The following is a 144,179-nucleotide window of genomic DNA, read 5'->3' on the forward strand; positions in this document are numbered from 1 at the left end:
AATTGATAACAATATTAATGCGTTTTCGAACATTCGTATATGTCTTCGTGGCGGACATAATCAAAATGTATCGTCAGATACTGCTGCACGAATCGCAGACGCATCTGCACAGGATAGTGTGGCGAGAGGACTCGGAAGCGCCGATCGGCGAATACGAATTGCTGACGGTCACGTACGGTACGAGTTCGGCGTCGTTCCTGGCCACCAGGTGCCTTCAGCACCTGGCACAAAAACATGCGGACGAATTCGCGATCGGGTCGAGATGCGTGCTCCGGGATTTTTACGTCGACGACCTGCTCACCGGCGCTAACACCCTGCCGGAGGTGAGGCGCGTACGCGAGGAAACGGTTGCGCTACTGAAGCGCGGAAAGTTCGAGCTCGGCAGGTGGGCATCAAACTGCCGAGAATTATTGAAGGACGTGGAGGGCGCGACGGATGCGAGCGTGTCTCTGGGCGGGGACTCGAGCTCTAAGATCCTAGGAATTGCGTGGGATCCCGTTAACGATAGTTTTAAATTCGATTATGAGAGCGGATCGCCTGCCAATTGCATAACCAATCGAACGATTTTATCAGAGATCGCGAGCCTTTTCGATCCGTTGGGGCTACTGGGGCCATTGACGGTAGTAGCAAAATTAATTCTGCAAGACACATGGCAGACGCAGGTCGGATGGGATGAGTCGCTGCCGCAGGACATACATACGCATTGGCTGGGAATAAAACAGCAATTGACGAGTCTCGGTGAGTTACGCGTGCCGCGTTTCGTGGGCCGCGTGATCGATGCCGGGGGTGTGCAGCTGCACGGCTTTTGCGACGCGAGCGAGCGTGCCTATGGTGTGTGCGTGTACGTGAGAGCGTACAATTCCGGAGAATGCCAAGTGCGGTTGTTGGTCTCAAAATTGCGAGTCGCGCCTATGAGGGCAATATCATTACCGCGCTTAGAGCTGAGCGCGGCGCTACTGTTAGCAAAATTGATAGAAAAGGTTCGAGAATCGGTCGGACTTCTCGCCGCGGGGGTGGTTCTGTGGTCGGACTCCACCATTACATTGCAATGGATTCAGTCTTCGTCGCGAAAATGGAGCGCGTTTGTCGCGAATCGAGTCGGGGAGATACAGCGCTTGACCGAGGGCGCGGATTGGCGACACGTGCCGTCCGCGGACAACCCGGCCGATATATTATCGCGTGGCGCGGACTTGGCGGCTCTGGCTGTGTCTGGTCTATGGTGGGAAGGACCGGCGTACCTTCGACTTAACGAGGGACATTGGCCGATTAGAAACATCGAGATATCGGGAGAACTGCCCGAGCAGAAAAGAGTGATCGCTGCCGTGGCGGTCGGAGATCGACCGATAGTCTCGGGTTTATTGGAGAGATTTTCGAGCCTGGAGAAAATACTGCGAATAATATCATATTGTTTGAGATTCAGTCGTGCGCGACGGGCTGAGGAGATCGGGTCATCGATATCTCATCGGGAGATGACCGCGGCCATGCAAGTCGTGGTGCGTTGTGTGCAGCGCGGGTCGTTCCCGGGGGAATATCGCAGTTTGGGCGAGGGCCGGAGCATCGACGGCGGGAGTCGCATATTATCATTGTCACCGTTTATGGACGAGTGTGGCGTCATTCGCGTTGGAGGTAGAATAAGCAGGGCGGCGTTGCCGCCGGATGCGGTGCACCCCATGCTGCTGCCGAAAAGCCACGCTCTTACAACGCTAATTATTCGAGGAGAGCACGTTAGGAGCTTGCACGCGGGACTGCAGGCCACGATATGCGCAGTGCGTCAGCGCTATTGGCCCTTGGCGGCGCGTTCAGCGGTTCGCAAAGTGGTACGCGAATGCGTAGCGTGCTTCAGGTGTGGGCCGGCAGCATCTCAGGCGGTGATGGCGGATTTGCCTGGGCCACGGGTAAACGTATCAAGGCCATTCACGCATACGGGCGTGGACTATGCCGGCCCGATATTTATAAAAGAATCCAAGCGACGCAACGCCAGGATGCTAAAGGCTTACATCGCCGTTCTCGTGTGCTTCGCGACCAAGGCTGTACATTTGGAGGTCGTAAGCGATCTCACGGCGGACGCCTTCTTGGGGGCGTTTAAAAGATTTATGTCGCGAAGAGGCAGGCCGGCGTGCGTGTACTCCGACAATGGCACGACATTTGTCGGAGCCAATAGGCAAATTAGAGAAATATACGAGGTAATCAGTAGCTCTGAAGGGCAGGAAAACGTGCGTCAGTCCGCGCGGCGGAACGAGTTCGTTTGGAAGTTTATACCGCCCCATGCCCCACATTTCGGGGGACTATGGGAAGCAGCGGTGAAATCCGCGAAAATACATCTAAATCGCGTGGTCGGAAACGCGAACCTCACTTTTGAGGAAATGCAGACGGTCCTGTGCGAGATAGAGGCCGTACTAAATTCGCGACCATTAACAGCGCTAAGCGAGGATCCAAACGATCTCAACTGTATAACTCCGGGTCACTTTTTAATTGGTGCAGCGCTTAATAGCTTCCCAGTTACAGATTTAGCAGAGGAGAATCCGGGACGACTGTTGCGCTGGCAGCGCGTGGAGCAAATGCGCCAGCATTTTTGGAAACGCTGGAGTACCGAATATCTGCACACTCTCATCGAGCGGAGGAAGTGGAAGGCCAGCCAAGGACAGCAACTAAAAATTGGTCAGCTGGTATTAATTCAGCAGCCAGGACTAGGGCCATTGCAGTGGTTATTAGGCCGAGTTGAACGAGTACATCCGGGCGCTGATGGGGTTGTCCGAACGGCCACGCTAAAGACGGCACGAGGACAGGTCACAAGGCCCCTGACAAAACTGGCGATATTGCCAATAAATGACACGGACAAGCCTACGATCAATTAAATTATTTTATACGCGCGTTCTTCTATAATATATTGTGTTTGTCATGCATGTGACACGATGCGCGCCCTTTTATTTATTTTTTTTATATATTTATATGTCGTTTAACGTTGCGTTCCGTTTCTTTCTTTTACTTTTATTTTTTATTATTATTGTAAAATGCGCGCTATATTTATTTTATTATTATTTTATATCGTTTAGCGTTGCGTTTTTTGTCATTGTAAAGCCGTTTCGTTTTCTTTTAATCAAGCACTTCTTTCATTGCATGTGCTTGTTGAGTATCTGAATTTATATCACGCCGCTTGACACGTTCCCATTGTTAATTGTTGAACGAGGCTCTATAACGAAAATCTTCATTACGACATGAATTTCATAAATCGACTAGTTACGGCGCTTAATTTGAAGACAGGACCTTCAAGGGGGGCGGGATGTTTCGTACTTACAACGACGATCATAAGATAGCCAATCGTAAAATATAAGTATTAGTCGAAAATATGGTCTTACGCGATTCGCGGATAAAAATACGTGGGGATAGCCCCAAAATATAAATAGAGAAGCAAACGCTTCTCCGACTCACTTCTCAACATCTCTCTGTAATTACTTCTCGGCGAAAATATACATAAACCTGCGCGTGTATCGACAACAACCTTTTGTACTCAGACGAGCGGTATACTTGGACGCCGCTATAATAAATCCTTTACTGCAAGGAGCGGAACATAATAATTATTCCGTGTGGATATTCCACACGGGTTTATATATCCTTCGTTACATCCTGCAATCAGAGGAGCGGCCTCACGGCTGGGACATCATCTCGCAATATAAAAAACGTTGGGTAGAGAACGCGCCGGCTTACAACGGCGCATCAGTTCTCAAATTATTGGTAAACACAAACTCCTCTTTATCTTGGGGAACAGAAAGAAGTCCGGTGGTGCCAAGTCCGGGCTGTAGAGCGGGTGCGGCAGCGTTGCCACGCCGTGCTTGGTCAAGAACTCCGACACGACAAGCGCGGTGTGAGACGGCGCATTGTCGTGCTGCAGCCGCCAGATGTTTTTGATCTCTGGCCGGACGCGGGCGACTCGTTTTCGAAGCCTGTCGAGCACTTGGACGTAAAAGGCAGCATTCACAGTTTGTCCTTCAGGTACAAATTCGTGGTGGACGACTCCCCTTTTGTCAAAAAAGACAATGAGCATCGCCTTGATCCGAGATTTGCTCATGCGAGCTTTCTTTTGACGGGGTGATGCTGGGGTGTGCCACTCCGCACTTTGTCTCTTCGACTCCGGGTCGTACTCAAACACCCACGTCTCGTCACCCGAAACAACGTTCTCTAAAAAATTTGGATCATTTTTGCATCGATCCGCAAGTTGTGTCGCGATTTCCAAACGATTGAGTCTTTGATCATCACTGAGCACTTTTGGCACCAACTTTGCACAGATTTTTCGCATGCCTAATTGGTCCCTAATAATCTCGTGCACTATTGTTTTTGGCATATTACACTCCTCTGCTATCATCCGAACACTAAGACGACGATCAGAGTTCAGTTTATGGCGAATTTTTTGCACATTTTCGTCGGTGAGTGTCGTTGATGGGCGTCCAGGCCGTGGTTCGTCGTCTACCTCTTCTCTGCTCTCCACGAACATCTTGTGCCACCGAAAGATCATGTTTCTGGACATGGCTGACTCCCCGTAAGCCTGGTTAATCATACCGACAGTTTCGGTAGGCGATTTCCCAAGCTTTACCGCAAATTTGATGGAATAACGCTGCTCCAAAAACTTCGGCATCGCGTTCCGTGACGTGGGTCGAGCGTAGAGGTTCGCGTTAACGGAGCTCCTCACTACACCACAGCTCAGAGCCGGCTGCCGTTTTCAGCGTCGCTTGCCAACATACCCCCCTCCACTCCCAACCCGTCAGAGCGGTGCTGGGCGCGCCTGGAGCGGCGGGAAAAAATCAGTACACTTATTTTCCGGACAAACGTACAAGGTGTCCGGTAACTAACGGACCAACGATTACAAATGGATTCTTTGGTCAATTTGGAAACGATTTTTCCTCAGCGAAAATGTCGAAAAAGGTCATCATTTTTTCAACTTTCTAATATTTGTCATTATATATCTTTATAACTAAGCCTCAAATAAAAATTATATTATAATAAACTCTACTTAAATTTAACTGAAGAATGTAATTATGTTAGACTTTTAACTCCAAAACGTTTAGTTTTCAAAAAATTTATTTTTTTCAATCGCTTATAACTCGAAAATTATTGACTTCTCAACATTATTTGCTAAGGAAAAATCGTCTCTAAATTGGCCAGAAATTCGCCCTTAATCATTGGTCCGTTAGTTACCGGACACCCTGTATATATCACCATATCATAAAAATGATATAAAATCGTATTAATTATAAGCACTAAATTATTATTTATATTTTTATTATAAAATTAATGCATGATCAGAAGAGGGAGTTTTCTGTTTTCCTGCATCGCCACTTTCAAAATTTTAACATATTTCTAATTTATTTTATATTTAAAATAAATAATTATATTTGAATTGAGTTAAATTTTTTTTAGATTGAGAAAGCAGAAAGAGATTCTCCCCTGCACACCTCTATTAATTTAGATATGCAAACGTGCAATTAATATAAAATTTATGTTCGATGAGACAATATTATTACTATTAACACTTGTTATATCGATTTTATTCATTAATAAATAAATTTTTGTTAATTAATAATTTTTGTAATAAATAATAGACAAGAATTGAAATTTTTTAAAAATTATATTCAGATTTTGTATATATCATAAAATTATCTTACTCAAAAATAAACTCTCTATGTCAACATGCTGTTTTTTTTTTAAAGTTTATCATTTAAAAATTACAAATTTAAAAAAAAATTACAAAAAGTTTGTTAAATAATGTCTTCTTTGAAATAATTTTCTTGGAAACAATTGACGGCAAATACGTAGTTTATAAGACAGATAAAAACACATTTAATTCTATCGTTTTAATTCAATATTAAATAAAGAATCTTGTATAAATATTTATTTATCTATTTCATGTATAAATTATTAAGCTACAATTATTCAATATTACAACGCGGTCTTCTTCAGTATAATTATTAAAATACAAAATCATAAAAAAAATTTACATAATATCGAATTTAATTTTAGTTATTCATAGTCGAAAGTTTATGAGCAGTTAACGCGTGTTTTAATTCGTCATGTCCAACAATGTTCGCCTTGATATGATCTTTGATTTTAGTCAAAATTACTGAGATTTAAATCACTCTTTATTATGAGATGTAATCGTCATATTGGATCCGTTATTTCGGATTTTGTAATTTTGACATCAGATTCGGAATCAACTGTACTAAAACCCCCCTGGAAGTAATTATTCTTCTAAATTAAATGATTGCTTTCTGTCTATGCTTGGCCGCTAACGTCAGAGGGTGGTTTTTACCCTTAAACCCGCACCATTGCCGAAATAAAAAAATACGTTTCGATTAATTTTCAAATGTATATCAAGATACATTTTAAATGTATCTTACCCAGCATTGGAAGTTGAAAGCCAATCAGTGATTAAATCAGAGAAACTCCTATTATATATCTCGGCAGTTATAACAAATTTGTGAGGATAAATTGTTGCCATCCTTTTAATTGGCACGTAATGTGTACCTTTAAATTCAAGAAACTTAACGACCCATTTTGCTATTCTCGAGATATACATTTTAAATATATTTTACTCAGCACTGGAAGTTGAAGGGCAACCGATGCTTGAACGAGAAAAATTCCTGTTCCATACGTTGGCAGTTATAGCAGAATCTTGAGGATAAATTCTTGCCAACCTTTGATTTGGTAGGTAATGTGTACCGTTAAATGCACAAAAATAACGACCTATTTCGTTATTCTCGATCCATTGCGGCGTTGTTAATTCCAAAAATTCTAAAATACAAAGTGCAGCTTAAGATTATAATGTAAATTAGAATCTATTTTTTTTAATTGATTAGAAGCCGCACATATAAATGATATTTAAGTCTCGAATTGAGGTTTAATTCCAAATAACTCTTAGCATCGTATCAAACAAAATTCATGTGCACAACACAATTATTCAGTTACAGCAAAAAATTTATTTTGTTATTACTGACACACTATTATCTGCTTACACTCTTTTAATCAGTTAAATTCAAATTTCTATTCAATATATATATATATATATATATAGATTTCAATTAATTAATGAAAGGCTCGTATAAATTAAACAAAATTAAACAATCATATATAGTAGGCCAACTAAACGAGCAAATAAATAAGATGTAAAAAATTTTTTTATTAATAGTTAAATCATTAAATTAACATTCCGTTACAGAATCGATATAAATTGTAAACGTTTCGACTGCACTACAGTCTTTATCAATACATAAAAATTAAATATTAAAATATAAAGTTAGATGTTAAAAATACAAAGTTAGTTAAATATTAAAATATAAAATTGAAACGATTCTTCGCTGTTGACCAATAGATATGCAAGGCGATTGGTCTGAGATGCCAAGTTATACGACATTTGAGCATGCTACGGATATAATACGCGAATTAAATCAATGTCAGAAAAAATTAAAAAATCTTTCAACTTACATTATCGTTTTAACAAGTCCTTTTCCCCGATATTTCAAGTGTGTGTTGCGAAGTCTGAATACCAAATGTCAAAATAGAGAGCGTGATGTATTTATTTATTACCAATGTTTTTTCTAAATTATGATTCAGCAAATTTTTTGAAGTATGTCAAAATAACTACTGTCTAACAATTCGGTGTCTGTATTTAAATTAATTCCATTTTTCTGTTCTTTAATGTGGATCATTTCAGATATTAGTCTTTTTTGGTAATTCTTTTCATGATCCATAATTTTAATATTGTCCCAGTCAAATGTATGTTGTTCGTTTAGAATGTGTTCCGTGATAACCGAATGTCTAGCAGAGTCTAATTTAATATTATTTTTATGTTCTTTAAGTCTCGTTCCTAACTGTCTTTTTGTCTGTCCGACATATGTGGCGTCACAATCGTTGCAATTCAATTTGTAAATAACGTTAGAATTCGTGGGGCAATTATTTTTGTCCTTTTGAACTCTTATGAAGTCATTTAATTTTTTAATGCAACGATATCCTACCACTACGTCAGGTCTTCTTATTGCTGAAGCAACTTTCTCAGATATTGATTCTATATATGGTATGACAAAATATTTAATGTTAGTATTAGTATTATTAGTATCTGTTATATTGTTATTATTAGGCTTGTTAAATTTCTTAGTTGAGAGATTTTTTAATCTGCGTTTTATTTCTGTGAAAATTAGATCAAGAGGATAACCGTTGGATAGCAAAATGTTAATAGCTTTCTCTATATTTTTTTTGTGAAATTGCGGATGTGATAGTAATAAAGCTCTATCTACCAAGTTATAAATTGTTCCTATTTTATGACAAGTCGGATGATTTGAAAAAAATGAAAGTAATCTACCTGAGAATGTCTTTTTGTGATACCAATCTAAATAAATTTTGTTATCTATTACTTTGATCATTATGTCTAAAAAGCTTATACAACGATTATCCTCCTTTTCCAATGTAAATTGTAGTCTATCGTTATAATTGTTGAATTCGTTCAAAACATATGTAATATTATCAGCGGAAGTGCATAAAATAATGTCGTCTACATAACGGAAATAGAAAGTCATTTCGCAATTTAAATTACTAATTACTGATGTTTCCAAGTCCTGCATGACTATATCGGCAATGATCGGAGAAAGTGGGGAACCCATAGGAGTCCCATAAATTTGTTTGTAAGTTATGTTATTAAAAGTGAAAAATGTAGAAGTTAATATAAATTTTATCATACCTATGAATTCATTTTTGGGAATCTTTGTGTGTGACTCTATAAAATGCCATCTATTATTGATACCGTTTAATGCAAGATCTACGGAAACATTAGTAAATAATGAAACAACGTCCAATGAAGCTATTATGTCGGTATCTTGTATTGTTTTCCCTGATAGAATGTTGCATATATCAAAACTGTTATTTACAAAACTGTCCGCTCTAGGAAGGCTATCTTTTAAAATTTTATGAAAGAAAGAAGCAATATTATATAGAGAAGTATTTATTGAGGAAACTATTAATCTAAAAGGAATATTTTCCTTGTGGATCTTGGGGAGCCCATAAGCTTTAGGAAGAAGAGAGTCGCTTGAAAATAAATAATAATATTCTTTTTTGTTGATGAAGTCTTTTTTCAACCATTTTTTTAAACAAATATTGAGGTCTTTTTCTATTTTTGTTGATGGATTGTTTTTAACTATGGTATACGTAGAATCGTCTTCTAGGAGACTCTCAACTTTTTTTATATAAAATTCTTTTTCTAGTGCGACTGTAATGCTGCCTTTATCTGCTCTGGTAAATAAAATATTAGGATTTTGATTGCAGAATTTAATTGTGTCTTTATGCATGTGAAATAATTTTTCTTGTATGTCCGTTTTTTTGTCGTTATTGTTTAAAAATAATGAAAATTGTGGAATGGCAGCATTACGAATCGAAGTAAGATTTCTGATCCCGTTAGAATTGCTTTCTATATCTTTGATGAATTCGTGTATAGCTACTTTTTTATTTAATTTAACTGGGAGACTAAATTCACCTCCCAATTGTAATAGATTGGTTACATTGGGGGGAATCTTTTTATCAGTTAAATTAATAAACCATTTCTGGTTAGTTTGTTGTAAAGGGTTATGTGTAGCATAACGAAAACTGTTGGCAGAAACAGTGTTATCAACGACAACAAACTTCGACAAATATTGTTGATAACACTGTTTCTGCCAACAGTTTTCGTTATGCTACACATAACCCTTTACAACAAACTAACCAGAAATGGTTTATTAATTTAACTGATAAAAAGATTCCCCCCAATGTAACCAATCTATTACAATTGGGAGGTGAATTTAGTCTCCCAGTTAAATTAAATAAAAAAGTAGCTATACACGAATTCATCAAAGATATAGAAAGCAATTCTAACGGGATCAGAAATCTTACTTCGATTCGTAATGCTGCCATTCCACAATTTTCATTATTTTTAAACAATAACGACAAAAAAACGGACATACAAGAAAAATTATTTCACATGCATAAAGACACAATTAAATTCTGCAATCAAAATCCTAATATTTTATTTACCAGAGCAGATAAAGGCAGCATTACAGTCGCACTAGAAAAAGAATTTTATATAAAAAAAGTTGAGAGTCTCCTAGAAGACGATTCTACGTATACCATAGTTAAAAACAATCCATCAACAAAAATAGAAAAAGACCTCAATATTTGTTTAAAAAAATGGTTGAAAAAAGACTTCATCAACAAAAAAGAATATTATTATTTATTTTCAAGCGACTCTCTTCTTCCTAAAGCTTATGGGCTCCCCAAGATCCACAAGGAAAATATTCCTTTTAGATTAATAGTTTCCTCAATAAATACTTCTCTATATAATATTGCTTCTTTCTTTCATAAAATTTTAAAAGATAGCCTTCCTAGAGCGGACAGTTTTGTAAATAACAGTTTTGATATATGCAACATTCTATCAGGGAAAACAATACAAGATACCGACATAATAGCTTCATTGGACGTTGTTTCATTATTTACTAATGTTTCCGTAGATCTTGCATTAAACGGTATCAATAATAGATGGCATTTTATAGAGTCACACACAAAGATTCCCAAAAATGAATTCATAGGTATGATAAAATTTATATTAACTTCTACATTTTTCACTTTTAATAACATAACTTACAAACAAATTTATGGGACTCCTATGGGTTCCCCACTTTCTCCGATCATTGCCGATATAGTCATGCAGGACTTGGAAACATCAGTAATTAGTAATTTAAATTGCGAAATGACTTTCTATTTCCGTTATGTAGACGACATTATTTTATGCACTTCCGCTGATAATATTACATATGTTTTGAACGAATTCAACAATTATAACGATAGACTACAATTTACATTGGAAAAGGAGGATAATCGTTGTATAAGCTTTTTAGACATAATGATCAAAGTAATAGATAACAAAATTTATTTAGATTGGTATCACAAAAAGACATTCTCAGGTAGATTACTTTCATTTTTTTCAAATCATCCGACTTGTCATAAAATAGGAACAATTTATAACTTGGTAGATAGAGCTTTATTACTATCACATCCGCAATTTCACAAAAAAAATATAGAGAAAGCTATTAACATTTTGCTATCCAACGGTTATCCTCTTGATCTAATTTTCACAGAAATAAAACGCAGATTAAAAAATCTCTCAACTAAGAAATTTAACAAGCCTAATAATAACAATATAACAGATACTAATAATACTAATACTAACATTAAATATTTTGTCATACCATATATAGAATCAATATCTGAGAAAGTTGCTTCAGCAATAAGAAGACCTGACGTAGTGGTAGGATATCGTTGCATTAAAAAATTAAATGACTTCATAAGAGTTCAAAAGGACAAAAATAATTGCCCCACGAATTCTAACGTTATTTACAAATTGAATTGCAACGATTGTGACGCCACATATGTCGGACAGACAAAAAGACAGTTAGGAACGAGACTTAAAGAACATAAAAATAATATTAAATTAGACTCTGCTAGACATTCGGTTATCACGGAACACATTCTAAACGAACAACATACATTTGACTGGGACAATATTAAAATTATGGATCATGAAAAGAATTACCAAAAAAGACTAATATCTGAAATGATCCACATTAAAGAACAGAAAAATGGAATTAATTTAAATACAGACACCGAATTGTTAGACAGTAGTTATTTTGACATACTTCAAAAAATTTGCTGAATCATAATTTAGAAAAAAACATTGGTAATAAATAAATACATCACGCTCTCTATTTTGACATTTGGTATTCAGACTTCGCAACACACACTTGAAATATCGGGGAAAAGGACTTGTTAAAACGATAATGTAAGTTGAAAGATTTTTTAATTTTTTCTGACATTGATTTAATTCGCGTATTATATCCGTAGCATGCTCAAATGTCGCATAACTTGGCATCTCAGACCAATCGCCTTGCATATCTATTGGTCAACAGCGAAGAATCGTTTCAATTTTATATTTTAATATTTAACTAACTTTGTATTTTTAACATCTAACTTTATATTTTAATATTTAATTTTTATGTATTGATAAAGACTGTAGTGCAGTCGAAACGTTTACAATTTATATCGATTCTGTAACGGAATGTTAATTTAATGATTTAACTATTAATAAAAAAATTTTTTACATCTTATTTATTTGCTCGTTTAGTTGGCCTACTATATATGATTGTTTAATTTTGTTATAGATTTCAAAATTTTTAATAAAAGTTTAATAACTACGATATAAACAACATAATCAGTAAAATATAGATAATAAAATAAAAAATAGAAATAATTAAGAAATAAATAAGTTAAAAGCTACCAGGGGATGCATGAGTTCGTAGAATAACCAAATATAATTTTAAATAAAGACATATTCTAATAATTTTCATACCTTCTCCCACATAACAAAGTTCTTTATAGTTGTTAAGAATTATGTAATATGTGTTGTGCTTTTGATAATTATGACAGTAATTTATCGGCATTAACCATTTGTGCTCACGTGTCAAGCAGAAATTAGTCCAACAATTAAGTCTTTTCGTTTTTTTTCTGATGAACTTAATATGTTCATCTTTGTGTCGATGCCATCCGATTATTACACCTGTACAACTATTAACACCATCTGTATGTTTTACTATCATTCCAATCGCAAATTTTACGTTTTCCCGACTTATATTCATTTGTACGTTGAAATGAATTCGGACCTGGAAAATATAATATTAGATTTTAAATGATTTTTCTTGTCAATTAATTCCTAAACAGATTTTTATAGCACGTTAAATTACAGTACATACCACTTAAATTATAGATATTTTTAACTTGTATGTAAATGTATATAATTATCAGAGAGAGTTCTCAAAGAAATTATATATATATATATATATATATATATATATATATATATATATATATACATTGTATGTATGTATACATGTATTATATAGTGCTTAACATACCGTAATTTCTTCGAAAGATTTCCATTTATGCGGATTAGAAAAAAGATGTATGCAATAATAGAAATTTTTTGTTATATTCATATATATTTCCATCAACTTTACCATTATCTGTAAATAATTAAAAAGAAATGAAAATTAAAGAAGACAGCTTTAATTACAAACAAAAAATGTAAGATTGTATAACTGTTTCAGCCTACGTATAAAGCGTGTCTCATTGATTCACATTTTCACGAACATATTAATTAAATAAGTGTTAAAATTAGTAGATATTATATATGTATGATATAGTAGTTTTTACCTCGTTAGATGTTACAATTAAGTTATAATTTTCAGAATTGTCATTTGTTAAAGGCTGACTGTAAAAAGAATTTTGGATATTCTTAGAAAATTTGTTAAAGCACCTTATTTGGTCCGGGTTTCTGGTTTTACGAACAATAAAAAATTATGTATATATGCATGTGTGTATATAATAAGAGTAATACTGGAAGATATAGATAATTTCAAATCTAATATTACACTTACAATTTCCAAACTAAAAGAAACTTGCAATTTTTGTCGTCTCTCAGTACCGTACAATCTATACCAAGTCTTCTGGCCACACTTTTACATATTATTAATACAATTATTTCTTCGCCATATTTTGCTTCTAAGACCTGCGTCAAAAATCACAAAATACAGAAATTAATTAGAGTGCAGATATTTTAGATCCTTTAATTTAAATATTTATTATAAAAATTATATATATAAAACTAACATTATCTATACATAAATATTTTATGTTAGAGTATTTGCCGCATAATTGAAAGTTTAATTTGGTAAATATATATTCATGAATTGTATTCATAATCTCCATTGATTCTATTTCGTTCCAATGATTTTCAAAGACCATAAGATTTTTATTTTTCCAACGGAAAAATGTTTCATTGGCTGTCGAGTGTATCGAATGTACGGGATATTCTCTTTTCAGAGAATTCAGCACATTCGTAACCATATTATCAATTGATGTTTCTATGGACTCATAAAGTACATCCTCTTCGGGTTTAATCCATTGTGCCATAGCAGTAGCAATCTTTTCAAAAATACCATCTTTAAGAAACTTTTTTTCCGCGGAAATTTGCTTTAAATGGCGAAATAATTTTAAAATGCAATATCTTTTGGTTAAATCGCAATCAGTTCTGAAAAAATTAATACTGTGCAATAAGTACATTAATTTATAAAATTAATAAGACTATATATAATGGTATTAAAAAACGGTATCCTACCGTGAAGTATATGCAAGCATGTACTTAAGCTCATCAATGATATAAGTGTATTTTTCAAGCGCAGTAGTTATTTCAGACAAATAATTGTTTAAACTATCATTTACATCAAAAATGTCTGTAAAATTTATAAAATTATCCATTAGCCAAATATATTGATTATGATCTAAAATACTTGATTCTTGAAACATTTTCCTTATATTATCCACAATTTTCCGTAATTCTATCAAATAATTTATGCCTTTGATCACAAAGTTAGTAATAGACTGTTTGTGACATAGTTTTCTTGCAGACGGCCATCTAAAATTGAATCAAAACATTTTGTAATAAAATATTATTGCAACAGTAATGAATTTTCAATAAATTTTTCCATAAATTTTTTGAAATTTTATGTAAATATGAGATAAACAACTATAAAGTAAATAAATTAAAAAAACAAAAAACGATATTTTATTAAAATAAATAGAAAAATAAAAGCCTAAATGTAAAAAAAGGAATATGCGAGAAGTTATTTATAAAAATTTTAATTATTATAGAAAATAAGTTTAACTAAATTTAATAACATTTAAGTAAAGTAAATTTTAAATTGAACAATTGAAAAAAATTTTATAAGATCTGGACTGCTCGAATATATTATTTTCTCTTACCTCTTATTAGTCGTATTTCTATTTTCCTACTCGTTTTTTATATTGATTTTATTTGAATTTTAAATCTGTTTAATATTATATAATATTTTTAATATTTTATAATTATTTTATTTTTCTAGAATTCTTATAAAATTTTTCTGTAGAAGTAATATATTAGAAGTGATAGATTAATGAAAAAAGTTACAAAATATTTATAAACAGAAAAAGAGTTACCTCTTAGAAAACATTTTTTCTATATTTTCGTCATATCCAACGAATCGGGTATTCTTGTATTGGGAAATGATATTCTCCATAAATTTGCAACTTGAAATGTCCGTCATCTCGAGAGGTAAGCTCGTATCTACTATAAATGCAAAATAAATAAAAACGAATAAAATAAAGTCGATGATTACACTATTCGCGTATAAGTTATTTGACAAATTTCTTGCTTTTTTTAAAAACACCGTTGTCATAGTATTCTTTTGTTCTTTTTTTGCTTAACTTTGTTACAGAGCACTGTAGCTTTACACGTTCTTCACAATTTGCTATTTTCACTAAATTCTGAAGAACTACTGAGACACTGACCCTGAGACCATGCCACTGAAACCATAAACTTTTCTACAACCTGCAGTTGCCTTCGCTCCACCCTACTCCCATTGGTAAGGGTACAAAATCAAATCGTTAGTTCCAAAAATAGGAAGGGTCCATGGGCGTACACATAAGGGAGCAAAAAGGACTTTTGCCTTGGAATTAAACATTTAAAAAAATTAAGCATTTGTTCTTCTTTTGACATCACTAATTAATACTAAAATTTATTTGCATATTTAATATAAAAGAATGAAAATAAAAAATATAATTTAAAAGAATTAAGGACAAAATTTTTTTAAATTTAATATGCTTTCTCCTAAAAAGAATCTTGCGGGCCCCCTTGGAAGGGTCGTTTTTATCTGGGTCTATTTTGAGCCCTCGTTTGTTCTGCATTTTCCCGATAATAAGAAAAGTGCATTTTGCATAAAATCTTCATTTGTCCCTCTCCATTGGAATTAGTAAAAAAATTAAACATTTGCTCTCCTTTTGACAGCATTAATTAATACTAAAATTTATTTGCATAATATAAAAGAATAAAAATAATAAAGAAATAAAATTTAAAAGAATTAAGAACAAGAAATTTTAAAAATCTCATATGTTATCTTTTAGAAAAAATTTTGCGGACGCCCATGGAAGAGTCGTTTTTACCTGGGTTTATTTTGAAGATTTCTACTGCATTTTCTCGAGAATATAGAATGGAAAAATGCATTTTGCATAAAATGTAGGAAAAAAATGCAGATTGCATTTCTCCATTCTATGCGTCTTTGGAGTTTAAAATTTAAACTGTATTTTTAAAATTTGAGACATATTTTTTTAAATATCCCTTTGTATCACTCTATAGATTTTAATAATTTGTAATAATTATTTTTATATTAAATAAAGTTCTTGAAAATAGCGCGATAACAATTTTTTTTATTTTTAGTTCGAGAAATCTGGAGGCTCGTCCGGGATCAACAAGAGGAAACGAGCAGCAGGATGTCGACGGTACATTCACCAAGAAAAACACAAACTCCGGCGGCGAACTTGACAGAAATGAATCCGTTGCGGACAATTCTTCAGGATAGGACAGATGAGAGAGAAGCAAAAGATGGAGTGAGAACTGATGCAACAGAAGCTTCGTCAGAGAAATGAAACGTTACACCGATTAGAGCAGGAAATCGCCCAGATAAGTCGCTCTAATAATATTGCGAATACCGAAAACGAGCGTATTGTGAATGTCGAGAATGAGCGTATGAATTCAGCAAACACAGTATATAAATGTTATATACTCAAGCATGTTACATGTAACGTATATGTTAGTTGTAATTTCTCACTCATAGATGTAACATTTTTAATATTACATATATTACATTGTAGTTATATTGTCATTATATCCCAAGATAGCACTTATCAATACATCAATGTGCTATTTGGTATATAATTACAATATAACTACAATGTAATATATGGTATATTAAAATGTTACATCTATGAGTGGGAAATTACAACTAACATGGATGTTACATGTAACGTACACGTTATATTACCTGTTATATTCCGTTTCATTATAGCAATGTAACAATTGTATATCGGTGTTTGCTGGGTGTGTGAATATTATTATTAATAAGGTAGTAAATAATTTAAGAATTATTCTGGCGAAGATACTTTTAATTTATAGGTTTTCTACTTTTAATTTATAAACTGGACAAATGTCGAGGTGGAGATTTAGGGATCCTTCGGGATGAGGGACCACGGAACAATTCCTTTTCCCCCTTTGTCTAAAGAATTTAAGAATGCACGAAAAAAAAACGTTTTTCAGGTAAACGTTCCCAGTAAACACAATATATAAATGTTATATACTTAAGCATGTTACATGTAACGTATATGTTAGTTGTAATTTCCCACTCCTAGATGTAACATTTTTAATATTACATATATTACATTGTAGTTATATTGTCATTAAATTCCAAGATAGCACTGACTTATCAATTCATCAATGTGCTATTTGGTATATAATTACAATATAACTACAATGTAATATATGTTATATTAAAATGCTACATCTATGAGTATGAAATTACAACTAACATGGATGTTACATGAAACGTACACGTTATATTACCTGTTATAATCCGTTTTATTATAGCAATGTACCAATTATATATCGGTGTTTGCTGGGTTCATTACGGACTACAGCGACCCTGGTTTCTACAAAAGTGTTAAGACTTCCTAGATTTAGCATCTTGGAAACTGGCCATTTTCTGGATGGTGTAAATTGGAAAAACACTCGGAAAGAACACACCAAAAATATACAAATAGATTTTGTTATTTGAAGATTTTTCCTCAGCAAAAATATTAAAGCATCAATAATTTTCGAGTTATAAGCGTTTCAAAATTAAGAATTCGCTGTAAACTAAGCCTTGTGGAAATAAAATATTTAAAAATCCACATTCTCCAATAATTTTCAAATAGAGTTTTTTTTAATAAAATTTTAATTTAAGGTTTTCTTATAAAAATATATGATAGCAAAAATTGGAAACATGCAAAAAATGATGGCGTCCCTCGAGATTTTTGTTGAAGAAAAATCGTTTTCAAATAACAAGATCTACTACACTTGTATAATTTCGATGTAACATCTTATGTATAACACCCTGTATATATTTATTAAGCTTGTTTTCTTATCCTTTTTTCATTGATCTTATCTCTTATTCTATATCTTTGGTGTATTTACGACGCATCAAAAAAAATCGTATACCCTTATTATAAACTATTACAATAATTCGAAGATATTCTCTTCTCATTATTATTTTTATATGTAATTAAATATTTTTTTAATGTGCAATTTCGATGTTTTATGTAACTTTAGCAAAAAGAAACTCATAAGACGAGAATATTTTCATCCAGTTGTATTGTTATACGTTCAGATCTGTGGAAGGCTAGAGGGTAAAATGCATTGTATAGGAATAAGAAATATTCAACCGTTTCCAGACTTTTGGGACACTCTGTATATGTATATGCATACAGGGTTTTCTAAACATATTTCAACTGTATATTTGTCATTTTGAACGAAACCCTAAGACTTAAAAGGTCTACAAAAGAAAGGAAACTCCTCAGGTAGTACAGTAATTCGTTAAGTTTTAGAAACGTTTCATAACTAGCTCTCAGAAACGTTTATTAATTGGATAAAATTTCCACTCAAAAACGTTTAAGAAACCGTTTATTTTAGAGTTCGTTTTAAATCGCATATTGAGCAATAATTTTTGCAATGCTGTAAAATATTTTTGCAACGTTAATATAACATTTATGAAATATTGCACAATATTTCTTATTTATCATTTTCTTCATTTATTTGTCCAGTTTTTAAATAATCAATTTAATCTGTTGGGATTGTATCAAAATAATTAAACTGATAAAAATGATTGATTGTAATAGTTACTTTTTGCATGCTTTATATTTTTATATAATTCTCTGACTAAAACTTAATAGCGAGATAGATAGCTCAGTTCGCGGCGCATAGCGGTAAATAAAGGAACTATGTGATTGCATTATAATATAGCAATAAAATTTTGCAATGTCTTCTATAAAATATTAATTTATAATATTTGCATAATATTGTTGCAATATTTCTAATGTAGCTCAATGTTGAAATATTTATTTTATTGCAATATTTTAGCAATATTTCGTGCCGTGGAGATATAATTTAAACGTGAAAGAAATGTTTCTTAAATTAAACGGTTAAAAAATTTAGGAAACATTTCTGAAACGTACACGTGCTACCTGGGTCGGAAAATGACAATCTGTCGAGTCTATTGCACTCATTCAGGTATGTGTATAAAAATAGATCGTTAGAATAAGACTCTAAAGGTTCTTTGCTCAACAAGGCAACAGAGGCAATAATAGGAACAGGGAATAAAAAGATTCCAACAATTGAAAAAGAGAATAGATATTAATATAAATTTAACATATATAAGATAGGCAATAAGAGCCAAATCGCGGATGACAGTGCGTTATTCTAAACGAAACTAAATTTTTTCGTTAGAATTAAATACCTGTGCACAAGGCACCAAATTTTTACTTGGACACGGCCAAGATATAAAATTGGAATAATCTCTACAAGAGATTTTTAATTCCATGTATCCCCTATTCCCCCTAAAGAAAATAAAGTGCGAGAGAAAAATATAGATCCGAAAGTCGCAGAATCGGGAATCGAACCCGAGACCTTTCGCTTGCCGGGCGACTGCTCTTCCAACTGAGCTATTCAGATCCTTTCGATTCTATACTTTTCTCTGTTATATATATTAATGTTGGTAAATAAACGCCTTTAAGCCAGCGTGTATAAATTAAGAGTTTAACTAGGCTCTGTAATATATAAATATAAATTTAACATATATAAGATAGGCAATAAGAGCCAAATCGCGGATGACAGTGCGTATTCTAAACGAAACTAAATTTTTTCGTTAGAATTAAATACCTGTGCACAAGGCACCAAATTTTTACTTGGACACGGCCAAGATATAAAATTGGAATAATCTCTACAAGAGATTTTTAATTCCATGTATCCCCTATTCCCCCTAAAGAAAATAAAGTGCGAGAGAAAAATATAGATCCGAAAGTCGCAGAATCGGGAATCGAACCCGAGACCTTTCGCTTGCCGGGCGACTGCTCTTCCAACTGAGCTATTCAGATCCTTTCGATTCTATACTTTTCTCTGTTATATATATTAATGTTGGTAAATAAACGCCTTTAAGCCAGCCAGAATAGATATTATTTTCTGATTTATTTGATGTATTTATTATATTTTATGTCTTAGTTTGTTTTATTTATTTTTTTCCATATTTCTATTGCTTATTGCTTGGCATTGTGTAAGGGCTTTTAACAAAAAATCGAAGAGTTTGATTTGGTCTGACAATTTGGCCCCAAAACAGAACAGCAGTCAAAAGATCGCAACAGAGACAATAATAGGAACAGAGAATAAAAAGTGTCCAACAATTAGAGAAGAGAATAGATATTATTTTCTGATTTATTTGATGTATTTATTATATATTTTATGTCCTAGTTTGTTTTATATACAGGGTTTGTCCGGAAAGTAATGCGTCGCATTTTTTTAAAAAAGAATTTATTGATCGCATAGGTAAAACAACTTAAAATTGTTCGAAGTATGACCCTTCTGCGTCAATACATTTTTGCCAACGCGATTTCCATGCGTCATAAGATTTCTGGAACTCCTTGACTGGGATGCTGTTCAGGGAGGCCGTCGAAGTAGCTTGTACGTTGTCAACCGACTCGAGCTGTTGTCCTTTGAGCTCCCTTTTCAGCCGAGGAAATAAAAAAAAGTCCGCCGGGGCCAAGTCGGGACTGTAGGGCGGCTGCGGCACCGTTGCCACACCGATCCGGGTCAGGTAGGCCGTAATAACAAAGGCGGTGTGAGCCGGCGCGTTGTCGTGATGGAGTTTCCATGAAGCGCGGATCTCCTTTCGGACGCGGGCGATCCTGTGATTCAGTCTCTGAAGCACTTCCTTGTAAAATTGAGCGTTGACAGTCTGGCCGGGGGGTACGAATTCATGGTGCACTATCCCCTTTGCATCAAAAAAAACAATGAGCATTGACTTCACCCGGGACTTGCTCATGCGAGCCTTCTTCTGGCGCGGCGACGACGTCGTGTGCCATTCCGCACTCTGCCTCTTTGACTCCGGATCGTACTGAAAGACCCATGACTCATCCCCAGTGATAACGTTGTTCAGGAAATTGGGATTATCTGCACAGAGTTGCTTGAGTTCTTCACAAACTTCCACTCGGTGTTGCTTTCTCCATCACAAGTTCGACGCGACCACTAAGCAGAGGTTCACAGAATAAGCCGTCCTAACCCTCCAAGCGCATGGAAACAATTGAGCGACCTACCGTTGGAAAGCTAAGGGTACCCCCCTTCCTCCCCAACCGGTCCCATCGCTCTGCGATGTATAGTCGCGTCACAAAAAAATGCGACGCATTACTTTCCGGACAAACCCTGTATTTTTAATTTTTTTTCTATATTTTTATTGCTTATTGCTTGGCATTGTGTAAGGGCTTTTAACAGAGAATCGAAGAGTTTGATTTGGTCTGACAATTTGGCCCTAAAACAGGGTAGCAGTCAAAAGATCGCTTTTATATACAGGGTGTCCGAAAAATCGCCTACTCCGGAAATGAGTTAAAAAAATTTTAAAAAATTATAATTTAAAAAGATTAAAAATAAAAATTAAAAATTAAAAATTAAATAAAAATAACATAATAATTAAAAAATAAAAATTTTTATTTTTAGAAATAATTAAGAAAGAGAGATGCCAAGCCGATTCTAAATTACAATTTTTGAACATAAAAGTAGCTATAACTCGGAAACGGCTCATTTCCGGACCTACGTTTGTCTGAACTTTTTTACTTGTTATTGGGTCCCGAATCACTTCCCGAAGCGGAGTAGGTTTCGGACACCCTGTATAAAATCATGTTATAATTATTATTATGTTTAATTATAAAAAAAATTGAATATTTAATGTGTATTTAAAAACTTTAGATTATACACACATAAATAATATATTTTATTTTAATTTTTTACTGCACCTTTATCACGTTAATATAACAATGTTTACTGAAATCCAATCTAATGTTAAGAATTTTCTAATTAAAAAAAAATCTTAATTACTATTCAAATAGTCCTGTATCCGTTTTGTATATTTGCAATAATTAATTAAAAAAGATGAGCCAATCTGATAATTATTATATCGGACACCCTGTATCAAGATTAAGATCATTAAAGGTCGGCAAATTAACATTTTACCCTTCTGATATTCTGAATAAATTATATAAGTTGAACTTAAAAAAATAGATTTATTAATAATAATAATAATAATAATAATAATAATAAAGAATAAAGATAGCCAAGAGTCGCGAATAGCATCGATTTTATTCCAAAGCAAATGCTATAAATTGTACTAACTAGTTCTTTTACACATGTATAGATACTGAATACAATACTCGTCTCTTTTGTATTGCACGTGAAATTTAAACGAAATCGCAGAAGAGTTTTTGACACTTTGTCTCTTTCTCCGTCCCTCTCTCTATATCTTAACTCGAATGTATTTACAAAGAAAAGAGGAATTGCCGTGCGATTTTTTACGAAAAGGTCTTTGGTTGAATATTCAATTCATGTTATCGGTTGTCAGCGCAAGAGTTGTAAGCACCGATCGCCGATTTGGATTCACTCCTAGATTCTCCCAATTTATCCAAGACAAGCGTGCTGTCAGATCTGGAACAATTATCGCAATATTTAATACCTTGAGAAATTGTAATACATATTACGCAATTTTTATAAGCTGACATGTTGCGAGATTCATGAGATTAATTTATTTTATTTTATTTTATTAATTTAATTTTATATGTAAATATTTAATTTTCTAAATAAATGCACGTTGTAACTCGTTTTTGATAAATCTGTACAAAAACTTACATATAGAGGATTCAATCCTGAGTAACAAACGCTCGAAATTAGGCTGCGCTCTCTTATAATTCTTGAGATATTTTAAATTATAGATGTATAGCTAAAACTAATATCGAGAATTGTTGATAGTGTCTTAGAATGTTACACAAATTTCAGAAATGAGTAGAACATATATTTAAATTGTCGTAAAAAATCATATATATTACCATATCATAAAAATGATATAAAATCGTATTAATTATAAGCACTATATTATTATTTATATTTTTATTATAAAATTAATGCATGATCGGAAGAGGGAGTTTTCTCTTTTCCTGTATCGCCACTTTTAAAATTTTAACATATCTTCAATTTATTTTTTATTTAAAATTAAAATTAAAATTATATTTGAATTGAGTTAAATTTTTTTCAGGTCGAGAAAGCAGAAAGAGATTCTCCTCTGCACACCTCTATTAATTTAGATATGCAAACGTGCGACTAACATAAAATTTATGTTCGAGTCAATATTATTACTATTAACACTTGTTATATCAACTTTATTCATTAATAAATAAATTTTTGTTAATAAATAATTTTTGTAATAAATAATAGACAAGGAATAAAATTTTTTTAAAATTATTTCCAGATTTTTTATATATCATAAAATTATTTTACTCAGGAATAAACCCTCTATGTCAAGATGCTGTTTTTTTGTAAAATTTACCCTTTAAAAATTACAAATTTAAAAAAAAATTACAAAAAGTTTGTTAAATAATGTCTTCTTTGAAATAATTTTCTTGGAAACAATTGGCGGCAAATACGTAGTTTATAAGACAGATAAAAACACATTTAATTCTCTTGTTTTAATTCAATATTAAATAAAGAATCTTGTATAAATATTTATTTATTGTGACAATGATGAATTTGCAACAAGAATATTTTATATTAATATAAGAAATATAATGCATTCATATATTGTTAATTTAACATTAAAAACTTAAATAAATACAAAACAATGGTGAAATACATTTTTTTTAATATGTATGCAATGTGTATGTATAAATAAAAAATTGTTAGTTTTTTTTTGCAATTAAAATTGAGCATATACCGCTTGTGTTCCATTCGGCGCGTTCGCCGTTCATCTCACCCCTAAGGCACCTCTCGACATACGTCAAAGGATCGAGTCTGGCCGCTAAGACCTCGCGCAGAAGTGCGATGTATGCAATAGCCAAGCGTAAGGTATCGATTTTCGACAATCTCTTTTCGTAAGGAAACGTCGGCACATGGACCCGGAGCTCGTCGAAAGCCGAGTTGATGCTGCTAAAAATTGCAATCACACTGACAATCCGTTTGTACGTACAGAAACATAAATGAGAAAAATAATGCAAAATGTTAATGTTATAGCAGGTAATACAAATTATATAAAACATTATATAAAATATTATAAAATAATATAAAATAAAATACTAAAATTATATAAAATATGTCAATTGTATGCATAATTAAAAAATATTATAACACATATCTAAAAATTTCTTGGAACTATAATAAGGTAAAAGTAATAAAGCTACATTTACAAATCATTATTTTAAAAAAATCACGTTTTCATATTTATATAAATATTTATATATGTATAATGTATATGTAATTATTTATATATTATATTTTCTTTGTATGTACACTCCTCAAAATAATTAAGGGATAAGAAATTGTCCAAAAAATATGCAAACATTAAATAGTTGTAACTTTGCTTTAAAAAATGATAATTTAAATTTTAAAAAAGATTTTTAAAGCTTGAAATTTCTACTTTTGAAAGATCATAGCTTTTTTCATTTTCTTCAATTCTGATAATTTTTACATACATAAAACGACGACATAACAAAATGGAAAATTTTCTTTTCACTTTGTAGACATGTCGCATACACAAGAAGGTTTAAAACAATTTTTTAACATTTTCACGTTAAAGTCTGAAGTTTTCCCTGTAAAATCGTTTTTTTTAATTTAAATTTTGATCTTTCCTTATTAAGTTATCGCAAATTGAAGAGAAAATGTCATTTTCACTTTAATCGTTTATAACTCCGTTAAAAATCATCGTACAGCAATTTTAAGAATAGATTCTTAAAGCTAAATCTTTGCTCTATAGTATGTAATAAAAACTGAATTTTTTTAACTCGTAAACTTTTTACAAATAGTGATAATAACATTTACAAATAATGATAATAACGAAGAAATTTGCGAGTTTTCTCGACTGAACTTTATATGCCTCCTAGTATCTCAAACTTAGCAAAAAATCACAAACTTGCTACGATTTTTGCCAAGTTTGAAGTATTAGAAGGCACAAAAATTTCAATCAATAAACTTTTTTTACTTTACATAATTTTTTTTCAGTGTTTTGTTTTGTTTCAAAAGTAGAGATTTCAAGCTTTAAAACCCTTTTTTAAAATTTAAATTATTTTTCAAAACAAAGTTACAGCTATTTAAGATTTGCCTATTTTTCAGACAATTTTTTTGATCCCTTAATTATTTTGAAGAGTGTATTATATATAATTATACAATTTTTTTTATACATAAAACCTGCAATACGTTATCATATTTAATAATTAATTTGTACATGTATATACAAATTATAATATTTTTTGCTCTATCTCAAAATAAATAATATTTTGCATATACATAATTATAAATTTTTATTATGCACATATTCATAAAACACATGTATATTTTAATTGAAAGAAGATTAATTTTTTATTATTATTTTCTAGAAAATTTCTTACCTGAGCATGCGTTTTCTTTCACGAATATTAGCGGCATGTCGTTGAATTCTGTAAGGGCTACCATTTGGATAATAACCTTCCTCTACACCATTCATTTCCGTGTCATTATGATCTAAAAAAAATTTGTATAATAGTACCTGAACAATTGAATTATTACAACTATTTAATGTTTAATACCTGGCGTTGAAACTGGCATATGGTAGTGCAAGGGAGAATGTGTATGTGGTGACGTGTGGGTGACATGCTGCGTGGATCTTCCTGCATAAACACAGGAAGGTAATTCGGCCAAATCTTCTTCAGTAATATCATTACTGGGTCCCACGAAATATTGAGTACTGTAAAATTACAATAACGTGCAGTTAATTTTATTGAAATAATAGTATAATTTTATTAAAATACGTATGTATAAATATATTACATTTTTATTTAAAAAAGGGTATGTGTGCAAAATATCGTATACTTTCATTTGTATACTATTCGAATATTTAAATGTTTAAAATTGGTACATATTTTAGAATTTATACAATTTTATGTAATTCTTAAAAACGACACAGACATGTGTATTTATAAAATATATACATATACATTCTCAATATTTCTTGATATAAATATTATTTTATAATTAAAATTTATTATAATTTATTAAAATATTTATGCAGATATAATATATTAAAAAATACATTAATTAAATAAGTTTTATACATAATATAATAGTAAAACAGAAACAGTCTTTTTTATAAGATAAATAGATTTGTTTCAAATAATATTACCTAAATCAATATTAAATTAAAAGTATATGTATATACATAATTTATCCATATTATATGTATTTAAATCATACTTTAAATCCTATTATTTTTGTTTATTGTTAATATAAATGATCCATCATAATATTCTGCTATTTAATTTTAACAAGCAAAAATAACTTTAAATTTATTTTTAATAATTTAATTATACATATTTAGTAATAGTTTAATTTAATATCTTTGATATTTTTCAATTAATAATTTTTAAATAATTTTAATAACTAATCCAAATAATTATTTTTTTCTATATTGTTTACTCAAAAATTGTTGCATAGTACATATTTTCATTATCATTGCGACAAATATTTCTAAATAACAAAAACTAAGAATATAAGTTTAAGTGTATCTAATTAATATGAAACAAAATATATGTAAATATAAAGCAGTAATACATTTTTATACATATATAATATTTTTGAAACATATTTTCGGATAAAATAGGAACCTTATATTATTAAACTCTAATGAATTTTAATTAATAAATTACTAAAATGTTAGCAGAAAGGGATGATGCACTAAAAATAAATTATTAATACTATCACGTTTACATATTCGTGTGCGTTATTTTTAAAGTTTATATTATTAAAATTTAATTATTAAACAATATAAATTCTTCTAATTATTAAAAATTATAAAAAAGAGTATCAGAATATATCGGAATAAATTATCAGAGATATAAAACATCAACATATAAAACATCCAAGTTTATACTCACACCAACACTTACATATACAACGCATATGTAATACACGCATTCATCACATTTATGTAATGTTGAGATTAATTATATGAAAAAAATCAATATTTTTTAAATTTTATATATTAAAAGATTAATTTTTGATATTATACATATATCAACATATATTATATACTATTTAATTTTATATGAAAAAATATCAATAAAAATAATAAAATAATCTAAATAATAATTAAATAATAAAAATAGTATATAAATATGAATGAAAAATAAGCTTTTTTTAGATTTAGCACTTGTCAACACGTGTCTAATTATCCGAAGAAAGGGATAAAGATTAAATATACCTGGTGCATGGCACAGTGGAATCTGCGATTCTCGAGGTGGTGCCGACGCGATGGCGGATCCTCTGGCTCTTATCCTCAAAATCGTACGCGGGATGATGATTCGCCATATTACACGTCTTCACAGTCTCATTCGTCGTCGGTATTCCCGCAAATTGGGAATATCACGAATCAACGAAGCAGTTCGGCACTGAATTGTAAAATTGTTTTTTTTTTTTTTTTTTAATAAAATTGCAATTTTTTCCACAAATTCGCGCCAAATTTTTGGGGATCTCGGGGATTTCCTCCGTGTCTCGATCTCGCCGAGATCGATCGATAGCTCGAATCGGGGGTATATCAATACGCAGAAATACGCGAATTCGGACTGTCGGCGGTGTCCCTGGGGAGGCCGCTTTATATATGAAAAGCACCCGGGCCAGCACGAGGGATGATCGATACCAACCCCTGGGCGGGTTTGCAACCAATCGGGAGCCGGGATCTATGTTAAACGCAATTATCAAACCCGCACCGGATTGGTGGCCGGATGCTCCAGCGAGGGTTTTATCGGCCGAGATGATGGAGCGCACAACCCCGTAGAAAATTCTACTCGTTCCCACCCACCATTGCTTGTCGTCACCTCGACGGTAGACGCGGGGGTGAATTTATTCGCGGGGGTGGAAAGGGCGGGGCAATTTTTCAATTTCGCCAAACACGGATAAAATATTGCGCGAACGTTTCTTTCATTTGAAAACGATTTTCTTTTGTTTTTCGGTCCAGACTTATTACGCTTTTTCTCTCTCTCTCTCATTTTTTTTCCCTTCTTCTAATAAAATCTACGTGTTGTAACAGTCTTTTTTAATCTATCGTGTATCGTCTAACAAATTTTTAAACTTGGTTTACTTGGAAACAAAACTTCCTAATTTTATTCTATGTTCTCGAGTTGGTTTTATATTTATGTAACTTTTTTATAGAAAGCAAATTTTTTGTAAATCGATATAGCCCTGTTACATACTGCATTTTAGTTGATTTAAACTTGATTTGTTTAATTAAAACTTATCAGAAATTCGCAGTTTGCGTACTTTTATTGCTTGTTTATTGTTGTTGTATATTTGTATCCTAAAATAATTCTTATCAAGATTTTGTGAAGCACGAAAAATTCTTTTCTATATTTTTCTTTGTTAAATTATAAATAATGATTATAATAAATATATACGAATATTCCCTTTGATAAATAATTATATACTTATATATTCATATTATGGCTTTTAAATCTCTATTATTTTTATTTTTTTTTTATTATGTTTACAGTATTTTTAGTTAGTTAAAATTTTTAATCAATTTTGAGGATCATCAGGCTTCAATTTTAATTACTTTTATAAAAAACTATTTGCTCAAAAAAGTCTGAAATAATTTCTGATAAGTATTGTAGGATTATGATAAGTATCTAAATAGGAACCTATTATAATCTGTAGAAAGAATTAGAAGAGTATGATATTATCTAATAAAAAGAAAATTAATTAGTTACATAATAATTAAATTCTTTCGCAAAATTATTGCAGTTTAGATCTTTAAATAAAATAACGATATAATTATAAAAAAAAATGTTGTCTAAATAAAAAGTAATATTAAAAATAATTTTTAATAACATTCCAAATTAATTGTTGTTAGATGTAAGAAAACATTTTTTCTTGTTGAAATATGTATGATACTTGAAATATGTTTTTTTTTTATACAAAATTATAAATACAACTCATACAAAATTATTGTTGCATGTATGTGTATCGTTTGTGTATGCGCACGCGTGAAAAGCTTATTGATTTTTTAACTTCTAGTTTATTATAAAGAATTAGATATATTTATGCTATAATTTTAATGTATAAAATATTTTTACTTACACGCATATTTTTATGTACGTATACAATATTGTATGTAAAATTTATTTTCTCTTTCTTTCTCTCTCAATAAATGAAAATATTAAATAGATTATATAATGAATTCGATTAAAGATAAGATACTTAATTCAACTATTTTTGTTCAAAATATTGACAATCATAAATAAATTTTTCTTAATTTTAATTAAGAAAAGCTGCATTTAATTATAAAAGAAATACTACAGAAAATGTCAGAAAAATTCAGCACTATCTCCTTATCATTATCAATCACTATCTATACAATAAAAAAAAATTAATAAATATTTATTTAAATATATAATTCATTTATAATAAATAAATATCGTCATTTAATTTCACGTCAAATCAATATTCTTAGTTTCAAACGAATGATTTATTAGGCAATATTGAAATAAATATTACTCGAGTTCAATAAATGTTTGTTCGCAGTTTAGAGAATCGATCTTATACAAATATTTCACGCTAGACGCAAAAAGATGAACAAAATCTCGCCGTTTGCGCTTGCAAAAATATTGATTGTTACGACAGCCTGAGAAAGCATATATCCTCGAGTGGGGTCCGTAAGATGACATATCCGGAGAATAGCGGGCTGAACCGAAATTGATCAGCGACGACGCGGCGTCTCTTTTAAGGGCGCGATTATTAGCCTTCCCAATGATATGAATGGGCCAATATTCAAATGAGCCGTGTTTAGTGCACGCGCGACGAGAGAAACGCGGCGGTGCAATTATGCGAGGTGTTAATACGATCACAATGGTGGTTGTACGCCGGGGTTGTACCTATCTATACTACACGGTAGAAACCGGACAAAGTTTTGTCCCCGTTGAAACGAGTTTCGAACGAAGGCGGGAGAGAGAGAGCGAATTGTTCGCGGTTGATCCTCGCCGAAGGCATCGAATTATTATTGGCTGACCTATACAGAGCGGCGATATGCATATAATTAGGCCCTGCGAACCTGTGAGAACACAATCATCCGAGTCCTGCGCAACTCTTTTGTCGCGAGAAAGATTGATCCTTCGATAGCCAATTTGTAATTTCGATACTATCTCACGGTGCAAAAATCCATTCGGAATTAATAGAGACGAGAGAGAGATAATGAAGATATTATATACTGAAATCATTTTAGATGCAAACAGGAAAAGAGATTATCCTTTTATCACTTCTAAAAGAAGAATAAAAATACACTTCTCAACATAATGAAGGTGTGAAAAAAAATTATCCAAAAAATCAATATATTTTGAATAGCTGTAACTTTGTTTCGAAAAATGATAATTTAAATTTTAAAAAAAGATTTTAAAGCTTGATATCTCTACTTTCGCAGGATCATAGTTTTTTTTTCATTTTTTTCAATTTTAATATTTTTTACATACAGAAAACGACGAACATAACGAAATGGAAAATTTTCTCTTACTTTGTAGACATTTTACATTCGCAAAAAATTTTTTTTTTATTTTTTAACATTTTCACGTTAAAGTCTGAAGTTTTCCCTGCAAAATCGTTTTTTAAATTTTAAATTTTGATCTTTCTTTATCAAGTTATCGTAAATTACAGTGAAAATGGCATTTTCTCTTCAATTTGCGATAACTTGATAAGAAAAGATCAAAATTTAAATTTAGAAAAACGATTTTGCAGGGAAAACTTCAGACTTTAACATGAAAATGTCAAAAAAATGTTTCAAATTATCTTGTGTGTGCGAAATGTCTACAAAGTGAAAAAAAAATTTCCATTTTATTATGTTCGTCGTTTTCTATATGTAAAAAATATCAGAATTGAAGAAAGTGAAAAAAGCTATGATTTTTTTAAAGAAATTTCAAGCTTTAAAATCCTTTTTTAAAATTTAAATTATCATTTTTTGAAACAAAGTTACAACTATTTAATGTTTGCATATTTTTTGGACAATTTTTTATCCCTTAATTATTTTGAGAAGTGTATAATCAAATATAATATATAAAAATAAAATATTAAATAACATGGAAGTGACAAGTATAAATAAACTATTTTCAATTTTTTCTTTAATTTTAGTGTATATAAGTTTGTTAAAAAATATGATCTGTAACTTGAATACTATATCTCATGATGAAAAAATGTATTTGAAATTATATGAGATAGAAAGAAAGGGAAAAGAAGAGAAAAATAAAGACATAAATATTACTAAAATTATTTTAAAGGAAAAGAAATTATCCTTTTTGATTACTTCGAAATAAAATATTTTGCAACATAGAAGTGACAAATAAATTAACTATTTTCAATTCTCTTTTTTAATTTTAACATCCTAGGTACGCACACGTCATTTTGACATCGAATGACGTCATTGTGACATTTAATAACGTGAGTTTGCTACTTGGGACATATAAACTTGTTAACAATAATATGATTGTTTTTCAAATAGCTTTTATACTGTTCACATTGTAAATTTTGAAAAAATTTAAATTGGGTCTACAAACATTGAATTCTAATGAAATATTTTTTCCTCGTATTTTGCCAAATAATTTGCGTCACATATGTAACAAACCAGATGTAACTCGAGTACGTATCGTTTCATTCGCGCAATTGATCCACAATTACTTGGGAGCGTGCCGTTTCGAGTATCACCATGACAAATTTCAAGTGAGCTTTGTATCCTCGTACAAACCATTATTTATCTCAATTTGTCGCGTCTGTTTAAGGGAGAGCGAGCTTCGAGATTCACTCCGAATATCTCTTTCTCTCTTTTTTTTCTTTCTCCCTTCATAGCATTCGCACGCAATATATTGTACGCAATATTTGCATATCGATTTGATGCAAATCGCAATGCATTTTTTCAATATAAATTTTTGTCAAATGCAAATCAAATAACTTATATAAAATATGAACAAACACGTATTTGTATCTATATTAAATTTTACTTTATTTATTACTTTATTGTTTTTATATATTTTCTCAATGTAATATTTTTTTATCTGTTATTTAATATTAAATATTTAATATATTTAAGGTCTGATTATGTAATATTTTTTTATATATCTATCATTTACATTTTACTGCGAATATGTTTCATAATTTAAGTACTTGTATTAAAAATGTTTTTATATTAATGAACACGAAATATGATACACCCTGCTATATAATATAAAATCAATTTAATATAAAAAAAATCTAAAATTTTTTTTAATTATATAACTAATATAGTTATATTTTTTTCAATATTATAATTTATATCAAAATCAATTTTGTCGACTATATTTTCTATTAAATTAATATATATAAACTATTTTAATTATATAGAATAAAATAAAATAAATTAATAAATTACACATATATATAACGTTTCAATTTATGTATATTTATAATTTGATAAATACATAAGTGCATCAGAAATCTCTGAGTCGTCGAAAATCGTGCAGAGAGTCAAATCCACTTCCGATTGGATTTCCTTAAACGGAGAGATCGTCGATATCCGAGCAAACATTTAATTCGCGATTACATTATTTTCGAGGGGCGAGGACCGGCCGATTACCCCTTGTCAGCGCCAGTGCATCCCCTTTGGCACACAAGCACGCACACACACACACACACGCATACGCATGCGTGTCCGCCGAGCAGCTCTGAACGCGCTCGAATCGCTTCGACCCCCTCGGAATAATAGAGATTTCACGCCGCGGGGCCCACTTCGGTTCTCACAGTAGGGGTCTGGAGCTGTCGAACGGCTTCCTGTTGTCCGACAGTTCAATCTGGACTCGCGCTCCTGCCGAGACATTTAATTCGCCGGCTCGCGAGAGCGCGTGCCTCTAAGTATCTGTTTATAGTCTCTGGGGATCAATTTGTTTGCGAAATTATTTATTGGTCAAACGTCTGTTTGATCCGCGGATTCGAAACGCGGTTTGGGAAAAATAAACACTTGGCTATACCCCTTGAACCACCAGGTAGATTTTTTCGAAAATCAGCGGCTAGATTCTACGTAAGTGCGAGAAGACATTTATTAATTCATAAAAAATGTATTAGCAACAATTGATTTTTTTTTTTAATGTGAATAATCCTCGAAATAAAAAATTGACTTTAATAGCTTCTTAACTCTTTACTTCTATTTTGTTCAGTACAAAATTTATTAACTGTAAGAAATTAATGTTATTAGATCGTTATACTATATCTTTCAAAAAATATCTGTAATTTGATTTTTAGAAATTAAATACTTAATTTTACCGAAATATGATTCTTTCAGATTTATTGAAATATTTTATTGAAATAAAACTTATTTGATTTAATTAACCAAAAGAATATAATTGTATTATTTACATGTTTTTAGTACATCCCTCATTAAATGTATTTTTTTTTAATTTGAATTTTTTGCCATTTCCTAATTAATTTTTCTTCAGTGAAAAACTAAAGTGATAAAGAAAGTCATTATTTATTAGATTTTTCCAATGTTTACTAAGGTCATTTTTCAAGCTCACATGAAGATCAATCAATTTTTTTTTTTTTTTTAATAGAACCATTCCAATTTTTTTATACAAATCGATTTCTCGCAATATTCGGTGTAAAAAAGTCATAAAGGTAGGATGGCAAAAAATTGAAAAGTTTACGAGATATTAGTTTCTTTTAATCTTCAAAAAACTTTTTTTTGCAGTCTTTTCAATCTTTCTATTAATTTAACGAAAAGATTCTAAAATTAAAGATACTTTAATATTTTTGAAAAAAAAGATCCAGGTTAAAATTAAAATGAAGGCAAAAGAATCCACAGTTGAAAGATAAAGGATTTAAGGATTAAAGAATTAAAGACAGTACGATATTAAAATAAATATATAATGTTATTTTTGCTATCAGAGACTAAAATATCGTAATTATTTGTAATAAATATACCAGACACCCATCCAAACTTATGTTCTTGAGTCTTTTTGTCGCCTAGCATCTTTACAAATTCACCTTTTGGAGAAAAAATCTGCACTCTTCCATTTCCAGCATCACCGACGATGATATTTTCTTTCTTGTCGATTCTCAACACCTCGGGTGATCTATGATAATTAAGAGTAATTTATTATTATTTACAAAGATACCTCTTTAATTAGTAAAGTAGTAATCTTATATTAACCTAAACAAACCCTTTGCTGCACCGGCGCCGCCGATTGTTTGAAGAATTTGTCCTTCATGATCAAATATCTATATTTTGCATAAAAAATTAATATTTTATTTGCTATACAATATTTATTTATTTTTATATTAATATATTTGTGATTATAATAATCGAATGTTAGTTGTAATTTCCCACTCATAGATGTAACATTTTTAATATTACATATATTACATTGTAGTTATATTGTGATTATATCCCAAGATAGCACTGACTTATCAATACATCAATGTGCTATTTGGTATATAATTACAATATATCTACAATGTAATATATGTTATATTAAAATGTTACATCTATGAGTGGCAAATTACAACTAACATGGATGTTACATGTAACGTACACGTTATATTACCTGTTATATTCCGTTTTATTATAGCAATGTAACAATTATATATCGGTGTTTGCTGGGATTATTATAAAAATTACATTACAAAATGTTTATTGTAATGTTTCATCGCAATATTACAAAAAGCGGCTATCTAGTCGTTGCAGCAATCTTGCGGCAATATTTTGCAACCAATATGCGCAATATTGCAATGTTTCAATGTAAGATCTATGCAATGTTTCTGCAATCTTTCGGTGCTGTATGGGATGCACATTTTACCTTCACGCTATGATTACCGGAATCGGCGACGACGACACGCGTTATCGTGACGGCCACGTCGGTCGGCTGATTGAGCTGGCTCGCCGTCGGGCCGGTTTTTCGGAATCTGACGGTGCCCTTCGCGTGTTTACCCTTGGGTCCGATGCTGTCGAGATAAGCGCCGCTACTCTCGAGGACCTGGACGCGATTGTTTCCGGTATCGGCGACGTAAAGCACGTCTCGTTCCGGATGAAACGCGAGCCCTTCCGGCGAAAGCAGCTCCGACTCGCCGTGGCCCTTCTTGCATATCCGACGAACGAGCTCGCCCTTGTGATCGAACACGAATATGCAGTGCTTCCATTTGTCTGTTAAATTGATATTAAATTAGTAGTATTGATAAATGGATAAATAAGCCGATAAAATTCATTACTTCATTTCATTAGCTTCCTGTGCAATAATTAATATTAACTTTATTGACAAGGTAGGGTGAATGGGGAAATTAAGTGATAATTTTAATGAATTCCCCCTCAAAGATTATTTGCTGTATATCTTGTAACTAAAATCAAACGTCCAGTTTTGCATTGCTTGAAAAATTGATATTTAAAATGTAAAACTCAATGAAAGTATAATATCTATTTATAAATGTTAATTTAAATATATAATGAATTATATAATATTAGTTTCATAAAATTTCTCACAAACTTACTTTACTATAAATAAAATTACTTAAATAACATTTACTAAAAATTAGTTCGTGTACCTGTATAATAAACTTTCCTGAATTTTTATTGAAATTGTAATAAAACTACAACAAAATGTAAAAAAAAGTTTTAATTATGAGAGATTTTAGTATGTGATTCAATACTCTATTTTAGTGTAATTTTATTCTCTAATTTCCGTAAAATAATGTCTATCAGAAAAAGAATTTGAAATGATTTAATGGAGTTTCCAAATATACCAAATAAAATCAGAATATCTATAGTAAGAATAGTTTATATTACAATTTTGATATTTGTCATTTTTGTGCTACAAAATATCTCTCTCTCTCTTCTTATTTAAATATTAAATGTCAAAACCTGTCACGTATATCTCATCATGTTCTTGCAGGAAAGCGAGTCCTTGAGGCGCCATCATCTCTCGGTGACGAATCCTCCGCACAACTTTGTACTTGCTGTTTAGAATGACAACCTGTCCTGATCCCGGACAGGTCGTGATAATGTTATCCCTCCAGGAATCAACGGCGAGAGCCGACGGCCGCTGCACCACGTCACGATTCGCGATAATTGTGGATGTGAATGTTCTCCGCCTGTGTGTCACGTTTTTATTTTTATTTTATAACACCGTGCTTATAATATAATTATAATTAAAGTAAGAATATAATTTAATATAGAAATTATTTGAATATTTTTTAAGTTATGCATTTTTCACGAGACTTCGCAAAATAATATTCACTTAAATTATAAACAAATTTCTATTCATGCATTTTTTGCAATACTTAACAAAATAATATTAAATTATTATTAAATTGTATTTTATTGAATCTCTCAATGTTTTTTGATATTTCTATATTTAATATTTTTATATAATATTAATATTTCTATATTTCTATATTTAATCATGTAATGTTTATAGTTCACAGAATTTATTTTAATATTAAACTTTTTGTAATTATATTATAGTTATAATATATAATCATAATATATAAAATTATATTATAATAAAGAATCTATAGACTACAGAAATAATATATTTAAAAATTGATATTAAATAAAAAATGTTTGTTTACTTGTACAGAGGACCAACATTTTTTTTGACAACCGATTTTTCCTTTTTATTAACTTCCTTAAATCCTCTTTCTATATTATTCAATTCCGATTCCCAAATAGTAATTGCTGCCATAACTTCTGCAGCTTTTTGCTGTAAATCTATAAATGCGTCCACCTGAAACAAATACAATTTAATTTAAAGTATACTAAAAATGGATAAAATTAACATGAAACTTAATCACACAGATTAATATTAAGTAATAATTTTGTGTCATATTTGCATTTAAAGTGAAAGAGTGAGAGAGAGAGAATATTCGATAATTAAAATATAATTAATGAGTAAAGAATTTGATCAAGATTGAAAAAGAATAAAGCAAAATTAATTACACCATCGTTGATTTTTAATAAAATAATTTAGCCGATATTAATTAAGATTATAAAAATAAAATTATTCTAATTTAATGTAAATATTAAATTAAAAACTCTCATTCTTTATACATATACTAGCTTTTCGGATCGCGCTTCGCGCGGTCCTCAAAGCCTTTCTATTCGGACCGCGCTTCGCGCGGTCCTCATATAGCCTATATTAAATCCGTTTTAACACAACAAATTAATTCTTTTTTGTATTACCGCGAACTACTTCCACATTTGTTGTCTGTCAAAATGTTGTGTATAAAATATCTGGGAGAAAGAAATAGATAACATAGTAGTCATCCACAAAAAAATTTAAACATTTATTTTGGTTAATATATACTTTAAATATTTTTTTTATTACTTAATTATTATATCCTTTTTTACATTTTACTCAATTTTTTTTTATTTCTAATGTACCCACCGCTAACACGCTATTATTAGCTCTCATACAATATCATAATTCTTCAATTTACAAAATTTCCCTGTATATTACATTTTTTGTAAAACATTTTTCACTTTCTTCAATTAAATGTCCTTGATTGCTACATTCATCAATCTTAATTTTTACACTTTCTCTTTTTGTTGCTCTAGAAAATGCCACATAAAATTGACCATGAGCAAATACAGGATGTGGCAAATAAATTCCAATTTTTTCTAAACTTTGTCCTTGTGATTTATTTATTGTCATAGCAAATGACACTCGAATAGGAAACTGTCTTCGTTTAAACTTAAATGGCAATTCCTAATCATTTGTAATTAAATCTATCCTCGGAATCATGACAATTTGTCCTCGAGCAGGACCTGTTATAACTTCTACATAAATTATATTATTTTTCAAATTATCCTTGCACTGGGGACGGTGGAAAATGTTCAAAAGGTTTTCCAAAAGAATTTTGTGATAAAACTAATGCTAATGTAAATGGATATCCCATCTATCAACGTAAGAATATTGGAATAAAATACATCGTTAGAAATAAAGAAGTGGTGTGACCAAGTCAATAAATGCGTATGCACATGGGTGCATGGGTGGATAAATAGGATGATAAAAATTTGTTAAAATCATAGTAGCCATCCCCGACAAAGTTTGAGTACAAATTTCGAAAAAATCTGTGAATAAATGTGTGAATGCGTAGGTGGAGGTGTAACACTTGAAAAAACCACATCGTCACCATCTCCACAAAATTTGCAACATTTTGGTACCAATTTAAAAAAAATCGGTTCATAAATATGCGATTGCGTAAGTGGGTGCGTGGGTGGAGGCGTAAACTTAAAAAAATAAAACAGCAGTTTTCTCAGAAAAGTTGCAACATTTTGGTATCAATTTTGTAAAAATTGGTCCATAAATGCGCATGCATTTGTGTGAATGCGTGGGCGGGTGCGTGGGTTGAGATGTAACACTTGAAAAAACCGCATCGTCGCCATCTCCAAAAAATTTGCAACATTTTGGTACCAATTTAAAAAAAAATCGGTTCATAAATATACATTTGCGTGGGTGGGTGTATGGGTGGAGGCGTAAACTTAAAAAAATAAAACAGCAGTTTTCTCAGAAAAATTTACAACATTTTGGTACTAATTTCGTGAAAATTGGTCCATAAATGCGCATGCGTGTGGGTGAATGCGTGAGTGGGTGCGTGGGTGGGGGTGTAACACTTGAAAAAACCGCATCGTCGCTATCTCCAAACAATTTGCAACATTTTGATACCATGTGTTCAGAAATATTGCAAAAAAAGAAACATACCCTCCTCTGAGAAAAAAAAAATTAAAAAATTAAAAAAAAAAACCCACAGCAGCCACCCCCGAAAAATTTGCAACATTTTGGTACCAGTTTCACGAAAATCGGTCCACAAATGCGGAAGTAGTTCGCGTACATACATACAGACAGACGGTGCTTATATATAAAGATATCAAATTAAAATAATAAAAAATTGTATGTATGCCATTTTTTAAAAATGTTATATAGTTCATATATGTAATTAAAATAAATAGAATTGCGACGTAATAATAAATTACAATTCAAGTAAATATATCTTATAATCTTATATCATTATATTACGCGTACAATAATTATATGCAGAGAAATAATTAGAAAACTATTAATATAACTCGATTTTATTATAATTTTTGTATTATAAATTTATTTTTATTAATTAATTAAATTTCTTTTTAATTAAAATAACGTTTCCTACATACATATATGTACACATTTTGGGACCTATTTTTGTATATATTGCGAAATGACCTGGATTGTCCGAGTTTGAATAAGGCTACAAAATTGACGAGCATTTCTTCTATGCACTTCCTTGCTGATAAATTGGCCAGCGAGCAAAAATGAAATATGCAGAGCAATGCAGTTGACGTTCTCCGCCGCAAATCCCGCACAGGGTGCAACGACGCGTCGCTAAATTGCGGCCAATCGCCGGCATAAAGAGGGATGAAAGGAGAGAGAGAGAGAGAGAGAGAGAGAGAGAGGAAGGAAGATAGAGAGCGAGAGAAAGGTGAAGCTTTGTGCTTTCTGGCACTTACGGTACCCCAAAGTCGGTACCACTGGCAGTCACGTGGCGAAGCGTGCGGGCCCTTTGTACTTATCCCGGCCGCCCTGTTTTCTCCCTTGCTTGCCCAGCCCGCTTCATCGTCATGAGGATCGCCACGATTCAGATGTGCGAGGACACGTGTACCAAATAGGCTTGGTGGCCTAAAGCCTGTTTGCGTCGGCGATGGACCTCCGAGGTTGCGACGACTCGCGAACCCCAATAATATCTGACGAGGAATTTTTACGGAATCGATTCGTAGCGTCTTCATAAAAATTGGGAGACACATAAGTGAGCGAAAACTATTTTTCCACATGCTTTCTGTGTCGTTGGCATTTTTAATCTTCCCTAGTAGCACAATCGCATTATGTGTCCTAATAACCCTCTAGTAACACAATATACATTGGTTATACACTAAGCTAATTACATACTCAGTTGTGATATTACGTTGGCTGAGAATAATCTCTAATATCTCGTCAGGTAAGTGCTTTTTCGTCGTCATTATAAAAAATTCAGTAAAACACAAGATAATGCAAGCTAAAGTGACGGCAACAAAGTATTGGAGTAATTATAATTTTCTGCTTGCGAATAGACACAAAATTTACTGCGATTGGCCAAAATTGGCAATATTGGGAATTTCTTAACCCAATATTTCTCAATGCGAAGGTAATATTGGTTATTTATAAAATACTATATACTGCCAATATTGGGGCAATATTGGTAAACAATAAATATCCAATTTTTAATATTGGGTACGAACTAATTTTCTATATTGGTCCAATATTGTAAAGTGTACGCTCTTTCTTTTTTAGCTAATATTGTTTTCTAATATTCCAATAAATTAATTTCATTTTTAAACAATATTGGCAAACAATAAATATGCAACTTTTTATTGGCTATATATTAATTTCTTATATTGAACTAATATCGTATTCAAATTTTGGATTAATAAAAAAAGATAAATTCAGAACTAGTGCAATCAGCAACCAGTTTAATAACTATAAAGGCCGTGTTTCAAAATTGACCGCTATATAAAGAATAGACCATGCAGATTAATAAATAATATAGCCACTTTGACTAACGCTTTATGATTTTTATGACTAAACTTGAATACGAGATAGATATCTTGTTGCGCGTCACATAGCGGTAAATTATAAGGAACTACCGATTACAAATATTGTATTGCAATATTGGCAATATATTTTCATTTATTTCGCGAAAAAATCGCGGTAATCTTGAAATCTTTGAGGCGATTCTATCAATCGAATAGTTTATAAATTAATTAAAAATTTTTATATATCAGTTGTTATTTAAAACAACTGATATAAATATAAAATAATTGAAAAATATAAGTTAAAAAAATTAAACGCATACTGATTAAATGATGAGAGATTGTGATGATATTGAAAAAATATTACATAACAAAATCTGACAAGTTGTGTCACTTCAGAGATAGCTACACATACAATATTGTACGCGTTTTTTTATAACAAAAAATATTTAAAAATCTATATAAGAAAATTTTGTTGCGTCTAATATCTGCGCCTGGCTTTTGTTATCTTTATATCTCATTTTGTATCTCGACGCCTTTTCAATTTATTATTTTTGAGAATTTTTATTAGCTGCAACAAAACACGCATGTTTCAGTTTTTATTTGATACAGATTTTGGTGGCATTTATTTTCATGCTACATGCATTTGTCTCGAGAAGAAAAAATCGTTTAAAATATTTCTACGTTAACTTCAAAGTGCGGGTGCAAAGCGCCTTTGTTATCGTTTTTCTCCGACACGTAGGTACGCCAATCAGGTAGACAGGGACATAACGTATGCCGATAAAATGGTTACCCAAGAATCGACATCTCTGTCCGACAATGCGGTATTTTCTCTGCAAGAGTGAACAACAATGTAATCGTGAACTGAACGAACTATCTCTAGTGAGATGAGAAAAATTAGAAGGAAAACGCAATGATGAAAAACGATACATTTAAGAGAGTTTTCATGAATCGCGTATTCGAAAATAATTACATCGATCGAACAATCCTGCATAAAATAATAAACAAATAATTATAATATGCGTTAATAAATTCTCTCTTATTATAATTTATATAATTACATGCAATGATAATGACATATACATATATTATATTATAAATTAGTGCATATTAAACGTGTGTGTGCATGTGTCGAATTTTTCCAACAAAAATGGAAGAGTTATAATTATTTAAAAGACATTTTATTTAATCAAAATATTATTAGCTTTAATATACTTTTGCCAATTTTTTTATTGATAAGTTAAATATATATTTTTTTATCGAAACTTTATTTTGAAATATTTATTTTTTAATTATGTAAATGTCCGAGAAAATAAAAATCAATTGAAGACAAGTCTGGTGAATATAAAGAAATGCTGTAAGATCTCATATTTCAATTCGTTTAATTTTTCGATAATTGTTTTTGAAGTGTGTTATCATATAGAATGATTGGCCCGCGACTATTAATCAATACTAGTTATTGGATCTTTAATTTTCCATATTCTTATTTGCTGACAATATGTTTTTGCTGTGATTGAAATTTTTATTACATCTATCCTTCGTAGTCCAAGAAGTTATTACAAATTGATTTAAAAATAAATTATTTAATTATTGATTTAAATATAAATTTCATATATTTCTTTATCACATATATAATTTTAAAGATACTAATTAGTAATGATTAATTAAAATTTCTAATATTTTCAAAGACAAGATTAAACTTCCTGACTTAAAAAAAATAAATAATGCAATTAAATAACGATAAAATTAATAATCTTTATATTGTTTAATAAAACTGATAATGATCCACAAATTATATTCAATTATTGCGTAAAATAGCAAACAAGGATTCAGAAAAGGGGGAAACATGATGTTAAATAATTATACGATATTACTAAACTGAAATTTATGGAAATGCGTGTACCGAACTTGTTTTCGATGCTATACATATGATTTTTGTTTATATAATGAATAATTTGTGCATCGACACCGCTTTTTAGCGACTCCCAATTGCATAAATGAGCCAGTTTGAAAATCCGGGGACCACCACCCCCTGAATGCAGTCACAGAATCCCTCCCACCCCCACGTGCTCTTTAACCAGCGCGATATAAACATACACGTTTGGAATTAATGATACACCGTTTAGTTACGCGTCAGTTGATTTTCCCAGGACGATGGCTTTGTGCGTTTTAAGGGCGAAGGGGGAGCAAAGGGAGAAAAGAGGACCGTGTCTTAGGGGGTTCGACACGCGCTCTTCAATATGTCACTGTGGCTAATTTTAGGGGCCAACTACCGGCCACCAGCAATTCGGGGCGGCCCGATCTCGCAAAGTGAAAGGGACATATCGTATGCTCTGTAACTAACCATGACCGATCCCGCTGATTTTCCATTGCATTAGAAACGTTATCAGTTCACGAAAACATTGGTGTCGTACTATTTTTCTTTGTATCAGTTGTAATCAAAATGCAGGATTGGCCCATACAGCACAGATCACATTGCATTTACATTGCAGCAATGTTCCAATCTTGCAAGTTACAATGTAACGAGAATGTTGCAGTAACATTCCAGAAAGATTATAAAAATATTATTCAATAATCGCTACAGTTCCTTTATCTACCGCTACGCGGCGCGCGATCCTCTATCTATTCCGTACTTAAATTTTAGTTAGAATTACTTAAAGGTTCGTGAAATTAACTAGCTCGAACCCATACAGCACCGAAAGATTGCAAAAACATTGGATAGACCTTACATTGAAACATCGCAATATTGCATATTGGTTGCAAAATATTGTAGCAAGATTGCTGCACCATTGCTGCAAGATTGCTGCAACGACTAGATGGTCGTTTTTTATAATATTGCAATGAAACATTAAAGTAACATTGTAATGTAATTTTTCTAATAATGAATAGTAAATAGTTGCAAACTTAATAATTTACTTCATAAAATTAAAAATTTTGTTTTTAAAATGAGTATGTAAAGTACAGTGAACAGATTTTCATTCATTTGAATTCATCGAATATTTATCTGTCTGATTTCTGAGGAATTGGTTCAATATGTAATTTAATATCTGAATCCATGTTTTGGGATCAAGTCCAAAAAATTAAACTGATGTAAAGATGCAGGTATGCATACTTTTAATCTTAGAGCTAAGTTAATTTCATCAATTTTTATGTAATTCTAACTAAAAAAGTACGGGATAGATAGAGAATCGCGCGCCGCATAACGGTAGATAAAGGAACTAGCAATTATTAAATATTTTTATAATCTTTCTGAAATATTGCTGCAACATTTTCATGAAATATTACATTTGCATGTTTCTGTAATGTCTCTACAATGTTACATTGTAACTTTCAAGATTGGAACATTGCTGCAATATAATTGCAATGATCTGTGCTGTATGAGATAAGTTAAAAGTTACGAACTTTTTAACTAATTAACGAGTTATTACTCAACCCTGCTAACATCCTTCCAAAATAACTGTAGCTCGAAGATTTATTTTCAAATTCCGATTCTCTCCTTTATCTCTATAATTATATCCCAGCAAACACAATATATAAATGTTATATACTTAAGCATGTTACATGTAACGTATATGTTAGTTGTAATTTCCCACTCATAGATGTAACATTTTTAATATTACATATATTACATTGTAGTTATATTGTCATTATATCCCAAGATAGCACTAACTTATCAATACATCAATATGCTATTTGATATATAATTACAATATAACTACAATGTAATATATGTTATATTAAAATGTTACATCTATAAGTGGGAAATTACAACTAACATGGATGTTACATGTAACGTACATTTTATATTGCCTGTTATATTCCGTTTTATTATAGCAATGTAACAATTATATATCGGTGTTTGCTGGGATCCCATTAATGAAGTACGGAAAATCACTGCATCACTCGCTGTTCGTCCTGTCGCGGCGGACGAATCATCGCGAATGATTCGGCGGCGCGTTACATAATTGTCAGGGCTAGTCAGTCATCGGGCGAATTTTCCAAGCGCAGGTTAAATTTCGTGCTAACAGGCGCGGCAATAAATTATAAAAGATGATCGGTAATTAACAGTAACTGCAACTGGATAGCGTTTATGTCGCTCTGTTATGGAATATACCGCCCGATGCCTGTAGCTGACTCTTTATGGTAGGGTGTGCTTATGACGTGAATTATTAGCTCTTGGGTTCTGCAGTGCCTCTGGGCTATGTGTATACACGTATATGTACGGTGTGTTTTATCTCTGTGTATGTGAGCACGGGCGTGGCCTGACGAGGGTGTCGGGCGTGGCTACGAACCGACTCCGAAAAAGCTACCCTAGAGGGAGAGAGAGGATGAGGAGGAAAATGGGGAGGGTAAGAGAGAGAGAAAGAAAGGGAGAGAGAGAGAGAGAGAGAGAGAGAGAGAGAAGATTGAATATACACTGTGAATTGATTCGGGATGGATCCTATTTTGTCCATGTGAGTGTATCTGCAGAATCTTTTCTCGCTAAGCAAGACGAAAAAAACAACCCCTTTCTTATATGGACGATATTCAACGCGATACGAACAAAATTAACTTGTGTTGGAGGATGAATTTTTAGGAACGCCTAAATAAGCTTAAATATAAATATCAAAAATTTAATTAATTAGTAAAATTAACATGTAATAAATTTTGTATTGTATATATTAAGCTCGAAAACAAAGTCCTTTGAAAAAAAAAATGATTCGAACAAAAATTGTAGAGCTAAATATTAGGGTGACTATAAATTGATTATAAATTGACTATAAATTTTTAAGACCATGTCAAATTTGACTATGCGTTTTCTTTACACCAATTAATTCGTCTAATTATTTTATGCATAAAAGTTTAAGATGAGATTAACGAAAATAAATATTTATTATTAGCAAGATATTTTCTATTTTATGTCAAAATATTGTTAACTTCAAGCATTATAATTCGAAAAGCACTGAATGAAAAAATACTTTATTATAGTGTTTGAAAAAGCTCTCGAGATAAACTACAAGAATGTGCAACCAAAAATAGGGATTTTCATTTAAAAAATCTCAAATAAATTTGACATGGTCTTAACAATTTATATAGCCACCCTAATATTATTAGCCCTATACAATTTTTGTTCATCATCTAAGCACAACACTATGTCGATAAATAAATATTTAACAAAAATATCTAAAATTCTGTATTTTTGTGCCAGAATGTCGCGAGTGTATCTTATTATTTGGTTTACTTCTTCGCGGGGATGAAGATTTTCGATATCCTGGGGATGATGGGGTGAAGGCTGAAGAAGAAACGACGAGAGAGAAAAAGAGAGGGATGGGAACAGATGAAGAGGAGGAAAAGGAAGGAGGCGGAGGAGGAAAGCCACGTTGCGGAGAAAGAGACAGGATTCGGAAAAGCCTTCACCATCGTACCAGACCACCGTGTCTGCGTTTATACAGTGGTAATGGGCTGTCAGTAGCAGACGTTCGTTGCTCGTGCCTTATACACCAAACCATTATTCTCCTGCTATCCCGGGTTAGGTTCTATCGGTTCACAAACCCTCTCTCATCCCCATCCCTCTATCTCTTTCCCGGCTTTCGCAGCGCATTTCTCGTCGTTACCGCGCCAGTTTTTTTTTCCCTCCTTTTCTTTCCTTTTTCTCTCTTTTACTCGATTTAATGCCGGCATTCTTTTGCATACAAATGCGATTTTTTAACATTTTAAATCACTCCCCGGAGAGTTCTCTATAACATTTATCTGCTTCTCAGACTCCGACGTTGATCCTCCAAGTCCGAGTCTTTTACATATAGCGTTTTATTTATTTATTTATTTTTTTTTTATAATTATTTATAATAAATAAATGTGCTTTCTCTTTCTCAGAAATACGAGATGACGATTTTTTACTGAAAAATTAGCCGACAAAGTAAAAATATATTGTATATAGGCGAAGTTGGATTTTAAATTTTGACAATTAAATTTTAAATAGAATTTCTTTTTGAAAATAAAGTCTTCAAAACGTGTAAAGTTTCATTATAAAAATCTAAAAGGTTAGATATTTTTTTAATTTAATTGCCGAATTTTATATTAATACTATTAATGTTACGCCGATTCTTTTTCCCTTTCAGAATTAAAATTAGAAAAAAACAGAAAATTAAATTATATTAAAAATTAACCAATATATTTTTTAAATTTCCATTTTTTTATTATATGTTAAAAATTCGATGAAAATAATTGGAAATATTTTTTACAATGCACCCTTTTGCTTATATTATATTTTATATTTTTATACATATTTAAATATAAATTTGCTTTTATTCGATATTTGGCGGAATATTAATATTGCAATATTTCTTCGGCGATCAAATTTTTACGATTTTTCGTTTCGAGTTTGCTTTTCGTCTATATCTTATTTTGCGAAAAATGATGAAAATTCAGACCAGCCCTGCCACCGATTCTTTCGCCTCGGCCATATATTCGCCAACTATATTCCCCCTCCTTCAACATACCTTCCTCCTCTCAAGTAATCAATACTATGAGGCATCCTGCACAAGACAGGTACAGCACTGATCCAGATTTTATAACCAGAGGAAAGACCGGACACACATAGTATCAGAAATGCAAAAAAATTCTTTATCTTTGAAGAAAGTTATTTGAAAACGTGTGTGTACGGATTTATATTCGACATATAATTTCATGATTTTCTATTTTATTATATGCCAAGCAAAATTAATACACAATATACGCCAAAGAACTTATCAAATTTGTTTGCGTGGTTTTTTCATTCTTTTTTAATTCTCAATATAATTTAATTACTCAAATATAAGTCATAAATTAATTAAACGCTTAAAATTAAATTAAGTGCTTTGAAATTTCTATTAAATAAAAATATAATGCATAATAAAAGAGTAAAAAAAATGTTTGTATTTCATAATTTAAATTCTTTATAAGAGTTTTAACAAGGCTCTGTAATATAAATATAAATTTAACGTATAAGACGGGCAACAAGAGCCAAATCGCGGATGACAATGCGTTATCCTAACGAAACTAAATAATTTTCCGTATTGGGGGTATTGAAATTAAATCTCAAATATGAGATTATTTTATATTTTAAAATCTTGGCCGTGTCCAAGTAAAATTTGGTGCCTTGTGCACCGGTATTTAATTCTAACGGAAAATTATTTAGTTTCGTTAGGATAACGCATTGTCATCCGCGATTTGGCTCTTGTTGCCCGTCTTATACGTTAAATTTATATTTATATTACAGAGCCTTGTTAAAACTCTTATATTGATACACGCTGGCTTAAAAATGCGTTTGTTTACCAACATTAATATATACATATAACAGAGAAAAGTATAGAATCGAAAGGATCTGAATAGCTCAGCTGGAAGAGCAGTCGCCCGGCAAGCGAAAGGTCTCGGGTTCGATTCCCGATTCAGCGATTTTCGGATCTATATTTTTCTCTTGCATTCATTTATTTATTTTCCGTGGGGGGGTTAAAGGGGGTATTGAAATTAAATCTCAAATATGAGATTATTTCATATTTTAACATCTTGGCCGTGTCCAAGTAAAATTTGGTGCCTTGTACACCGGTATTTAATTCTAACGGAAAATTATTTAGTTTCGTTAGGATAACGCATTGTCATCCGCGATTTGGCTCTTGTTGCCCGTCTTATACGTTAAATTTATATTTAAATTCTTTAACATAATTTTTTTTAAACATCCCAAGTAGCAAGCTGACGTCATTAAACATCAATGACGTCAGCTTGCAACTTGTCCAGATATAGTTGTCGCATTATATGATAAATAGTATTTTTGTAATGCTTAAAATACACATGTATTTATATTGAAAATAAATGTTATATCATTGAAAATTCTGTAAAATATCTTACCTTTTTCTCATTATCGGGCAGCGCATCGTACGAAATTTCCTTCTGTTCTCTCAGCTCCAGGTGAGCTTTGTGCATCCTTTGTCTGATATCCTCCACTGACGTTTCACCCGTAGCAACTATACGTTCGATCTTTTTAATTCGACTTTCTCTCTTTTTTTCAAGCTCCATTATTTTGCTTTCCGTGTCCCTGTTGATGAACTCTCGTATCTCGTTTGCTTTACTCTAAGGAATAATTATGATCAACCTCATCATATTTGTAGGCAAGCGATTTAATAACAAAAAATGTAAGATTCTCTTTTTTTAAACATATTTTTTTATTCAGATATAAATAATAATTACCTCGAAATTGTTGATTTTATCTTCAAACCTCATTGCCGATGTTTCGAGATCTTCATTGATGTTATCTAATTGTTCTTTCAAGTCATTAACATGACTGGTCCAGCAGATTTCGCAGAATCTCTGTGAGAATATAGAAATATAAACTAAAATATTGAAAATTTAATAGTAGATAATTTTATACAATTATTAATTTCCGACATGTATTTTTTATATAATTATTGGATTTCCTTTATTCTCGTTACTTTATATAAATACATCTTGTTTAATAATTACAAGCAGAATTGATTGGTAATAAATTAGAGTAGTAAATAATTGTAATTTAAATTTATTGCAATTGATACGAAACATCTTAATAAGAATATTTTATGCAAATTGAAAAACTAATAGACAATATTTCATATATTTATTAGCTCTTTATTATTCTTTTGAATTAATAAATATAGATTTTCTAATAATTACAATTAGAATTTATTAATAAAATAATATATAGTAATACATATGTTTATATAATTGTAATTGTAGTGTAATTTTATTGCAATTAATATGAAAAATGAAAAGTTGAAGATAAAATTGAGAAGAAATTAAGATAAAATCAGGATTCTCCTAATTGCAAAATGCAGATAATTACTTTTAATCGTGTCAACTTCCAAATATCCAAAAATTAAATTACTTACGCGTTTGCAGTGCTTGCACTTATTCTCGCAAATTTCACCGCAGGTACGACATTTGTTTTCTCGAATTTTTGGCGGTAAGGGTGCAAAACTCACAGAACTCTTCGATTCTCTCTTATCAGTTGCACTGGCGATTACTATTACGTTGCAAACTGGACAAATAGCGCTGCCATCTAAAATAAATACGCTATTAATTAATATTATATATAATATTAATATAATAATTAATATTTTTATTATTATTATATTTATAATTGTGGATTAATACGCTATATTAATTATGCAGAAAGAATGACATTTCAGATGACGTTTGCTCAAAAGTTTAAAAGGGTGAAATATTATTCGAATTTATGCAGAGATTATTTTATTAATAAAATTATTTTTTATTACTCTTTAATTATATCGTAACTTTTTGACTTTGTGCATTAAATTATGAGTATATATTAAATAACTTTTTGGCAGTAAAATTGTTATAAATGATTTCTACATGTATATATACATATAAATATGTACGTATATAACATTATTTAATTTAAAAAATTAAATCATTGAAAAATATATATATTAAAAGAGATGTACGTTGCAAGAGATAATGATAATTTTTTATATTAATGATGCACTGATTATGCACTTGCTAACTTCAACTTTAATTATATTGCTTTAATAATATAATTTCAAAGATTAAAAAGTTAAAATGCAGTTGTGGTAGTTTAGTAACGAAGTAACGCGATATATAATTTAACGCTATAATTATAAAATTAAATTAAATTAAATTAAATTAATATTGTATAAAAATAACCAAGTGCATTATTCAAGCAATAATAAATTAAAGATGTAACTTACAAGAAGCTTATAAACATTTATGCATTATTTTATGAAATCAAATTAAATATCAAAAATAAAGCTTTAATAAAATGTTTTTTATTCCTATCAAACGATTCGACTTTGAGTGATAGAAAAAATAATTTTTTACTTAAGAATTAAATAGTATTTTAAGTTTATTACCTTCTTTATACGTTATCATAATTCGATTTTTAAAACATTCCATGCAGAAAGTGTGACGACATTTCATCGTTTTGAATGATTTTACTTTGTTCTTGCATACAACGCATTGTAATTCATCAATAGCTCCGAGCGAAGCTGTCCTATTACGAAATAAATTAATAAAAATTAATATAAACAATAATGATCTAATACTATGCATTTATTTGTTGCACGAGAAAAGAGCAATAACTCGTATAATTTATTTATGTTATCGTTGCAAATTTGGTTAATTTTAAATGAATTAATTATATATAAATAACAGCTTATTAAATATATTTATCAATTCGTTAAATATAGTTTTGCCAAATTTGTAAATTATATTTTTTTTTATTAAACTCTCTAATTTTGCTAAAATTCGCAAAAACATTCCACAAATATGACTTTAATTATTACACATGTATACAAATTACATATGCAACTGCATTACATATTTAAAATAAAGAAAAATCATTGATGATCTATTTTTTTATGTAGAATAATCTTCCCGATTGTATCATGAGAGTTACAGAAATTATATATTAATAGAATAAAATATTAATAAGCATACCTGCGATGACGCATATTTTGTTTTCTTGATGAAAGATTCTTAGATCGTATCAATTTTCTGCCAAGAGAAGCAGACAAAATCCTCGGTACTTGTCGCATCCCTTTTTTTGAGCTCGATGCAGCACCATTTTCCAAATTCGAGTTTACTGGACGTGGCAATTGTCGTTTAACCATTGTTTTTTCTTGTACACTGAAAACAAATTTATTCATTTCACTACCTTTCAACTAAATTACTATTTTTGAATTATATTAGTATTTAAGTCAAATATACGTTTCGTTAGATTCAATATATTTAATTTAAATATCTTTACATGTTTAATTAACAAAATAATATATTTAGTTGAAAGGTTTAGTTAAGTTTATTTTTTTAGTGTGCTCTAAATAAATTATATCATAATTTAGAATGCTTGAATTTTTATATATGAGAGTGTGTTAAAAAATTCTTATATTCATACATTTTATATATATATATATATATATATATATATATATATATATATATATAAAATAAGAATTTCAATACTCTCTCACGTATTCATAATTTAAGGCTTTTTATACAAATGTATTTGAATAATTTAATCTCATAAAAAATACTCATTATTTATTAATTAACATTATCGACTAATCGAATATATTAATATTGGTTTTTCATTTTTGAAATTTTATAATTTTTTTCCAAATCTTTATTATACAAAAAAATTTTCAAAATAATAATTTCTTTTTCATTACACAGTTCTAGCTTTGCAAAGAATTGAATAAATGTAATCTTAGAAATAATTCGATTCTTTTTGAATTGCAAAGATATTATTTCACTATAACTATATTTCACTTCAAATTCATATTTTTCCACATTAATATACAGTTTACAGTAAAGAATCGTATTGAATTACACGAAATTTGATACTTTAAATATTATTAACGACGTTTTTTTACGTTATTTGTTGTAAAAACTAAATATTATATATGATAAACCGTCTTCCAGTATATCCTGATAGAAACTGATATAAAATATTTGAGCGATTTATGCCATCGCGGCCATCAGGTAACAGTGAATCAGATAAGATAAAAGTTATCATGAAAATCGTTTATCCGATTTATAAAACTTATTGATAAATATTTTAGAATAAAGAGTAAATATTTTAAACACACATACATACACGAACATTAATTTTACGCGTATGCGCGATTATATATATATATATATATTATATATATATATATATATATATATATATATATATATATATATATATGTATATGTAAAATCATAAAGAATCTCATCTTCGTTTTTTTAAATACATTTTATGTATTTTGAGGAATAATATAAATCTTTAAAAAAAGATCATTTTTGCATATTTTGTTTCTGATTTAATTATTCAAATATTTAAATATTCAAAAATTTTACGCACACAATAATGTTTTTATATAATAGTGTATAATACATATATTGGGACACCCTGTATATATGTATATATATATATTTTTTTTTAAATAATATAATATTAATATTTATAAAGTATCTTGTGATAAATAAAATATATAATGCGCTTTGTATTTATAAGTATAAAATGTTTTTGTCTCATTTTCTTTGCTATTTTTATAAAAATTTTAATAAATTATAAATTTTAATATATGTAAACATATAACATTTTAATGTGGAACAATAATGTATAATTACTTTAAAATATGTGATATAATAAAAGGCCAACTTAACGAGCTTATATGCTATTAATTGAAAAATTTTTATTTATTAATTTACGTCATACTATACAAAAGTTACGATAAACGTTTCGACTGTACGACAGTCTTTCTCAATATCCTAATAATATGTTAAAAAATTAATTTAGTCATTTCGACATCATAAATAAATACAACAATTATAAGATTATATGACGAACGCAGTACAAAATTCATGATTGTTGGCATGAGTTAGAGCGTCAGATGCTGTTATATTATGTAACGACATTTTTTGTCAACGAACATAACACCTTTGTTAAAAAATTATTTCTTTTTACTTAAAATAATCACAATGTGTACTTTTTTAAACAACAAATCGACAGATATCGATTTGTTTTTTAAAAAAGTACACATTGTGATTATGTTAAGTAAAAAGAATTAATTTTTTAACAAAGGTGTTATGTTCGTTGACAAAAAATGTCGTTACATAATATAACAGCATCTGACGCTCTAACTCATGCCAACAATCATGAATTTTGTACTGCGTTCGTCATATAATCTTATAATTGTTGTATTTATTTATGATGTCGAAATGACTAAATTAATTTTTTAACATATTATTAAGATATTGAGAAAGACTGTCGTACAGTCGAAACGTTTATCGTAACTTTTGTATAGTATGACGTAAATTAATAAATAAAAATTTTTCAATTAATAGCATATAAGCTCGTTAAGTTGGCCTTTTATTATATCACATATTTTAATTGTATACGAGCCGAAGTTTAATTTATAAAATATATATATATAATTACTTTATTATAAATGTTTAGGGATAAGGACCAAAAATATATATATAGAAGTGTTATAATAATATATATGTGTTATAAATTATCACTAAATAACTATAACACAAATCGGAGAACAAAAATAACAAAAAAATTTTATTATTTTAAATGATTATAATTATATTTAACAATATATTAGACATAAATTGCTATATATATGCCAAAAAATACACCTGCATTAATATAGTGTTAAATAATTTAGAAATTACATGCAATTTTTTATATTAAATGTAAATATAATCTAAATATATATATATATATATATATATATATATATATATTTGATTATTTTTGCCAATAAATTATAAAATGGCTGTTTGTATATTATTTAGAATTTCAGTTTTTCTATACATATAAATTAAATGCTTTTTTTACATAGAACCCGAAAGAAACATCTAATAAATTTTATTGTTATCTCAAATTATTCAGTATAATATTTATACATATGTTTTACTTACTAAAACGTTTTCTTTCATCGACGCGCGCGTCGTCGTAGAATTCATTGTCTAATAATCTAATAATCACTCGTAGTTATATTTCGATCTCGAAACACGCGCATCAAGGACATGTAATTTCAAACTGTTTGAAAATACGTGTTCGTCACTTAGTTCTAGAAAATAAAACTAGATTGCTCTGATTGATTGAACGCAGATAGGGGTAAATCCAACGCAGCGGAATTTCTATTCTTGTTGCCTATTCTATGGTTAATCCCGCAAGAAAACAATGGTGTACAGCAACAAGTGTAAATTATAAATATTTTGGTTGTGTTGTTGGAAAATTCTAATTATATTATTTGTAGGACAATGCGGTAGCAAGAGATCGACTTTTAATCATGTTCACGTAAATAATAACTTTTTTTCTAATTTTGTGATCAAATTAATACCATCTCTATTGAAGAAAATTAACCCAAGTGGTTTAGGTTATATGTGATTAAGATAAAATTAAATTAACCAAAACTAATCAAAATAACTAATTTATTTTTATCCGATATATTTTTATATTTTTTTATAATTTTATTTTATATATTTTATATTTTTGTTTTATATTTTAAGAATTTATTTTTTTCCTAATTTTAATAAATTAAGGCTTGTTTTTGTTCTTTTAGGTTGAGAAAATAAGGAATACGGGTTAAATGCCCTTGCTACGCAAATTATTATTGAAGCTGACAATTGTTGTATTAATTCTGGTAGCTCTTTACTGCTATCAGACGTCAAATGGTGGCCGCTGGATTGTATCCAGTCTGCGAATGCAAAATGCAAGCCTTGCAAATCTTACAACCACCTTGATGGTAGCCAATTATTCCATCGAAATTGTTCAAGACAATTATTTGTCTTCGACAGCGAGGACTCCGCCACACAACTGGACAAATTATTATAATGTTTGGTGCATCTTTACCAAAGTTGCCTCAAACTCACCCATGAGACAGAAATTTCACTTGTTTGTAAATTCTTTACTCAAATTGGCCTCTGTAAATATTGCTTTCCATGTGATAAGCGATGACAATAGTCAAAGTATAGCACAAATTGTTATCCAAAATGTAATGATTAAAACTGGAAAGTTTATGAAGGTAATTTTCATGTTAAATTTATGTTATTTTTTCTCTATTTATAATGTTTATAGGACAGATCTAAATATTTGGTTTTTTTTTTTATTTAAATGTTTATTTTATATGTGATGTATAGAAATTACAAATAATATTTTAAAATATATATTTAAATAATATTATTTGTAATTAAATATGTATTATATATTTAAATATATATTATATATTTAAATATATATTTTATATGATTGCATAAATAAATAACTTTTCTGTGTATAATTTCAGGTATTTTATTACGATGTACATAAACTGGCTGCACAAATAGAGGATATTGTGTCAGTCATGTCCCCACATTTCAGTAGTAAACCAGGAACATATTATTCCGATGCCTTATTCTTTCTCTCGTTGGGTATGCACAAGATTGCACCCAGCCATCAGAGATTCGCCGCAATGTTTGACGCGGACACAAAATTTCAGAGAGATGTAAAGGATTTATTCGAAGAGTTTAAGAATTTTGGAAAGGAGGCTCTGTTCGGTTTGGCTCCAGAGCTCACCCCAGTTTATCGACACGTTTTATACTTCTATCGTACCAAACATCCGACGACAATGTTTGGCGAACCTCGACATAAAGGCGGATATCCTGGCTACAATAGTGGAATGGTGCTTTTTAATTTAGAAAGATTACGGGAGTCACGTGAATACAACGAGATTATTACTAAGGACAGTGTGGACAGAATAACGGAGAAATATCATTTCAAAGTAATATTTTATTTATCTAAAAAAATCTTTTTAATAAATCTATGTATTAGGTTTAAAATTAAAATTATGTAGTCTAAAAATTTATATATCTAAACACAATTATAAAATTATAAAGTTTATTTAAAACTAACAATAGAGAGAATACAGCTTTATTTATTATCCGAATTATTTTCCGAAATTTAATTTTCAAAAATATTTTTAATTAGTTATATTAAACTTATAGAAGACTCTGACGTTTCTGTAAAAAAGAAAATTGATTTAAGTTTGGCCAAAAAATTTATTGCATTTTATATGAAAGATATCATAGAACATATTTTATTAATTTATTTGATGAACTTAATTACTTGTTTTATTGTAGGGCCATTTAGGTGATCAAGATTTCTACACACTTCTAGGCATGGAAAGACCAGAATTTATCCACACAGTTGATTGCGGTTGGAATAGACAACTTTGTACCTGGTGGCGTGATCGTGGATATGCGGATATATTTGCTAATTATTCAGAATGTCAATCAGAAACCAAACTGTGGCATGGAAATTGCAATACTCCTATTCCTGCTAATTAATGATTTATGAAATTTTTATGATCTTTATGAAATTTATTCAAATATGTAATATGCCTGCGTGTTGTAAATATTATATATAAAGGTGCTTCCAATTTTTGCTTTTAAGGACAACAATGTTAAAGAATGAACAAATTAAGAATGTTAAAGATTTATAAATAAAACAGTGCCTATTTGTATTAATTAATAACAGAAATTCTGTTTTAAAGTTATATTGATTAAAAATTAGAAAAATATATTTTTCTTCTTTGTCTTTTGGAATTAAATACTTATTAAAAGAGTGAATTTTTACTGATGATGAACTTTACTTAGTTAATAAAAAACGGCATAGTTTAAGTTTAAGAAATATGTCCATTGCGTGCAAAAGTTTATACATATTAATACATATTATAATCAAATGTTAATTTAATGGTGCTTACAAGATCTTTCAGTTTTGTTTTCTTTTGTAGTTGTAATTTTTTGTTTCCATATTTCTTTTTCAGTGGCAATAATATATATATTTTGTATTAATTATTAATGTAGTTAATTATTTGTAAGTTATAATTAATTACACTTAATTGCTTTATAATATAAATAAATTTTTACGAATTTTGAGTATTATCAGTGTTTGTATTTTGAGTAATATTATTAGAAAATTATATATATATATATACATATATATATATATATAGAATATATTACTATTGTAATTATATATATTATATATATAAATTGATTATTAATAGTTTATATAAAGCAATTTATATTAGAATGTGCATATTTATATGAAAAATTTCATTCTATTTAAGGAGAGTAAACTTAAATTTTATTTCAGATAATCTAGAATTTACACAACAAAATTTATCTTTCTTTTACATTTACAAAATTTGTTTTTCAGCAGATATTTGTTATAATTGCGAATATTACTTGAAATCGAGTTTGTTACAATTATAGAATTGTCTATAAACACAAGCATATAACAATACATTTTTGTTATTATTTAAATAGCCTTATATTGATGAATCATGATTATAGATATAATTTTACAACAAATATACGTTTAAATTCCTTTGCAACATCATTTTGCACCCTGCTGTTCTTTAGTGCAATTACAGTCACATTATATATATATATATATATATATATATATATTATTATTAGTCATTTAATTTTTGTGCATACAAATTTGAATATATTATTGTACATTTCGTAAATTATACATTACTTTTATTAGATCAATTTTTTACAAAATATAAAAGAGAGTATGGATATAATAGGAGAGAGGGAGAAAAGAAAAAAGGAACATTCTAAAAATGCAATAAATCGGATAGTCTCTATTATTAATCGACAATAAGAAAAACAGGAACTATAAATGTCCGATTATAAATATAATCAATTTGAAGCTATTGTATGTATTTTTATTGCCAATCAGTCACATATTGTATCTTATATGTATACTATTGCATAACTTAATTGATATGATTAATACGCATTTTTTTAAAGAAATAAAATATAGAGATTTTTTGAATAATTTATAATATTTATATATATATGTTGTTAAAAGTAAAAAAATCATATGAATTTTTTTGCGAAATGTGTTAAAATATAATAAAAAAGTATTTTCATGTCACCATTCAATATAATATATGAAGAGATTTTCTTTTTGATTCTTTCTTCTTTCATGAATTAAATAGTTTTAAATCTTGATCAATTAAAAAAAAAAAAAAGTGTTCTCGATATATTTAACAATCAATATTATTGAATCATGACATAAAAAATAATTGTGCATTTACAAAAATTCATATGAATTTCTTATTTTTGATGTCATAATTATAATTCAACATTACAATAATGAAAAACAGAAACTCAGATGTCACTATTTACTTTTTTATAAACTATTTTACATAAACTAAAGTGAATATACAAAAGTATGTATAAGCTTCTCGCATATATTTAAAGCTAATTCTGACTTCATCTGATTCTCATTTCAAAATATTAAATATGATATTGATACATTAGACAAATAAAACTCAGATTCAGATAATTATTACATAGAATATTAAACATGCAGAAAAAATAACAGATTACATAGAAAATAAATGAATGTTTTAAAAATTGTAAAAACAAAGTGATCAAACACACAGAATTCGAAAAATATTTTATACCTACTCAAACTTATTACATACATGCATTTTATCTTACAAAAATGATCTTTTCTCTCATATATATAAATTACATGATATTTTATTGTGTTCAAAACTTATATTGTCTTTCAAAATTTGAAAGTAAAAGAAAATATGAGAATAGATTTATTTTCAGAACAACCTTCCCTCATATATTTTTTATTTAATTATTTAATCATATTTAAAATACTTAGTAAAAGATATATACGCTGCTTTATTGGCAATTTTATAACAGTTTGATAATTGTTGGTCTTTTATAAAATAAAATATGTAAAATTAACAGAACATAACTTTTTTCATATTCCTTTGGTAATAAAATATTGCCAATTCTCATCGGACAGTTATGATGATTTAGACACAATGCATCCTAAAAATGTCGAATCTAGAAATAAAGATATTTCTGATACGCCTTCTGTATAAATATATAGATTACAAATTCTTTATTTTAAGCAATGCTTTTATGCAGATATTAAAAAGAGAGCGCACTTTCTTCAGTCTTTATTTCTCTTTAATTATTATATTAGAAAAAAGCAATATTAATCACAAAGCTTTATATTTTAAGATATGAATTTACTTCAAAAACACAGTCTTTATATACTTATATCTGATTTATATTTATAATAAAAGTTCAATAAATTAACTGGTTTTCAAACACAAATAAATAAAATTCATATTTCTTTTTTTATATGTATATAAAAATATACGCTTCCAGCTTACAAATTGTTCCATTAGGTATGAAAACTTTGTGATTAAAATTGCAAACAAATTTAATGTATATTTTATGATATCATAGTTACATATATGGCTGATACGTGACCTATTGTAAAAGTTTTGTTCTAATAAAAGTTAAATGTCGTTAAGGCTTTCAAGTTTTTCAATGGAATTTGTTGTGTCAATTATACTTAGGAACATTAAAACAAAAATAAATAAAATTAAACAAAATCGAATAAAATTAAACATTACCTTAAAAGATACATAGTTTTTATGTGATACAATTGTTCATCTTACGCTTCTTTCCCTTAAACACATTCTTGCAAAAATCGAACATTTTCAATTACATATTAACTTTTTGCCATTTTGTAAAATTTTGCAAAAAGTTTTCTTACAGCTATAAGTGATAAATTGCAATTTTGCTTCGTTATCAAAATTCTTATACATGTCACATTCAGTTTATACATTTACACATAGGTTAATATAAAAAGAGTCACTACAATTATTCGTTGTATATTGTAGATCTTCTTGTTTGAAACAGAATGTTTAGCTGGACATACAAAAGATACAATTTGATTAATATCATACTTCGATGATACTTCTTTGTAAAAATTAATATCAAACAAGTGTGACAAAGTGTGTAGTTCTTTTTTATAAATGAATATTAACTCTTATTAGAATTATAAAACGTAACATATACAGCAAGTCAGTAATTCCTAGACTCCTTCCTAATGTGACTCATGTTGCTTTATTGATTTTATAAATATTATTGAGCAGTATATGTTTCCAAAATGTAGAAATATTATAAAATGATTGTCTTGTATACAATACTTAATTACATATTAAATACATACATATGTATGTATGCATATGTTGTATGTGTTTGAAAAATAATGTGCGTGTTTCAAAACAACATAGACACATAAAAAAAGGAGATAAATCTGTACTTTATAAATCTTAATAAATTTACAAATATAAGCATCGTTCAGATCTGTAAAAATTTATGGTCATAGCCCCAAACTTCATCATATTATATGTATATTATAATACCTTTTTAGTTGTATAAACATTTTCACGTAAAAAATGGTATCGATTATTTTTTGTCATTTTATTATTCATAAGATTTTGGATCCTTATTGTGCAAATTATCACATTGCATTCACATGTAAAAAGATACAAACACGACAGATTGCTTTACTTATCCAAGGAACTAGTTCGTCTTGTTAATCCTTCAAAGTTGTATTAATACTAATTATTATTTAATCTTGCGAGCAGCTTACTAGATATATAAAGCATATATCAAAAACACATCCGTTTACTTCATCTACACTTTTCTACGTAGAGAAAATTTTATAAATATTTGTCAAGGATCTGTCTCCCTTTCTTCTCTCTCACTTATTCTCTTTTTCTCACTCTCTTTGTTTCTTTATGCGTTAATTGCTGTTAAGAAAATATATGGAAAATGTATATAACTCAATTCAATTCTTGACATTTTGGGTAGCTTTTTCTTCAGTCAAATTTACAGCTCATACTAAAAAATGTTCCTACATTATTTGAACAATATAAATGATTTTTTTCTAAATATATTTCCATTTTTATAGCCAAATTTGTCAAGAATAAATTTACATCAATAAAATCAATTAAAAAATTGATATTTTTCTTAAACATGAAGATTAATTTAAGTTTCAAGTTTATACCTGTTATATAAAATTAAGAAGTTTTGATACACATAAGTTCTCTTCTTTTCCAAATTTTCATTAGATTGTAATTTCTTTTCTTTGTTAATAGTTTTCTTCAGATAGTTTTCTTCTTGAATTAAAAACAAAGTTCGATTAATTTTCAAAAGCAAGGACGTCGAATCTATAATATTAGATTGAGTTTTTTATTACTACTATCTATCATATTTTCTAATTAATCTGCTCTATCTCTGTTACTTATAGCTGACATTAAAATATATTATATCTGTATAACGATATATAACAATTGCGATTGTTAAAGAAATCACTGGAAATAAGCATATAAACAAACGACTAAAAAATAAAGAAATTTTAAAGATAAATAATTTTATATTTATCTGTAAAATTTATAATCATACTATAATATTAGTACTATATATTATATTAACAATATATATTCCCAGCTATGAGTCGCAGTTAGCAATAATTGAAATATAAAAAAAATAAAATCAAAGATTTTTTTAATTAAGGCTTTAGCACACTCTTAAATATCTCGGAAATTATCCTTTTCCCTTTATAATCAATCAACAGCTGTACAATAATTGTTAATTAATTTTCAAGGAAAAAGAATAGCTAGAAAATAGCCATCTAAAATAATATTTCATCGAAATATCTTTTAAAAATGACATGTAAGGATTTTTAGCGCATGTTTCTTGCCTCTGACGTCACAATTCCAACTTAGTCGGTGAGGAGCCTTAATATTAATCATTAATATTAGAATATTTTTTGAAGTATCATGTAAGATTGGAAAAGAAAAGATATAATGTTTTCAGTATCATGAAGAATCAAATAGAATCGAAATTCGAAGCGACAGGTATAATCTCAAAACTACTCAATCAATCCTCATATACAGGGTAGGGTAAAAAGTATAGAAAAATCTCCAAAAATATAAATTTTACAGAACATTAATAAATTTTATAAAATTAATAAATATTAATAAAATTTTATTGAGTTAAAGGTTAAAAAAAAAAAAAACAATTTTTTGACATAACTGAATATTTTACAAAATATTTTACATTTTAAAATTTATAAAATTTATTAATAAAAGTTATTAATTTTATAAAATTAAAGTCTGTCAAAAAATTGTTAACTTCAAACCTTTATAACTCACAATAAAGTATTTTATTTATTAAGTATAATACTTAATATAATACTTAAGTATTAAGTATAATACTTAATAAAAAAATTTGTTATATCGTTTTGGAAAGCCCTCGAGATAAGCTGCAATAGTATGTAATAAAAATAGAAGAATCCATTGAAAAAATTCAAGAGAACCTTACCTTGACTTTGACAATGTCATTCAAGGTCAAACCGATAAGATTGACCTTGAAATAGGTTTTTTAAGGCCTACAACGTTTGTAAAACTTATATTTTCGAGATTTTCCATACTTTATCCCCGCCCTGTATAAATAATAATTGCTCTTCGCAATTGTGATCGCGAAATCAGCCTAAACCGCGGTGGTGTCGTCGGTGCTGCGCAAAAGCGCGGCCGCTTTGACGATGTCACCGCCGCACTGGTTCAGCATCATCTTGCAGTCCTCGAAGCTGACGAAGTTATTCTCGTTCTTGAGAAGACCCTGAAGTTTCACCAACTTGATCGCCACCAGGACGTCCCAATTTTTGGTGACGTTTAGCGCGGCGACGCAGGACTCCGGGGTCGACTGATCCTGTAGCACCTTCAGCATGATTCTGACCTCGTCGGACTTCTTCCCGTTGCGAGGCCCGCGGGTTCTCCACGTGTTCGGCCCGTCGCAAGCGAACTCCAGGAGGTCCTCGCAAGAGACGTGGTCCGACTGTCGCGACAGATCGCTCGATGACTCGTCGTTCGACAGGAGGTAGACGTTCGGGAGGGCGCTCGAGAAATCATCGTTCGAGCTAATGCATATCAGCGGTTTCTCGCACTGGACTGTCGCGAACTTGGACGTGGAGATCTCCTCCGCGTACGCGTGATTCGTTTGCGACGTATTGTAGTTCATTCCGGGAAGCTTCGCCGCGGGTGAAAACTGCGTTCTGCCTATCAGGGGATCCACTTTGTCCCAATCCTTCAATGTCGCGGAATTAGTCGACGTTGGATTACGATTTAAATCCGTTTCTACGTTTTCCTGGGTCTTGGAACCCTTCGCGAATTTCGCCGACTCGATGCCGACCTTTTTACGCAAACCGTCGATCAGTAAATGATTGCTCGTCCGTTGTTCGTCGTTGTTGCTCGTCGCCTCGCTCGGGACATTTTGAACTTGTTGCAAATCCGCCGATTCATCGTCGCAGTCGATTAAATTGTCCGAGAATTCCAAGAGATCCTCCGAAATCGCGCTACATCGTCGAAATCTAGTTTCTTCGATGGGTAAAGAATCCAGCGCCGCCAGCTCAAAGTCTATACGTTGCTCGAATTCCTCTGGGCTGAAAGAATTTAGTATACCCGAGTTACATATACAGAGTGTCTCATCTTAATCGATCACTTCACAAAATTTTTGTTTTTGATTGCACAATAAAAATATTTCAAACAAAAGTTGTTTGATTTAAAGGGAAGATGGCGTTATTGTCTTGTCTAAAGAGCACTTTTCAAGGTCATTCGAAAATCATTATTTTTTTTAAATGAAGCCATATTTTTTTTTTAATAAATCAATTCCTCATAATTTTTAGCATAAAAAGTTATAAGCTATTAATATTTCATATTTAAATTTAGACATGATTTTACACAAACTCTGAAATATCTCGTAAACAATTCATTTTTTGACCATCTTACCCTTACAACTTTTGACGTCGAAAATTGCGAGGAATCGATTTATATAAAAACTATGGTGGTTCAATTTAAAATGCACAAATCAGCTTTAAATGACCTCGAAAATCGTCTTTAGGAATAAGTCAGTAGCGCCATCTTCCGTCCCCTTTTAAAGTCAAACAATTTTTCTATATACTTAAAGATACAAAAATTGAACAAATAAAGATGCTGAAATTCTACAAACCGTGGGAACTTACTTTTTCAGAGAATCAGCGACTCACCCGTTAATGGGGCCTTCCAGGGAGTAATTGTCCTGCGACGAGGTCCCGGCGATCGGCGAGTTGGCGCTCCGCATTGCGAAGTGGCCGTCCACCTGGTCCTCCGCGGCGGAGGTCGCGTTCACCGCCATCTTTGCCAGGGTCCTGGTGACCCCGCCTCCGGGAATGATCAGCGGGTGCTTGCGCTGGTGTCGAGGCAGGCTGGCCTTGGGCTGCAGCGTCTTGGAGCGATCCCTCCAAGGCAGCGGGATTGGGTTCTCGTCGACGTTGCTCTGATTTTGATTGTTCTCGATCTCCAGGCTGGAGTGGTGTCGCTCGAGGATGCGCGACTGCGGCAGGGGCAGGATCGCGTGGAGAGGAGGCGAGGCACGGACCTTGGGCAGAGTCCTGGCGCCGCTGTGGTGCATCTCGATGTGGAAGACCGGCTCGCTAGACGCGTTCTCCGACGACGACGACGACGACGACGTCGGGTGCGCCAAGGTGGCGTGCTTGTTCCCGCGAACCCTGGGCCTCACTATCGGCAACCCGGAGCGCAGCATGCGCAAAGGGTTGGTGTCACCGGGACTCTCCATGGTCGGCGTCTCCACCAGGCTGTTGTACACCTCCTTAGCTTCCTCCGACAGGGTGGCCTGAACAGGTCGCGGGAGGGGATAGACAGGAGGAGAGAAGAAATCAAATTATAACGAAAATAAGAGAATCGACGAAGAAACTATGGGCACATGGAATAAATAAACTCGCTTTCTCTCTCTCTCTCTCTCTTTCTTTCTCGCAAGAACATGCATATTTGCTTAGTGCGATAAAAAATTACATTCGATGACTTATTTCAAGATTCTCAATTTTTTGCATAAAACGCTATTATTTTAAGTAAATAAATTTATCTTTGTGGAAAAATAAGCAGAATTATCCTCCTTAAAAAAATTAATTATAATAATTTTCTAAGGAAAAATACAGTCAAATTTATATATTATTACATATTTGACAGAGTGTTTCTGAATTAGATGGCCAAACTTTAGAGACATATTCTGCTCATCGTAAGAATGAGAAAAAATTGTATGAACATAGAAATGGTTCATTTTCATTCTTACGACAGATACAATATGCTTTTACAGTTTTACCACTTTCTATATATAGAAATACTCTGTTTTGCTTCATTTTCTTTCATCATTTCTTCTTTTGCATTGTTTTTCTGCTATTTCACACTTGATTATATATACATCTATTCAGAATAATAATACACACAAAATTGTATTATTATTATACATACGACATTTTGTTTCTATATATACATTAAATAACAGATATAAAGCAAAACGATAAAAAAATAAATAAATTCTATACATAAATAATAAATAAAAGTGGCGACTATTTAAAACTACATATTATAATTCTCAGACATTCAATAATTCAAGAAAACAGAATTATTCTCTTAACTGTGTATTGTCATGTGTGTATTTTTACATAAAAAAATATGTTTGCGATGTAAAAAAATTTGTGATTATCTTATTGTTTTTATCTTTTATTTTATTTTTATTTAAATCTAAATGAAGCTTAATAAACAAGTTGCTTATTGATGATATATGTATAGCTTCATTTAAAAATTCTGTTTTTTTTTAGGTGTATATGTACAAATTTTATTTGTGTAAAAATTAATAATAGTCAATCAATCGTGTATATTACAACTTTGTATCTTCAAATACAATTGCTAGAAATGTGTAAAGGCATCCAAAGTTTCAGTATATGTTAATATTCAATTTAATAGTTGATACATGCAAGCATGCATATGTGAAATGCAAGGTTGAGAAAGTATAAAAGTATTTTTTTTTTATGTATAAAAGTCATTCATTATTGTTACTTGTTATATCGATTTAAAAAAGCAACTCGTCACTGTCAAAAAATAACGAGTTTACGTTACGTATTTAATGCTATTACAAGGCCAAATTTCATATAAAACGTACATATGTAAAAAAATTACATTTGTTAAAGAGAGATTTTCTTTATATAAAAATATAATTAATAAACTGATACTAATTATGTGTAAATATTATTTCATTTATGACAGAAAAAATTTATTGCAAAAAACGTTGCAAAAAATTTCTTTTTTTCTTAAGATGGTTTGTAAATGTAAATAAAAAATGTATATTTTCTTAGCTTTCTTTTTTAATATTTATCTTATCAAAATTGTCTTTTTGCACCTTTAATTTTATACAATTTTAAAATCCTGATAGGCTTATTTACTTTTTTTAACACGAAAAAATTTATAAAAATTGTTTTTATGTGTGTTTGTTTGTGTGGAAATTATGCCGGATATAATCGAAATAATAAAAGTAACTTGAATTTTTGTTATTTGTTACTAAAAAAAGTTTTTTTCATTATAGATAAAAATTTATAATTATTATTACAATTCTACCGAAAAAGGTAAAATGTATTTTATAAAAAAATCTTTTAAGTAAAAATTCCTTAGTTTCGTGAACATTTTGATATGTATATATGTGAATGAAAAGATATCTAAAAAAAAGAAAAAAAAGATATATAAAAAATAAAATAAAACTTTCTCTAAAATTTTGTTTTCAAAAAAATTCACTTCAAAAATGGAAAAATTGATAAAATATTTACACATTTTTAAGTTTGAATTACATCTATAATAATATTGTTATATATATATATATATATATATATATATATATATATATACTTATCAAATTTGTGTATAAAAATTATCTCAACAATGGCTATTAAAATATTGTATACGAGTATAAAAAGATATAAAATTATTTGTATTGAACACAAATCTTGCTATTTTATACATAATTTTTCTTTCTCTCCTTTTTTCTTTCTCTCCTTTTTTCTTAAGTAAATTATATTATATTATTTTATTTAAATAAACTAATATACTTTCTTTATTTGTGCATTGTTTAAAAAATTTAGTTTTTTTTTATAAAATATATAAAATTTCTTTATATTTATTGTATAATATATAAAAGTATAAAATATGCAAAAATAATCTGAAAAACTTTCCAAATAATTCAATAATAATAGTTATTATTAAGATAATGCACAATAATATATGCAAACTTATTAAATATTGTTTAAGCTTAAAAAAAAGCGTAAATATTTTATTAATTTTTCGATAAAACTTTATATTAATAGAGATCTCTTAACTCTAATTGCTAAAATCAATTTGTATTTAATGGATATAGTATTTAATTTATTGTATCTAAGAAATAAATATTATATTCAAAAATAATTCCAAGAATGAAATTGTTGATACTGAAATTTGATAAAAAATGGAATTTTTTTAGAAGTTCCGGCTTTTTTTATCATCACAGCAAAACCACTCAAGAAATTCTGAGATAAAAATGTGTGTCTGCGTGTTTATATGTAAATTCGAATATTTTATACAATTGCTTAATATTCTATTATAGATATAATAAATATTTAATGCTATTAATATCGGACAATATATAATATAATATAGTATATTGTGTATCAAGTGCGGAAAGTTGACAATTGGTCACGAGTGCGGGGGATGGACGCACGAGCCGAAGGCGAGTGCGACCACCCCAAACGAGTTTACAATTGTCAATCCGCACGTGATACACATACTATTTTGTATTACAAGTGCAGGCAAAATGGCTTTGTGCGCGTTTTCTGTGCGGGAGGTGGCCGATCGCACGCCGCCATCTTGCGGCGGCACGGTGCGAGAATAGCCGTAGGAAATGGCTTTGAATGCGGCTTATTCACTCACCGCGTCGCCGCTAGATGGCGGCATGGGAAATCGGCTGCTTTCCGCACAGAAAACACGCACACAAAGTGCCACTTTGCCTGCACGTGTAATACAAAAGTTATTTACTATGTTCTACTTGTATGAATGCCTCGTGTATCAAATATACATTATTTTATGTTGTAATAATATACGATATCAGAAAAAAGTAAAAAGAAACTTTTTCAAAATTACTTTCAATAAAATTCATAGAAATGTTATATTACCAAATTATAAATTTCCATTCTTAAAAAGACTTTTCTCTCTTTCTCTCTTTCTAACCACTCTGCGAAATGATAATACAGTATCAAGGCAATAAAAGAAGAAAGCTACATTTCCAATAAGACTGAAGCGTAAAACTGCTCTTTAAGGAGCCGGGGAGGGAGGAAATGTCAAAGCGTCGCTCGTGAACTCCGGATACTCGGAGCTGGTGTCCGAGTCGAAGTCGGAGTTGCTGGTGAACGTGAGACTCGAGCTCGGCGCGCTTTCCGGCCAGGAGAGCAGATTGTTCTTGGAGGAGAAGGGCGGCGAGAGCGAGTTGAGAAAGCTCGTCGAGGGCGGCGGCGACTTCCCGCAGAGCTCGACCGTGGAGAGACCCTTCGCGGAGTCCGGGTGGAGAAACGGGGCCTTGTACTTGAGGTTCAAGCGCAGGTTGTGCGGCACGCCCCTCTTGTGCCGGCGCTTGTAACGCAGCCGGCTCCGGATGTCCATCTCCGAGTGGGAGACCGAGTCCGAGTCCTCGCTAGAGTCGTTCCGGGAGTGGAAGGACCTGCGGATGTTCTTCACCGGCTTCCTGCTGTTCTCCGACAGCGAGGACGTGCGGTGCCGGTAGGCGTTCACAGCGCTGCAGAGCTTCTCCGGGAGCATGTCCAACTTGGGCAGCTCCTTCCTGGGCGCGGGCTCGTTCTGGTACAACTTGGGCGGCTCCAGGATGTGCTGGTGAACGGTGGGACTCGTCGGCGGGTTTAGCTTCTGCAGCTGCACGTTGCAGCACTGCTTCTGCAGGGGTATGTTCAGGTCCAGGTGCTTCGGCTTCTGAATCGGGATGTTCAAGCTGCGCAGGGACGAGTGGGCCGACAGATCCAGGTTCCTCATGTTGGATACCAGCGACCTGGACGCGGCGGTCTCCAGGTTCCGCGAGTTCTGCGCGTTCTTCCCGAGCTGCATCATGTTCTGCGTCAGCTTGCCCAGACCCAAGTTCAGGCTTTGGACCTTCTTGAAGTCCAGGTAATTCTTCACGCTCTCCAGGCCGAGGACCTCGCGCTGATACTTCTCCGCGAGGAGCTTGCTGTTTAGCTCCACCTGACTCGCCTCCGCGTCGGATTTCCGTCGCAGACGCTGGAAGTTCACTCGCAGACTCTCGGAGCTGCTGTAGATCGGGGACTCCTTCTTCTCCGACTCCGCGATGAACAGAGGATTGTTCGAGATGACGAACGGGAAGCCCTCGTGGCCGTTCTGGTTCTGCTCGAGCTTGCGGAAGCTCTGTATGTTGATCTTCATCCCCTCCACGTTGCCCCTCGGACTGTCCAGGCCGTCCGGTTTCTTAATGTTGTCCGAGGAACCGTACGTGGCCGCGTCCTGACTCGCGTTTCTAGGCACGAAGGGCTTCTTCGCGCTCTTAACCTTGGCAAAGTCGAGCTTCTTGAACTCGGTGATGTTCAGCTTCGTGGACTCGGCGAAGGTCACCGGGATCTTGGGCCTGGTACCGAGATCAAAGTTCGCTTTGTCGAACTTGTTGGGTTTGTTACGGGGAGACTCCAGATTCGCCATCTTCTCCTTCAACATGTCGAAGTTCTCGTCGGGCCACGAGTTGTTGTTCTTCGCCTGTTGCTGCTCGCAATTGTTTAGCTTACTCTGATGCAGGCTCGCCTGATTCACTCTACCGCCCACCGAGGAGTTCTGCTCCAGAGGGTTCATGTAATACCTGCTATTGGGTTGTTCCAAGTTATTGAGCTCCTCCCCGAAGTGCACCTTCTCACCCAGCACGGCCTCGTCGTCGCAGTACTTGGGCAGCTCGAAGTAACGCTCGACGTAGTTGGCGGAGACTCTTTTCACCTCGTTGGGTAGGTCGTACATGGTGTTGTCCATGTTGAAGATCTTGCCGTTCTGATGGGGTCGAGGGTTCTTAGACCTGGCGGCTTCGGCGGCCTCGTTCTCGTAATTCAAATGGTTCTTCTTGCTCTCGCTTCTCAGGAACTCGGTGGACTTCACCAGGCTCTGCCTCGCCTGGTGATTGTCCAGTAGATGCGCGTCCAGATCGATGTCCATGTACGAGGTCCAGGCGCTCGGCTTCGTCAAGAGCTCCCGCGACTTCGCGAAGCAGAATTCCGCCGACGCTTTGTCCCACAGGGGCAGTTTCAAGGTCGACGGCGCGCCGAGGGACTCTATGCTCGACACCGTCGACGAGAGCGATTGCAGGCTCGAGCACAGCCACTTTACGTTCAGCGGGAAGGTGGGTCATGGGAAATGAAGCAGATGCATGCGGATGTACGCGTTTGATATACAGTTAGCAGAGAAGAGTTTTTGGAGAGAGTTTGCAGTTTTGCCGGCGAAAATAAATAAAACGTGATTTTTGATGGTGGAATTAAAAATGACAGAGTCAAATGATATGCAGTAAAACATAGAGAAATAAATGAGAAGTAATGAGAGGGGAAAAGGAGATCAGAGACAAATCGAGATTAGTTATGTTATAAGTGAATAAGCAGCACTAGATTAAGAAACTTAAAGATACGATTAATCAACTCTTCAAAGTATGTAAATGTACGAGTGATTGTAAAATATACCTATACCTATTTTTTATATCAGGTGACAGCAGGAATTAACCCTTTGTTCCATAACAGTGTCGAAATTGTTTTAAATAATATTAAAATATGTATGTTTTAAATTATTTTAATATATATAATGTGTGTGTATATATATATATATATATATATATATATATATATATATATATATATACTATATATATATATATATATATATTAATATTATTTAATTAAAATTGTTTTAAATAATATTAATATGTATGTATATATAAGCTTATAACTAGTAATACAATCGAAAAAGGAAATCGATATGAAAAAATAAGTCAAAAATGAAGACTGAAATTTTTTCATACAAAGCTGTTTCAAAATCGTGCGAAAAATTCCAAATTGAAAAAATCAATAATATTTATGCTTTTTTAAAATAAATTTGATCAATTTATAATATAAGACAAAGTTGTTGATTATTTAAAAACGCATAACGCAATATTCTAATATTTAAAGTCAAATTTATCGAAAACAAAATTTCGTATAGAAAAATGTATTCTGAATTTTTTTAGTTTTTCTTCTATGTACAATTATTACCTTCCTGATTGCACTTTTAATTACGTCTATATGTATGTGTAGATTATTCAATTCTATTGTAGTCATATCAAATTTAAATCTAAATAAATATCTTGCCATATTTATAAATATTTGATTGCCAGGGTAATTTTTCGCACAATTTTTTATGTATTAAATATGTATAAAAAAGTGTAATGACGTGTGTATATAACATCTTACTGCTGCAGTATGTTAAATATTAATTTTAAAAAATAAACAAACAAAGGAAGAATTATTTCTAATTGACTAGCTTGAGAAAACAACTATAATCTATAATGCAAATAATAAATCTAAGAAACGAATAAAATCTTACTAATATTTTTCATCATTTGTTGCTCCGTTGCAACATTTCTATGCTTTAGCATATTATTAATCCATATTCTAAAAATGTCAAATAATTTTGCAAAATTTTTAAATGATTGTATAAATCGTAACAAAAATTTTGTTATTAAATAAGGAAAATATAATGAAGACTTTCTTAAACGTGTCTTCCTTTGTTGCGACTTTTAAAATACACTTTTGTGATAAAAGGAAACAAAAACCTGTGTTGTACCTGTATATCAGGTATACTGGCAGCTTCTTCCGAAAAATGTCGTCTATCTGGTTTGGGACTGTATTGATGTGGCAACTTAAAAGAGAATTTTCTGCGTCTTGAAGGACTGGCAGGTGTATGGGGAGACTCCGGTGGATGTTCAAGATCTGTCATGGAACGTGCTGTCAATTCCTGTGCCATAGCAATGGCTGAGTAGAGAGTTTTCTGATCGGCAGCTGAGATAGGTTTCACCTAGATACACAAGAGAAATGTTTACCCTCTCCGTCGTGGTTTAACGGTAGATCAACATTTCTGTCTGTGCAATTTCCCGTCTTTCTATTAGCTTACAAATACAAATTTAAAATTTTTTCATCATATTAAATATAGATCTAGAAAAATAGTGCGATAGAATCTTGATTGCATTGAATTTGAATCATCATTTTTATATAAGAGTTCTAATCAAATTGATTTTTTATTTTTTAACTTAATAATAGATATTGTATAAATATACAAAAATATATAAAAATAAAAATAATATTTGAAGATTGCAAATAATAAGTAAGAAATGAGTAATAACGTTAAATACACTGAATATATATAAACTATAATATGTAATAATGAAAAATAATAAAAGATTACTGTACATTTATTGGACTCACGGTGGCTTGTTTCTTCTTGCTGCATTGCTTCGCTTGAATTTCCCGCAATTCGTTTCTCACGTTGCTCGATTCGTGTTCACTCGATAAAGGATGACCCGGTGGTGGAGGCGGAGGAGAAGAACCTGTACAATAAAACATAATAATGCGTGAGAAATCATTTTCGTGCCTCTTACATAAAAAAAAAGTATATTTTTATATTTAACGTTTTCCAACATTTCTTTACCTAACGATCGGAACATTTGATCCATTTCTGCCAAAAGGCTCGGACCAAAATCGAAATTCAACGCCTTATCAAATCTTAATGGACTTTCTTGGTTCTCTTCATCGCTAATTTCGTGATACTCGTGATCAGCTTCGAGAGTATCAGTGTTGCTGCCTACGTTAGACACAGATTGTTTCTTCGCATTACTTTCTGCATTCACTGGACATATCTCCGAACTCGTATCAGACCATAAGCTCTCTATATAAACACACATATAAGATAATGTTATCATATTTTCAAAATAGCACAAAGATTAAGTATGACTAATATTTCATCGATACTTTATTTTACGTGCAAAATTTCCTAATTCCCATATAATCAAGTTGTGTCTCATGAAATTACGTAAAATATTGCAATTTTATTAAATAAATTCACGGGCATGTATTCAAGCATATATACAGAATGCCTCAAAAGTCCTGCAACACAGTCAAATATCTTGAAAATAGTTTGAAAAAAAAAATGTTTCAAATAAAAGTTGTAAGACGCATTAAAAAGTAATATTAGTGTAGATTTATATAAAAAAAATATAGTGATTCTATTTTAAAAAATATAATTGACCTTCAGATGACCTTGAAGAGCACCCTTCAGAAAAATATCAGCAATTTGGTCGTACAATTAAAAATAAAAAACAATTTTAGGAGTGATCGATTAAAAAATAGATTTATATAAAAAAATATAGTGATTCTATTAAAAAAAAAAAAAAAAAACATAATTGACCTTCAGATAACCTTGAAGAGCACCCTTCAGAAAAATGTCAGCAGTTTGGTCGTACAATAAAAAATAAAAAAAACAATTTTAGGAGCGATCGATTAAAATGGGCCACTCTGTATACATAGTCGACACAAATACTTGTAAAAATATATAACGAGACAGAAAATATCGGTACCATGTTTGCTCTGAGTTTCCTGTTGTATACTTCTGCTATCCCTGGTCGATTCTCTGTTCGTGTCGACGCTCCTCGCGTCCTGATTCAGACTCTGCGAATTATCGATCGCGTCCTCTTGCGGCTTGTACGGCGTCACGACTTGGCGGGGCAAGTGCGGGTACTTGTCGCCGAGGAAGCTGATGTCGCCGAAGTACGCGCCGTCGAGGCCCACGTGACCGGTATGCTTGAGATCGCCCTGCGGCGAGGATATCATATCCGTGCGAATCTTCCGACGCTGTGACGAGAAGGCATTCTTGCCATCTCCTCGCGTGAACTCGCCAAGCTTGTTGCTGGGCAGATTCGAGCCGAGATACGCGATCGTGTGCGCCGGATTGAAGAGACCGGTCTTACCGTTGTTCAGGACGCCCTTCCACAGAGCGTTGCCGTTGCCCTTGTCCAGGACCGTGATTATATCGCTCTGACGGTAGACCAGCTGATTCGGCTCGGTGCTGTCTTGGACCGCCTGAACTTGCTCCGGCTTCAAATCGGGCAACAGATTAATCAGCTCGGAGAACTTGGGTCTCTTCTGGGACTCGTGTTGCCAACACTGCTGCATGAGAGAGAAATAGTCCTTCGGGCAGCACTCCGGTTGCTCGAGCCTCTGAAAATTAGGCTCGTCTATTGCCTCGAGGATCTGATGGCCGGTCAACGCGGCCCAGGGTTGAAAGCCGTAGCTGAAGATCTCCCACAGAGTCACCCCGTACGCCCAGACGTCGCTCGCCGACGTGAACTTGAGGTAGGATATGCACTCGGGCGCGCACCAAGCGATGGGCAGCTTCAGGTTGACATTGAAATTCGTCTGGTAGTAATCCTTGCCGACTCCCAGAGCGCGCGACAGCCCGAAGTCCGAGATCTTCACCTTGTTCTTCGAGAATACGAGGATGTTCCGGGCCGCCAGGTCGCGATGAATCAGTCTCTTCGCTTCCAGGTACTGCATCCCGTCGGCGATCTGCACGGCAAAGTCGCACAGCGACAGGACCGGGAAGCTTGAACGCAGACTGGGCTCCTTCAGGCACTCGAGCAACGAGCGCAAAGGCGCGAGCTCCGTGACGAGCATCAGCGAGTTCGTGTCGAGGACGACGCCGTAGAGTCGCACGATGTGCTCGTGATCAATCGCGTGCATGATCGCGGCCTCCTTCAGAAACTCTATGGGGTTGTTCTGCATCCTCTCGCGGGACAGGCACTTGATGGCGACCTGAATCCTCTCGCCGTCGTTGGTCCACACGCCCTGCTGGACGACCCCGAACTCCCCGGTCCCCAACTCCTTGTTCACGATGATCGCGTCCGCGGGAATCATGTGCTTGTTGGGCACGCGGATCGACGGTCTGTCCTGCCTCTCTTCCGGCAGCATGTTCAGGACGCCCGGGGTCTGCTCCTCGCGCTTCGGTAGCAGCATCTTCTTGAACTTGGAGAGGTAGTTCTGCGGGAAGTGCTTCTGGAAGTATTTCTTCAGACGGCGCATCTCTGGTTTGCTCATCCCTATCGCGTTTAGATCCTCTTCCGTCACATACTTCAGCTGGGCTGTTGTTTGCACCTTCAGGTCACCTGATAAATAAGGTATAAATATCATTAAATTTAAATTATAAGGCTCCCGAATATAATATTAATAAATATAAATATAATATATAATGTAATAATACAATATTAATATAAATATAATATAATAATACAGGGTGTCCCATTTTAATGTTCCACCCCAAATAAATTTTTTATTTTTGATTGTAGAAAAAAATGTTTCAGACAAAAATTGTATGACTTCAAGGAGGACATAAGGTGGTGCCATTAGTTTGACCTTGAATAGTTGTTTGAAGGTCACGTAAAGATTACCTTGAGGTGAGATCTTGTCTTAAAACTCAAAAAGTACTTGAGATAAAAGTGTTTCGTTATAGTGTTTTGGAAAGCTCTCGATGTCAGCTACAAGAATATGTAATAAAAAGTAGGTAGATAATTTAAGAAATTAAAGGTGACCTTCACATGAACCTCAAGCAACTATTCAAGGTCAAACTAATGGCACCACCTTATGTGCTTCTCGAAACCATACAACTTTTGTCTGAAACATTTTTTTCTACAATCAAAAATAAAAAACTTATTTAGGGGTGAGACATTAAAATGGGACACCCTGTATAATAGAAACTTATATTAATATAAATAATTAAAAATAAATTTTTATATTAATATATAAATAAACTATAATATAATATACACTTTTTTGTAAAATAAGAAATAATTATGGTTTTAAAAATATAATATTATTTAATGAATATAATATAAATAAACTTATATTGATATATAAATATAATATTAATATATATAATTTATATTATAAATATAAATAAACTATAACATAATATAAACTTTCTTGTAATAAGTAATAATTATGGTTTTAAAAATATAATTATTTAATAAAAATTATGATATAATATAAATATACTTATGTAATTTACATACTTATATTAATATAAATAAATTTATATTAATATTTAATTTTCACATCTCTTAAAATATTATTTAAAAAATATATGCATAATAAAATATGAGTAAAAAAAATAAAACTACCTCGAATTCCAGGATAATATTGCTGCAATTCGGCTTCCATAAGGAACTCATAAAGACCAGGTCCATTGTTGCGAGACATTTCTACTTGTGTATCTAAAATCAAATAAAATTTACGATTAGTACCTATATAAAATATATATATATATATATAAAATAATATTTATAATAATTCTCAATAAATTTACTATATTATAAAATTACAAGACATACTATGAAAGAGTATCATAGGAAACAATGCGTTGAAAATAAAAGATAATATTTTTATCAAATAGAGACGAATCATTTTGTTTATTGATTAGCTATTATTAAAAAACAAGGCTATTTTATGTAATAATATCACTTTTAAGAATTTATTTAACTGTATAGTGCTTAAATTCCGGAAACAGATTAAAAAAAAAATATATTTTTAGCCGCAACGAGGGAAACAAATCATTCCTTCAAATTCATAAAAAACACATTTAATATTTCATATTTCTTTAACATGAAATAATCTTGAAACTACTATTTTAGTATAAAGTATATAATCTTGAACCTAATATTATATTTTATGTTCACTTTAATATTATTACTAAAAATTCTATATAATAACCAACTTAATTTGTTAATTATTTTTATTCTTCAAAAAACACTATCTCTAAAAAAATTCTTTAATATATATTTCTGATAATTATTACTATAAAAACAATTATCATATATTCAGATATTTTCAAGATTTTTAATTGTTGCAATTTATATATTTTGTAAAATGGAACAAAAACGATGAGAAAAAATATAGTAAAATTAATAAGTTTATCTAAAAAGAAGATGAAAATTTGTGCATGGAATACATATTATCAATATTATATAAATCCAGACATAAAAATGAAATTTAATAAATTAATAATAATTAGAGTTACGATCTAATAATAAATTATAATCGTATATAATAATAAACATTAATTTTTGACGTTATCTTATGTTACTCAATGATCAAATTTAAATCACAAATTAATAAGGATAAGCATTAAGAATTTTTAAAAATAAAAACATGTTTCTATCAAAACTATATAAATTGCATTTTCCTATCTCATTTAATTTCAAAAAATTACATATATAAATTAAAATAAGTATGATATGACGATATACATTATATAAATACAACAAAAATCGTGCATCGTCTGCTATTAAATTGCGTTAATAAATGCGTAATAAAAGCAGGATTTGCAATATTGGTGACGGCACAATTTTTACATCGTGACAGCGAAAACGTGGCAAGGATACAAACCTAATACATCAAATTAAAGGACGACCTGATATATCAAATACTGACAGTAGAAATACAGCAAAAATCGAGCAGAGTCAACGGGGCAAAAATAGAACACGCCTGGTATAAACGCAATTATATTAATTAAATCTAATTAAAATGGGAAATGGATTATTTAAAATGTTAGCGAAGCGCAGATTCTCTTCTTCTAATCTCTTGATTAATTTGATAAAAATTTCACTTCCTGTGGATATAATTGAAATTTAAATATATAATAAATGAATCTAATAATATATCTATTTTTTTTAACTTTATGAAACAAACTAGCTTTATAGATCAACATAATTTTTTACTTTTAGTCACTGTATGAAATAAAATTAACTTAAGTTAATTCACCATTTAAATTGTGATGAATTTTGATTGGTTTAGGACTGAATGCATCTTAAACTAATGTTAGTTATATTTTTTTCTTTAAATTATAATTTTAAAAAGTTAACTACAACTGCATAATGTAAAAAAAAATTTGCAATTAACATCCATTTTAAACAGAGCGAATTTATATCAGCGCAACCTGTCCTAAATCAAAATCAAAATCTGACATGTAAACATATAATTTTCTCACCCATTCTACGCTATCGTAGGAAGATATAAGACGATTTCTCTTCCCCTTGACATAAAATACGACGAAATGTTGCTCTCCTATCCTATCAGGACATGATCGCATTCGTTTCGGTTTCCTTTTCACTTCGTCATTTTACCTTGAATAATTTATATCGTACATTTATTACATGACATCCTAGATATGCGATACAACTCGTCATTTACACCCCAGATCTTTTACTCAATAAACAATAAAATTGTTATTTAAAATAAAATTTATCAGAATTAATTTAATAGAAGATTTCTGTGGTATCATTAAAAAAAATACAAAACAAAGTTATAATTTATATATATATATATATTTACATACATATATTTAATTAAAAATGTTTTTTTAATAATTTTTAATGAAAAAGTTATAAGAATAAACTGTAAATAATTATATAAATAATTTTTTAAAAATTATATAAATAATATATTATTATTATATATAAATTTATATATAATACAAATATATATTAAATAAATAAACTTATATATAATATTATTCATATAATTTTTAAAAAATATTTAATTATATATAGTTTATTCTTATAACTTTTTTCATTAAAAATTATAAACACTTTTCTTAAATAATTCAGAAATGCTAAAAATAAAATACAACAAAATAAATATGACAAATAAATGAAAAAATGTTTCTTATAGCATTAAACTCACTTTTATGCCTGTATGAAGTTAGCCCCCCATTTTTCGAATTTTAAAATTTTAAAGGTTGTTCCAGGTTGTTCTAGACTTGTTCTAAATTGTTCCAAAAGATCAAATTTAAAAAATAAAAATTTTCGCGAAAAATGGAAAAAAACGATTTTTTGACCTGGCCCCCCATTTTTCGAAAATCGAACTTTTAAAGGTTGTTCCAGATTGTTCTAGTTGTTCTAAACATTGTTCCAAAGTGATAATTCCCTAAACAAAATATTTCACGAGATATAATAAAAAAATAGTTTCGTGCGCTAAAACAGTATTTTTACGTTTTCGGCTATAGTTATTATCTCTTAAACACCAAACTGTATATTTTAGCTAAAAACGAACAGAACAACCTGGAACAACTCTCAATTTTGCTAGAACATAATTTTAAAGAGTACTTTACTCTTGGAAATAAACATATTTTTGTTGTTTTTTCGTGTTTTTCGACCGATAACGACGTGACAGCGATCCCAAACTATAGAACAATTACGTACTGGCATAGAACAACTTGGAACAACTCTCAGTTTTGCTGGAACATTATTTTAAAGAGTACTTTACTCTTGGAAATAAACACATTTTTTTTGTTTTTTCATCTTTTTTGCTCGCTAAAGTTGCGATAGCGGTCCCAAACTATAGAACAATTACGTACTGGCATAGAACAACTTGGAACAACTCTCAATTTTGCTAGAACATAATTTTAAAGAGTACTTTACTTTTGGAAATAAACACATTTTTCTTGTTTTTTTGTGTTTTTCGACCGATAACGTCGCGACAGCGGTCCCAAACTATAGAACAATTACGTACTGGCATAGAACAACTTGGAACAACTCTCAGTTTTGCTAGAACATTATTTTAAAGGGTACTTTACTCTTAGAAATAAACACATTTTTTTTGTTTTTTCATCTTTTTTGCTCGCTAAAGTCGCGATAGCGGTTTCAAACTATAGAACAATTACGTATTGGCATAGAACAACTTGGAACAACTCTCAGTTTTGCTAGAACATAATTTTAAAGGGTACTTTACTCTTGGAAATAAACACATTTTTTTTGTTTTTTCATCTTTTTTGCTCGCTAAAGTCGCGATAGCGGTCCCAAACTATAGAACAATTACGTACTGGCATAGAACAACTTGGAACAACTCTCAATTTTGCTAGAACATAATTTTAAAGAGTACTTTACTCTTGGAAATAAACATGTTCTAGTAAAATTGAGAGTTGTTCCAAGTTGTTCTATGCCAGTACGTAACTGTTCTATAGTTTACGATCGCTGTCGCGACTTTAGCGGGCGAAAAAGATGAAAAAACAAAAAAAAATGTGTTCATTACCAAGAGTAAAGTACCCTTTAAAATGATGTTTTAGCAAAACTGAGAGTTGTTTCAAGTTGTTCTATGCCAGTACGTAATTGTTCTATAGTTTGGGATCGCTGTCACGTCGTTATCGGTCGAAAAACACAAAAAAACAAGAAAAATGTGTTTATTTCCAAGAGTAAAGTACTCTTTAAAATTATGTTCTAGCAAAATTGAGAGTTGTTCCAAGTTGTTCTATGCCAGTACGTAATTGTTCTATAGTTTGGGACTGCTATCGCGACTTTAGCGAGCAAAAAAAATGAAAAAACAAAAAAAATGTGTTTATTTCCAAGAGTAAAGTACCCTTTAAAATAATGTTCTAGCAAAACTGAGAGTTGTTCCAAGTTGTTCTATGCCAGTACGTAATTGTTCTATAGTTTGGGACCGCTATCGCGACTTTAGCGAGCAAAAAAGATGAAAAAACAAAAAAAATGTGTTTATTTCCAAGAGTAAAGTACTCTTTAAAATAATGTTCCAGCAAAACTGAGAGTTGTTCCAAGTTGTTCTATGCCAGTACGTAATTGTTCTATAGTTTGGGACCGCTATCGCGACTTTAGCGAGCAAAAAAGATGAAAAAACAAAAAAAATGTGTTTATTTCTAAGAGTAAAGTACCCTTTAAAATAATGTTCTAGCAAAACTGAGAGTTGTTCCAAGTTGTTCTATGCCAGTACGTAATTGTTCTATAGTTTGAGACCGCTGTCGCGACGTTATCGGTCGAAAAACACAAAAAAACAAGAAAAATGTGTTTATTTCCAAGAGTAAAGTACTCTTTAAAATTATGTTCTAGCAAAATTGAGAGTTGTTCCAAGTTGTTCTATGCCAGTACGTAATTGTTCTATAGTTTGGGACCGCTATCGCGACTTTAGCGGGTAAAAAAGATGAAAAAACAAAAAAAATGTGTTTATTTCCAAGAGTAAAGTACCCTTTAAAATAATGTTCTAGCAAAACTGAGAGTTGTTCCAAGTTGTTCTATGCCAGTACGTAATTGTTCTATAGTTTGAGACCGCTGTCGCGACGTTATCGGTCGAATAACACAAAAAAACAAGAAAAATGTGTTTATTTCCAAGAGTAAAGTACTCTTTAAAATTATGTTCTAGCAAAATTGAGAGTTGTTCCAAGTTGTTCTATGCAAGTAGGTAATTGTTCTACAGTTTGGGACCGCTATCGCGACTTTAGCGGGCAAAAAAGATGAAAAAACAAAAAAAATGTGTTTATTTCTAAGAGTAAAGTACCATTTAAAATAATGTTTTAGCAAAACTGAGAGTTGTTCCAAGTTGTTCTATGCCAGTACGTAATTGTTCTATAGTTTGGGACCGCTGTCACGTCGTTATCGGTCGAAAAACACAAAAAACAAGAAAAATGTGTTTATTTCCAAGAGTAAAGTACTCTTTAAAATTATGTTCTAGCAAAATTGAGAGTTGTTCCAAGTTGTTCTATGCCAGTACGTAATTGTTCTATAGTTTGGGACCGCTATCGCAACTTTAGCGAGCAAAAAAGATGAAAAAACAAAAAAAATGTGTTTATTTCCAAGAGTAAAGTACTCTTTAAAATAATGTTCCAGCAAAACTGAGAGTTGTTCCAAGTTGTTCTATGCCAGTACGTAATTGTTCTATAGTTTGGGACCGCTATCGCGACTTTAGCGGGCAAAAAAGATGAAAAAACAAAAAAAATGTGTTTATTTCCAAGAGTAAAGTACCCTTTAAAATAATGTTCTAGCAAAACTGAGAGTTGTTCCAAGTTGTTCTATGCCAGTACGTAATTGTTCTATAGTTTGGGATCGCTGTCACGTCGTTATCGGTCGAAAAACACAAAAAAACAAGAAAAATGTGTTTATTTCCAAGAGTAAAGTACTCTTTAAAATTATGTTCTAGCAAAATTGAGAGTTGTTCCAAGTTGTTCTATGCCAGTACGTAATTGTTCTACAGTTTGGGACCGCTATCGCGACTTTAGCGGGCAAAAAAGATGAAAAAACAAAAAAAATGTGTTTATTTCTAAGAGTAAAGTACCATTTAAAATAATGTTTTAGCAAAACTGAGAGTTGTTCCAAGTTGTTCTATGCCAGTACGTAATTGTTCTATAGTTTGGGACCGCTGTCACGTCGTTATCGGTCGAAAAACACAAAAAAACAAGAAAAATGTGTTTATTTCCAAGAGTAAAGTACTCTTTAAAATAATGTTCCAGCAAAACTGAGAGTTGTTCCAAGTTGTTCTATGCCAGTACGTAATTGTTCTATAGTTTGGGACCGCTATCGCGACTTTAGCGAGCAAAAAAGATGAAAAAACAAAAAAAATGTGTTTATTTCTAAGAGTAAAGTACCCTTTAAAATAATGTTCTAGCAAAACTGAGAGTTGTTCCAAGTTGTTCTATGCCAGTACGTAATTGTTCTATAGTTTGAGACCGCTGTCGCGACGTTATCGGTCGAAAAACACAAAAAAACAAGAAAAATGTGTTTATTTCCAAGAGTAAAGTACTCTTTAAAATTATGTTCTAGCAAAATTGAGAGTTGTTCCAAGTTGTTCTATGCCAGTACGTAATTGTTCTATAGTTTGGGACCGCTATCGCGACTTTAGCGGGCAAAAAAGATGAAAAAACAAAAAAAATGTGTTTATTTCCAAGAGTAAAGTACCCTTTAAAATAATGTTCTAGCAAAACTGAGAGTTGTTCCAAGTTGTTCTATGCCAGTACGTAATTGTTCTATAGTTTGGGATCGCTGTCACGTCGTTATCGGTCGAAAAACACAAAAAAACAAGAAAAATGTGTTTATTTCCAAGAGTAAAGTACTCTTTAAAATTATGTTCTAGCAAAATTGAGAGTTGTTCCAAGTTGTTCTATGCCAGTACGTAATTGTTCTACAGTTTGGGACCGCTATCGCGACTTTAGCGGGCAAAAAAGATGAAAAAACAAAAAAAATGTGTTTATTTCTAAGAGTAAAGTACCATTTAAAATAATGTTTTAGCAAAACTGAGAGTTGTTCCAAGTTGTTCTATGCCAGTACGTAATTGTTCTATAGTTTGGGACCGCTGTCACGTCGTTATCGGTCGAAAAACACAAAAAAACAAGAAAAATGTGTTTATTTCCAAGAGTAAAGTACTCTTTAAAATTATGTTCTAGCAAAATTGAGAGTTGTTCCAAGTTGTTCTATGCCAGTACGTAATTGTTCTATAGTTTGGGACCGCTATCGCGACTTTAGCGGGCAAAAAAGATGAAAAAACAAAAAAAATGTGTTTATTTCTAAGAGTAAAGTACCATTTAAAATAATGTTTTAGCAAAACTGAGAGTTGTTCCAAGTTGTTCTATGCCAGTACGTAATTGTTCTATAGTTTGGGATCGCTGTCACGTCGTTATCGGTCGAAAAACACAAAAAAACAAGAAAAATGTGTTTATTTCCAAGAGTAAAGTACTCTTTAAAATTATGTTCTAGCAAAATTGAGAGTTGTTCCAAGTTGTTCTATGCCAGTACGTAATTGTTCTATAGTTTGGGACCGCTATCGCAACTTTAGCGAGCAAAAAAGATAAAAAAACAAAAAAAATGTGTTTATTTCCAAGAGTAAAGTACTCTTTAAAATAATGTTCCAGCAAAACTGAGAGTTGTTCCAAGTTGTTCTATGCCAGTACGTAATTGTTCTATAGTTTGGGACCGCTATCGCGACTTTAGCGGGCAAAAAAGATGAAAAAACAAAAAAAATGTGTTTATTTCCAAGAGTAAAGTACCCTTTAAAATAATGTTCTAGCAAAACTGAGAGTTGTTCCAAGTTGTTCTATGCCAGTACGTAATTGTTCTATAGTTTGGGATCGCTGTCACGTCGTTATCGGTCGAAAAACACAAAAAAACAAGAAAAATGTGTTTATTTCCAAGAGTAAAGTACTCTTTAAAATTATGTTCTAGCAAAATTGAGAGTTGTTCCAAGTTGTTCTATGCCAGTACGTAATTGTTCTACAGTTTGGGACCGCTATCGCGACTTTAGCGGGCAAAAAAGATGAAAAAACAAAAAAAATGTGTTTATTTCTAAGAGTAAAGTACCATTTAAAATAATGTTTTAGCAAAACTGAGAGTTGTTCCAAGTTGTTCTATGCCAGTACGTAATTGTTCTATAGTTTGGGACCGCTGTCACGTCGTTATCGGTCGAAAAACACAAAAAAAACAAGAAAAATGTGTTTATTTCCAAGAGTAAAGTACTCTTTAAAATTATGTTCTAGCAAAATTGAGAGTTGTTCCAAGTTGTTCTATGCCAGTACGTAATTGTTCTATAGTTTGGGACCGCTATCGCAACTTTAGCGAGCAAAAAAGATGAAAAAACAAAAAAAATGTGTTTATTTCCAAGAGTAAAGTACTCTTTAAAATAATGTTCCAGCAAAACTGAGAGTTGTTCCAAGTTGTTCTATGCCAGTACGTAATTGTTCTATAGTTTGGGACCGCTATCGCGACTTTAGCGGGCAAAAAAGATGAAAAAACAAAAAAAATGTGTTTATTTCCAAGAGTAAAGTACCCTTTAAAATAATGTTCTAGCAAAACTGAGAGTTGTTCCAAGTTGTTCTATGCCAGTACGTAATTGTTCTATAGTTTGGGATCGCTGTCACGTCGTTATCGGTCGAAAAACACGAAAAAACAACAAAAATATGTTTATTTCCTAGAGTAAAGTACTCTTTAAAATTATGTTCTAGCAAAATTGAGAGTTGTTCCAGGTTGTTCTGTTCGTTTTTAGCTAAAATATACAGTTTGGTGTTTAAGAGATAATAACTATAGCCGAAAACGTAAAAATACTGTTTTAGCGCACGAAACTATTTTTTTATTATATCTCGTGAAATATTTTGTTTAGGGAATTATCACTTTGGAACAATGTTTAGAACAACTAGAACAATCTGGAACAACCTTTAAAAGTTCGATTTTCGAAAAATGGGGGGCCAGGTCAAAAAATCGTTTTTTTCCATTTTTCGCGAAAATTTTTATTTTTTAAATTTGATCTTTTGGAACAATTTAGAACAAGTCTAGAACAACCTGGAACAACCTTTAAAATTTTAAAATTCGAAAAATGGGGGGCTAACTTCATACAGGCCACTTTTATGCATATTTATATGTACATATATAATTTAAAAAAAAATAATTTAGCTATTTTTATATGTTCCCTTAGCTTGGCTATATTAATGATTCGTGGGAAAGGTAAAAATAAAATTAGAATTAGGTCACAGATCACGTTAAGATTAGATGTAGCATGCGCCTTGTTAGTATCAAAAGAGTTTCTATACTGCATTTTCCATATTCTTTCATTTTTTTCCCGTATGTAGAGATGTTCTTAAGAAAATGCATGCAGACTTTTAGACGCTAAACCACTTTGGGAAACATTTATAGACGTCGAGGCACTTTGAGAAACATTTATAGCCATCGTTTATTTCGTTTGTCTTCATTGTTAGTTAGATAAGCATTAATGATAAATCATGTGTTACGTAAATATTGCTGTTTTTATCGGGACAACGAAAATGTGAGTGCTAAATATAGGTTTTTGATGAATAAAGAGAAGACTGTGACGACATGAATTTATAAGTATATAAATAGATTGATAGCTTCCACTTCCGTTGAAAGCTTCAAAGTAGCAATAAAAATTAATAAAAATAAATAAATAAATAAAAATTAATAAAAGGGATAATAGAAAGTAAAATGCTTTCCATGTCGATTGTGCAGTTGGTGAAAGGCCTCACATTCTCATTCTATTTCCCCAACATGACCCCTTTCCAGAGCATCATGACGAAGAAAGCATCTTATCTCGCATATCTGTCTTTCAACTTTATGCTGTTGTACCTGCATATAAATACTATTACATAGGGCTACAACAAATGATAAAAACGTAAAACTTTCAAAAATGACTTTCAAAAACGACTTATTTCTGCATAAAAAGTGTAGTACATAATAATAATACTAGTAATGAAGTAAATAAAAATTTAATAATAATTAAATTATAATTTAATTAAGTAAATAAAAAGTAAATTACATATTTTATGTTTTACTAGCCAAATATAATAATAGTATTTTTATTTTTGTCTGAAGTGGTAGAAAAATCATCAAAATTTATTTCAAAAGTATCAAAATAAGTTTTTTTTTATAGTTTAAGTAGTTTATTTTTTTCTTATAATTTTTTTCATTAAAAATTATATTTTTCTTAAATAATTCAGAAATGCTAAATAAAATATAACAATATAAATATGGCAAATAAAAATTAATAAAAAATTTTAATGTGTCTAAATAAATAAATAAATATTGTTGAAATAATTGTTTTGTGATAACTGCTAAATAATTTGAGATACGAGAAAAATATAACAAGGCTTTATTTATTATGTGTTATAGATAGAGAACCTGATTAAAAAAAAAAGAAAGAAAAAAAAAAGACATCTGAAATAAAGCAATCTTATGTCTCAGAAATTGTTGAAACAGATAAAAATTGAGATTTCTGTTATATTTTATATATTTAATTCTGTATATAAGTAAAGAATGATATCACGAAATATGTAGTTGTTAATAAAGATTCAATGGTAAAAGAATTCTTAAAGATGATAACAGTATCAACTACTGTAATATTGTTGAGATAAAAATAATCTAGGACAAAACAATTTGATTATTAATTTGGAGACTTAATATCTGGTGCAGAATTTAATGAATCATCGGTCCATATCTTTTTGATGATATTCAAGCATAAATAAACGCAATATATTTTCAAAACAAAATACCAAAACTTTTTCAAAAGATTAAGTTTCTCAGTATATTAGATAAATAGTTTTTCTTTATTTCAGTTTATTTCCAAGAAATAAATATTCCGCAAACTTTACAATGCATTATATTTCTCAGTATACTAAAATAAATGATATTCTATCATTTGCATTAAAAACAAGAAAACATTTTAATATGCTCGAAAATTAATAGATTAAATATGATGAATTAATAAATTAATTTTCCAGTTTAACAATGTTAGGCTTCTTTTTGTGGGAATATATAAAAATATCATTTATCCAGCTGCACTTATGATTAAAGTAATTATTTGTTTTGATTGTACAGCTTCTTTGAAGAGAGAATTATCGATACATGTGCTGTCAAAACAAATGATTATTCTTGCAATCCATTATTCATCTCATAACAATGTTTAAGAACTGGAAATTCCTTCACTTCTGTGACTTTAGATTGCTCCACGATCACTTCAAATGTCTATTGACTTCAAATGTCTATTGACTTTGTCTCTCTCTGTTCTTTCATGATATTTATATAAAAATATATTATTTCATTTAAAAATATATTTCTTATAATCTTGAAAAATTAAGAAAAATTAATATTATTAGATTTTATATAAAAAATAATTAAAAAGTTTTCTCTTATATATCTCACATCTTCTATTATTTAATAATTATTTCAAATGATATTTATCTAGAAACATCCTACATGTATATGTAACTTATATATAAATTATATCATATGTATTTAAGACTTTTTGCACAATATCTATTGTTTATAAAATGTTAAAATAATTAATAATAAACTTTTATGTTTTAATGAAAGTTTTTGATAGCAGCGAACAAGTAATAATTTTTTTCTAATCTTTTATTTAATTATTTATTTGTTCTACTATCTAGTTTACTCTTATAATTTATTTTTGTTAAATATTAAAAAATCATCTTAAAATTAAACATTTTAATATAAATAACTAATAGAACTTTTAAGATAAATTTTCTCTATGTTTCTACCACTTTAAAAGAATAAAAATATCATTATATCTGTTGTTTATAATTCAAAAATCATAAAATTATATAATTTATATTATGCTTTTTATAAACACCAGAAATCGATTCTTTTTTTCTCTCTGATTTGATTTTTTCTTTGAAAAATAATATAATTTTAACTCGAAGAAAGCATTTTTTACAACTGAGAGAACAATTAAAAATAGCATTTATAAATATAGACATTTGAAACATTTATATAAACCTATCCAAAATAAATCCTCAAATATTTATGAATCAATATTAAGTGCGAATTATTTCAGAAATAAAAAATTTTTTTTTTTTTAATTAATTGACTTTTCTCCATTTTCTGCACTTAATATCTCTAACATTTTTTATATTGGATAAAAATATATATATTCAGGAAAACCACAAAAAAATTATGCAGACAAAATTATTCACACTATTTCCAAATTACAACCATGTTTGTGAAATATGACACATGTTATATGAACATTTTCTATATTTTGTCCCTTGTCCCGCCCTTAAAGTGCGTTCCACATGTTATTTATGAATACCTTTTGTATAGATAAGTAATAATATACACTGCATTTGAAAAAAAGCTTGAAACTTAGATTTGCACACTTGAAAAAGGGAAGAAAAATATTATAGAAAAATAAATAGAAAATGTTATCGAAGAGTGCAGAGACAATAATAATTCATTTTTGCCGATACGCACCTTTTTTATCGTTCTTTCTTTCGTCGAGACTCTGAAATCACGGCACTTCTAAATTTCCTTTTTCTCTCTCTCTCTCCTTTCCTCTTTTTTACATGCATGCGTCAAATGATCGGCAACAGCAGCTGCGTTTCCTTTCCTCGCCCGAGTCTTCTTTCCGCACTTCCTCTCTCTCTCTCTCTCTTTTCTTTACTTCCGCACTTTAATGAATTTATCCCCGCTGCCCGTTCGAAGCTCACATTTTTCACGTCGTCACCGAAACCTCGAGCGATCGCGTCTAAAAAGTCACTCTCGTTCGCGCACTTGAAATAACTCGCGCACGGCCTGCTCTTTATTCGATTTGCATACTTGCATCGTATTTACCGAAAGGGACTGTATGTTCATCGCCGTTCGTCGTAACTTCGTCGCGAACGCGGCGCGAGACGCAGAGAGACGCGAGAGTTTGACAGCTCGGCGTTTGACAGGTGGCGGCGCCTGGCGGCACGCGTGCGAAGCTCCGTTTGACAGCTGTCAAATGCGACTGGCGGTCGACTAGGGAGTTTTCTCGGGCTCCCGGGAATTTTTCTATCCAACAGCCAATCGCGTTTAAGGGTCGGCAGGCGACATGGTGGAGACGCCTATCGGCCGGCCGGGAATTAGAGATTCTTATATTCCAGATATTAGCGAAACTACTGAATGAATCTTATTAAATTTATGATATTCTTAATCAGTAAGCTCAAATGCAGTCCGCCAAAGAGTTATTTATTGAAAAAAAGATGAAAATAAAATTTATAATATAACTTGGGGGAATGCGCAGCTAGTAACGGGTAAGGTTGGGTTAGCCAGGAGTCCGTATTTTATTTATTATAAATTTTTCAGAGCAAAAATGCAAAATCCGACTCTTTGGCTGACTACTTTATTATATCAAGCATATATTAAAAAACAAAAACCAAAGTTATGTCACTTATTTTATGAAATATCTGGACTATAAGATTCTCACTAGATTCATAAGGAGCAGGGGAAATTTCCGTGGTAACATACTGACAGCTAACAGCTTGACAAGGAGAGACTATCATTCTGTCCTTGTCTCTCTTACATCGCATATGTAGTAACATCCATGTAGACACAAACACTAATGCGTTGAACGAATGCGATTATTGGGAGATATCAGCAAGAACCGGTTTTCGTATTATCATTGTTTCTCTGTATATGTATATTATATGTAAAAGAACAATAAGAATAGCAATAATTCTTGCCTAACATTATCTTCCAATTATCGTTTCGTGTACGCAATATATATTTCACATTATGCATCCCATACAGCACAGATTATTGCAATTATATTGCAGCAACGTTGCAATGTTGCAAGTTGCAATGCAACATTATAAAGACATTGCAGAGATATAGGTGCACAAAATTCCAGCACACTTGTAGCAACATGACATTAATATTTCGGAAATATTGCATGTAATCCAAATTCTATAATTTATATATTGTAATATATATAAATTAACTACAACGTATTTTCATTAATGATTTATTTACATTTATATACCTGTATATGCAATATTAGTTTATGGTTGCAATAACAATGCATTATTGCAAATTCATAACATTGCAATATTGTTGTAATATTTTGTTGCAATCTTTCAAAAAGCGGACATTTTAACATTGCTGCAATTCAACAGCAATGATGTAGCAACATTTTGCAGTAAATTTGCAATATTGCAATATTGCGGTGAAAGATTGTTGTAATGTTTTTGCAATCTATCGGTGCTGTATGGGATCTGTAACAAATAATCGAATGATTTATTTAAATATTTGCATATAATCTATATAAATCTATATAATAAATAAAATGTGTAATAAATTATCGAATGATTTATTTAAATATTTGCATATAATCTATGTAAATAAAATATGTACAAATAAAATAATATTTATGCAAATATTATTTTATTTGTGTACATATTTTATTTATATACCCAAACAACACCAAGTCCAAAATTGGCGCGTAAGATATCTTTAAGATGTCTTTTTGATATCATATCATAAAATAGCTGTCTTAAAGATTTCTTAATGCTATCTTATGCGTCAATTTTAGACTTGGTGCTGTCTGGGTAGATAATATGCAAATTAATATGCAAATAATAAATCATTCGATATAATTTGTTACAGATGCATAATGCGAAATACATATATTGCGTACACGAAACGATAATTGAAAGATAATGTTAGGCAAGAATTATTGCTATTCTTGTTCTTTTACATATGTGTGTGTGGGTGTGTGTGTGTTTACAAAAATGTAGATTATTTCACATAATGTGTTTCAAATTATTATGATTTATATAATTGTAAATAAATCTATATAAATAATTAAATATTTATGTACAAATAAAATAATATTTATAAATATTTTATCTATCGAACCTCTAAAGACTTTGTATTAGTAGTATAAGGAAACGTGCAAAAAATATTTTCAATTTTTTAATTTAGTTTTTTCAATAAACTGTTTATAGGTTCGACCTTTTATATATTTTTTATATAAACTACAAGAAGTTTTATTTTGAGCCGTCGTAGCACTTTTTATCACATCCCAATTTAAAGCTATATATTTTACGGAAAAGTATCTAAAATGCCCTTTTTTGCATCTTTAGATCAAGATATCTAAAAAACGTGACGTGATACGCAATTTTTGCGGCCGAATTTGTAATCGGCATGAAAAAAATCTACAAAAATACGCTTTGGAAATCTTCGAACCTGAAAAAAGTCATTTTTTGTCGACCAGTGTTATTGATTGAAGCATAGCACAAACTGAACATTTTATATTGTATACATTGTCTGCATAATATTTTACTTATTTATAAAATATATAATATATAAGTTTATATATATGCACACACATAGATATGACAATAGCGTTATCGTGATTTTTTTCGATTATTGAAGTTGTATTGTATAATCTCTCTCTTATCTCTTTCTCTCTGCTACATAAATACTATTATAACGTAAAAGAACTTACGAGTAACGTATGATGGCTCAATGCAATAATATTCAATCACGTAAAAAACTTGAGTTTAAATATATCAATATCAATTTTTTTACAATATATTAGAATATAGAAAAATTATAGAAATATAAGGCGATAAACTTGAAAATTTTTAAATATTGAAAATATTTTAATCATTTTTACAATTACATACACTATATATATATATAAATGCAAAATAAGTCCGTAAATAAATTTATCAAGTAATAAATCCGTTGCATGCTTGCAGCTACATATGCATACACAAATAGCTGGTATGTTGATTTTTATTAAAAATTTATTTTCTGTATTATTTTGCATTTATATAGTGTGTATGTGGGTGTGTGTGTGTGTGTGTGCGCGCGCGCGCGCGCGTGTAGTAAAAATATTTTCAATATATTTATAAAATTTTTATTGCCGAAATATATTTTTTTATCATTTCTCTGTATTCCAATATATTATTAAAAAATTGATATTGATATATTTGAACTCTAATAATTTACTGGGTGATACATACTGAACATCCTTTGCATTGATCAATATTACTCGACATAAGTTCTTTTATGTTATAAGTATTTATGGAGCAAATTATACAATAACATCAATAATAGAAAAAAAATCAAGAATAACCAATGCATATTCGTCAATCTATGATTGCTATACAAGCTAATAATAATTTATATTCGTTCTCTTATTCTTGTCTCTCGAAAAAGTATAAGCAATAAATTATCAAATCTAACAAGTACCCGTGTCTAACATTGTAGACTAATTTACTTTCAATTATGCTACTGTTATTATTTATCATTAGACAATTATAAAACATATATATATATAGCACTACAAATTATATATGTATATGTTTTATAATTTATTTTATATTTTATTATTTGACAAGTTAAATCTCTCCGAATCATAATTTGCGCTTACATCTTAAAGACGAAATGCTGTAACTCTCTAATATTCCAATCTGTATTTTTGAAAAGGACCACATCCCGTATGGTCGAAACGTTAAAATAAATATATATACAACTTTAATTTGAGGCCAGTGTAGTCAGACCAAATCTATAACCTCTGTTTTATAATTGTCTAATGATAAATAATAACAGTAGCATATATAATTGAGAGTAAATTAGTATATTTTATATATATATATATATTTATATATAAATAATATATCCACATATGTGCATAAGCATATATAAAATTTACAAAAATGGGTGCTTATTAGTCTTGCTACGTTACTGCTTTCTGCTACGGAAGGCCAGAAAGCATTTTCAGGCGGCATCTCGCGTATACCGGCACGGTAGTGGAACAAGGAGAACACGTGATTATCGGTCCTTGTCTCTCTTACGTGCGTCCGCGTGAGCGATGCAGTGGTGTATGTACGTGTACAGACATACACCACTACATAAAACCCGAGAATTGGTTTCTCGGCGTTGGCAACACTGAAACCGGAGTTTCGCGTTGTCACCGCACGAGGTCTCCAATATCAATTCGGAGTTTGCCTGGGTGTACTGCCGACCCTTAACATTTCGCGTTTCCTCTCTCTCTTTCTCTCCGATTCGGAGCCACGATTTTATTTATGCGGGGAGTCACAAGGCTTTCGTGGTCAGGTTGCGGGTTACGAACGACGACGATGATGATGACAAGCGACCTTCGGAAATTATTGTGGCGTTGACGAGAGAAGCGAGGGTAGAAGAAAATGAAGCAGTCGCGCGCGGCGTGTTTTTTCGTACCTTTGTATTTATCAGGGTGAAGGTTCAACATTTGTGTGTGTGTGTGTGTTTGCATTTTGACAAAGAGCCGAGGCTACTTGACAGGTGGTTATTGTACTTGTCACACCTGTTCGTATCAATCCCCTCGCGCGTCCGCCGTGTTTCTTTAACCTCGCGCGATTTTAATCGCCGTTATTCCTCGCTTTAATTATGTTCGCCACCTTGAAGAACAAGATACGCGAGGAAATCGGCAGTGACGTGTCCTCCGTTATCAGGAATGCCGGGAGTATACGCGCCATAAATTCCAAACATGTGTCTCAGGTAAACATGGTGTCGGATATTTTGTCATCTCAAGTGGCTTTTCGAGGATCGATTGTGCCTCGTCAAATTCAGCTTCTGTTTGATCAACTTCTTCTAAGAAAATTTAGATTTATTTTCAATTTAAGCTTTAGAATTTTCATGACTCCAATGTGGAGTAAAAACTGTGTATTTTATTAAATACTTTTAATTTACACAAATATATAATTAAATGTCAGGTATTGTTATATTTCGAATTTCTTTCAGAAAGTTTAATTTAACTAAAATTAAATTTAAATTTAATTTTAGATTTTTTTTTATGACTCTCAGCTTTGAGTAAAAAAGCTGTATTGTTAAATATTTTTTCAAAATAATTTTCGCTATAATCTTTTTGTTATGAGAATATAAAATTATTATATAACTTTATTTTTTGCAGTTTCTTTAGTTTTAACTTCATTATTTTTATTACAGACAGGTTCTACAAGTAGTGTTAGTGGTTCTCAGGTATCATTAGATGGATTGCGAGATGAAAATACATCTCCATTACCATCAGTTTCATCAAAGGGGGAGAATAATGTTGAACTAAAGCCTAATGATGGAATACAGTTAACTATAAAAGACATAAAAAAGTTTGAAAATAGAGAGGATGAATGGAGAAAGCGTTTAATGAAAAAAGAGGCGGAAATACTGAAACGTATGGAAAAGCAAGAGGAAGAATGGAAAGTCAGGCTTCTTGAAAAGGAGAAAGAATGGAAAAAAATTATAGAAAAGCAGGAGAAAGACAAACGGAAATTAGAAGAAGAGATAAAAAAGATAGAAACAGCAAAACAGTCTTTAGAACATGCTCTTAAAGATGCAGAAGGTATTTATAAATTGAATTATTTTATTTTTGTATTTATAGAGTGTTTCATAATCATTATATATCTCTCTAAAAATATAATACTGTTATACTTGCTTCTGTATTTTTGGTACTGAAATATTCTATGGATAATATACTTTCAAAAACTATATAAGAAACTAAGTTTGCTGCTTTTTTTAAAATACGACACAAAGTAATACTTCGTTGCAGTAGATCTTACATAACATATAATATTGTGTACATTAACCAAATAGTAAAAATTAAAAATAATGAAATACTAACAAAATTGTTGCACTTATGTTTTGAGTTATTATATATAACATCTTATGTCTTAAATTAAATAATTTTTAAAAGGGTTTTAAAAATCAAAATTTTCAAATCTTCAAACCGTCTCTACATGGAAAGATTTTATTTGATGCATTTTAAATCACATTAAAATTATTTAATTTTAGTTTAACTTTTTCTGCAGATATATAATAACAGATAATTTAATATAAAATTGTCTTAAATTAAATAATTTTTAAAAGGGTTTTAAAAATCAAAATTTTCAAATCTTTAAACCGCCTCTACATGGAAAGATTTTATTTTATGCATTTTAAATCACATTAAAATCATTTAATTTTAGTTTAACTTTTTCTGCAGATATATAATAACAGATAATTTAATATAATATTGATAATAACACTGCAAATCAAAGTAGTAATTTCAAATGCCTCACTCTGTATATAATGTATATAATTTGAAGTCACCAGTTTTGAAAATGATTATTTGCTTAAAGATTTATACACACACACACACAAAGTTCTATAATAATTATTACATTTACTGTTACGTTAAATTAAAATTTTTTTTTCATATTCATTTTTTCATATCTCATTGACGAAATGAGAAATTGTTTTCCTCTGGTGGTTTTTATTTCGAGCACATTCTGTATATATATCATCATTTTTCATTATGTTTTAGAATATAAAAAGAAATTGTACAGCTTTCAAGAAGATGCAGAACAACTGGAAGGTTTTCAAACACAGGAGATGGCAAAAGTTAAACATCTTGTACGTGTTATTAAAAATAAGAATAATAACATATATAGAAAGGATTGATTATATACATACATATATATATATATATATATATATATATATATATATATATATATATATAATTTTCTATTTCTATTCTATATATAAATGTACATATAATGTTAACAGAATTTGTATATTTGTAAAAAAATTGGGGTATTAGAATAGTGTAATCAAATCATGTTGACAAATTATGATTTTTTTTTGTTGAATAATTATCTAAATATTGAGATTTATTAATCCAGATGCGGTATACAAAGTAAAAATTTTTACTTTTTGAAAAAAACTAAAAAACGCTAAGTTTTTATATATTTAAAAAATTGTTGTATAAAAAAATGCACAAAAAGATTTAATTCTATTATTGTATTTTACTTAAAATTTTGTGTATTTTGATATTATATTTTGATATTTTTATTGATTCTATATAATATTAAGTATGTTATAATAATGTTTTTTGCAGTTGTTGGCAAAAGAGCAGGAAGTGGAGGAAAAGACGTGTCATTTGAAAACTGCTACAGCGGAAATAGAAAGTCTAAAGACAGAAGTTTCCCGTCTCAGACGATATGAAGATGAATTAAATGACATACAGGTAAGTTGATGTTATTAAATTTGAAGCTTTTTATTTATTCAAACTTATTAATTATTATTTACGGTATAAACGGTTTGTTAATTTTTTTCAATAATTTTAATACTTAATTATATTTTATGCACATTTTAATATTTTTAATATTATTTTAATATAATTTAAATTATGTAGCATTTTTTGTAGAATATATATTATTTTACAAAGTATTTAAACTAAATAAATTATTTTTACACAAATTAAATAGCACTTTGTGTTGGAAAACAATTATATGCTTTTTTTATTTTTAATACAGATGATGTATTTGATGTTAGTTTTTAAAATGCGATATAGCACAACACTGAGCATTGAAATAATTAAAATTATAATTAATTTTGAATCTTAAAATTTTGTAAACATAAGATTATATATAAGATTCGATTCGTTTGCGTATATGTATAATAAAGTATAGTAGTTTTCGATTATAAGATCATCAAGTAATTGAAAAAGTTAATCAGAGCCTGTAGGATTTCATTTTTCTGACAATATAAGAATTTTTTTGAAATTTTTTAGAAAAATAATTAGAAATTAAACTTAAATTTTTTGTATTATATAACATTTTTTTATTATTTGATCATTTGATTTATTGAACGGAGTAAGTTATATTGAATAGAATCTTATGTTGTTTTATTGTGTTGGCAACATTCTTAAATTTAAATTTATGAATTACGCATTAAGAAAAATGTCCATTTGGTACATGAAGTTTTTCATTACTTTTGTGAGAAGTCACTTATAATTTTATACATACATGCAGTCATTTTTAAGTCATTAAGTATTTATTAGTAATGACAAATCATGGTGACGATTCTGATTTCTCTGTTCTACACGCATATATTTGTATCACAGACATGAAACAGAAATCAGATTCATCATATGATTTGGCACTTCTACAGTATTTAAGAATTCTAAACTTGTGACCACCTGTGTTTTTTGTGTGTCACACATGCGCATACATGCACAGAGGCAAATATAGCTGTAAAATTTTTCCATGGTACATGTTGAGTTGCTGACGATCACTATAAATCTACATACCTGATATTAATTCACAAAGTTTTTGACTTAAAGAAGAATTTAATTAGTTTGAAAATTTTATTAATATTACAAAAATTTGTAATAAAAATGTGAATGTTATTAAAAATTTTTTAGATATATACACATTTTATAATGTTTATTACCTTATATGTATATACATAAATTTTAAATTAATTTTGTATAGATATATGTATAAAGGTCATTTTTAAAATATTTAATAAAATTTACATTTTTCTTACAAATTATATATATAATTATTTTGTTTCTTTTTTTCAAATTATAAAACTATTACTTAAAATATTTTTTAATTATATTTTATTTTCGAAATATTTTCAGCTCAATCAATTAAATGAATCATTCTGTGTACACACTATATATGTATGTATGTGTATGTATACACGTGTGTGGGAGGGGGGGGGGTAGAGAAATTTGCAATTCTTTTTGCATTTCTTTTTTTGCCGTATTTTGTTTGGTGACATAACATTGAACATCGCTTGACTTGATACCACAAATTTTTACATCCGGTAATAATCCTTTAAACCTCTTGTGTTTGTATTAAACCGAATAGAAAACTTTAGTTTTATTGTGATCTCCATAATAATTAACAAAAATTAATTATAAAAATTATAAAACATTAATTAATTTTTTATTAATTATTGCGAAGATCGCAAAACGGTTGAACATTTTTCTACTTGATTTAATCTGCTCTACGTGAAAGATTTGGCAATTATTACTGGACATCCTATATATCATACTAGACTGTTAACAGCTAAAAGTGACGCGAAGACGGCTATAATTAATTAAACAGACTATAAATTAAACAACCAAGTATACAAATTCCAACATATTTTTTATTTTTATTCGTGTACTTGATATTTATTGTTTTATTTTTATTTCAATTTTATTACAAGATGTTTACTACCACACTGAAAAAATATAGCATATAGAATTTTGCCTAATTAGATCTGACTGCTTTTGCATCACATTTCACCATATGAATTTTACACGTGTTATAGCGGTCTAGTATAATATATAGAAGTCTTAAGCCGATCATGTTGGAATTGTGACGTCAGAGGCGCTAAAAATTCTTAAATGTCATTTTAAACTAAAAAGATATTTCGATAAAACCGCAGGTCTTAAAATATCTCGAAAACTATCATTTTCCCTTTATAATCAATCAACAGCTGTAAAATGACAGTAATATGAGGCCCAGTCCGTCTGGTCTTTGCAAATGCATATTCTGCATTTGATTGAGTGTCAAGGAAATAGAATAATTTTCGACATATTTTAAAAGTGCGAAAGCCATCTGAAATAGTGTTTTATCGAAATGTCTTTTTATTTAAAAATGGCATTAAGAATTTTTGACGTGTGTTTTCTCGCCTCTGACGTCACAATCTAACATGGCAAGAAGCCATGGAGCCTTAATATATTCAAATTGGACATTGCTTAATTGGACACAGAATTATTGGACATCACATTTAATCAGATATACATTGAAGCAAGATTGGACACCGATTGACAATTTAGGCTTAGAAAAGGATTAGGATTAAATTAGATGTAGATTAGACAGAGATTTTCTTAAAGTAAGAATGCACGGAAAAGAGTTTCGCTTCTGTCGCTCCCTCTCCCTTTCCTCTGATCTATGCATTTATTTTTTATTTACATGAATTTTGATTGAAGTTAAACGTATTGATTGCATGCGTTGAATTAATCGTGTAGTGTCCAATCATGCAGTATTTGTAATTAGTCAGGTAATGTCCAATCCTCCTCATGTAATTCTTTACGAAGACTTACACTTAGCATGGATCATCTTGCTTTTGACATACAGGGTGTCCAATAGGAAATTGCTGAAACTAATCAGTTATTATTTCTTAATGCATGCAGTTATTGAAAAAACAAAAATTGTGTTGGAAAGAGGAAAGTTTGCAGTTTTTAATGGATATAAATAAAATGTTTGTATACCAGTTTATTTTATTGATACAAAGTAATGAAAAATATAATAATCACATAAAATCACCTAAACTAATGATAAATATTTTCAACAGTGCTAGATTTAATAGTAGCTATTAAAAGGATTGTCACAATAACATTAAAAATAACATGTTAGAAACATTTTCACGAATTTTCGGAAAAGAACATAATTTTTTACAAATTCAAATGGTGTGCACTTTGAAAATATTTATCATTGGTTTACATATGTGATTATTAGCACTTTTTTCATTATTTTTTCCAATAAAATAAACTGCTATACAAACATTTTATTTATATCCATTAAAAACTGCCAACTTTTGTCTCTTTAACACAATTTTTGCAATTACTGCGTGCATTAAAATATGACAGCTGATTAGTTTCAGCAATTTCCTATGGGACACCCCATAATGTATTAAAGTAAGGTAGGTAAATACATAAGCAAGTAGACGTATATAGATATATGTACAGGTCAGATACCCGCACACACAAAAATACACATACATATATCTTTAGTACACAAAACTGATAATACAAGTATGTTTGAAACGATAAAGAAGAGACAAAATATTGATTTCAGCAATTTTTCCATTGTCGTCCTATAACTTCGACATAGAATGTAAGAGTATAATTTTTGTTGGTGTGAAAAAATCTTGCTTTTCTATAAATATAGATAAACTTATAAATATAACACATTTAAACTCTATAAAAATCATGTGAATATTATTCTTAGATTGCATTTTTGAAATAAAATATTTTACATATAAGTAAAATAATACATAAAAATACGCATAATATTGTTTTATGAATATTATTGTTTTGTGTGTGTGTGTGTAAAAATATAAAAATTTTGATAAAAGATATAAAAATTACATCACCCTGTTAATGTTAATATATAATGTAATATAGTATATTATATAATACTTATATATAACTCTATTATAACTTATATTATACATTACATGGTTTAAAAAAAGCGTAACATACCGTTAAAAAATTATCTGTTCAAGAGAAAATGATAAAAAAGGCCACATTCAAAAAATAATTTTACACAAAAATTTTGCTTTAATGTACATGATTTATTATTCTAATTCGTTTTTTCTATGAAGATGATATCAGAAAAAAATTTAATTTTAAACTTTAATTTATATTTATGTTATTTTAAACCAACTTTAATTAATTTTTATACTATTCTCAATGCATTTAATGCATTTTTCTGATATCACGATTTTTATAAAAAGAAAGGTTTAATCAATAAAATATACATGAAAATATACAAAAAGCAATATAATTACAATATTTTTTGAAATGACGTGTAAAAATGTATTGACGAGCGCAAAGATCTGGCGTTATTTTTCTATTTTATTATATTATTTTTAAAAAATGAATATACACTGTTACAACTTAACAAATATTTTTCTTGAAGGATATTTCGTGCGAAAATATGAGTATAGTATTCATTATGAATAATTAAAATATAATTTAAAACATGAATAATTGAACTAATTTAAAATATAATTCTCTTTAACTTTTTCGCATTAAAAAAATGTATACGTGATTATGTAAATTGAATATGAGTAAAATATACATTAAATATAAATCGATTGATAAAATTTAACCCATTTTTTGAGCACGCTTATTTTTGTGAAAGTGGGATTTCATATTTAGGATAAGAGAGAGAAGAAAGGAATTTTACATATTATGCATTAATATATTTTGTATTTGTAATAATATGTTTTTGAGTATTACATCGCTTTTTGTTTCGTCACAGTTGCTACTACGTTTTTCTGCACTTTTTTATTATTATTGACATGCTGCTCAAACATGAATTCATAACATTTATACTACATATGATGACTCTTGCTGTAGTAAGACAAATATTGAAACTACGTGAGTTCCATAACTCTTAGATGTATATGAATATCGCATGATATTTTTATCTCTTAATATTTTGGTTTTTTGTCTCCTTTCGCTATTTATATTAATCTCTTAAGACTGTCAAAATTTTAATTTACAGGGTGTCCCATTGAAACTAATCAGCTGTCATTTTTTAACACATGTAGTTATTAAGAAAACAAAAATTGTATAAAAAAAGAGGAAAGTCTACAGTTTTTAATGGATATAAATAAAATGTTTGTATACCAGTTTATTTTATTGATAAAAAGTAATGAAAAAGGTACTAATAATCTAATAAATTTTTCTAACATATCATTTTTAATGTTATTGACGATCTTTTTAATAGCTGCTATTAAATCTGGCACTGTTGAAAATATTTATCATTAATTTATGTGATTTTATATGATTATATTTTTCATTACTTTTTGTCATTAAAATAAACTGGTATACAAACATTTTATTTATATTCATTAAAAACTGCATACTTTCTTCTTTCCAACACAATTTTTGTTTTTTCAATGACTGCATGCATTAAAAAATGACAGCTGATTAGTTTCAGCAATGTCCTATGGGACACCCTGTATTATTACAGTTACTGATGTGCTCACAAAAAAATTGCAAATTGTTAAGAAGAGGAGTGTTGCTAGTTTTCCTTTTTTTAGTTTAAAAATAATAATTGATGTTCCCTTGCATGAGTAATTTTTGAGTCCCATTTTTGAGTCTCATTTTTGAGATTTGTGGACATATCTTTCATACAAATTCGCGTGACATATCGCCGGGAACAAGAGATGGAAAAGAAATTTTCTATGAGTTATGGAACGTAGACGTTGTTGAAAGTGATACGAAAAAGTTCTGTGAACACCACGCACGCATGAAGATTGGAAAACTTTGGTAAACGAGAGCATCGAGGATCGAAAGTTAGGCGGTTATTTCCGCTAATTCTCGGTGCCGCTATCGCTGACGCTAGAGGTACGTTTAATTAAGGCTTCGCCGCTATTCTGTTATGCTAGAATAATCATGCAATAGCCTCTTTGCTTATGCCTATGCTTCAACTGTATTCGAAATAAAAAAGTTCTTGTTAATTATCGAATAATGAGCTCTCTATCTCTGGTGATAATAATAATGCATGTGTATTACACACTCGATTTTTTGGCATCGTTCCAGATACGAGACAATAAAGTTATTTTCTCTTTTCTTCTTCTCTTTTATTATTTATTTATTTTTTAATTTAATTAGTTTTATTGTTTTGCGCAAAAAATGCAGAAAGAAATTTCGTTTTTAAGATTTCTCGCCGCGCGGCTATGCCAGATTGTGACGTCAGAGGCGAGAAAAAATTTCCCACGCTAAAAATTCTTAGATACCATTTCGAAATAAAAAAATATTTCGATGAAACAGCAAATATTCTTTTTCATTTAAAAATGGCATCTAAGAATTTTTAACGCGCGCTTTCTCGCCTCTGACGTCACAATCTAACATAGCCGCGGCGAAGAGTCTTAATATATACTTGAATAATTTTAATTATTTATATATTTTATATTTATATGTATATTTTATTTTGATTATTTTAAAATCTAGTTGAACAAACTAGAACAAATATATAAATATATAGATATATTCTTTTATTTCTGATTTGGCAAGATTTATAATTCGCATATTATTATATCGCTTTGATAAGATTCGCCAGGGGGATTTCATAAGACAAAAAAAAGAAAATAAAGTTAAATATATAATTCTAGTAAAACGAACTAGATCAAACCACGTGTAGTAATCCTAATATTCACTTTCAGGATGAAATGGAGACGATGCGTCATTCCACCCAGCGAGAGAGAGCGCAGCTTTCATCCCAGTTAGCGCAGACAGAAGAACAGGTGCGCCATCTGAAGGACAAGGTGTTCGTTCTGGAGCAGAGAATCGCCCTGGAGACAAACGATCAGGTGACGGTAGACGAGAGGATAGCCGATCTGATGCGTGAGAGGACGTTGCTGGAGAGGAAGCTGGAGGAGGCGCATCTTCATCTGTCCGATATAAAGACCAGCTGGTCCGGGAAGATCTCCAGTCTCGAGACACAAGTCGGTAGACTCAGCAGACAGGCGGGCGAGGAGGGATTGGAACGTAGGCAGGTCGAGCAGGAGAAGGAGAGGCTGAAACAGAGAATCAAGGAGCTAGAGGCCGAGATAGAGGTGAACAATATTGTTATAGCGACGAAAGACGCTAAGCTTTTGCGCATGACTGAGGACATCGACGAGATGGCTACGGAACTAAAAGAGCTCCGGGCCAGCGTCGATGACGAGGTGGAAGAATTTAAACGGCAAATTGTGAGTTACCGCGATATGTAGTGATGACAAAAGTGCATGGGTTTAGAGATTGTCCCTTAAAGATTTTTTTCCCCCATACAAAGATTATCTCCGAATGATAGATTTCGTATTGTAATGCTGATTTATTTGTAATATACAGGGTGTTCCAGAGGAAATTGTTGAAATTAATCAGCTGTCATTTTTTAATGCATGCAGTTATTGAGAAAACAAAAATTGTGTTGAAAAGAGGAAAGTCTACCGTTTTTAATGGATATAAATAAAATGTATACGAATTTATTTTATTTAAAAAAAGTAATGAAAAAAGTGCTAATAATCACATATGTAAACTAATGATAAATATTTTCTGTTCTTTTACGAAAACTCGTAAAAATTATTCCAACATGTCATTTTTAATGTTATTGACGATCCTTTTAATAGTTGTTATTAAATCTGACACTGTTGAAAATATTTATTATTAGTTTATGTGATTATTAACACCTTTTTCATTACTTTTTATCAATAAAATAAACTGATATACAAACCTTTTATTTATATTCATTTAAAACTGCTTTTCTCTTTTCAATACAATTTTCGTTTTCTCAATAACTACATGCATTAAAATATGACATCTGATTAATTTCAGCAATTTCCTATGGGACACCCTGTACAAAACTTTGTTGTTTTACTTATGTTAAATTTCTTTTTATCAATTATTATTATTGCCACAGTGCAATATTTTTATTAGGTAATATACTATTTTCTGTTATGTTCATCAAAGACTGTATTGCATTAAACTTTGTCTAATAATTTTTTTGTCCTAATGCCTTAGAAGAGAGACATAGTCATTATTTATACTTTCAATATTTTGTCGACAATGAATTTTGGTAGCTTTATTGTCTTTTGATTTTATGTCAAGATTATTGAAGGCATTTTTAGAAGAAATGGTTGAGACGAGTTTTTTTTTAAATTAAAAATTATGTTACATTTAAAAAATTCGACTTCTGGTTTGGATGCTTATTTTCGATATCGGAAATTGAAAATATTATAATTCAATAAAATGTACCCGGTGTACTTACAAAAATTTTGCGAATTTTTCATAAAAACCGCTTTCCTTCGTTTTAAAAGAGATGTATGAATGGTTTCCCTATGTACGTGTGTATGTATGTGTGTATCACATTATTATTTTTACGTTTAATTAAATTTACATAATAAAAATATTTCAACAGAAGAAACTAACTTTGATTATGTATTAATTTTTATATCAATTGAATTCATAGAATGTCAAATATCAAGCAAAGATAAATATTTAATTAATAATATCTACTTATATCAAGTTATTTTTTATTATCTTGATATATCAAGTTATACACATATCATCGCAAAGAAGCAAAATCTTATATAGCTTCTAGCGAAGATTATTGTTACGTGATTTTTATTAATAATCACATTTGAATATTTTATGTATTTATAATATTTGCGATTACATATGGAATCTTAATAAAAAATGCACATAATTTTCATATGTAATATAAAATATAGATGTGTCAAAATTCACAAATTAAAATATCGGAAAGTTCTCGAAAAATTTGTAATAAATATTTGCGATTTTTTATTATAAAAAAAGTAATAATGTTTATGATATAAAAAACAATTTAATGTGATTGATAAATTACAGGATACATTTAATTTAAATAATCGTTTATTCGCGAATTGTTTAATAAAACTGTTTAATAAAAAATATTTAATTTTTCGAAAATTTTTCTGTTATAGTATTTTAATTTTTTGGCGAATTTTGGGTGAATTTGTGGATGTTTATGTATATGTGTGGGTGCACATGTGAATCGATTAAATATTGTTGCATGTTGTTCAGAAGCTTGATGCACATTTTATTTTTTAATCTCAATACGTGCACGTGCTAGAAATTCCTTATTTTTATTTTTAACAACATACTGTTATTATTTAAAGCATTTAAATTAGTTAAGCATGTTAGTTAAGAGCGTTTTGAGAAAATTGGTATCAAAAAAATATATAAGAGTTTTGATTGTGCAATACAAATTTACTTACTTGTGAATCGAAAATAGTATATTTTCCTTTATCTGTACATTATCTTTGTACAGGAATTAGTATGCTGAAATAATAATACACACACATTTTTATGTATGATTGCACTTTCTGTACATTTTATTTGTGGAATAAAGAAGGAAAAACAAGTACAAATGCAAATCTTTTATTTTTTTTACCTATTTTTAATTATTTTTAATTCCCGAACGATTTACCTCATATCACAGAGTCCTGTAATAAAATCTAGAATTTTATTTCAAAATTATCCTATGTGTGCTATTGAGATAAAATTTGAAGATAAGCTTTTAAGACGAAATTATTTCATATAGATTATAATTATAGTTAAATATAGAACTTAGTTTTCTATGCTGACTTCCTGTCAATATCTGATATCATTTATATAGAATTATATTTTTCTGCTACAAATATTGAAAAAAAAAATTTATTTATAAATTAACAGAAAAGAAATATTTGTAAATTCAAAGAATCTATGAATAAAATATGTATATAGCAAAATAAAAATTATAAGATATTTTCTCTATACATTTATTTACTTGTATACTATCGTGAACAATATATTATATTTGAAAAATGATGAATTATTGCAAAACGCAAAATTTTAACAATGTAAAAAGAAAATATATTTTATTTTATTTATAATTCATTTTTATTTCTTTTGTTTTTTATGATTTTCAGTTCTCATTTTAAGAATAATTTTATTTATTTCAGAATTTATAATCCCTAATATTTTTCCTACAATCCTACATGAAACTGCATGAAAGAAAATAAAATCAGCAAAACAAAAAGTTTTTAAAGATTTAAAACTCATCTATATTAAATTGTTTAACCAAACAAAATTTATATAAATTTTAATATTTTGAAATAAAATGTGTGAAATATTTTCTCATACCATGAAGCGTTCGCTTCATTATTAAAGAACATACATATACACATTTATTTCAAAAAATTAAAATCCACATCTTAAAAAAAGAGTAACATCACCATGTCGTCAATTAGGTATGAATGATAAAATGTGCATTTATAAGTGTCAATTCATGCGAATTCGTGTTTGTCGTTTTTTTAGGAATCTTCGTCGAAGGAGATCACCCAGCTGAAATCGGATCTCGAGAACACGACGAGCAAACTCAGTACAGTTACTGACGAGTTAGCGAGTCTTCGATCGACCTTGGAGAGGGAAGAGTCGAGTAATTCTTCTTTACGTCTAGAACTGGCGTATCTGCAGGAGGTTCTCGAGTCCGAGCGAGCCACCTTGGCAGGACTGCGAAGCTCCTTTGAGAGGGAGAAGGACGAGAAGGACGCCGCTCTGTTGAGGAACGCCCAGGTGTCTCAGGACATGGAAATCGTGAAGCAGAAGAGTCGGCAGCAGGAGCTCGAGAACACGGAGCTGCTGGGCAGAGTGGAGAACCTGGAGGATCATTTGGCCGGGAAGAGGAAGGAAGTGGAGCAGGCGGCGGTTACCTTGAAACAGTGCGAGCTGAAGGTCGCGAAATTGGAAGAGGCGGAGCGTAACAGGGAGAAGATAGAGAGGAACGAGAGAATACTCAAGAGCAACCTGTTGGATCTGGAGGAACAATTGAGCGAGAAAAATAAGGTGGATGCTAATTTTTAATGACAACATTTTCAGTGTCTGCGCTCTCGTCCTGACGTCACAATTCTAACATGATCGGCGAGGAGCCAGGAGATTTAATATCTATATTTATTTATTTGTTTATTTGTTGTACAAAGTGTTTCATTTTAAATGAGCCAGGCAAATATTTTTTAAAAATATGACTAAAAATTGTTTAATTTAAAAGGAAACATAAAATGATGTGACCTTGATGTGACCTTGGATAATCATTTGAAGATCATTTTTAATTTCTTAAATGAGAACCCTTATTTTTCAATGCGTATTCTTATCTCGAGAGTTTTTCAAAACACTATAATTCATTTAAAATGGGATACCCTATTTATTGCATTTACTTTATTCATGCACATATATCTAAAAATATTTGTCAATTATCTAAATTCTAAATAAGTTATATACACGGTGTCCCATAGGAAATTGCTGAAACTAATTAGCTGTCATTTTTTAACGCATGCAATTATTGAGAAAACAAAAAGTGTGTTGAAAAGAGGAAAGTCTACAGTTTTTAATGGATATAAATAAAATGTTTGTACACCAATTTTTTTATTGAAAAAAGATGAAAAAAATGCTAATTAAAAAATGACAGCTAATTAGGTTTAGCAATTTCCTATGGGACACCCTGTGTATAACTTATTTAGATAATTGACGAATATTTTTTAGAATATTTTTTATATGTTTAATTTAATTTTTAATAATTTAATTTTTTCTGCTTTTTTTTAGACAATCAAAGTTTTGCAGCAACGGTTAACCGATATGAAGAAGACACTTCAACGCGAGCTGAAAATTCCGTCCTCGTCGTTGGATAGTGATGCCGAAGCCGCCTCCGCCGCTATTCTTAATCCGAGTTCATCCAAAACCGTCACTGCCAAGCATAATAATTCGAGGGAGGACGATGTCAACTTTAAATACCTCAAACATGTTCTTATCAAATTTCTCACTAGCAGAGAATACGAGGTGCATAATTCATTTTTTAAAAATCTAATTAACATTCTAATTTGTATTCTATTTTTTTGATTTAACAAATAATATAATATATTAATATAATAAATATATAATAATATATAATAATATATTCTCTTTTTTTATTTAGGCTCTGCACTTAACGAGAGCAGTGGCGACGTTGTTGCACTTCTCGCCAGAGGAGGAACGTCTACTTCAGGAGACCTTAGAATGGAAAATGTCGTGGTTCGGTACCAGGCCTAACTTAGGATTTGGACAAACTGCCAAAGCGATACCACCCAGCTGATAATTGCAAAATGTTTCGTATTTAACGAAACGTGCTAGAGCGAACGTAAATTATTCCTGTTCGAATAAGTGATCTTAATATGTAAATCACACTTCAATTTGAAATAATTTACATATTGAAGCAGCAGCCGCGCAAGAACTAATTTAAAGGGTATAAAAAAAAAATAGAAGAGTTATAAAGTGTCATAAATAGTGATTTTACAAAGTTTAATATGCGCGTTAAACATTTGTGCAAGTATAATAATAAGCATACTGCGATGAATGGCTATATGTATGGAACTTTATTACGATAAAAGATGGCTTTGCGAAATTTGATAAGATTTTATGAATACATCATTATTTATCGATTTATTTCATGACCCAGATAGCAAAAGTAGTCATTTTGATGGCACAATGATGTATTTTCACGTCAAAAATAATGTCATAATAATTACTATGGCTATGGGGAAGTTATTATCATACGCAACACTGAAGTGCAATTTTGATATCTTGTGCACGTATAAATTATGCAATACAAATACAATTCTGATATGAGATTGATTAATTGGCAATGGAATATATGTTTCGTTGAAATGAAATTTTGTATGTACACCATATTGATCATAACGACAGTATAAGAAAAACATTTCCCACTTTCATACGTCTTTTAAACTATCAGCAAACACAGATCGACAAAGGATATCTTAAATTCAAAGACTCTACTCTAGAACAGAGTTGAAATTTAGTTGTAATTTTAGGCATAATTTCATAATTTACTGCCTCTCTCTTGCTTATTGTTTGCTAATAACAAGTTAATATAACGATAATATTCGATACTGAAAAAATCAGCCGTAAACTATTAATCAAAATAGCGTATGATTATATCATTTTTGTAAGATATAATTTCATAATATTCACTAGTAATAATAAAAAGAACTATAAAAGATATCTTTTAATATTTTAACATCTCACCTATTTATATATAAAACAAAAAGAAGAAATAAAAAATTTGCTGTTCTTTTTATCTGCAAACCAAAATTCACATTCTATTGTATTGTAATTGTAAAAATGACTGTTATACTGTGGGTTGTATCAATATTGTGATTATTATTATCTAGTTATCTTGGAATTATTTTATAAAATTATATCAATTATTTGAAAAAAAAACATTAACACATCCAGATCAAGAATATTTGTATATCTACTTTATTTATATTTAGAAAACTTTAATGAGAGTGAAAAAATACTGTCTAAAAGGCAATAATTAGCGATACTTTTCTTATTCTAGTCAAATATTTCAAATTTAATAAATAGATATATTTGTTAATTTATTAACGCCTCCCAATAAAACGATATATGCTTTGTTTGTGTTTGTAGATAGTCCAAAATAAGTAATCATTACCTGCTATTATTTTTACACTTGAACATTACAGCAGATATCTTTATCTTTATAGTGCAATAGATAAATTTAATATATGGCTATATCTTTGTATCAATAAAAGTTTCTCATTACAAACTTCTCTTTTTATTTAGTTTTTGAATTGTTTGTACGCTTTAAAATATTTTTTACATGCAATTGATTTTTTTATTCTAATTGTAAGATTATATATACATAGAAATTATTTCTTTTGTTCTTGATAAATATTTCAAATCTTGAAGCCAGCTCTAATATTTCAAAGTGCAAAATAAGATTTATAATTTATATATATATATATATATATATAATTATTATATATCATATATTTTCAATATAATATAAATAAAATAATAAAAATGAAATAAGTATTATCCTGAAAGAAATGCATTTGTGAAAGAAAATTCGAGAAAAGAAATTATAATAGTATTAAAAAATTAATGATAATTATATTTATATATAAATAATTTATATGTAAATAATTTTTAAATTAATATAATATCAAATGCCTCATTAAAAAAATATTCAATATAAATTTATTTATATTATGTCACTTATAAATATATATATATATATATAAAATTTTTTTTTAATATATTATTTAAGTAATATATAAATAAATAAATATTTTTAATGTGACGTCACAAAAACGATACAGCTGCCATCTGGGTGAATACCAACACGAACTAATACGGTTTCATTTTCTTATGGGAGTTTCCCTCCTTGTCCTGCCTGGTCCTTAATATAGTCCTTGGAATACAGAAAATGAATGGGAGACAGATCTACTTTTTTATTTCATGATGAATTTTTTAGCAATCATTAATAATCAAGCCATTGAAAGCTATTTTTATTTTCTTACGTGGTCATGTGCTATTTTTTATTCTGCATATGAGCTTTATTTATCCCACAATTGTAAGGATACATGTATATAAAGAGTCAAGAAGCAAAGAATTAAAAAGCTGATGTTTTTTAGAGTCATTGAATAATTTTGTACTTTCAGATTTTGATGACTATTATGATGCGTACAATGATTTTGACGTAGGATGGTCTTGGATTGGAAGAAAGCGAGATGTATCTGATCAAGAATGGCGTGTATGGCTTACATTAGTAAACAAATTAATACCATGCATTTTTATACATTATTTAGTCAGTCAGATTATTAAAGGCTTCCATAATAATGTGGTAATACATTTATATATATAATTTATAATATTCATATATACTTAACATATATATATTATTTGTTATTATAGATTATTATAATATATATATATATATATATATATATATATATATATATATATATATATATAATATATATAATATATTTACAAAATATGTCTTATTGAAAAAATCTGTACTTGAAAGGAGTAACATAATGCAAATTTTTTTAGATACTATGCTGTTGGTACATCTTGTCCTCTACAGTGTTTCTGTATTATTATATTGGTCCATTAGGTGCATTATGTGCAATATTGCAACCTAGTCTTTTACATATAATAACATATACATGCAGGAAGGATGTCGCATGGTTGATACATATTTCATTTTTATTTGTAATACATGTATTAAAAATACCGGATGGTACTTTTCAAAATTGGCTGAGATTCGATGATGAGCAGCATTATATTTTGACACTCGCAATGTGTTGGATACATTTAAGGAGTATTAGTCATAATATGGACAGTATTAATGATCAATTGCTCAATTCAAATAGTTTCGTCCAGAAATTAGCATATTGCTTATACTTGCCCACATTATTTTTAGGGCCACTTATTTTGTATCACGACTTTGTGGAATCTGTACGTATGATTTACTATTATATATAACCATATGTTAAATTTTATAAAATAATGTTATTGAAAATAATATTAAGATAACAAATATTCACACAAAATAATGATTGTTTCAGATTAATAAACCACACCAATATTGGAACTGGCAAAAATTACAAACTTTTGCATTAAATTTAATTAGATACATGTTCTGGTTATATTTTACTGAATTTTTGCTACACTTTATTTATGTAAATGCTATACAATACCATCCTCAGGTAATCATTTATTCATATATAATTATTATATTTATATAAATATTATATATACATATATATATTTTTTTTATTTGTTTCTTTTATAGCTTGTACAAAATTTAAATCCTTGGGCGCTGTATGGTTTAGGATATTGCATGGGACAATTCTTTCTAAACAAATATGTTGTAATCTATGGAACTTGTAATACTTTGTGTAGTTTAGATAATGTAAAAGCGCCACCACCACCCAAATGTATAGCTAGAATTCATTTATATTCCGACATGTGGAAACATTTTGATAGAGGTTTATACAAATTTCTTATAAGGTGAATATAATTAAAATCTTGTGATTAAATTTTAGATATTAGATATACTTCATTTTATTAATAATAAGATCTATTTTATATATTTTTATATAGGAATATTTTATTATTATATAATAAATTATTTTTTTATATGTTACAGATATATTTATATCCCTATACGAAAATCAAATGGAAAATTATTTGCATCATTTTTATGTTTTACTTTTGTTTTTGTATGGCATGGAATACAAATGAATATATTTATTTGGTCAATGTTAAATTTTATAGGAGTAACAATAGAAAATTTAGGAATTTTAGTTGGCAAAAGCAAACAATATCGCACAATACAGTCTATGTATTTATCCTCAACAAATATTAAGAGATTTCATTGTATATTAGCAAGCCCTCTTTTAGTTATGTCAGCTATATCTAATTTTTATTTTTTTGGAGATCAATCAATTGGTAATATTTTTATATATAACATAATATATGGTAAGATTTTCATATATTTTTAGTTTTCATATTCCGTATATCTTATTTTGCTTAAAATATAAAGGAACGATTACATTTTATATAAATACTGCTAATATGTATTGCTTAAATATAAATATTTTATTTTATTAAGACTATAATAATTTCACATATAATTAAGTAATAACTAAATAAATAAAGAAAAATTAACATATTAATTTCTGTTTACAGGATCCTGGAAAACTTTAATTATTTTGTTTTTCTTTCTTTATTGCTGTTGTCAAGTTTCTGTGGATGTAAAAGATTGGGAATTGTCACGGAAATTATTAAAAAATAATGTAAAAACTGTACATTAAATAAATATACATCTAAATATACAAAAACTGATAAAAGATTAGCATAGTTTTAAGTACTTTTTAAGTTACAATTAGTTTTGGATATAATTTAAAATATATATTAAAATCTGATAATTTCCATAGAGTAGAGAGTTTATAATTTTGAATTATTTAAAATTTTTTCGACAAAAATAAATTATAATATAAATATAATAACTATTTTGTAAAAAATTGATTCAAGAAAAGTATTGTAAAATTTACAAAATGTATAACAATATATTAAAATTTGTATGCACAAAAATTAAATAATAATAAAAAATATATGTAAAATATATACATATATTAAAAGAAACAAAAACTGATAGAATATTAAAGGTGAAATAAATTAATCCTCCATTATAATATATTTTTGAAACAATAATAAGTTTGTATAAAAAACAGTATATCCTTATGGAGAAAATCTAATTTTATTATTTATAATTTATTGGCAACTTTATATTTTTAATATATTACATTCTTCTTCTTCCTTTGTATGGCAAAGATTTAGATCATGCTGCCAGATAGAACTGCCACACAGGTTGTGAGATATTCCTTTTTTTTCGAGTTGTAGCCTTTGATTTTTAGCTGGTTTTTGTTTAGGAAGGCCAAGATCGGAAGGATCACTTCCAAGGGGTCCCAGGAGAATGTGAGTCTTATATAGCGGAATAGATTTTGTACTAGAACGGATAGCTCTCAGTAATTCGGGACGGTGCCGCTCGTAGAGGGTGCACGACCAGAGGATGTGATCAATGTCCTGGACGGGAGCTCCACAGTCGCAAGCTGGCGACTGGACGATGTTGCATCTGTGTAAGCTGGAGTTTAAATTGTAATGATTAGTTCAGATTCTCAGCGCGGTCATTACCGCAGCAATAAGTCTCGCGTAGATTGGTAAAAATTTTCGCGTGTAGATATCTTTTTAATTTGCTTCTTATTAAAATATTTGATTATTTATGAATTTTTCGACACTTGTTAGAATCGTTGCTCGAATGCCCCGCGGTAGTATTAAAAATTAAAATTTAATCTATATTTATAGAATAAATATATCGATTTCAAATTCGAGAGAACTTGAAAAAAGGCAAATTAAAGAAGTTTTGAATTTGATCCTATTTAAATTTTCTGCAATCGGGATTGTCTTTCAATTGCAAACTAAAACTTTCCCAGCAAACACAGTATATAAATGTTATGTACTTAAACATGTTACATGTAACGTATATGTTAGTTGTAATTTCCCACTCATAGATGTAACATTTTTAATATTACATATATTACATCGTAGTTATATTGTCATTATATCCCAATAAGATAGCACTGACTTATCAATATACATCAATGTGCTATTTTCTCTCGCAATGTGCGTTCTCTCACTTTTGTCTCTCTATTCTGACTTTTATTAGCCTATTTTTTATTTACAATATTAAACATTTCAATTTTCGATTTTTAATTGTACACTAGATGACTTAATTTATGCTGGATACAATATAAAAGATTCAAAGATGATAAATTAATAATATTCAAAAAATTTAACAGAAATTTTTTCATGTGATAATTACTAAAGATATATCGATCTGTGATTAGTATTAATCAAATGTTCTATGACCGGCTTGTAAAATTAAATTACACAAATATAAATGGCACAGATTTGGCATGTATCTTTTCTCATGTATATTTATGCATATTTAAAAAAGTTTCGACGCTAAATGTGACGAAATATGTGTTTTATTTCCGATAAATTTTATACATTTATTTATTTAAATAATAAGAATATTTTTAAGTCAGCTCTTTTAATTTTTTAAAACACAATCTATACTTCATTCCTCTCGACCAATAGAGCCGAACGCGATGTTATTGCGACGATTAAGAAAGAAAGAAAATTTGGAAACTAAGGAATTTGAATCCTATGGTTGGGATCTCAGAAATTCCCTTTGTTCCTTCTCTTAACATCCTTTGTAAAGAAATAGGCGAGAAAAATTTGGTCCGAAAGTCGGCTGAATCGGGAAAGGAATAAGGGGAATTTCTGAGATCCCAACCATAGGATTCAAATTCCTTAGTTTCAAAATTTTCTTTCTTTCTTAATTGTCGCAATAACATCGCGTTCGGCTCTATTGGTCGAGAGGAATGAAGTATAGATTGTTATTTATTTAAAGTTATTTCCAATAAATGCATACATTTTTGAACATTTAATTATATTTGAATAAATGTACGACAAATTTGAATTTTTTATCTGAATCTGATATATTTGCTATAGACTAACTCGAATTTTTATAACATAAATATTATTTCCTGCCTCATATATAATATAATAACAAATTAATTTTAAAAAAACTGTAATGTTTTTATTTATCTGTACATACACGAAAATATATATAAAAGGTTAAAATAATCCATTTATCCAGACAATTCATCTTTAATTTATTTCTTCTTCCTTTGATATGATTTGTGAAGATATATCGATCTGTGATGAATATTGCTAAACTAACATGTGAAAATTGACTGTCTCACTATTTTAACTGGGTTATTAATTTTTTATTCGACTTTTAACGTAACTGAAATAATTTTGTAAATTATTAGATTTATTAATTTAAAAAAATGATTAATAATTTCACTAAGGAAAAGGATGCAGAGTGACATTGTAAAGAAATTTAAACGTAATATATGTGCTAGATAAATTTGCTGCGCGATACCTGTCTGTTCGTTATTCTTAGGACTGAAAATGCCAGAGAATCCTGAAATGCCTATAGAATTTTTGTATGGTGTTGTATACGTTTACCTTTGTAATTCTGCTTACCTAAGTGCGTATATATGTGTCTCTAAGTGTAAAAGAATTGTTAAATATACATATTTTGAACAACAATTTGATTAGTAGCCAATTAACACACTGTTATTTAATTGCAAAACTTAGATACACACATTAATATTAATATATTTTGTTAAAATTATTTCTGGCGATTATTTATTTGTAGATTATATATAAGTAATGTTAATATATGTTATATATAAGTAATGTTAATATATGTTATATATAAGATATATTATTATATGTGTATACATATATTGTAATATAAGCAGGGTTGGAAAGTAACGAGTTACTTGTAACGAAGTTACAGTTACAGTTATTTTTTTTTGGTAACTATAACTTAACTTCGTTACTTTTCTTCATCTGTAACTGTAACTATAACTTAGTTACATTTTTTTAGTAACTAGTAACTACCCAGCAAACACCGATATATAATTGTTACATTGCTACAATAAAACGGAATATAACAGGTAATATAACGTGTACGTTACATGTAAAATTCATGTTAGTTATAATTTCTCATTCATAGATGTAACATTTTAATATAACATATATTACATTGTAATTATATTGTAATTATATACCAAATAGCACATTGATGTATTGATAAGTCAGTGCTATCTTAAGAAATAATGACAATATAACTACAATGTAAGATATGTAATATTAAAAATGTTACATCTATGAGTGGGAAATTACAACTAACATATACGTTACATGTAACATGCTTAAGTATATAACATTTATATACTGTGTTTGCTAGGTAGTAACTTACTAAATAGTAATCGCAAAGTCGCAAGCAAATCGACCAATTATTACATTTAAAAATTTTTTAAATACTTGACTGTGATTGGTCGATCTTAATTATATGTTATATTATTTTATGTACACGAAAGCATGTTACATGTAACGTATATGTTAATTGTAATTTCCCGCTCATAGATGTAACATTTTTAATATTACATATATTACATTGTAGTTATATTGTCATTATATCCCAAGATAGCACTGACTTATCAATACATCAATGTGCTATTTGGTATATAATTACAATATAACTACAATGTAATATATGTTATATTAAAATGTTACATCTATGAGTGGGAAATTACAACTAACATGGATGTTACATATAACGTACACGTTATATTACTTGTTATATTCCGTTTTATTATGTAACAATTATATATCGGTGTTTGCTGGGTAACTATTGTTACTGTTATATATAAAGGTCATTCATACATTGATGATAATCGCAAAGTCGCAAGCAAATCGATCAATTATTACATTCATGAATTTTTTTAAATACTTGATTAGCTGTGATTGTGCATAAAAGGTATGCTCCTTATATTTAAAATAATGTATAATTATTTTTAAAAGTATGGCAATTGAAAAGTAACGACTCGTTACTTTTTGAGAAACTGTAACTGTAACGAGTTATTTTTTTAAAATCGGTAACTTGTAACTGTTACTTTTTCAATGAAATAACTGTAACTAGTTACTTTTACAAAGTAACTTTCCCAATCTTGAATATAAGCTATTATATATGTAATGCATATTATATAAAATACATGAAAAAATAATCGATATTTAGGTAAAATATATCATTAAAATTTTAATGTATGACGAAGCTTAATTAGAAAATACTTAAAAATATTAGTTTACAGATAATTTGATATAGTTATAAATAATATTATTTTACGCTACATAGTCTAAAACTAATTGTAAAGCGAAAATTTTGTTAGGAATGTGAAATATGTTTTTACCTTCTTGTCTTGTCTGTATATCTTAACTTTTTTCAGTTCTTGTTCCTTTCGAAACGAAATAATGACCTGATAAAGCATTAGCCTCGATATTTCTTTTGAAACTCGGGTCCACGTTGCCGAATCTTTAACTTGATGACTTGTTTATCTACATTTACATACACAAAATGATTAAATCATTAAAAAATTTGAAATAAAATTTTTAATATTATAAAGTTCTTCTTTAATTAGATGCATTGTTTAATTAGGAAGCTCTTATGATCCATATATCATCGAGAACTCAAATTTTTATAATATTTATAATAGTATGTTTTATTTATAATATTTATAATAAAAGTGCTAACTTGAATATTGAATAAATGCTTATACATAAAAATTCATGCAAATGATTGAGGAGAGATACAAATTTCATCAGTCATAAAAAACACACGAACTTACCGTTAAAATTCACAATAACTTTCTCTTTTTATTTGCTTATAACATATATTTGCAATTTGCATATCGCGGTCCATTCTATTGATTTATAATGTTTATATAACATATTTTATTGTTCCCAGTGTGCAGATGTTAAATGAGCTCTTAATTGATTCAGAGCGGTTTCCGACACACGATATACGGTATTACACAAGAAACACTTTGCATTAGTATTTTCTGTTATGTAAAAGAAAGAACGAAACACCATTTCCAGGTCGTCGAATCCTTGATTGAAGCAATTGATGTACTGTTGTTCGTGTTCCTTCTTTATATGGTCCACGAAATGGTTTAAGGTTCCGAAAACACGAAGTTTTATACCACAAGCACCGCATCTTGCACGTACGGTCTCCATCGTAAAATATTTCATTATCCAGTGCTCTTCTGGTGCCGCCATCGTCGATATGCGATGTCTCCTTGTACACCACTGAAGAGAATATTCGGTTGTATTTGAAGATTTTTTATTCACCTCGCAATATTTTCTCGAAGTGAATCGATTGGCCTAGTCAAAGTTGTTATCACAAATGAAGGAAGTTGATTTATTGTCCTTCTTAATGTGATATATTTCTACACCATATACTTATTTCCGTCGCAATATGTTACTATATTAGTATGACACTGTTCTACATCTGTCCTAGGTCTGTGAACTATGAGATCCTGCGCATTTTCCGAATACGTGACATTTTTCTATTGGTCAAGGGACGGGCTTTTGGGTCTCTGGAAGGGGAGAAGTTGAAGAATCCTATTGTATGTCTAGCTGTGCATAATATGGATCCGTCTTATGTTGTGCACAGCTGGAAGCAAACAACACCGAAAATGGTCATAGTTTTTCCACAAAGTTCAAATCCGGACCTTTTCATTTCACTGCAATAAAATCTTTTCTCGCAAAAAAGATATATTTTTTTGAATATATCCGCTTTGTGTGAAAATTGAGATTTTCTTGCTTTATATTTTTAGAAATATCTTTGTTGTAAAACACCATTTATAGTAATTGGAGTTGCACAGTATTATGCTTTAATCTTTGGCGTATAGATTAAAAAAAGATTATTTACTGCCATGCAATACACAATCTGTAGTATACATAATAAAAAAATGCACAGGACACATACTGAAAAATGGTATATTTAAATAATTTTTTTTAGGAGTGATGCGCATTTTTTACTGAAAATCTATTATTTATTTATTATATATAAGATGCTCTTTTTTTCTTTCATCCTTTCCCGTCCTGCCCTCGCACTTTATTCTTTTTCTCTATTTCTTTTTTCTCTCTGCTGCATATCAACAATCATTACAAAATTCATTCTTTTTAAATATTATATCTTTCGAGAATCTATGAAAAGTGATATTGTTCTGTAAAAAATGTATCCAAGAAAAATAATGAAAATTTACAAAGTGTAAAATAAATTATTAAAATTTGTATGTGCAAATTACAAGTCTCAGAATTAAAAATGTTAAATTTTGTTAAAATATTTGACTACTTCAAACAAAATTAATAAAATTAGGTAGGTACATACTAGCATGGATTCTAAATAAAGAAAAGTATTGAACACTCATTTTTATTGTTTTTATTTCTATGATAATTTAAAAAAATTTTTATGTTTGCTTTATCATCTTAACAATAATTTAAAAATTGATATATTTAAGCAGTATTTTGAAAAATAATTTGTATTTTTAATAAAAATACATATGTATTTATTGCATTCAAAATGCAATTGACCTCATCGTTTTTTCGCTCTGTCTCTTCATTATTAGTCTATCTTTTTTCTGCAATGTTAACATTTTAATTTTCTGATTTGCATAATATATTACAAAAATGTTTACCTATATGCAACTCAAAAAAATAAATAACTAATATGATAAATCTTCAATTTTTATAGATATTGTTTTTCTTTGTTATTTTATTCTCGTTGATCGGACAAATATGTGTGGTTAATAACGCCTGTGAACTATAGCGTTAGGTAGTAAATATAATTAAAAAGATCCATACTTAAAATTTCGATACATTTTTAAACTTTTTGTTACATTAGAAAAACATTAAGTATATAATTGAAGATATATAACACTGTTATTCGGCATTATTATAAATAAAGTCAAATTGCTGCTATTATTGTATATATTAATAATAATGAGTTGAATAATCATTCTTTTTAACTTCAATGAGTACATTTCGACTGCTAAATTGAAATTTTGCATCTGAAATATTCAATAAACTATATGTATATAAACTATATGTATTATAACTATTAAACCAAGAGACTCCATGTAGTAATGAGGATTAATTAATTTTCTTTACTGTGCATTCAATTATTAAAGATAACTTATAAAAAGTCATTATAACGTTAAAACTGATACTATTATTGCAAATGGTATAAATGTATGCAATTGCTTGCTATAGCACAAGATACATTACTGCGATTATACAAAATATTATATTATTAATGATAATGTATCGATTATATATATTTCTCTTCATACATTTATAGTATCACATAACAATAAATATATTTATTAGAACAAATTAAAATTTCATTTTTATGAAAAAATGTATATATACATTATTCGTGTTAGAGATCGTCCTTCTCTGATTGGATTACGATCTCGAGTGCGTTCGGTAATGACATCTTGCTGTCATTACGCCGTTAGGTGTCGCTATCTTTTGGGAACGGGACGTTCCCCTCTTCTTTTTTGTTTCACTAACGTTGTTACTGTCTGTACCCCGCGACTCGCGTGTGACTGTCTCGTAATTCTTTTCTATTCTTTCTTGTATCTTTGAGCCAGAGTAACAATTAAATAATCTTACTTGAGACTGAAACGCATTCGTTCTCTCGATTAAGTTGAGTACCTGTCCTACTGTCCCTCTCAACAGGTTATGGGCCCAGCACGCTTCCACTGCGATTAGTGTGATCGAAGTGGACATTTTTTCTTTTTTTGTGTCTTCGTCCAAGCAACGTTACAATCCGGCAGAAATGATGAGCTCTACCCACGTTTCGCGATTTGAACCTCTTAATCGCGAAAATTACGACACGTGGAGGATTCATATGGAGGCGCTACTCATCAGAAACGACGAATGGGATTACGTGAACGGGACCTGCGTCAAACCCGAGCCCATCGAAAATAACGCCGAAAGAACCACCGCCATTGCAGCCTGGAACAAAGGCGACAGCAAAGCCAGGTCCGACATCGTCTTGTCAATCAGTGCATCGGAACTAAAACCGATCAAAGGATGCAGTACATCGCGAGAGGTCTGGTGTAAGCTACAATCCATATATCTATCTAAGGGACCGGCGAGGAAGGCGACTCTCCTAAAACAACTCATGTTACATCGAATGGAAGAGGGCGACGACGTGCGCGAACACATCGCGAAATTCTTCGACGCGGTCGATAAGTTAGGAGACATGGAGGTAAACGTAAACCCGGATGTGCTCGCGATCGCGCTGCTGTATAGTTTACCATCGAGTTACGAAAACTTCCGTGTCGCGATCGAGTCGCGCGACGAGTTACCCGACCCCGAGTCCCTCCGCATAAAAATCGTCGAGGAGCACGATGCTCATCGTAACGAACGTTCCGCGTCTAGTGCAATGTACATTAACAAAAAGAATCCGTTTTCGAAGAATCAACAAAGTGCGAAATCCGACAGCTCCGGAAACGACAAAGCACAATCTAAGAGGAAAAAGAGGTTACGATGCAATAAGTGCAAGATGTTCGGACATAAATCCCTGGAGTGCCGCAACAAGAGCGTCGCAAGCAACGAACCTACCAAAACGAGCGATCAGGTATCATTATGCGTGAGCCAGGCATTACTCGTTAGATCCGCGGGACGCGAGCAAAAGTGGTGTTTGGACAGCGGTGCTACTTCGCATCTGTGTAACGATTCCGCGTCTTTTTCGAGCATCGATCCTTCGAAACGCGGAAAACTTAACCTCGCAAATAACGAGTCCACTCAAATAGTCGCCGAGGGCATCGCGAGTTTAAAGGCGGACGTGTTCGGTACCACCGCGGACGTATCGTTGAAAAACGTCTTGTACGTCCCCGATTTGCGCACAAATCTTTTGTCTGTGGGAAAGATTACAGAACGAGGTTTCAAGGTCGTGTTCGACAAGAGCAGCGCCACCGTTCTAGATCGCGACGGAAAACTAAAAATCGTCGCGGACAAAATCGACGGACTGTACTTCGTGCGCGAGGGGTCGAGACCCGCGCGTGCTAAACCCGAAGAGGAGGTATCTCTAGCGGCTACATCTAAATCGAACATCTCGTGGCACCGACGTCTCGGACACCTCAACGCATCAGATCTTCGTGAAGCCGAGCGTAACGGAACCGTACACGGCATAACCCGAAAGGACCTAGGAGACGACGTCGAATGCGATGTGTGCGCAAAATCCAAAATGTGTCGAAGCCCCTTTCCTAAGAAATCAACGCGCGAATCAGAACTACTCGACTTAATTCATTCGGACGTGTGCGGCCCCATGTGCGTCGCATCCATCGGCGGAGCGAAATATTATGTCGAGTTTATTGACGACCATTCGCGCTGGTGCGAAGTACGTTTTCTTAAGACAAAAGACGAAGTGTTCAAGGCAACAATGGAATACATCGCTCTCGTCGAAAATCAAAGGAACCGAAAAATTAAATGCCTACAAACCGATAACGGCGGGGAATATCGGAGCAATAAACTCGAAGATTTTCTGAAATCACGCGGGATCGCGAGACGTTTCTCCGTGGCTTACAATCCGCAGCAAAACGGCGTCGCGGAACGTAAGAATCGTACCTTACTCGACACAGCGCGATGTCTCCTTATTCAGGCGGCTCTACCACCCCGTTTTTGGGCCGAGGCGGTAAACGCGGCGAATTATATTAGAAACCGTTGTCCGACGAAGAGTCTCAACGGCAAAACCCCTCACGAAATTTGGACCGGAAAAATTCCCGACGTCGGCCATCTTCGCGATTTCGGTAACCGCGTATTTTGCCTTGACACTAGACCCGACAAATCGAAGCTGGAACCTCGCGGCAAAGAGGGCATCCTAGTAGGCTTCTCTGAAGAATCCAAGGGCTACAGAGTCTGGCTGCCACAGGAGAAAACGGTTGTAATATCTAGAGACGTCAAGTTCTGCAACACGTCTCGTTCAGAAGCCGGCAAATTTCAAGAATTCCTACCGGAAGATTGCGACTTGAATCAACCCGCCGACAAGAACGAACTCGGACAGGATTACGTCGAAGTGACGCTGGACCCTCATATTGATAATATCAACGAGAATGGAGAACCAGCGGAGGATGACGAAGATCCGCCTGACATAGACGAGAATATTCCCAACGCAGAACTGCCAGCCATGAGACGAGGACCGGGAAGACCGAGGATCGTCAGAACCGGACAGCGCGGTCGGCCAAGAAAAGCATACAACGAGGTGGTGCAGCACGCTGATCTGGATTTGATGGAAAGCGCACTGGTCTCCGAAGTACCAATACGGCACGCGCTAGCGGGTGCCGACTCAGAACAGTGGTTCGAGGCCATGTCACAAGAGATTCAATCGATCATCAAAAACGACACTTGGGAGCTGGTCAATCGTCCGGAGGGCGCTCAAATTATAGGAAGCAGAATGGTCTTGCGTAACAAATTCGGACCCGACGGTCACTTGGAGCGGAGAAAGGCTCGGCTTGTAGCGCAAGGATTTGCGCAGAGACCGGGAATCCATTTTACGGATACCTTTGCACCCGTTGCCCGTCTAAGTTCTATCCGTTTGATTTCAGCTTTGGCCGCAAATTACAAGATGACCATAAAACAATTTGACGTAACCACCGCCTATCTCAACGGAGAACTAGAGGAGAAGATTTTGATGGAACCTCCGAATCAACTAAAAAACATCTTAAACGCTATAATCAAGACCGAAGGAGATCACGCAATTAAAATGAAGGCGGAGAACATGCTGAACAAGCTGATCCAAGGCGACAAAGTGTGTCTTCTCAAAAAGTCTATTTATGGGCTACGTCAGGCCGGAAGACGATGGCACGAAAAGCTCCGCGAAGTCTTACTCAGTTTCGGAGCTACGGCATCCAACGGCGACCCGTGCCTATATTACAAAGGGCAAGGGGAAGATACCATCCTGATCGCTGTCTACGTCGACGATCTCCTCGTCGCTTCAAAGGATCCGAAGTCGATTGCAGAATTAGGACAAGTACTCTCCAGTCGCTTCGACATTAAAGATCTCGGATCTGTGAAACACTGCCTGGGAGTGAAGTTTACTCAGGAAGAAAACCGGCTGACACTGAATCAGCGCGGATACATAATGGATCTCCTGAGACGTTTTAACATGACTGACGCCAAACCAGTCAGCACTCCCATGGACATCAACAAGAAATTAACCAAGGAGCCTGAACCGTCCGAGCTTGACGAGGACGTTCCCTACAGAGAACTGGTGGGATGTCTTACGTATTTAGCAATAACAACTCGACCAGACATAAGCTTCGCGGCGAGTTGTCTGGGACAATTCAATAACTCTTACAACCATACCCATTGGATCGCAGCAAAAAGGGTACTCAGGTATCTGAAGGGAACTCTAGACCTTGGCCTGAGCTACACAACCGGAACCGGAACGCTGAAGGGATTCGTCGACTCCGACTGGGGAAATTGCAGCGACGATCGGCGATCTTACTCCGGATTCATATTTTTGCTAGGTGGCTGTCCAATATCCTGGGATTCACGGAAACAGAGGACCGTAGCCTTATCCTCCACCGAGGCAGAGTACATGGGACTCACCGAAGGAGCCAAGGAATCGATCTATTGGACGGCTTTTCTCAAGGAGTTGGGTTTCGGCCACCTGGCCGATACAATCATCTACAGCGATAACTACGGGGCCCTTAGGCTTGCTGACAATCCAGTATTTCATGCTCGTAGTAAACACATTGCAATACGACACCACTTCATCCGAGAGACACTGACAAATAAGCAACTTCGTATCGATCATGTCTCTACCGACGACAACGTGGCCGACATGTTCACTAAGAGCCTCCCCAGACCTAAATTGGAGAAGTGCATACAACTGTCTGGAATGCTGGATGTCAAAAACTAACCATTGACGGTCGTACGCTCTCGTATCGAGGGGAAGTGTTAGAGATCGTCCTTCTCTGATTGGATTACGATCTCGAGTGCGTTCGGTAATGACATCTTGCTGTCATTACGCCGTTAGGTGTCGCTATCTTTTGGGAACGGGACGTTCCCCTCTTCTTTTTTGTTTCACTAACGTTGTTACTGTCTGTACCCCGCGACTCGCGTGTGACTGTCTCGTAATTCTTTTCTATTCTTTCTTGTATCTTTGAGCCAGAGTAACAATTAAATAATCTTACTTGAGACTGAAACGCATTCGTTCTCTCGATTAAGTTGAGTACCTGTCCTACTGTCCCTCTCAACAATTCGTACATTTTGTTATTAGTTATTAATACATTTTGTTAAAGTTATTTCTTTATAATATATAATAAAGATTATATGAGATATTATACATATATATATATATATATATATATAAAATATATATATGAATATTTATATAAAATATATTATAAAAATATTATATTATATATTATATATAATATGTTATATAACATATAAAGGTAACTATATATAATACATAAAAAATGATGGATATCTAGATAAAAGACATTTTTTTAATGTGTGGTGATGTCTAATTAGAAAATAGTTATTTAGTTATATGTTTACAGATAATTTGATTTAATTATATCATTTTATCCTAAACATATATTATATTTGCATATTTAAATATATAATTATAGATTATACAAAATATAAAATACATAAAGAAATTATGAATACCTGTAGAATATACAACTATAGATTGTACAAAATATATTATATAAAATGCATAAAAAATGAGAGATATTTAGATAAAGACATTTATGGATATTTATATAGATACTTAATTCAGAAATAATTTTAAAAATATTTTTAAATATATAAGCTAGTGTCAAGGTAATTTAATATATATACATAATTATAAGATCATTTACGCGCTATATATCATAAATATATTACATTAATATATATAAATATTAAATAAATATTATATTATACATATATTTCTATATTATAAATAATATTATGCGATAAATTTGTCAATAATGTAAGTTTTTGTGTTATTTTATCAATGCTTAACTTGTTCAAGAGGCCATTTAAGTCATTAGAATGAAAAATGTTGTTATAATTGTTCGTAGCCATGTTAATACATTATCCTTAGTATTTCTTGCAAAATCTGCATCCATGTTGTTGATCCTTCAACTTGACGACTTTTTATCCTACATTTTCATACAAAATTATATAAATAAAAAACTTGGAATATTTAATATTACAAAGTTCTTCTCTCTTTAGTTATGTACGTTATTTAATTAACAGTCTTAAATTATTACTATCAACCTTTATCTTATGAAATATATTTTCGAGAGAATTCGAAAATATACAGATCTAAATATTTTCTGGGACCAAAGGGAGATATCCTACTTATAGATAAAGATATATAAATTTTCAAATTAGTAATTTTACTTGAATTATAAGTCGACAATTGTGACATATTTAAGCACAATATTAGTTAATCAATATTGTTATTTAGATACTTATACATAATATTTTTAAAATATAAATGCTATAGTTGATTTGAATAATTATAATATTTATGATAAATGTACTAATTTAAATTTAATGTGCTTATTATTCATAAAAGTTTATGCAAGTAAATGGAAGAAAATAAAAAACATAATATTATATCAATAATAAAACTTACAATCATAATTTACCATCACTCTTATATATATATATATATAAATTAGCCGATTTTCTATCCGTAATATGAAACATTTCAATTTTTGATTCTCATTAGTACAAAATGTTTTTTATTACAAAAATGCGTACATTCATATCTGTGCAATTTCAAAAAACATAAATTATTATTAACAACGATTTTCAAAAAAGATAAATTATTAAGTTTGCATTACGACTGCTAAGTAAGTAGAAATGTTTGCATCTGAAATATTCGATATACCATAGATGGAAACATTAATAATTAAAACAATAGAGAGTCTATGTCGCCATCATCAGAATTTTATAATTTTCCATTTTAATGACCATTTAATTAATACACATAAAGTTTGCAGACGTATGGAAAAAGTATTATTGGGCCTATATATACGTATAGACCGGCTACAACAACATTTTTTCCATATATGTCGCCGAGTGCTTTCCGGATAAAACGATTTTGCTTGGTGTGGAAGTTTTAAATATAATCAACTTTTCATTTATCTGTATAAAAGAATCCTTTTTCCTTAGAAATGATGTAACATTGAATAATAAAAAGTTGATAATTTTGTGAGTTTTTGTGAGAAATATTGCCCCGACAAATGCGTTTGCCTAAAATATTTTGTCATGTTTAAAAAAATGCTCGCTTTTCAGAAAGAAAATATTAAGACTTATACCTTATTACTTTGTTAAATAATAGATGCGATATATAGAGATAAATTGAATAGAAAAATACTAATAGCCGATCTAAATCAGAAATCTTTTCTCCGACTTTTATAATATGTCGAAGATATACGTATATCTTCAAACCAGATTAGTGAAATTAAGTAAATACGTGTATCAAAATGAATTTTATTATAAATAAAAAGAATAGATTAAATGTGTTTTAAGCAAATATTGAAGCAGTCTGTAAATAAAACATTCATATTTATTTTTATCTCTATGATTATTTTTAAAATAATAATTGATTTCCTACAATAAGAAGATATTGTCTTATATTATGCTATTTAGGTATGTGACTGAGAGAATTACTTAATTTCAAATATTACAATAAATGTAAACAAAATTTGATTTAAAGGTTTAAGTAAATTATTGTTTATATTTAATTATTAAAGGTTTATATTTAATTATTGTTAAAGATGATTGATATTTGTGAAGAGATTTGGGGGAGAATAGAGAAAAGAGAGGAAAGAAAAAAGAGAAAAAGAGAAAAGAAAAAAGAGAGAGAGAGAGCGGAAAGGAATAGAAGAGAAAAAAGAAAGGAACAACGTGGACTAAGATATTAATATTGATTTTGTTCGTAAAAGGTTCGGGACCACTCCTTATAAAAGTGTCTTATAATTCTCACTGGGAGCACAATAAGGAATGTATGTATGTAATTATGATTTATCAACTTTCTATTTTCATCTTACATTTTTATAGGTATAGCAACTTATAAGAATATATACTTTTGTTTAAAAATTAATATTTTATTTGAAAGAAACTTATATTAATGTGTACAAAAATTTTTAGTACATTTCGTTAATATTATTTCTATAAATAGATAATAATAAATTATATAAAATATTATATACATAATATACATAAATATTTATATAAAATATTATACATGTTATAGAAATCACTATATAAATTACATATGTTAAAATTACATATGTTATGTGATATATTTTCAAAAATGATAAATATCTAGATTCTAGATAAAGTACATTTTTAAATGTATGCCGATTCTTAATTATAAAATATTTAACATAATATATGCGTTTACAGATAATTTGAGACACACTGCGAAAAAAAATTGTAAACTTGACTGAGTCTTTCAGCTAAATAATTTGTTAATTCAACATATAAAAATTTTTAAATTAAATATAACATATTAAATCTGACAAAACATATATATATTTGAGTTAAATACTAATATATATGTATAATTAAAATAATAGTAATTTAGTTGACAGATTTAGTTTAGCTAACAAATTTTTTTTTTAGTGCAATTCTGCAGTTATATAATTATATGCATTTACAGATAATTTTACACAATTATAACATTATTTCTCTCTATATATATTATATTTATATACATATAAATAAATATATAATTATACTTTATAAGTTATAAAACATAATATATATAGAGAATGATGAATATATAATTATAGATTATATATAATTTATATATTATATATAATTATATATTATACAAATTAAATGTTTTATAAAATACATTTAATAAATACAAGTATCTAGATACAGATCTTGATGTAAGATGCTTAATTACGAAATAATTAAAAAATATAAGTTTCGCCGTTCATTTAATATAATTAGATATAATAAAATAAAAATAAGATTATTTACGCCATATATTATAAAGATAAAGCGATAAAGTCAAAAATATGAATTTCTCATTTTATTTTATTGTCCACGTCCATGATAATACGTTAGCCTCATTTCTTTCGAAACCTGCGTCCATGTTGTTGAACTTTTCATTAAGCTTCTGAAATTTAGATGAAAAATTAAATCAATAAAAATTTAGAATAAATAATATTAAAAAGTTTTTTTCTTAAATTATGTGCGTTGTTTAATATTGGATAAAATGTAATTGTTACTATTAAACTTTATCTTATAATTCATACATTCGAGAGAATTCGAGAATACATGTCTAAATATTTTCCGGATCCAAAAGAGACCCTAATATTTATATATATGTACAAATATATATTTTCAAATTGATGATAATGTTTGCTAATTGTATGTAAATCAAAAGTTGATGACATATTTAAGATTAATGTAACAAAGTTGATATTTATTAACTTCTAATGCTTTCAAAACACAAATGTATGCGCTATACGTAGATAATTTATATATTTATATATTTATATGATAAAAAGACTAATATTTGAATTTCTTGCGCTTATTGCACATGAATACAAGTATTTGCAGTAATCATTGTTGTGCTTAGAAAATTTTAAAATTAGCTAAATAAAGATGAGAAGAAAAACTATATATATAAGTTAATTTTCGATAAGATAGAGAGATATGTTTTTGATTTAAATATTACTTAGATAAAAGATAAAATTACACGGCGATTCATCTAGATAACTTATACAGCTAATATTATTTTTAATACCGCTTATGTAAACACAGTTCAAAAACAATGTAAATTATTAAAGGGTATTCATACTTATGTTTATTAAACACTAAGATTACCTCAAGGCTCTTTAGGATCAAATATATGTATATGCAACTATGTTTATTAGAAATATATTCACTGTTATAATTTCTATTGCTTATTAATTAAGTTCTACTAATTAAGTATTTTTAAGTGCTATAACTCTAAGTAAAATTATTTAACCATTATTTTAAATCTGAATAATTTAGTGAAGATAACACTCTTTCTCATTTAAAATGCATAGATAATACATAATTTTATTGTCTATGTAAATATAAGAATAAAACCAAAATATCATCTAGATGATCATCTGTATAATTTTATTTAGTGTTTGTTAAACAGTAAACACTGCAAGTAATTGAGAAAAAATAAAAAATAAAAATACTATTTAGTTTAACACTTATAGTGCTTTTAAGATACAAATGAATTTAATAGAACTGATTTAAATATTTATAATAGTTAAAACAAAAGTGGCAACATTTGATTATAATGTGCTTATTGTTCATAAAAATGCATGCAATAATTGAGAAGACATAAAAAATAATATTTTATCTCAATTATAAAAGTTATTGCTATTTACCATTAGGGCGTTCTGGTGAAACGAAATTTTTTGCAGCTTCTCTTCCCGTCCTTATTGATTGGTGAGGATTAAATTTATGATCAAGAACCAAATGCCCAAATAAACATGCATACGGCATGTATGGGTGTTGTACCCAATTGCAATTAGGTTCTTTGCATTGTTTCTCTAATGGTCTATTCCTGCTATTACGGGATTTTATTTTATAATATGGTGATATCCATTTATCTATGTTTATATTGCGAGTTTTGATATGGGTTCCTACGAAATGTACTTGCATTTCTAGCATCTTAATTCGATCGAATGGAAACTTTACTTCACAATCTTTAAGACATTTTGCATAGACCTCATCGCCATCATCGCTTATGTAGAAGTAACGCCAAATCATATGAGGCCAGGGGATAGTTGATCGCTTCATAGATTTTGTCCAGTCAGAGTTATGTGTATCAATTATATGCTGGCAGATACATCTTACGGATTTAAATAGTAATTTCTTATAGGCACATAATCTACATTGTGCAACGTTAGTTTTCATTGTAAAAAATCTCATTATCCAATTCTCGTTTTTTTCTGCCATCGTCGATATGATGTTCCTTTTACTATCACCGATTGTGTTCCACGAGAAAATGTTTTTCCAGTCACGCAAGAAGTGACTCTAACTAAACAAAAGAAAAAGATCGCGAATAAATGTTCGTTTCCATCGAAAATGACACATGTACACAGTTTAAATCTACTTAATGTCTCGAATTTCCTTGTTATTTTTCATCATTTGTTTACAATAATAACATTTTGGAAGTGACAAAGATATATTTATAACTATGTTTATATACATATACGTTATAAGGACAGACACAAATATGTAGAGAGAATTTTTCGTTATATTTGTCCGCAAAATTTACTACAAATTTTATCATGTTTGAAAATAAGTCGAATAATAATTACTAAACTCTATGTTAAAAATTATGATAATTTTGTTATATGATTATAGATATGATTTATGCGTGCCAATAATCTTCGATCAATCTTCATAATGATATAATTACATTTTGCAGTTTTACTTTCCATTGTATAATATTTCATTAGCCAGTCCTCGTTTTCAAATCTAATATCGTAACGATAAAATTGAAAATATTATGCTGTATCTTAAAATTTATATAAAATATGTTTATCACTTTCTCTGGCATACATTCGATTTATGAAAACACTTCAAGGAGAGAAAATCAGAATATTTTAATATATTAAACATTCTCGAAACTTTATTATATATATTTATGCAAATAAACTTAAATTAAATTTATATCTTATTGTTGTAGATATGAATATTTTTTATCGCGGTAAATATTAATCAGAGAAATTCTAATATAATTCTTCCAGTACCACATTGTCTCACGGTTACCATACATTTCAGGTTAAATGCTAATGGAAAAAAATTCTCTCTGTATGTATATATATATATATATATATATATATATATATATATATATATATTGTATATATATATATATATATATATATAAATATGTATGTATGTATATTATATGTATATGGGCATGTATGTGTAAGTACGTAATGAAACATTATTAGAGAGAAATTGGAGACATTGAACAGATTTAAACTACACACATATATATATTTTTGACTTTCAATAGTATTAATTAAATAAGTAATTTTAACTGAACTCACTATTTATATTGTTGATCTCTCTTGGCTTCAATTGCACTAAGGAACAGGATGCAAAATGATAAAGAGTGACGTATTTTCCAAGTAATATTCGCTATGAAGCTCTGTTCGGCACGTCTGTCTGTCGATCCAATTTATATTCTACTGAAAATATGCGAGAACATCGAAAGATGCTGATGAGATTTTTTGCATCGTGTTGTGTACGTTTGCCTTTATGTATGTCCCTCTGTATTCGTGTGCGTCTTCCCTGCCTTGCGTTTATAATTCTGTTTGGCTGGATACGTTTATCTTATGTGTGTCTGCGCACATGTGTGTGTAAAAATTTTTAAATAATTAGTTGTTTCTCTTTATTATTTGTATATTATAAAACTAAAAAATAATACAAAATTTTATTCATATTTAAAAATATTTTAAACTATTTTTATTATAAACATTTATTCAAGCGAATTTCTTTCAAATTCAACATTATTAATTTTTTTATGTTTGCTGTTTCATCTTAACGATAATTTGAAAAATGATATATTTAAACAGTATTTTAAAAAATGATTCGTATTTATACTAAAAATACATATGTATTTATCTCATTCAAAATACAATTATGCCCCCGTTTTCCTCTCTCTCTCTCTCCACTCTTTATTATTAGCCTATTTTGTATACCTGCAATGTTAACATTTTAATTATTGCTTCTGATTTGTATATTACAAACACTTAATTACCTATATGCGATTAAAAATAGATATACAATTAAAATGATAAATCTATAAATTCTAGAGCTGTTCAAGAGTCTGTTTTTTAATTTTCGTTAATCTGAGATAAGCGAACATAATTTACGACATGATTATCGTCGGACAAAATTTTTTGTTTAGTTAATAACGGCTGAACAGTAGCCAAGTAATAAATAATTGAAAAATGTTATATTGCTTACATAAAAGTTTCAATATATTTTAATTTCTTACATTTTATTAGAAAAACAAAGCATATAATTGAACATTTATGACACAGTTATTCAGTAATGTTTCTATATAATAAAATTATAAAAGAATCGTCTGAAAATTAAGTGAGAAATACGATTTTACGTACAAACGGATGATTTGAATTTAATCTATATATATATTTACATCAATTAATATATATTTGTAACTTATATATATAGCGACAATACAAGCGTGCGCCATTAATATTATATTTCCATAATTTATTTTATTATTGTCAAACTGTTAATCTGCGGGATGACGATTGCTCGATGCTATCAATATGATCATAATTTTAACTCGCCGAATTTCTATTACGTACATTATTTTATTTCGCTGTATCACTATTATGTACATAATTTTAATTCGCCGAATTTGTATTGTATTGTTTGAGAACTATTTTGTATATATGTATCTTTTTATATATTCTTTTCTAATTTTATTTAGTTTAATCAAATATAATTACGTGCGCGAGGCAAAGTTATTCTTTGATAATAAAACCTTAACAATTGCAACGCATGTGTAAAATTATTATCTATATTATATATATATATAATATAAAATTATTATATATATTCATGCATAAAAATATATTTATAATGTAATTCTAAAAAATTCAATATTAAATTTTTAACAAAAAATTATTAATTTAACAAAAAATAATATTTCTGTAATATTGATATGCAATGTGCAATATTGCAATGTTGTTGCAATATTTCTGCAAACTTGTGTGCTGTATGGGATCTGCTTTGTTCGGGATACCTAATATTACAGGGGAAAATGCCGTTGAGTTGCGTAGGATGAACGGACAATCCATAACTGAGGAGAAATTGCAGGATCAGTTATCGAAATTCTGACATATCGAGGAGGATTTTCGGCCTACCGATTCATGTAATTATATAACTCCATAAAATTACAAACTTATTATAGTTATTGTTTGCATATTCCGTTTCTTTTCGTAATGAATCATACATTTTGCGACCTCCATCCCATTCTTTCGTATATATTGTTTAAACATATTGCGAGATTCTGATAATATATCCTTTCAGTTACAGTTTTCTGGGCTGAGTGAATCTTTTTGAAGATATATATTTAAAGAAATATATATCTGTCTGATACATATATATCATCAAATATATATCAGATAGATATTATGTGTCTGTGCTATTAGAGATTTTTACATTACTGTCAGATTAGATCTCAGTAGGGCGGTACGAATATTAGTTTTGAGTAGCTAATTGTATGTATGGTCTAATCAAGGAAACCAATAAGAGTTTTGAAAAATTATAAGTTAAAAATATCAATTTATTTTAATAACTGTTACCTTTATGAAGCCCTATCAGGACCTTTATTGGTTTCCTTATTTAGACCATACATTAAATTAGCTGTTCAATTCTGATATCACCTTACTAGAACCTAATATGGCAGTAATGTAGAAATCCTTAATAGGGACTCCACGTTTAAGCCCTCAAAAACCTTGACATTTTTTAAGGTTACTCTAACAATTTTCCACATGGGAAGAGGCAAAATCCTCTTTGTGGAGTGATCACAAGTATGTATATGCACGTCAATGAAACCAGGTAGTCAGATCATTCTGCGCGACTGCGGACAATCGGTGGATGTTCTCATCCTTGGTGCTTCTCCACCAAACATTCTAATTGCCTGTACAGAGCACAAAAGAATACATATAGAAAATAGTAATTTGCCACATATTTATGTACAAACGAATTTAATTTTAAACGTATATTTAAAACCGATTTGCGAACACGGCATGTCGAGAAAACTTGTTATATTTTTAGCTGTTTAAATAAAAATATTATTCCTCTATATAATATATATATTCATATATATATGAGTAAAAATAAATTAAATAAAAATTAAAGATATTCATATTTTAAAATATAATTATTTTTACTACTTTGGACATATAATTTTTAATAGAAATATATTTATTTGAATTCATTGTATCATAATTATTATAATTTTAGTCATAAAATATTTCTTTCTATTGTATATAAATGAGATGATTTTATAAGATTATTTTGCGTTTCGTATAAAAACTCTGAAAGAAGTTTTATCAGTTCTGATAGATGAAATATTTGATTTTTCTGGATGTAAACTTTGTATCTAATATACCCAGCAAACACAGTATATAAATGTTATATACTCAAGCATGTTACATGTAACGTATATGTTAGATGTAATTTTCCACTCATAGATGTAACATTTTTAATATTACGTATATTACATTGTAGTTATATTTTCATTATATCCCAAGATAGCACTGACTTATCAATACATCAATGTGCTATTTGGTATATAATTACAATATAACAATGTAATATATGTTATATTAAAATGTTACATCTATGAGTGGGAAATTACAACTAACATGGATGTTACATGTAACGTTCCGTTACATATATTATCTGTTATACTATATTCCGTTTTATTATAGCAATGTAACAATTATATGTATATCGGTGTTTGCTGGGAGGCTATACAAGTATAAGAAAAGAATGAGTAATACTATCTTATTTATCAAAAATGATGTTTGACCAATGACGCGAGAATAATATAGAAGATGTATAGTTTTAAAAGAAAAGGTAATGATTTTATTTATATAAACTTATTGTAGTTATAACGTTAAAGTTTAATCAAATTTTACTTCTTGAAATATATTTTTTTAACTAAAATTGTATACATTTTTATTTAATATGTGCAATATTTTATTTAATACTTTTGTAAATTTTGTGTTCTCACCTCGACTAGAAGTTTCGCACATTTAACATCCGTAATTAAAGGTATCGAATAATCGACTGCTAGCCTGCTTCTTGTACAATAACCATGTGTCAAAAGATTGGAAACACGTCGAGCACCACCATTTCTCGACAGATTAATTACAAAATCAAATCTTGAGAAAAAATCAGCAACAAGTCAAAGTTCGCTCGGATACTAGAATCTTCGTTCAGTCGAAGTTTTCAAACGTCCATTGCACTGGTTCCACCTACATTACAGAAAGTTATTATAGATATAACAGCAAAGCTTAGCATGAAATTTATGAAACAAAAATAATATAAGTTAAGAGTTTAACACGGCTCTGTAATATAAATATAAATTTAAAGTGTAAGAACGGCAACAAGAGCCAATCGCGGAAGACAGCGCGCTATCCCAACGAAACTAAAAATTTTTTCGTTAGAATTAAATATCTGTGCACCAAATTTTACTTGGTCACGGCCAAGATTTTAAAATATGAAATAATCTCATATATATATATTTGAGATTTAATTTCAATAACCCTTTAACCCCCCTACGGAAATAAATAAATGCAAGAGAAAAATATAGATCCGAAAGTTACTGAGGTAAATTTTTAGTTTCGTTGGGATAGCGTGCTGTCTTCCGCGATTGGCTCTTGTTGCCGTTCTTACACTTAAAAAAATAATATAATATAATCAATAAATACTTTCTTTACTTACTGTGACTCCATGTTAGTGTAGTAATCGGCATATTAGTTGTATCCCATGTTTTTCAAATTTCTGATAGAACCAAGCAATTAATTCCTTGTTGTGCTGAAATGTGTACGAAACTATTTTACCTACATCAAATATTTTTTCTTTATTATTAAATTTATTGTTTTAAGTAGATTTTAAAAACTTTAAACGTGTCGTTGACTGCTTTATTGTATAGCAGTAATAGAAGATTTCATTGTAAATATTATATATATATATATATATATATATATATATATATATATATATAAATTATTTTCTGATATATGTACAATTTAATTATCATAAAACTTCCTATAGAGAGCAAGATGTCCCTTCGGCAAATGTGAAAACCGATGCTTATCATCCCAGCAAACACAGTATATAAATGTTACATACTTAAGCATGTTACATGTAACGTATATGTTAGTTGTAATTTCCAACTTATAGATGTAACATTTTTAATATTACATATATTACATTGTAGTAATATTGTCATTATATCCCAAGATAGCACTGACTTATCAATACATCAATGTGCTATTTGATATATAATTACAATATAATTACAATGTAATATATGTTATATTAAAATGTTACATCTATGAGTAAGAAATTACAACTAACATGGATGATACATGTAACGTACACGTTATATTACCTGTTATATTCCGTATTATTATAGCAATGTAACAATTATATATCGGTGTTTGTTGAGATCTTTTTAATACACATCTCTCATAAATCCAATCAATTTTCTTTGATACGTGAATTACTTCTGTTACATATATTTTGACTTAGAAAGTTTGCAGACGTATGGAAAAAATATTATTGGGCCTATACGTATAGACCGGCTACAACATTTTTTCCATATATGTCGCCGAGTGTTTTCCGGATAAGACGATTCTGACTGTGGAAGTTTTAAATATAATCTTCATTCAACTGTATAAAAAATTATTCTTCCTTAGAAATGATGTAACATTGAGTAATGGTAAAGAGTTGATAATTTGCGTAACTTTTACAAACACATGTATTGGAATCAACATATGAAAAATATTCCCGTAAAACGCGCGAGGAAAGTTAATTATGTCGTTTTCGTTCCTAATGTGAGAAATACGCAATGTACCATTTATGTGATAAAAATGTATCGTCGATTATATATATGTACAGATATTACAAAATACATATGTCCAAAATAAATACTTAAACTAATGTACTTACATTCTTGTGTGATATGCGCTTGTCTTTCTCAATTAATAGTTTTAACCTGTTGCTTTTTCTTTCAAAGCACCCCACTATTTATTTATTTATTTAATAATTAATATATATTATTTAAAATTTTTTTAAATTTAATAATTTTTTAAATAATATATTATTTAAAAAATAAATATAAAAATTTGTTTTCCTCAATAAATAGATTTAACGTGTTAACTTTTTTCTTTCAATGCACCCCACTATTTTAGCTATTTATTGAATAATTAATATATTATTTTAAACAAAGTGATAAATATAAGGCCAACTTATCGAGCTGAATATTCGAGATGTTCAGTCAACTACCATTTATTACATGTATAAATTATAAAACTACAGTCATTATATTAAAACTAACGCAAATTACAATCATTCTATAAACGTTTCGACCGCACGCGGTCTTCTTCAGTATAATTATTGAAATATAAATTCTTACAATTCACATAATATCGAAATTTAATTATAGTTATTCAGAATCAAGAGTTTTTGAGCAATTAACGCGTGTTTCAATCCGTCCTGTCCAACAATGTTCGCCTCGATATGATCCCTGATTTTGTTCAGATCTCGGATAGTTTCATCGTTAATATGCGAGAAATTAACCCGTTCCGTAGGCGCTGCGATTAATAAAAAATTACCGATCAACGTATGTCCAAATTATAATATGTATCCCCTACAATTGGTAGTATGCTTACCTATCATCGTTCTTCTTGACAATTTTGCTACTTATTAACAGTTATTAAGGATGACACATAACAAACCAACAATACAGAAAGACAGCTCATTTTAAACTCTACTTGATCGGAGAGCGTGCGTGTTTATATATGATCTAATATCTATGTTTTACTCGTTAATGTCCTATTTGTCCTATTATTATTTCTTGTTCGCTAATATATCCAAAATATCAAAATACGACTCGCTAAGTAACTCAGTATCTTTGTTTAAATTTAGTCCATTTTTTTGTTCCTTGATATGTAGCATCTCAGAAATGAGTCTTTTATAATAATTATTTTCGTTGTCCATGATCTTAACATTGTCCCAATTAAAAGTATGATGTTCATTTATTATGTGTTCAGAAATTACTGAATGTTTCGTTGAGTCCAACCTAATATTATTTTTATGTTCTTTTATTCGCGTCTGCAATTGCCTCTTTGTTTGGCCTACATAAGATGCATTACAATTATTGCAACTGATCTTATAAACCACATTCGAATTGCATGGATGTTTAGTTTTATCTTTCTGCGCTTTAATAATATTATCCAGTTTGTTGAGACATCTATACCCTACCATACAATTTTTATTTTTTACCGAGGAAACAATCATTTCTTACGCTGGCCTTACAATGCGTCAATTTAACACAAAACGGACTGATTACTATTTTAATTTTAATTTTATTCATAGAGTTTTTGGAAGAATAACCGCAGATTATTTTAAACAATGGATTAATGCGAATTACTTGTTAATAAGAGCGAGAGCAAAATTGGAATTTTTAAGAAATTGTAAAAATGGCGATATTTTTCCTACACATTTAGAAGGTTTTTGCCGCATTAAATTTAACGTTTTTCATCACAGATCGATCAGAAGACTAGATAGTATGTTGTACAAATTCAAAACAAATGCGATGAGCATTGAAATCTTTGATTTGCATAGACAGGTAGAGTCATTACAAAATAGGATTTTTCATCTCACCAGCGGGTTATTTAATCGTTTACCTGTACTCGCGTGGAATAGAATTTTCGAACATCATAACATTGCTTTTAAAAATTGCCACAACAGATTGGTTACTGCACACGAAAAGAAATTCAATTGGCTTAAGAGAAAACAACACTATAAGTATATCAACAGCATCAAACCTATAGATATACATTGTTCTTTACATTTTGAAACTTCACAACCGACGAAAATATCACAAAATTCTCTCAGGGCAATCACTAATGATGCCAAGGAGATCAATATACACATAGAAGCCAATAAATTTCTCAATGATACAATTAACCCTTTGGAAAATACTAATAAAAAATGGTTTGTTAATCTTTCCAACACAGACATTCCGCCTAACGTTTCTAATCTGTTGCAAATGGGTGATAAATTCTGTCTTCCGAATATTAGTAAAAAAACAGCGATACATGAATTCATCAAGGACATAGAGAGTAATAGCAAACGAAATAATATTAATAATCTCACAACGATCAGAAATATCGCGGTTCCAAAATTTGCACAACTTCTGAACACGAAGGATAAAAATGACGTAAGTCAACAAAAATTACTTGGTGCACACAGAGATTTAATAAAATTTTGTAAAGACAATCCGAATGTTCTATTCACACGCGCGGACAAGGGTAATGCTACGGTGGCAATGGAAAGATCTCATTATATTAACAAAATGGAAAACGTTTTAAAAGATGTCAACACTTACACTATTGTTAAAAAAAATCCGTGCAAAAAAATAGAGAACGATTTGAATGATTTGTTGAAGAGATGGCTTAAGGAAGATTATATTTCAAAAAACGAATATTATAAATTACGTTGTAGTGATTCTCTCCTTCCAAAAGCGTATGGATTACCTAAAATCCATAAGGAAAACTATCCAGTTAGAATCATAGTTTCATCGGTTGATACAGCTCTATACTCGCTGGCTTCGTTTTTACAAAACACCTTACGAACTAGCCTACCCAAAGCGAAAAGTCATATTAATAATAGTTTTGATTTGTACAGCATATTGTCTGGTAAAAAGATTGATGAAAATGATAGGATGTTTTCCTTGGATGTGGTGTCTTTGTTTACGAACGTTCCTCTGGATCTTGCGATTGACGGTATTAACGATAGATGGGATCACATTGGAATAAATACTAAAATACCGAAAAACGAATTTTTGGGGGGTATAAAATTCATATTGACTTCTACATATTTTACATTTGATGACATAATTTATAAACAGACGTTTGGGACCCCTATGGGGTCACCGTTATCACCAATTATTGCAGACCTGGTTATGCAAGATCTTGAGGATACAGTTCTCAAAGCGTTGAATTTGGAATGTTTGTTTTATTTTCGTTATGTGGATGACATAATAGTGGCCACCTCTATGACTAATATGACTCAGATTGTGAATAATTTTAACAACTATCATGAAAGACTTAAATTCGCGGTCGAACAAGAGGTTAACCATAGCTTGAATTTCTTAGATTTATCACTTAAAATTATTAATAACAAAATATATATAGACTGGTATCAAAAAGAAACCTTCTCAGGAAGGACGTTATCATTTTATTCAAACCACCCATTATGCCACAAAATTGGAATAATATATAACCTTGTAGACAGATGTCTATTGCTATCACATCCACTATTTTTTAATAAAAATTTGGAGTTAATTATTAATATACTCAGAAGCAATGGTTACCCTCTTGATCTGATTTTTAACAAAATTAATCATCGGATAGAACACATCATATCTAAGGGGAGCATTATAGAGAGACAGGCCAATATAGAAAGAACAAAAAGTATAAGAAATGACTCGGTCAATAAAAAATTCTTTGTCATTCCGTATATAGATGGGATCTCAGAAATGATTGTTTCCTCGGTAAAAAATAAAAATTGTATGGTAGGGTATAGATGTCTCAACAAACTGGATAATATTATTAAAGCGCAGAAAGATAAAACTAAACATCCATGCAATTCGAATGTGGTTTATAAGATCAGTTGCAATAATTGTAATGCATCTTATGTAGGCCAAACAAAGAGGCAATTGCAGACGCGAATAAAAGAACATAAAAATAATATTAGGTTGGACTCAACGAAACATTCAGTAATTTCTGAACACATAATAAATGAACATCATACTTTTAATTGGGACAATGTTAAGATCATGGACAACGAAAATAATTATTATAAAAGACTCATTTCTGAGATGCTACATATCAAGGAACAAAAAAATGGACTAAATTTAAACAAAGATACTGAGTTACTTAGCGAGTCGTATTTTGATATTTTGGATATATTAGCGAACAAGAAATAATAATAGGACAAATAGGACATTAACGAGTAAAACATAGATATTAGATCATATATAAACACGCACGCTCTCCGATCAAGTAGAGTTTAAAATGAGCTGTCTTTCTGTATTGTTGGTTTGTTATGTGTCATCCTTAATAACTGTTAATAAGTAGCAAAATTGTCAAGAAGAACGATGATAGGTAAGCATACTACCAATTGTAGGGGATACATATTATAATTTGGACATACGTTGATCGGTAATTTTTTATTAATCGCAGCGCCTACGGAACGGGTTAATTTCTCGCATATTAACGATGAAACTATCCGAGATCTGAACAAAATCAGGGATCATATCGAGGCGAACATTGTTGGACAGGACGGATTGAAACACGCGTTAATTGCTCAAAAACTCTTGATTCTGAATAACTATAATTAAATTTCGATATTATGTGAATTGTAAGAATTTATATTTCAATAATTATACTGAAGAAGACCGCGTGCGGTCGAAACGTTTATAGAATGATTGTAATTTGCGTTAGTTTTAATATAATGACTGTAGTTTTATAATTTATACATGTAATAAATGGTAGTTGACTGAACATCTCGAATATTCAGCTCGATAAGTTGGCCTTATATTTATCACTTTGTTTTCAATATACGAGCGACAATTGTATTAATTTATTTTAAATTTTATTAAATTAATAATTTTTTAAATAATGTATTATTTAAAAAATAAATATATAAATATATATATAAATATTTATTTATCATTAAATGTTTAATTATATATATTATTAATAATATATATATATATATATTTTTTTTTTTAATAAATTAAAAATATATTGTATATTTTTTTCTTAATATATTATTCATTTATTTCTTATTAATAAATATTTTATCTATTTTTACACATTTTTACACTATTAAATCTTTGTAACGTAGGCAATAAGAATTTGAAACATTCGCGTTATCGCGCACAAGACACTGCTTACATTTCTTGTACACTTTCGTGGCTCAATCTTGACTGTGAGTTTGTTTCCAAACATATATAATAGCATTATCCCTAAATCACGATGTCCCGAGATCCGACGCCTGTCGATCGTTTCCGAATTAACAATCGGGTCTCCTCGAGAAATATTTGGTATTTCGCGAAGCTTCGCACGCGGCCCGAGAAATCGAGTGCAAATCCGAGCTCTAGACTCGATTTTAAATATATGTTTCTTTAAATTTATATTAATCTGAAAAAATCTAAAAATGAATTAAAACAATTCAATATATATTATCACTATATACCATACATATTATATTTAATGAAATATGACTTTACTTAATCATTAATATGCTCTTTTATATTTTTCTAACAAGACGGAAAACGATTAACATAATAATGAAGAACGAAGAAAGGAGATGGAGATGCGTTGTTAGGTGGCTTACTCTGTATAATATTTTATTACAGTCGAAAATTTCATGTGTTTTTTTAAATATTACAATAGATGTAAACGAAACTCGATTTAAAGGTTCATTTAAATTAGATATTTAATCATTAAATTATTGTTTAAAGATGATTGATATTTGTGAAGAGATTTGGAGCAGAATAAAGAAGAGAGAGGAAAAAAGAAAAAGGGATAAAGAGAAAAGAAAGAAGAGAAAGAGTGGAAAGGAATAGAAGAGAGGAGGAAAAGAGAAGAAAAAGAAGAAGGAACGTGGTGTGGAAAGGAATTGAGAAAATAAGAGAAGAAAATAAGGAAGAAAGAAGAAGGTTCATGATAGTATAATGAAAAGGGTTTAGATAGGGAAGCTGGAATTAGTAGAGGATAAGTAGAAAAAGAATAGTAGATAAAGAGAAAATGCAGTGTGAAGACAAAGGGAAACAGAAAGAGAAAGAGTGATTTAGGCAGTGTAGGATATTAGGGGAGGGATAAAAAAAGTTCAGGACAATGAAAGAGGAGAAAGAATAGTCTTTGTTTTATTTATTAAAGGAAGGAGAAGATAAAGAAGGACGAAAGTATGAACCAAATGGATAGAGGAAAGAGAAGGCAAGGAAAGGATTGTAATGAAGAACAAGGATTGTAGAGGAATTTAGTAAATTGTGAGGTCGCATATGACTAGTATATTAATATGAATTTTGTTTGTAAAAAGTTTGAGACCACTCCTTATAAAAGTGCCTTGTAATTTTCACTGGGAGCACAATAAAGAATGTATGTATGTAATTATGATTTATCAACTCTGTATTT

The 144,179-nt window shown here is 30.2% G+C and overlaps 9 protein-coding genes and 2 long non-coding RNA genes across 27 annotated transcripts in view; 4 read left to right on the forward strand and 7 right to left on the reverse strand.

Moving 5' to 3' along the window:
- LOC146721092 (uncharacterized) overlaps positions 1-2,855 on the forward strand; it is a 5,241-nt gene extending 2,386 nt beyond the window's left edge. Inside the window, exon 2 of the mRNA XM_085487426.1 lies at positions 1-2,855. This exon is cut by the window's left edge and continues 1,726 nt beyond it. Within this exon, the coding sequence (XP_085343552.1) occupies positions 1-2,855 (2,855 nt within the window).
- Positions 2,856-22,341: 19,486 nt separating this feature from the next.
- LOC114934635 (uncharacterized) lies at positions 22,342-27,888 on the reverse strand. Of its 3 annotated transcripts, none has more exons than XM_029307334.2 (5): positions 27,495-27,874; positions 25,825-25,982; positions 25,648-25,759; positions 23,982-24,190; positions 22,342-22,702 (listed from the first exon to the last, which is right to left on the reverse strand). In XM_029307334.2, the coding sequence occupies exons 1-5, from the start codon at positions 27,599-27,601 to the stop codon at positions 22,596-22,598; spliced, it is 693 nt and encodes a 230-aa protein (XP_029163167.1). In that variant the 5' UTR covers positions 27,602-27,874; the 3' UTR covers positions 22,342-22,595. The 3 variants fall into 3 exon arrangements, with proteins under 3 accessions (XP_029163167.1, XP_029163159.1, XP_085343568.1); XM_029307326.2 differs by having other exon boundaries at positions 23,982-24,193; positions 27,495-27,873; XM_085487442.1 differs by lacking the exon at positions 22,342-22,702 and adding an exon at positions 22,919-23,000 and having other exon boundaries at positions 23,982-24,193; positions 27,495-27,888.
- Positions 27,889-34,141: 6,253 nt separating this feature from the next.
- LOC114934584 (uncharacterized) lies at positions 34,142-52,321 on the reverse strand. Of its 6 annotated transcripts, none has more exons than XM_085487416.1 (11): positions 52,265-52,321; positions 51,294-51,482; positions 50,708-50,847; positions 49,706-49,875; positions 49,032-49,151; positions 48,693-48,914; positions 36,857-37,011; positions 36,147-36,376; positions 35,092-35,435; positions 34,446-34,513; positions 34,142-34,368 (listed from the first exon to the last, which is right to left on the reverse strand). In XM_085487416.1, exons 2-11 carry the CDS (start codon positions 51,464-51,466, stop codon positions 34,146-34,148), a joined length of 1,845 nt encoding a protein of 614 aa, XP_085343542.1. In that variant the 5' UTR covers positions 51,467-51,482; positions 52,265-52,321; the 3' UTR covers positions 34,142-34,145. The 6 variants fall into 6 exon arrangements, 5 of the variants coding, with proteins under 5 accessions (XP_085343542.1, XP_085343541.1, XP_085343543.1 ...); XM_085487415.1 differs by having other exon boundaries at positions 52,226-52,296; XM_085487417.1 differs by lacking the exon at positions 52,265-52,321 and adding an exon at positions 52,197-52,238.
- A 2,183-nt stretch (positions 52,322-54,504) lies between these two features.
- On the forward strand, positions 54,505-56,931 carry Xxylt (Xyloside xylosyltransferase). Of its 2 annotated transcripts, none has more exons than XM_029307261.2 (4): positions 54,505-54,654; positions 54,920-55,381; positions 55,643-56,116; positions 56,475-56,931. In XM_029307261.2, the coding sequence occupies exons 2-4, from the start codon at positions 54,947-54,949 to the stop codon at positions 56,679-56,681; spliced, it is 1,116 nt and encodes a 371-aa protein (XP_029163094.1). In that variant the 5' UTR covers positions 54,505-54,654; positions 54,920-54,946; the 3' UTR covers positions 56,682-56,931. The 2 variants fall into 2 exon arrangements, with proteins under 2 accessions (XP_029163094.1, XP_029163104.1); XM_029307271.2 differs by lacking the exon at positions 54,505-54,654 and adding an exon at positions 54,676-54,733.
- A 2,052-nt stretch (positions 56,932-58,983) lies between these two features.
- Positions 58,984-66,405, reverse strand: LOC146721093 (activated Cdc42 kinase-like). The gene is made up of 2 exons (XM_085487408.1): positions 64,288-66,405; positions 58,984-63,684 (listed from the first exon to the last, which is right to left on the reverse strand). Exons 1-2 carry the CDS (start codon positions 64,854-64,856, stop codon positions 62,736-62,738), a joined length of 1,518 nt encoding a protein of 505 aa, XP_085343534.1. The 5' UTR covers positions 64,857-66,405; the 3' UTR covers positions 58,984-62,735.
- An 816-nt stretch (positions 66,406-67,221) lies between these two features.
- On the reverse strand, positions 67,222-89,106 carry Ack-like (activated Cdc42 kinase-like). Of its 5 annotated transcripts, none has more exons than XM_029307581.2 (8): positions 88,707-89,106; positions 78,209-78,344; positions 76,344-76,436; positions 73,749-75,332; positions 72,824-73,060; positions 72,601-72,722; positions 71,963-72,193; positions 67,223-70,477 (listed from the first exon to the last, which is right to left on the reverse strand). In XM_029307581.2, the coding sequence occupies exons 2-8, from the start codon at positions 78,210-78,212 to the stop codon at positions 68,411-68,413; spliced, it is 4,338 nt and encodes a 1,445-aa protein (XP_029163414.2). In that variant the 5' UTR covers positions 78,213-78,344; positions 88,707-89,106; the 3' UTR covers positions 67,223-68,410. The 5 variants fall into 5 exon arrangements, with proteins under 5 accessions (XP_085343531.1, XP_085343533.1, XP_085343532.1 ...); XM_085487404.1 differs by having other exon boundaries at positions 72,586-72,722; XM_085487405.1 differs by lacking the exon at positions 78,209-78,344 and having other exon boundaries at positions 67,222-70,477; positions 72,586-72,722.
- Positions 89,107-93,195: 4,089 nt separating this feature from the next.
- LOC114934853 (uncharacterized) lies at positions 93,196-109,918 on the forward strand. Of its 2 annotated transcripts, none has more exons than XM_029307570.2 (8): positions 93,196-93,746; positions 94,194-94,584; positions 95,545-95,633; positions 96,121-96,249; positions 102,966-103,493; positions 106,618-107,145; positions 107,899-108,132; positions 108,269-109,918. In XM_029307570.2, exons 1-8 carry the CDS (start codon positions 93,636-93,638, stop codon positions 108,422-108,424), a joined length of 2,166 nt encoding a protein of 721 aa, XP_029163403.1. In that variant the 5' UTR covers positions 93,196-93,635; the 3' UTR covers positions 108,425-109,918. The 2 variants fall into 2 exon arrangements, with proteins under 2 accessions (XP_029163403.1, XP_029163409.1); XM_029307576.2 differs by having other exon boundaries at positions 102,966-103,358.
- Positions 109,919-110,472: 554 nt separating this feature from the next.
- Positions 110,473-113,136, forward strand: rasp (protein-cysteine N-palmitoyltransferase Rasp). Of its 2 annotated transcripts, XM_029307283.2 has the most exons (7): positions 110,473-110,728; positions 110,817-110,998; positions 111,211-111,618; positions 111,729-111,869; positions 111,956-112,173; positions 112,313-112,644; positions 112,855-113,136. In XM_029307283.2, the coding sequence occupies exons 1-7, from the start codon at positions 110,614-110,616 to the stop codon at positions 112,977-112,979; spliced, it is 1,521 nt and encodes a 506-aa protein (XP_029163116.2). In that variant the 5' UTR covers positions 110,473-110,613; the 3' UTR covers positions 112,980-113,136. The 2 variants fall into 2 exon arrangements, with proteins under 2 accessions (XP_029163116.2, XP_085343565.1); XM_085487439.1 differs by lacking the exon at positions 112,313-112,644 and having other exon boundaries at positions 110,474-110,728.
- A 284-nt stretch (positions 113,137-113,420) lies between these two features.
- On the reverse strand, positions 113,421-118,837 carry LOC114934671 (uncharacterized). Its single transcript, XR_003820331.2, has 3 exons — positions 117,993-118,837; positions 117,558-117,702; positions 113,421-113,809 (listed from the first exon to the last, which is right to left on the reverse strand). It is a non-coding gene; the product is annotated as an uncharacterized LOC114934671 (long non-coding RNA).
- Positions 118,838-129,207: 10,370 nt separating this feature from the next.
- On the reverse strand, positions 129,208-132,490 carry LOC114934838 (uncharacterized). The gene is made up of 3 exons (XM_029307549.2): positions 132,243-132,490; positions 130,563-131,218; positions 129,208-129,307 (listed from the first exon to the last, which is right to left on the reverse strand). The coding sequence occupies exons 2-3, from the start codon at positions 131,134-131,136 to the stop codon at positions 129,300-129,302; spliced, it is 582 nt and encodes a 193-aa protein (XP_029163382.1). The 5' UTR covers positions 131,137-131,218; positions 132,243-132,490; the 3' UTR covers positions 129,208-129,299.
- A 1,581-nt stretch (positions 132,491-134,071) lies between these two features.
- Positions 134,072-143,144, reverse strand: LOC114934845 (uncharacterized). Of its 3 annotated transcripts, none has more exons than XR_014925794.1 (5): positions 142,938-143,144; positions 137,920-138,161; positions 136,687-136,779; positions 135,974-136,217; positions 134,072-134,872 (listed from the first exon to the last, which is right to left on the reverse strand). It is a non-coding gene; the product is annotated as an uncharacterized LOC114934845 (long non-coding RNA). The 3 variants fall into 3 exon arrangements; XR_014925793.1 differs by having other exon boundaries at positions 142,865-143,144; XR_003820374.2 differs by having other exon boundaries at positions 142,855-143,144.
- Positions 143,145-144,179: the final 1,035 nt, after the last annotated feature.

The sequence above is a fragment of the Nylanderia fulva genome, unplaced genomic scaffold (genome assembly GCF_048542155.1).
Source record: "Nylanderia fulva isolate GAGA-0341 unplaced genomic scaffold, ASM4854215v1 Scaffold55, whole genome shotgun sequence".
NCBI lineage: Eukaryota > Metazoa > Arthropoda > Insecta > Hymenoptera > Formicidae > Nylanderia > Nylanderia fulva.

Bases quoted from the DNA above. Each gene is read 5' to 3' on its own strand.
- LOC114934635 (XM_029307326.2), bottom strand. From the start codon at position 27,601: ATGGCGAATCATCATCCCGCGTACGATTTTGAGGATAAGAGCCAGAGG. The intron at 25,760-25,824 runs GTATTAAACATT...AATTTTTTTTAG, and splicing joins TATGCCAGTTTCAACGCCAG to ATCATAATGACACGGAAATG. The intron at 24,194-25,647 runs GTAAGAAATTTT...TGCAATTTTTAG, and splicing joins GAAAGAAAACGCATGCTCAG to CAGCATCAACTCGGCTTTCG.
- LOC114934838 (XM_029307549.2), bottom strand. From the start codon at position 131,136: ATGGCAGAAAAAAACGAGAATTGGATAATGAGATTTTTTACAATGAAA.
- LOC114934853 (XM_029307570.2), top strand. From the start codon at position 93,636: ATGTTCGCCACCTTGAAGAACAAGATACGCGAGGAAATCGGCAGTGAC. The intron at 95,634-96,120 runs GTACGTGTTATT...TGTTTTTTGCAG, and splicing joins TGGCAAAAGTTAAACATCTT to TTGTTGGCAAAAGAGCAGGA. The intron at 108,133-108,268 runs GTGCATAATTCA...TTTTTTATTTAG, and splicing joins TCACTAGCAGAGAATACGAG to GCTCTGCACTTAACGAGAGC.
- Ack-like (XM_085487404.1), bottom strand. The intron at 73,061-73,748 runs GTACCGATATTT...GTGTTTATATAG, and splicing joins GGAAACTCAGAGCAAACATG to AGAGCTTATGGTCTGATACG. The intron at 72,194-72,585 runs GTACAGTAATCT...TTGTGTATCTAG, and splicing joins CCACCGTGAGTCCAATAAAT to GTGAAACCTATCTCAGCTGC.
- LOC114934584 (XM_085487414.1), bottom strand. From the start codon at position 51,502: ATGAATAAATTTGTTTTCAGTGTACAAGAAAAAACAATGGTTAAACGA. The intron at 34,514-35,091 runs GTAAAATGTGCA...TGCAAAATATAG, and splicing joins CCGGTAATCATAGCGTGAAG to ATATTTGATCATGAAGGACA. The intron at 34,369-34,445 runs GTTAATATAAGA...TAATTATCATAG, and splicing joins GCAGCAAAGGGTTTGTTTAG to ATCACCCGAGGTGTTGAGAA.
- Xxylt (XM_029307261.2), top strand. From the start codon at position 54,947: ATGCCCTTGCTACGCAAATTATTATTGAAGCTGACAATTGTTGTATTA. The intron at 55,382-55,642 runs GTAATTTTCATG...GTATAATTTCAG, and splicing joins AAACTGGAAAGTTTATGAAG to GTATTTTATTACGATGTACA. The intron at 56,117-56,474 runs GTAATATTTTAT...GTTTTATTGTAG, and splicing joins CGGAGAAATATCATTTCAAA to GGCCATTTAGGTGATCAAGA.
- LOC146721093 (XM_085487408.1), bottom strand. From the start codon at position 64,856: ATGGAGAGTCCCGGTGACACCAACCCTTTGCGCATGCTGCGCTCCGGG. The intron at 63,685-64,287 runs GTGAGTCGCTGA...AAATTCTTTCAG, and splicing joins CTGGAAGGCCCCATTAACGG to CCCAGAGGAATTCGAGCAAC.
- rasp (XM_029307283.2), top strand. From the start codon at position 110,614: ATGATGAATTTTTTAGCAATCATTAATAATCAAGCCATTGAAAGCTAT. The intron at 110,729-110,816 runs GTAAGGATACAT...TTGTACTTTCAG, and splicing joins GCTTTATTTATCCCACAATT to ATTTTGATGACTATTATGAT. The intron at 112,645-112,854 runs GTAAGATTTTCA...TTCTGTTTACAG, and splicing joins TATATATAACATAATATATG to GATCCTGGAAAACTTTAATT.